The sequence below is a fragment of the Girardinichthys multiradiatus genome, chromosome Y (assembly GCF_021462225.1).
Source record: "Girardinichthys multiradiatus isolate DD_20200921_A chromosome Y, DD_fGirMul_XY1, whole genome shotgun sequence".
NCBI classification, from domain to species: Eukaryota; Metazoa; Chordata; class Actinopteri; order Cyprinodontiformes; family Goodeidae; genus Girardinichthys; species Girardinichthys multiradiatus.
Window position 1 is genome coordinate 28,168,773 of NC_061818.1, and position 142,335 is coordinate 28,311,107.

The window sequence follows — 142,335 nt, forward strand, 5'->3', positions numbered from 1 at the left end:
TGAATCTGACTGCACTGTTCAATGATTAGGATTAATTGGAATGTATGTACCTGACTTTTCTCAAGTGCCTTGAGACAACATGTGTTGTGAATTGGCGCTATATAAATAAAACTGAATTGAATTTAGGATGCAACACTAAAACATACCACTTCTCCAAGAGTTAAATGCCTTGACACACTTTAGTTGTCTGACAGAAAAACATTAAAATACAAAGCAATAAAAAATGTATTCTTTATTATGCTAATATGCAGTGCTCTGCAAATACAAATGTCAGTGTAGTTCATTGAAATTGTGTGAAGTAGTCAAACATAAAGGAAGCATGTCTAGGAGTTGAAGGGAGAGCAAAAATGCTTTTCTTTTTTAACAAAAAATACATCTGAAAAGTGTGGAGTACTTCACATTCAACGCTCTTTATTCCAATGCCCTAAATAAAATATGCTGCATCTAGTTGCCTTAAGAAATCATCTTGCATTGACCGTGCACTTTTCGATAAAATCTGTTAATATGAACGTTGCTGGAGGTGTAAAAGCAAGCAGGGTATTATCATGTTTTCTCTTCATCCTTCTTTCTTTCCTCCATTCTTTTCTCCTCTCCCCTTTTCCTTTTTCCCCACTTTTCTCTCTTTCATGCTTCTTTTTTTTTTCCTTTTCATTTCTGTCTCCATGTCCGTAACAATTGAAATAATCCGAAAGCAGTTTCTAATAAAGTTTCTTTTTTATAAATATCAAGCAGAGCTTTAAAGCGTTAGCTGTAGTGCTCCACTTGTGAAAGTAAATCTGTTGGGCTTTTTCTTGGCACTCAGGCAACAATTCTGAGCACTACTCTGTTGGACAAGACACTCTCAAAAATAAATAAATAAAGAACACAACAGAACAAACAGTATCATGAGAACAAAGGAAGACACCACACAGGTCAGGGATACCAAGACATTTCTGTCCACTTAAACTGACAGACTGGGCAAGGACAATATCAATCAGAGAAGCAGCCATGTGACGAACCCTGGAGGAGCTGCAGAGATCAACTGCTCATGAGGAAGAATATTTTGAGTAGACAACTATTAGTTTTCAATTCAATTCAGTTTATTTATATAGCGCCAATTCACAACACATGTCGTCTCAAGGCACTTCACAAAAGTCAGGTACATACAATCCAATTAATCCTAATCATTGAACAGTGCTGTCAGATTCAGTTATTTATTCAAATTGGATAAAATGTTTTTCTGTCCAAGGAAACCCAGCAGATTGCATTGAGTCAGAGATTTGTAGCATTCACTCCTCCTGAATGAGCATGTAGCGACGGTTTTGCACTCCACAAAGCTGGAAGAATGTCCTAAAGAAAGCCATTGTTGAAAGAAAACCTAAGAAAGTATGTCTAATGTTGCCCACAAGCTTTGTAGCTGAAATGACAGACATTTGGAACAAGGTGCTCTATTCAGATGAAACCAAAATGTATTTTTTCACTGACATCTAAAACCCAACATGCAGGAAATAAACCAACACTGCATATTACCCTGAACACACCGTATCTACCGCAAAACATAGTGATGGCAGCATCATGATGTGGGGATGCTTTGAGATTGATGAGGACACAATTGAAAATCTGTGGCAAGACGTGAAAAGACAAAAGCTCTCCATTTAATCTGAGCTTGAGCTGTTTTGCAAAGGCAATGTTTTATTTTAAGATGTGGAAATCTGGCATACACCCCAAAAGACTGGCAGCTGTAATAGCAACCAAAAGTGATGTAGGGACTCAAGGGAGCTGAACACACATGAGAAACCGTTCTAATTTGTGTTTAAACAATTGTAACATCTATCTGCCATTTTTCTTTCACTTCCCAAGTATGTATAACTTCGTATCAGTCTATCAAATTAATGCCCAAAATTCAAGCATAAATACTAAGGACATAGCATGTTATGTCAGCACGTGAAGTGTCTATATCTGAGGGAAAAAAAACTAAACAAAAAAAAATTATAATATGTTGTGCTTTTTAATTCCCAGCATGTTCAGAGGAAAAGCATGCAGGGATGACACCTCTGAGCAGTTATTTCATGCTTATGTCTGACTTTTGTTCAGCTTTGTTGACTCTGGTCAGCCACAAGAGTTACTGGGGTATATCAGGAGTCACAGCAAACATGGGTAGCAGAGGTCGTGACAGTTTTACATACCCCAGGTAAGCTGCAGGTAACTTGATTGTATAATGGGCTACATATCAGAATGCCTACTCTTTATTCAATTAACTTTGTTGGTCAGAAAGATTCATTATCCTTGATCTATCTATCTATCTATCTATCTATCTATCTATCTATCTATCTATCTATCTATCTATCTATCTATCTATCTATCTATCTATCTATCTATCTATCTATCTATCTATCTATCTATCTATCTATCTATCTATCTATCTATCTATCTATCTATCTATCTATCTATCTATCTATCTATCTATCTATCTATCTATCTATCTATCTATCTATCTATCTATCTATCTATCTATCTATCTATCTATCTATCTATCTATCTATCTATCTATCTATCTATCTATCTATCTATCTATCTATCTATCTATCTATCTATCTATCTATCTATCTATCTATCTATCTATCTATCTATCTATCTATCTATCTATCTATCTATCTATCTATCTATCTATCTATCTATATTTCTCTAACTCTGATTCTGTTCCTCTCAGATGCGCGCATGCACTACAAGGATCGCCTCCATCAAAGACCAGGACTAGTTTGAATCGGCTCCTGGCACATAGACGTGCTGCTCCTAGCGTCCGCACCTTGAAAGCACAGCAGTCACCTTCCAACCTCTGCGACTCTCCACTCCTCTCCTTTTCTCTCTTCTCCTTTCTCAGTCGCAGTTATTCTGCGGGTCGAAGGGGACTGGTGTCTTTGAACAGATTACACCATTTTAATGAGTAAACCCCCCCCACCCCCCACCCCCCGTACACTGTGAGAGATTGTAGCTTTTCGCCTTTCGCCACATCGCAAGAGCCTATGCTCCACAGAAGACCAGCGGCTGATCGCTTTACCAAGCCACGGAGGGCTGCCTGGGCGTTCTGGTGATGAGGGTAGTGGCGCACAGCCGACACAGCTTTGAAGGAATCCCGTTGGGTCTGAAGAAACCGCCCCAATAAGGGACGACAACAGACGGGGAGAGCTGCTGGAACCACTGGACGTTGGGACGCTACCATTCCTCCAACAATGCATCTCTTCAGTGCCATGTTTCTACTTGTGATGTTAGCTGGCATCAGCGAGGTAAGGACGCCTGCATGCATTGAAAAGGCACCGCGTAAAAGTTACTGTAGCAGCTATTATATATCCTCTGCGTGCACATTCTTGTGAAAAAAATGTGAAGTGAGAGCAAAGCTTTTTTAAGAACTGTGATAATTTAAAACAAACAAAGTCGGGTGGTTTTTTTGGTGCATTATTAAACAGGCACGCTGTTGTTCTATGGCCATCTCCATTCACTGGGGAGAAAGTAGGTAGAAAGTTGAAAAAAAATAGCAAATAAGCCATGGACCACTCTAACATGAATATGGTGTAATTTATAGGTGCATTAAATACATATCGTGTGTTGAGAAAAGTAGAAAAACATTCTTATGCTGTATAAGCTAAACTAAATGTTTTAAGATGTTTGGTGGCTTCGGTGACCCAGTAGTTGTTGAGATCGTCCTGACTACCTGCTGAACCTCACCGACAGAGAGGTCCAAGTAGCATCACTGAGAAACACTGTAACTGACTGTGCTAATTGATGAAAGAAGCTGGCAACCATGTGGGATTTAAAAGCTGTGAATAGAAACCGTGAGTAATTAGCGTGGAGTGGCAGACCAGCGCCAATAAAACGGCAGCGGGTCCCTGCGATGTGTGATGTGTCTCTGCATGGGTGTGCATGACACTCCAGGAAAAGTCGTGTCGGTTTGGTACAAAACTGACGAGCTTTGATGTGACAGTGGTAAATTGAAGTGAAGGACGGTAAATTATTTGACCCAGAAAAGCTTTTAATCAGGGCAGGAGCATTTGAATTTGCAGAGAGTTCAGCTGGTCAGCAAATTCCCACTGTTGAGCATAACTAATGACGGATTAGAAGGTGTGACAAAGCTTCGGCAATTTGTCTGTTATTTAAAACCTTGCAGAAAATAAACCATTTAGCTCTATGCTGTAACTCATCCAGGACCAAGGACAACGTCGTGTCCCGCCTTTTGGTTAAAAGCAGCAATCCGACTCAATTTAGCACCACAGACAGCTCCTCCTCGTTCGGCGGCGGTATCACTATATGCTAAAAAGGCCACAGGCTGCAGGGAATTTAAAAACTCTGCAACCGCGGTAATATCTTTAAAAAGCATAGCACACTGTATTTTGACACATTCCACATCAAAATATTAAATATGAAACCAAACGTCAGGGAGATGTAGAGTGGCCCCTATCGAGTAATACAGGCACATCAAGATATATTTTTTCTTTTTCTTTTGGGATGCTCCCCTGAAGCCCCTGAACAAAGTAATTTGTCACAGCTAATGGGCCTGGTGGAGTTTTCACACACTGGTGATTACACACAGACCCTTGGTAAGGATGTATCAAAAGCCTTTCAATGTATTTTTTCATATATTGTTGTGGAATAATCAGAACATTTTGAACGATCCGTGTACATTTTGTGTACATCTTTCCAATCAGGAAAATTCGTTTTTTTTTGTTCATTTATTTTGTGGAGCTACAGGACTTCTTTCACAGTATACAGACAGAGAGAAATGGAGGGGGGACATGCAGCAACATATTTAATCTCTGCTGTCAATAATTTGTTTCATAGGACTAAGATAACCATCAAAGTAGGTTGGTTTAGTATCTAGTGAACCATTTGTTTATTGCCTTTTGAAAGACCCATCTATGTCTCATTTTAGTTTGCAGGGTTAGTCCACCAGAGTTTTATTTAAAATCTTATAATAAACAGAGTTTATTATGGTATAGACTGTTGTGGATAGAATCTTTGGAAGAGTATCAAGTCCACAACATCACAGATCCTCCACCATACTTAAACATGGGCATAAGGTCCTTTTATAGACTGGCATAAAAAAAAAATAGGACACCATATGAAAGCCTTTGTGTTTATTCAAAATATTTGGAGATAAGGATATTTAAAATAAATTTTAACAAAAAAAAAACGGAGGCATTTGGAAGGAACATTGTAGTATCACGTCAGTATCATAAAGGCTTTACAGTGGTCGCATAAGAATTTTAAATCTGCTATTCCAAAATACAAAATAGAATTTCTTGGTCTCCAGAAGAGAGGACGTATTTGGCATAAACATAAAAAGTATTCAAAGAAAATAACCTCATACCAACTGTGAAGCATAGACCTGGAAGTGTCATGGTTTAGGAATCCGGCAGGACCTGGCCAGCTCATCTTCACAGACTGCATCATGAATGTCACCATGTGTGTATGGAAGCAAATCGTTACCATATTTCAAATGAAAAAGCATTTTCAGAAATGCTTTTTCATTTGTGGCTGCATTTGTGGCTGCATTGTTTGTGGCTGCATTGTTTGACTCATAAATGAAATTAGTAACCAATAATCCTATTTGCATTTTAATTTTCTTCTTCAAGACTGCTCATTCTTTCACTTAATTAAAATTAAAAAGAAAAATACATTTGAGATTTTTTTTTCAAAACGTACCCCAGCAAATAGATACCAAAATTCTATTTGAAATGTCAGTCAGTCAGTCATTTTCTACCGCTTATTCCATAGTGGGTCGCGGGGAAGCTGGTGCCTATCTCCAGCAGTCTATGGGCGAGAGGCAGGGTACACCCTGGACAGGTCGCCAGTCCATCGCAGTGCAACATATAAACAACCAAGCACACACTCATTCATACACCTAAGGGCAATTTAGAGTTACCAATTAACCTAACAGGCATGTCTTTGGACTGTGGGAGGAAGCCAGAGTACCCGGTGAGAACCCACACATGCACGGGGAGAACATGCACACTCCATGCAGAAAGATCCCCGGCCAGGAATCAAACCCAGGACCTTCTTGCTGCAAGGCAACAGTGCTACCAACTGCCATTTGGCAGTGGCAGAACTGCCAGTTCTGCCTGCCACCGAAGCTGCCTCTGGAACTGCCACAGCCTGCCGCAGGGTGGCAGGAGATTCCGCGAGGATGCCAGAAGGTGCCAGACAGGCCATAAAAGCTTGCCGCTGTTTTTGTGGAAGCTGATGCTGATTATCGGCAAATGGGTTGTCATTATTGTTAATAGTGTCTGTGGAGCTGCCACCGGAAGTGATGCCAATGCTGATAATCGGCAAACGGGATGTCATAGTTGTTATAGCCTGTTACCTTTAAATAATGATTTCATTATTGATTATTATTTAATAGACAGCTTTAGACCGATAACATAAGGTGATTGTATTTACTTGACATGGAAAATAAATAGCACTATGTGTTTGTGTGACGTGTTGAAAGGATGACGAAGATTTATTGCACAAACAGACGGTTTATTATAGAGCACGAGCGGCTATTCTGAATTGTCACTCACAGAAAATTATAAATAAATGCTTAAAAACACGCTGAGGATGAGGATGCCACAGCCTGCCACCGGAACTACCAGTTCTGCCTGCCACTGCCACAAATTGAGCTCGGCCCTGCTGCAATTCAATCAATTTCTCGGCACGTTTGCAATGTAATGCAATGCAGACGTGCACAGCGCCCCCTACCGAACAAGATGGGTAGCTCGGTCAGCAGAGAGCTGAGGAAGAGCGGCTGCTGACGTCACTCTGCTGCGCCCGCAGCTCGGAATGCTTTTTTGTTTTCGAGTTCTGGGCAGTACTTTGCGGGCAGACCGTGAAAACGAAAAAGCAATGTCTGCTTTTTTTTATTTTTTATTAAGGCATAAAATGGGCAGTCGTGAAGAAGAAAATGCAAATAGGATGATTGATTACTAATTTTATTTATGGGTCAAATAATACAGACACATTCTTAAAATGAAAAGGCATTTCTGGAAATGCTTTTTCATTTTCAACTTTTACATTTCAAATTGAACGGGCTGCACGGTGGCACAGTTGGTAGCACTGTTGCCTTGCAGCAAGAAGGTCCTGGGTTTGATTCCTGGCCAGGGATCTTTCTGCATGGAGTTTGCATGTTCTCCCCGTGCATGTGTGGGTTCTCACCGGGTACTCCGGCTTCCTCCCACAGTCCAAAGACATGCCTGTTAGGTTAATTGGTCACTCTAAATTGCCCTTAGGTGTATGAATGAGTGTGTGCTTGGTTGTTTATGTGTTGCCCTGCGATGGACTGGCGACCTGTCCAGGGTGTACCCTGCCTCTCGCCCATAGACTGCTGGAGATAGGCACCAGCTTGCCCACGACCCACTATGGAATAAGCAGTAGAAAATGACTAACTGACTGACATTTCAAATTGAATTTTGGTATCTATTTGCTGGGGTATGTTTTGAAAAATAAATCTCAAATGTCTTTTTCTTTTTCATTTTAATTAAGTGAAAGAATGAGCAGTCTTGAAGAAGAAAATTAAAATGCAAATAGGATTATTGATTACTAATTTCATTTATGAGTCAAACAATGCAGCCACATTCTTAAAATGAAAAAGCATTTCTGAAAATGCTTTTTTATTTGAAATATGGTAACGATTTGCTTCCATATGTGTAAAAGTGTGTTTGAGAAAACCATGAGACCCTCTAGATAAAAAACAAAAAACAAAAAAAAACCAAATCAAACCAGAAGTTTAACTGGACCCTGAAACATGACAGTGACCCAAACATAACAGTAAATCCACCAAGGACTGACTCAGTATTTAGAAATAGAAACTCCTGGCCTGGGCCAAGTCAAAGCACACATTTTATTTCATTGAGATGATGTAGGGTGACTAGAAACAGTCTGTACCTACAAGAAACTCATCAAACACCTCATAGCTGAAAGTAAGGAGTTGGGTAAACTTCTCTCAGACTGATGTCAGAGACTGGTAGATAGATACAAGAAGCATCTCACTGCAGTTATATCAGGCAAAGAAAGCTTGACAATACTTTTTATGTCTGCACCACCAGTCCACTGTGCCTGATGAATAATTGTATTTGTCTGCCTAGTTGCCAGTGGCTAAAATTAACAGTGCCTCTCTGTCACATCATATATATACCCCAGGGAAACAGAAGGTCAGTCAGTCAGTCATGTTCTACTGCTTATTCCATAGTGGGTTATTCCAAAGTTCCTAGAGACACTGTTCAACTTTAAAAGTAAAGTATAAAACAGAAAAGATGCTTCAGATACTGTGTACTTAAAAAAAAAAATGTTAGAAGTACTAATAATTGTGACAGGAATAATTTTGTTACAGACTTTTTTTTCCATCAAGAGTTGACAGCATGATATATATTCACTAGTAAAGCAGGAGTAAATGACAGAGCACTCACTGTAAGGGAGGAGAAATTTTAATATAGTGCAGGGGAAGGAATTTCCAGACTGTGACTCTGTGTTTAGGGAGGGTAGAATCAAGATCCTCTTTAAAAACAAGCAAACAATATTCGTAAGTAGAAAAAGCCAGCAATGAAACTGAAAATCATGAGGATGCTCATGAATTCCAAGACAGTTATCAAATATGAACAAGAAAATCAGAATACGGTAACAAAAACCCATTGACTGGTTACACAATACCCTGGGGAGCTTTACACAATGTTTAATAAAATAAGATGAGATTATTTGCTGCATATTTGTCAATTAGAAAAGAAATTCAATGATGTCTAACATCATTTAAAATCAGACTTTATTTATATAGCACCTTCAAACAATTCCTTGCATTGACCAAAGTAGAAAATGAAGTAAATAAATACAGAACATGGTAAAACAAAAATAGTCTCAAGTAAAAAATAGAACCACAAGCACATTAAAAGAGAACATAACACACTAAAAATCAAAAGGTCAAAAGCCTTTTTAAATAATTAGGTCTTAAATTTGGCTTTAAATGGAAACAGATCAGAGATGGTGCACAACTCATAGAGAAGACTATTCCAGGATGTCAGGCAGGCCACTGAAAAAGACCATTTCCCCCATTGCTTACACCTACAGTGAGGCACTTTTACTAGATGTTGACTAGTAGACCAAAAATGTTCAGATAGGTAGGGCGGTGCAGGGCCATTCAGTGCTTTAAAAACAAACAGCAGCAGTTCAAATTGTATCCAGGACTGAACCAGAAGCCAATGCAGTTAGAAGAACAGGAGTTATACAGTGCCTTGCGAAAGTACTCGGCCCCCTTCAACTTTTCAACCTCTTGCCACATTTCAGGCTTCAAACATAAAGATATAAAATTCAAATTTTTTGTGAACAATCAACAACAAGTGGGACACAATTGTGAATTGGAATGAAATTTATTGGATGTGTCAAACTTTTTTAACAAATAAAAAACTGAAAAGTGGGGTGTGCAATATTATTTGACCCCTTTGCGTTAATACTTTGTAGCGCCACCCTTTGCTGCAATTACAGCTGCAAGTTGCTTGGGGTATGTCTCTATCAGTTTTGCACATCGAGAGATTGAAATTTGTGCCCATTCTTCTTGCAAAACAGCTCGAGCTCAGTGAGGTTGGATGGAGAGCGTTCGTGAACAGCAATATTCAGCTCATTTCCACAGATTCTCGATTGGATTCAGGTCTGGACTTTGACTTGGCCATTCCAACACCTGGATACGTTCATTTGTGAACCATTCCATTGTAGATTTGGCTTCATGTTTTGGATCATTGTCTTGTTGGAAGATAAATCTCCATCCCAGTCTCAGGTCTCTTGCAGACTCCAACAGTTTTCTTCCAGTATGGTCCTGTATTTGGCCCCATCCATCTCCCCATCAATTTTGACCATCTTCCCTGTCCCTGCTGACGAAAAGCAGGCCCAAACCATGATGCTGCCACCACCATGTTTGACAGTGGGGATGGTGTGTTCAGGGTGATGAGCTGTGTTGCTTTTACGCCAAACATATCGTTTTGCATTGTGGCCAAACAGTTCGATTTTGGTTTCATCTGACCAGAGCACCTTCTTCCACATGTTTGATGTGTCTCCCAGGTGGCTTGTGGCAAACTTTAACGAGACTTTTTGAGAAATGGCTTTCTTCTTGACACTTCCATAAAGGCCAGATTTGTGCAGTGTACGACTGATTGTTGTCCTATGGACAGACTCTCCCACCTCAGCTGTAGATCTCTGCAGTTCATCCAGAGTGATCATGGGCCTCTTGGCTGCATCTCTGATCAGTCTTCTCCTTGTTCGAGATGAGAGTTTAGAGGGACGGCCGGGTCTTGGTAGATTTGCAGTGGTCTGATACTCCTTTCATTTCAATATGATTGTTTGCACAGTGCTCCTTGGGATGTTTAAAGCTCGGGAAATCATTTTGTATCCAAATCCAGCTTTAAACGTCTCCACAACAGTATCTCGGACCTGCCTGGTGTGTTCCTTGGTCTTCATGATGCTCTATGCGCTTTGAACACAACCCTGAAACTATCACAGAGCAGGTGCATTTATACGGAGACTTGATTACACACAGGTGGATTCTATTTATCATCATCAGTCATTTGGGACAACATTGGATCATTCAGAGATCCTCACTGAACTTCTGGAGTGAGTTTGCTGCACTGAAAGTAAAGGGGCCGAGTAATATTGCACGCCCCACTTTTCAGTTTTTTATTTGTTAAAAAAGTTTGACACATCCAATAAATTTCATTCCACTTCACGATTGTGTCCCACTTGTTGTTGATTCTTCACAAAAAATTAGAGTTTTATATCTTTATGTTTGAAGCCTGAAATGTGGCAAGAGGTGGAAAAGTTCAAGGGGGCCGAGTACTTTCGCAAGGCACTGTATGTTCATGTTTACATGAGTTAGTCAATAAGTGAGCGGCAGAATTTTGGAAAATGGAAGACCAATTGATATCGACATATAAAGCATTACAGTAATGAAGTCTAGAACTAACAAAGGCATGGGTAGCCTTCTCCAGATTGCTGCAGTTAAGGAATGGCTTTATTTTAGACAGCAGAAAAAGCTGAGAAAAGTTTAATTTCACAACATAATCAACTTTTTTTAAGCAACATTCAAGTTGGAGGTGAAGAACCTAGGCTGGGTGAAACATTACATGATTTAATGGAGGCATCAAACAAAATTTATTTAGTTTTATCATTATTTAGGTGGAGAATGTTTTGAGAAAGCCATTGCTTAATGTCCTTAAAGCTGTTATCAATGGAGTTTAAACTGAGTGGAGAATTGGGAGTGACCAGCAGATAGATTTGCAGGTCATCTGCTTACAGATGAAAAGACAGATAATGGCATGCAATAATAGGTCCAAAAGGCAACATTTATAATGACAATAGCACAGGCCCCAGAATGGATCCCTGCAGCACAGCAGAGGTCAGTGGAGTCAAGGAAGAGGATACTAGGTCAGGTAACAGAGAATGTTCTGTCGATTAAATAGGAGTTAAACCACTCGAAAACTGCTCCCTGAAGGCCAACCTGCTGAGCCAGAACAGGGATGATGGCCAGGTGGTCAACAGTGTCAAAAGGTCCAGCATCACTAGCAGAACAGATTTTTTGGCATCGAGGGACAAGAGGATATCACTCTGTATTTGCAGTAATGCTGATTCAGTCCTATGATGAAATCTGAGGCCAACATGTATAAATAGCAAAGGCCATATGTCACTGCAAACATCCATGTTTTAGATGCCTACAACATGAGTGAAAACTGTTGCTGACCTTTAAAAGTAGTACAAGATGTTACGTTGTTTTACTGCACAGAAGGGAATCTAATGTACAGAGTAGATTCAAGGGAAACCAACTGAGTTTATTGTAACTGGTACAAAACACGGCTTAGCACACTCTCCCAGCCTCAAAGATTTGTGTTACAATTAATTAGTCAGGTTCTCCGATGCCCGATAATGAATTTATCCCCTAACAAAACTTTCTGCACTATGGATGTGCTCCAATAAATGTTAAACACTTGTGAATTTACCACTGACAATGTAGCTGATGATTTAATACTGAACAGTATCTTAACCCGTGTCTGTGAATTCATCCAGTAACTGGCCTTGGGGGACATTTTGTTGTAAGTGTTCTCATTAAATATTGAAAGGTCTGAAAGAAAATATGACACCATCCGTCTTTCTAAGACTGCACGCAAACATAAAAAATTCATGAATTCTTGTAAATCAGCCTATGTTTGTAGCTGGGATACATTTTTAAGTCACAGTTTTAGCAAAGACCACCATGAAATATGTAGAGGTCTTTAATTAGTCACTTGTTGATTCGCTTGTTGTGTTTGTTAAGCAATCATGATGCCCATGGGTCATTGGTGCCACAGATACAAATTGTACCTGCTTGACCTTGGTATTAAATGTGTTTTATGTACATCAGTCGGTGCAAACAGGATGCTAAGACACAAGCGACTATACTTGTGCTTGTTTGTTTGTTTGTGTGTTTGTGTTTATCTACAATGCACTGTTTTGAGGGGGAAAAAAAGTGCAGTCTTAGTCACATTACTATGAATAAAGATTTCTTCTCCACAGATATCAAACTTGTTGTAAAAGTGTACCGATCCATCCTCTTGCAGCCAGACTCCAGACTCTGCTTCTCGTTGTTAATTTTCTTTTTTTTTTTTATATCACCTATGTGGTTTCTGTTATCAAGTAACAGTTCCCTTGGGGAATTACAAAAGTTGCTCCAAAGTTTGTCTGATGTTTATACTTCCATCCCTGGTATTTTGTGCTCAGCCTGTTACACCCTGTTTGGCAACAGCTATAACAAGGTAGAGAGAGAATTTATTAGAGCAGATTCATCTTGAGGATGAAGAGTGTTTATTTGCTATTTGCAAACTACAACTTTAATAGAATGAATCTCTACAAACTTTATCATTGTCAGTTCACATGTAGTGCCCATGAAATACATCAACTCTGACCTTTTATATGCATTTAAAAACATTCATCTTTATCAAGGTCTTTGAGAAATGCTCTTGCTGTTCTGTCAGATGTCGCTATGACTTCAGATAAGATGACCTCTTACTCCAAGCAGCCTGGATCCTGGGCTCTTCAAGAAATAGATTTTTTTAAGACCATACCATGCTTTTATAAGTAAAAGCTGTTTCTTATGCCTTGTCCTTTAAATATGAATAATTTTATTTTAGAATTTAGTAATCCAGAAACACTTTTAAAAAGTTTTTTTCTGAATCACAAATTGACCTTAAATAGAGATTAATTCACTAAAACGGGTGAGACTGTCATCTGAGCACAGAATGATAACACATTGAGAACCATGGGTGCTCAACAGGTTCAGAGAGAACAGTCAACATTGATTGTTTTCATTTCTTTTAGTTTAGGCAAGCTGATGAAAAATGTGGAAAATGACATGGCCAGGCATTCCCAAAAGTCTACATCTGGTTCGGTTGATCAGCTTGTAACCAGAAGGAAAAGAAAAACGGAGACAAAGAAATACAAGAAATTACCCAACCAATTTGCAGCAAGTCTGATTACCTTGACTGATTTCTGCTGCAATATTTTTTGTGCATGATGTTTTTTAGTTACTTTAGTCAATTTTTTGTCACAAGTTCAAAAAAAAATTTGTTTTGTTTTCTCCTACATGTCTTGCTGTGCTCGTGACTTACTTTAGGACTTTTTTTTTTTCATTTGATTTTATTCTGGCATCATCCAATGACCTGGGACAGATAAGAGTGCTGCCCTCTCCCTGCCACAGGATGGTCTTCAGGCCCCAGCAACATCTGTTGTGAAGACATTCCCCCATTAGCTGAGCTGAGACACAGTGGTGAGAACCAAAGGTCAAACAACAGACTGAGAGATGACACAACAAGATCACATGTTTCTTAGGTATTCTGGAGCTGAGAAACTTATGTGTCCAGGTGGTCTAAATCCATCTTTGTTTGTCTTTAGACAAAAATTTCCCCACAATTTTAGTTATTTCATTATTTATTTATTAGCCTCGATGTTACCAGGTTAGTCCCGTTGAGATAAAAAAAATATCTAATTTACAAGAGACCTCACCAAGAAGGTAGCAACACAGTTACACTACAAAATACAATAAAGCAATACAATTTATATTAAAAATAGTAATCATATCAAACATTTACCCATATGTGTTGTAGACTGCAATGATTTCAACAGAGCTTTAAATTCATTTGTCACCAGAGCTTTTAGTTGAAGATCAATTTGTCGTTGATTCCAAGTATTAGGAGCTGAAAACCAGATTGATTTCTTACCTCGCTCAGTTTGAACTTTGGAAACAACAAACTATAGAAAATTAATCTCCATTGATCGGAAATTGTGGTATCAATCTTTCTTTGTTAAAGACAAAACAGGTAAGATGGGGTGATGCCTAAAATAGTTTGTAAACAAATAAATACCACTGACTGAGACGAGGGACATTCAGGGAACTTTAGTTTAGAGTGTACAGTGATAAGTAAGGTGGCCAGCATTAATAATGAATCTCAGTGACCCATGATACACACTATTGAGTACCCGGAGACAGTAAATAGAAGCATTCATATAGAGCGCACCACCAAACATTTATAGCAAGACTTGTTTCTGCAATACAATCCCAATAAAATTTTACATTTTGGTAAAATATACTAAATATGTTTATTAAAATACGAGTAATCGTCAATTAAAAAATTCTAGATATTGAAAAGTAAATACAAACTCAATTTGTTAACTATTTTTTGTTTTTCAGAATTTTATCAAAGGCAGATTGTAGATATTGGAAGGACTCAGCAGGGGTGGGTACTGTGCAGGATATGACAGTGTCATCTGCATAGAAATGAAAAGCTAAATTTGGAATATCCTGTCTCACAATATTTATGCAAATCTTGAATAATAATGGACCCACTACAGAACCTTGAGGGAAACCCTATTTACCTTGTGAAAACTGAGAGGACAAACCTTCTATCTGGACAGCTTGGGTTCTGCTGGTAAGATAATTTGCAAACCAACCTCCTCTGAAGGTAAATAAAAAATTGCAGCTACAGTCCCAGTGCAGCCCTGAAACAATGAGCAGTACTTTGATTTGGTTTAAGATGTTTGACCTCAAATAATCCCAACATTTGTTTGGTCGAAGATGATAAAACTGAACCCTTGCTCTGATGTTCTTTGGCTCAAACATCTTATGTTTTAAGAGATACATTTTCATAGTTTTACGGAAAACCTTCCTGTATTTTACATGACCACCCTCCATTCTCATCAGGCATCATGATAAACCATCCTTTAGAATGGATGCACAACCTTGTGAAGTTACTGTTTTTCATCCAGATCTGTTTGAAGACTGCAGCAGAAACTCAGCCAGCCAGGTTCATTTTATAGCTATTAGGCAAGTACAGAAAACAAGAACATGTAAATCATGATGCACTTTTAAAAACATTTAGCACATGTACTTGCAGGAGTCTATGTTTACACTAAATTGTACACAGTAAATTACAATATAATTGATTCTATAGGCTAGTACTGCCGCCTTAGTGAAGTAAGGCTTCTTGATCCAATTTGAGGGGTGCAGATTCATCTTAAATTAACTTTAGATGCACTCTATGCATGTAAGGTTTTCATCCGATAGTCCAAAAATCATGCATGTTAGATTAAGTGATTCTGAATTGTACATTGAGTAAAGTGAGTGCATGCATGATTGTTTCTCTCATTTAATTTCGACACTTGACTTGTACAAATGGGAGCTGGAATAAGCTACATCCTCCTCATGCCTCCTAACAAAAGTTTAGAAAGTGACTGAATTGGTTTTCCTTTATGTGGGACGTTTCTACACCTACTGTTTGTAACGTTGGACTCTCTGACTGTTTTCAGAGACATTTCTCTTTTTTTCTGTGGTTTAATTTTCACTGTGTAGTGTTCGGAAGAGACTGATCAATAACGTTTTGAGAAACACACGATTTATTCTTTAAGAACAAATCACATTGTCACAGTCACTTCATGAGGAGAGCCAAAACAATATTTTATTACAACTGTGTTGGCAGCAGTGTATATGTGCTTTTACAAACTTGATAAGTGATATAAATCTGCACATTCAGAAATGAAATTAGGGGAGACATTTGGTCATGCAAGACAAAAAGGCAAACGTCCATTTGACACAGGTTTGAACTGTCCACTGCTGCGACCCTTTGGCCATAAAATTTCTTCCCCTGGTGCCAGTCCCAATGAGAGAGAATAAGCACAATTTAAATAGTAATCTTACCTCATTCACGAGCGAGATCAAACCACTTGAGATAAATTTCTGACATTACCGTGCCAAAAGCCCATTACACAGCAATCTAACAATCACTGCAAGTTAAAGACTGGGAAAATTATGCTCATTCTGCTGCAATTGTCAGTGAGCCAAATGGTGAAATGGAGACTTCGTAGTTTGATAATGTGAATCTATGTTTACCAAGAGGGAAGACAATAAGGCAGAAGATTGAACAGAGTGTGGTCTGTCAATCAGCATGGTTACCTTTACTCAGAGAATTAGACAAATGAAAATCTGCATGACCATGGTTGTAAATATGCTGTTGAGAGCCACGAACACAATTCCTAAAATCACCTTGCTATGTTGTACAATGCCAGCACTTGTGTAAATTATAAACACTACCCCATGCAAACAGAAGGTCAAACTGTCCCAATGAAGCATTTTTAGCAGAAGAACATTGCACATTCTGTATGTTCACAACAAATTTGTTTATTTTCCATGACTGAAATTACAGTTTTTTTTTTTTATTTAGAGCAACAGTTTACAAATATTAAGCAATAATGTGTAATATCATTGTAAATGTCATGTATCTTAATCTGGTCATTCCACATACATGCTCAAATATTCTTTATTCTGTTACATCTCATTCTGTAACAATCATCAAACACTACAGTATGTGGGCGAGTAAGTGAAGAGGTAGGGGGAGATGAGACACAATGCATCCATCCACCTTCATGCACTCCCCATCATTATACAAAGGTGCCGCTTCACAATCAGCCTTAGATAATGAGGTTGCATTATCTTTGATTCTCTGCTGCTTGGAGAGATTGAATCGTATGTGCCAGTGTCATGGCAGATTAGAGTAGAGCTTGTACAAATGCACGGTAATGACACCCCGTTGTGTGAGTAAACCACAGTAGTGAAGATTTGTTTTAGAGTAGCTGCTTAAGAAAGAGGCTGCAGCACAGAGAGCTACTGAGCCTTTGTGCTGTTCACTGTTCGCTCCCTCCTCTTTAATGTTTGATGTGCTTTCATGTTGCCCGCTGCTGCATCTTGAGAGGTGCTTGTATATTTGTGTGCGTTTTTAAGGAACAAATAGCCCTCTAAAAATGCTGGAAACTAAATAACGGGGACATATCTGTGATATGAGAACAAAATGAGAACATTGTGTTAACCTAATTTACTTTAAGGTAAATGTCATATTAATTGTGAAGCAAGAGGTTAACATGAATGATCATACATGGATTATGTATCCGTGCAAGATGTTTGTAGTTTGATCAAAATTAAAACAAAATTCTGCTTTTATCACTTTCCTTGCTAAGTTTGTTTATCTTTCTTACTGGACTGATATGAGCATGCCATGATGGTATCTGTACAGGCCAGTCAGGTTCTTCTTCTATCTGGACCTTCCTTTTAGTGCTGATGCGTAGTCATGTTGGAACAAGAAGGAAGGGCACAGGCTTTTAGCACACAGCTGGTAACATAAGATCGTCCAATAGGTCTGAAGTCGCCAAGCCCAACTCCTGAAAAACAGCCCTACATCATAATCCCCTCTGCACCAAACTTTATACTTGACACAATGCAGTCAGGCAAGTGCCACTCTCCTGGCTACTGTCAAACCCAGATTTGTCCTTTGTTTTGGCAGATAAAGAGGTGTGATTAGTCACAGAGAACACATTTCATGCTCTAGAGTCCAGTGGTCCCAGGGTTTAAACCACTGCATCCCACACTTTTCATTGACCTTAGTGATATAAGGCATCCCTGATTAGGGTGCATCCTGGACACTTCCATTTGAATAATTTCGGGGCACACCTCACTAGAATGAGCTCGCTGGAGGGACAATATAATAGCAAATAATTATATTAATTTATTGGAGAAATTTAAACACTTCATCAAAATACTTAACTAGCAAAAGAAATAAAGTGATATGGTATTGGTCAATAAATGGATTTTATAAAGATACGAAATGGCAGTTCATGGGTAGGAAACAGCATAAGGGATAGTTGGGCGTGCTTTGAACAGTGTGTATGTTTGAGGTTTCATACTCTGGCGTACCTGTTTTCTACATTTCTGGTGATCATCGAGTCCGCCTCGAGTACGCACAGACGTGCGCAGAGTCAAGTACGCTCCACTGTGTTCCGCCCTTCATGAATGTGAGATTGGATTAATTGTTCCAGAGCCATATCTGTCTATTCCAATACAACACAGATTAACTCTGGGCTATTGCGATATGTTGAAGGTGTTGTGGCTAGGTGTGCTACAAATGTTTATGAAGATTCATGCTTAAGCATTGCACCTCTTTGCACTTACCTTTCTGAGTAGGAGGATAACACATGAGTACAGTGAAAATAATGGTGGCAGCTTTTTCTTGAAGGATTTCTGTAACATGCTCTCAAACGTTTTTAAGGTGCAGTGGATGGGCATGATTTTCTCAGTTTTTCATTCAGATCTACCCTTTCCCCTTTTATTTCTCTTAAAAAAGTTAAGATGGTGAGCCAGATGGCAAACTAAAGCATTAAAACGTTTGGTACGTCCATTTTTTATGAGAGTCAGCTCCTCTAATTCTGAGGCCAAGGTTCTCAAATGGACAGAGTTGCAATAATCTCCACTTTTAGAACCCGACTCATTAGGAAATAATTAGACACTTTATCCACCATGTTTGTTGTTTGAAATAGCAGCACAGACAGAGTCAGCCAAAGACTGGAGCTGAACTCGGCTGACCTAAAGACAAGCACACACAGGCGCTGGTTCGGCTGCAGACCACAGAGAGGGGACTCTCCACACACACAAGCAATTTAGAGGAATTTAAAAGTTTAAGAAAATAAAAAAACTATATGAAATACTGATGGACGGACAGATATAAAACAGCACTGTGCATGCTTTTCAAATAATTCAGCAGTTGTTTTGGAATGCAAATTTTCAGCATCACCCAGTGTCTGGTACTTGGATTATTTAGCTCATCCTTTAAAAGGCCACTTACTCATTCTAACCCACACACTGGCCAATATCATGCTGCAGGCTTGTGTGGTCTCCAAATGACCTCTGTTGCTGTTTTCTGTCTTGATGAAAAGCCAGCAGCCTACTGTCCTAAAATGACTGTTGGCGTTCCCATCAAGTGAGCTCACTGACTCCAGGACAGCTGGTAATTGCCATTAGAAAGGTCTTTGAGGTCCTTTGGGACTGAGTACAAAACATGATTGTTAGAGATTCTCATTTGTACAAGCATTGTTAACATGGCAGCTAAGCAGAAGCCAGCTGTCCACTTTGGGACTGATGATCATTTTTTCACATGCACCAATAATATTTCTCCAAGTGTATTTGTCAAAAGTGTAGTTCTCCATTCGTGTATTTGTCAAAAGTTGTCAAATACCCAATTTGTTTTTTAAACATTTCAGTGCATATTTAATGCATAGTAGATTATTTGTATGCTTGTTGTCAAGACTGTATAGAGCAATCAGATTGGCTGGTGGAATGAATATCATCCCTATATCACATTCTCTCCTCCGACTTTCTCATTCTCCTTCTGTGAGCTTGTGCTGCAGGGTACAGGACTCCCAGAGGTTTATGTCTTTGACTCTAAGCAAGAGTGACATTTCTCTGACAACACCCAGAACACACACACACACACACACACACACACATACACACATACACACACACACGCTTTGTCTTACACACGCATTTTCTTTGTCTTCTGTACTGTGTAGTTCGCAAACATGTCAGCAATTGGAACTGCTGCACACAAAGAACCAAACAATGTATGGGATCAATTCTAACAAGCATAGCTGAGCCCATTATAGATATGGTAGGAGTGGAAGAGGAAAATTTGTGCACAGACATGCTTGATCTTCTGCTGACCAGACATTGAGCACTGTCAACAACCCTTGTTACACTATTTGCTGCAACTATTAGACAAACCTGGTATTCATTTTCTGTGTGTGTGACAGAGTTCTTTGCATTGTGGATGCACCTCCGGACCAGTTTTTTGTATGACCTTGCTTTCCCGTGCTTGATGAATCTTTTATGAGTCTGGTGATGTGGGTTTCTGTGTAGAAGATTGGAATATAAACACCGCTGTTATGCCTACAGCTTCTCTTCCTGCTCTGATACAAAAGCTTTCATGAGACAAAGCACATTGGGCAAGCTGCTGCACGAACGACTCTTCACGTCTCTCCACCTTTATCAGATGAAACACGTTAAGGTGCAATATGGTTTTGCTAACACCAGACATGGATGGAGTTTCCACTGTCTCAGTCGCAGTACCAAACAGCAAGTGGTTATACAAGGTAATACACACTGTGTAATACCTTGTATAACCACAGAATTTAAACACTGTGCAGTGTTTAAATTCAGTAGTGAGTGAAATGATTTACAATTCCGGCCAAATGTTACATACTCTCATCATGGGCATGAATGTCACCTTAATTTGGTGATTTTATGATATATTTGACTCATATTTTTCAGGGTGGTACAACTTTACAACTTTATTGAATTCTAAAAACAATATTGGGTGCACAAGTTTGAATTTATTCTGGATTTTCTTCAGAGTACCAACACCATTGTTGACAGTTGGTATAGTGTTCTAAGGTTTGAAAACCTTGACTTAACCAATTATACTTGTCATTGTGGTTAAATACCTATGACCATACATCTTTTTTCCAGCAGACATTTGGCTTGTACATACAAATTGCAGTCATACTTGAAGTTGATGATTTTGGAGCAGGGACCTATTGTTTTGGTTCCATGTTGATGTTAAATTGTCTTTACTGTGGACAGTTGCAACAGTGTCCAGTTGCAACAGTGTCCAGATGATGTCAGGGTTTAGCTTTGGTTCCCTGCGTTGTTTTTGGAGCTAGTTTCCTTTCATCTCAGGGATAATGTTTGGATCAGACAGTTATAATTTTCCAACAGGACAATAAATCCCAAAACAAAATCAAAAACAGTTGTAATGGATAAAGCAGGCTAGTATCCAGCTTCTGGAATGACCATGACCTCAACCTTGTTGAAAATGTATGAACTATTCTTAAAAGCCACTGTGTGCCAGGAGACCAGAAGAAAGGGCCAATATCCAGCCAAACTTATGCCAGGACCTTGTTGATGGATACAACATTCAATCAATTATAAGTTGAGATGTATGCACATATGTGAGCTTGTAGGCACCATTTTGAAACCATTTTATTTAGAGAAAATCCACAGTTGATTAAAACTTCCACACACATTTTTTGTTTAAAAAAACATTGAGGTTGTGTGTTGTATCATCATTTCAGGCTATAGAAAAAGAATGGTTCTAATGCATCACGTTAAGCCCCAAATTATTATGCAATTCCTGTCCATGGTGAGTGTATGTAAACGTCTGGCTAACACTCTTGCAAGAATGAGGGCATGATAAAAATGAAAGATGAAAGCATGAAAGATGAACTTTCACTAATACATTTGTTTTATATTTTTTTGCAGCACTAGAGGCCTTTATTTATCAATTTTTCCAACAGTAGGCAGACAGGAAATAGGGGCAGTGAGAGGGGATGGCATTTGGCAAAGGTCTCCGGGTCCGGGACTCCAACCCGGGACGGCCGCTTTGAGGACTGCAGCCTCTATATATGGGTTGCGTGCTTAACCCCTACACCACTAGCACCGCACCCCACTACTACATTTTCTTCTATAAACCAATTTTCTTCCATCTATGTCCTTTGTCAGATTTCTTCCACAAAAAAATCGGCTTTCAATAAGCAGAGGTGGTAGTGTCTCCTCCTGTGCTGAAATTAAACCCAAGTGCTTGCCTTTGATTTAGAGCAATAAAGAAAGAGAGTAAAGCATCACAGTAGACACGGATGCAGAAGGCTAGAGGAGCCGCTTAATAGATGGTGTTTTCCACGTGGCACTGTCATAGCCACTCAGTAGGCCCATTGATAAGGGAGGCTCTCACTGACTTCGCCAAGGCTTAAAGGCTCCAGTCAGGGAGGTGTGGGAGCCCAGCAGCCATCAGACACTGCTGCATATCAAGCAGGCTGGCAAAGCAGCTCTCTGCAGCACCACGGTGAACAAGGTAGAGAGGTCCTTTGATAGAGACTCTACATGTAGGACAGGGAGACAGCAGGAAGTTCCAGTGGAAGAAACTCCAGCTTTAATGATACTATTTTGCCTATTTCCCTCATGTTGGGATTCCAGTGTCTACAATTCACATGTGTACTACTGGAGTTAACATCGCTTCTTGAAATTAGTGTAATTTAGTTCAAATGCATCTGTGTGTTGGAACAAATTTTTTCAATATTAAATAAATGAAGTGTGCAATGTTACATCATTTTACAGCTAAAAAGGTAATACTACTCTATGTTAAGGATGAAATGCAGCTTTGAACGTAAAAGGGTTTGAATGTATTACTTAGCTATGGAAATATGTACCATATATATTTGAACTTATTTAGCCGCACATCAACACAGTCCAGGATGTAACAGACACCGTGCTGACATGCTATGAACGTAACTCACTGTGACGATCAGTGTAGGTGGGCATTGACAGTATAAAGCAAGAGGATATGAACTGGGTTCAAATTAGTGGTTGTTGGAGTGGCTGAAGATGACAGCATATCCGGGAGTGCGTGGGAGAGAGACAGAGGAAGGAAGAAGTGGTGTAGAGTTTGTGGAAATGAAAACTGGAGATTGCAGGAAGGGATAAAAGGGGAGAAATACTAAGGAAGAGCTTCACATCTGCGCCTGCAGGGAAATTATCTGCCCTATCTGAAGCAAAAGGAGAATAATTATTAGGGGCCCATCACTCCGTCACTGATTTTGTTCCACTCACTGGCAGCGACACTCCTTGCAGATTGCCTTTAATTAGCTCTACATCACTTAATCAATACGGCCGTGACAAAACAATGGCATGTGTATCCGGTCGCTCGGCCGACGGAGACACTGGAAGCAGCAGGAATAAAGGACAAGTGTTGACAGACACAACGTGAAAGGGAAGTGGGGGGGGGGTTGTCTACTAAGCAAGACGTCATGCTCTCATAAAAACCTGCTGTTATGACGACTTGAATCTGCACTTGTTTATTGACTATCTGCTTGAAGATGAAGAATTACATATTTATATGTCTCTGCCATGTTGCATAACAAGATAACAAGAAGTCTTTGCTAGAATTAGGTGAAACTCTCCTATGGGATCAAACACTGGTATAAGAGCGTCAGATCAACATGTTTCAGCTAAAGTGATGAGTAGGTATTCGTGATTGCTCTCTCTCTTTAAACCTTATTGCCCTTGGCTACTGGCCCTCTCCTTCCCAGCTTTCAATTCTTACTCTTCCCAATGAGAGTAGTAGCTTGCAATAAGTTGTTGCGAGATCCTTTAGAAAAGATCACTTCTTACTTGTCAGGCACATCTTCCTCCTCAGTACGTTATAGAACAATATCTGCTGCAAACCCTAAATCTTTCCGGACCTTATCCAAACAGTCCAAACCAAGACCATTAAAATCGAAGTTTAGGTATCATTCCAAATCTTCTGGGATTTTTTCCTATTGCCAAAGAGAAACCAATATAACATATTTATGACATGGTAGTTAACACTCCAAGATTCACAGTATTTCCTTGTTTCAATCAACACAATTGTTGTTAACTGCACATTGCATGTGTTTTTAAAAAAACTTTGTGGTTTTCTGAAAGTTTCCAGAATCATTGAAACCTCTAATGCTCATTGTTACACAGTATTTATTCTAAATATTATCTTATTGGTTGAATGTTTTAATATAAATTGTTGAAATGTTTTGTGAAAGGCAAGGCAATAGCCAGCAACACTTTCCCTTGAGGAAAAAACAGCTGTGTGGAAATCTGAAATACAACGAGTATACAAAGATGTGCCTATGAAAGGTGAAAAATGCTTCATCCTTCCCTTTGCTGAATGGAATATTAATATGAGGAATGACCTTTCTGATATTGTGTCTGCCCTCAGATCCATGTAGTCCCAAACATCATCATTAAGCTGTGTGATGTGTGTAGTGTTAACTGAGCAGGACAGGATTGCCATCGTAACGTTTGAAGTCCACGTTTTGAAACACAACAATCTTTTCTATATTTTTCAGGAAGAATTGAATAAAGATTAATGCATGCCAGTTTATACTCTGCACCTACTTAATGCTACTTTTGTCTGTAACAAATCCCTTTTCATTGTCCAGTGCAACCCCCATTAATGTAAAACAAGACTCTGAGGTCCACACTTTACCATGACAGCCGCTCGATCTGCCTCCTACTACCACTTTCTCACTCAGAACACTTCTCATCTCACACTCGGCTGACTCAGCCAACGTTCATATGAACTTCTCATTTACCCTCTCTATGCCAATTTTCTCCAGTTTGTTAATACATTTCTCTCTGTTTGCTTTCGTAATGAGAGAATGGATCAGTGGCTCCTCATTTTTGACATAGACGTGGCGGATTATGGTGCTTGAATCAGTGGGTTGTGGGGAGAAAATGCAGAAAAAAACAGGATAACACTGTTTATTTGTACAAATAATCTTTCCTTTTTAACAAATATTACAAAACCCAAGAAAAGCACACAATGACATGCTCATTTGTTTATCTAAGTTTCTGTTAACAATTTTGCCCACAACTCCATTTGGCTGCAAATATAATATTCAGTTAGGGGCTGTTTTGGGATTTCTTTCCACTGCACACTGTGCTTGTGTTGCACTAATAATGTCTCCCTTATTAAATGTTCCTGCTTCTCTGAGCATTAATGACCTGGAGACAGAGGATGCAAATGGAGGTTACAGTGTGAGCTTCAACGACGAGGCTGGACACTGTAGGCTGGTTCTTCTTCATTACTAATGTTCGGCTTGTAGCTGATGGCTTCTTGTAATTGTTTCCCCTGACCATTTGCAGCAAATAGCATTATGCTGCAAACCCTTCATTCAGCAGACTGTAATTGGCAGGATCTCACCACTCCTCTCTGCTCCTGTTAGTTTTGCTGTTGCAGACATGGCAGAAAACAGACAAGATGTAAACTCATCACCTCGGGGAGTTTCAAATACAACGTTCATGCTATTTTTAGATGCCCTCGCTGTCTATCTCTCTGCCTCTCATGAACATCACAGTCTCTTTCAGAATCATCTCTTCTAACTACTGTTATTTTTTTACTTGTTTTTCCTGTGTGACCTGCCACTGTGATCAGCCGATCAAAGTCAAACCTATGCCGTAACTGAAACATTTGACAACAATGAGTTTTTTTCATCATTTTGGAATAAACAGAGTATGTGGCATATTAGATCAACAATCTATTTGTAATTGCACAGGTAGTTGGTATTACAGTAACAAAACAGTTTGAAAGCAATAATCAGGCGTTTAAATAACAGTAGAGTCATTTTTGAACTGCTCTCAGCTTCCTACCTTGTAAATTGTTGCCTTCTGCCTCAATTAGGTGTATTTATTGACTGCACTGTCTGAGACCGAAGCGCCGGTGATAATATTAATGATGTCGCCAGAATAGTGAATAATCAAGCTAGGATCTTGATAAAAAAAAAAAAAACACGCTCTAAATAGTACTGACCAGCACCCCAAATTCAGTGAAGGGCATTTGAAAGAAATTAGAAATCTTTCTTTGAGCTTTACATACCTTTTCTCTGTCAGTAATTATTCCATCTACAGAAAAAGCTTTCACTGTATAATAAAGAGAACCCGTGATTAGCTGGGTGGGAACATAAGGTCAGAAAGTGGCACTGGCTTATTTTTTATGTACAGAAATCAGTGACATTTTTCAGGTCATCATGGAGACAGAAAAGGATTATGGTAATTATGTATGTGAATTATGTGTGTGAAGCCAAATGCATCTCTCCATGCCTTTAACTCACATTGTGATGGTAATTTAGCCATGCATATTTGCCTCAAGAAGGGCTGCAGTGAGATGTATTTAGCTGGTGTCTCTGCATGAAAAGGGGGTAGAATGTGAAGCCATGCTGTCCTGCAGAACACATGGCAGCTGATTGGTGCATGTAGATCCGTTGTATTGCTTTGATCAGGGTTTTTCTTTGGCGAACCTGAGGCAGGATGTGGTGCCTTGCTTGATGTCTGATTGAGCTATCTGAGATTTTAACATGTGCAGTTTGTCATACAAAATATGCCACAAATAATACTGTTAAGTTGTCATGGGCTGATGAGATTGTAAACAACGGAGCAATCAAGGGGTGGGTGTAGAAAACTGGATTTGAACATTTTACAAAATGACAAAAGAGATGTATCTGCAGTTATGGTATGATATGAATGTGTCATTTTGTGTTTATCATGGGTTCTTAAGACTGCAAAGTATAGATTTGCCAAAGGTACAATATGTGTGCTTTAGTCATTATAGTTAACACATTCTTAAGAATTGATTCCTGCACAGCTTTTTTCTAACAGGAAGGACACATTTTTGCCTGTGAAAGGCTCCAAAAGCAGATACGCCCTGCTGGTTTCAAACTGTAGAATTCCAATCCCTTTTATTTCATATTGATCAAGGCACCATGACATGTATAGCAGAGCCCAACCCAGGTCATTCATACAAGACTGTGGTAACCACCATTAGAGACTGCTGTAGACATTTCACAGCTCTGTGGAGAGAGAGAAAACAATGTTTTTCCAAGTATTGATGCACACACAAACACATGCAGGTAAATGTCACATATTTTTTAAACATTTCTATCATAAAACCGATTGTAATATTCTTTAATCAGATTTTAGTATCTAATCTGCAAGCCACATTCACAATGTCAAATTTGAACAACATACCTCATTTATGGTAATTGCATAGTGTGTGTTCCCTCTTCTTTATTTATGCATCATTGATTTGACTGTACATTATAGCCCTCCTGTGGCCTTACTGGCTCAAATGAGTTTCCTCAATCTAAGGTCCATTGGAGCCAGTCATAGATTCAACACTCAATGCTGAAAGCACCATTGTCTTCTGACCTGAACCCAAAATGCAGTTTATTTATGCCATTTAAATAGTTGCCATGGAAATGAAGTCACACTATGTTTAAGATGATCTTGATCTTCATGCACTTATCAGGCCGTGCAGCTTTTTTCTGCACTGAAACACTACATGATTTTTGTCTTTGCTGCCTCTATTATAATAACATCAGTGTACAACTCACTGGTGTTATTAGCTGAGGTGTAATTTGCTCCTGTATTATAACTTTAAATTTGTAGACGGTTGTGCCTTTGTGCGCAGTGACAATGTGGAGTGCTTGGTATTATCTGCTTCCCAGTATTGTTTTCTCACCCAGAGCTTGTTCCTATGGCCTCGAGGCTCTGTGGTGCTCTACTGCCATCCATGGGTGTGCGCAAATGCTGCCTTTTATGTGGTTGGTGGGCATTTTCACTATTTGAACTGATTAAAAATGCCCTTTATAGAGCATACCTCAGGAAATGAGCAAATCAGACATTTTTAGATGCTTATAGTGAAGCACAATAATGCCTGTGGAAGGTTGAAGCACTAAACAGCTGCCTTACACACAGGGGTTGGACAATGAAACTGAAACACCTTTCATTTTAGTGTGGGAAGTTTCATGGCTAAATTGGACCAGCCTGGTAGCCAGTCTTCATTGATTGCACATTGCACCAGTAAGAGCAGAGTGGGAAGGTTCAATTAGCAGGGTAAGAGCACAGTTTTGCTCAAAATATTGAAATGCACACAACATAATGGGTGACATACCAGAGTTCAAAAGAGGACAAATTGTTGGTGCACGTCTTGCTGGCGCATCTGTGACCAAGACAGCAAGTCTTTGTGATGTATCAAGAGCCACGGTATCCAGGGTAATGTCAGCATACCACCAAGAAGGATGAACCACATCCAACAGGATTAACTGTGGACGCAAGAGGAAGCTGTCTGAAAGGGATGTTCAGGTGCTAACCCAGATTGTATCCAAAAAACACAAAACCACGGCTGCCCAAATCACGGCAGAATTAAATCAGAATCAGAATCAGCTTTATTGCCAAGTTCGTACATACAAACAAGGAATTTGCCTCCGGTAAACTTTGCTCTTTTGTTCTCTTTTTGCATTACAGAATATACAGGTCCTTCTCAAAATATTAGCATATTGTGATAAAGTTCATTATTTTCCATAATGTCATGATGAAAATTTAACATTCATATATTTTAGATTCATTGCACACTAACTGAAATATTTCAGGTCTTTTATTGTCTTAATACGGATGATTTTGGCATACAGCTCATGAAAACCCAAAATTCCTATCTCAGAAAATTAGCATATCATTAAAAGGGTCTCTAAACGAGCTATGAACCTAATCATCTGAATCAACGAGTTAACTCTAAACACCTGCAAAAGATTCCTGAGGCCTTTAAAACTCCCAGCCTGGTTCATCACTCAAAACTCCAATCATGGGTAAGACTGCCGACCTGACTGCTGTCCAGAAGGCCACTATTGACACCCTCAAGCAAGAGGGTAAGACACAGAAAGAAATTTCTGAACGAATAGGCTGTTCCCAGAGTGCTGTATCAAGGCACCTCAGTGGGAAGTCTGTGGGAAGGAAAAAGTGTGGCAGAAAACGCTGCACAACGAGAAGAGGTGACCGGACCCTGAGGAAGATTGTGGAGAAGGGCCGATTCCAGACCTTGGGGGACCTGCGGAAGCAGTGGACTGAGTCTGGAGTAGAAACATCCAGAGCCACCGTGCACAGGCGTGTGCAGGAAATGGGCTACAGGTGCCGCATTCCCCAGGTCAACCCACTTTTGAACCAGAAACAGCGGCAGAAGCGCCTGACCTGGGCTACAGAGAAGCAGCACTGGACTGTTGCTCAGTGGTCCAAAGTACTTTTTTCGGATGAAAGCAAATTCTGCATGTCATTCGGAAATCAAGGTGCCAGAGTCTGGAGGAAGACTGGGGAGAAGGAAATGCCAAAATGCCAGAAGTCCAGTGTCAAGTACCCACAGTCAGTGATGGTCTGGGGTGCCGTGTCAGCTGCTGGTGTTGGTCCACTGTGTTTTATCAAGGGCAGGGTCAATGCAGCTAGCTATCAGGAGATTTTGGAGCACTTCATGCTTCCATCTGCTGAAAAGCTTTATGGAGATGAAGATTTCATTTTTCAGCACGACCTGGCACCTGCTCACAGTGCCAAAACCACTGGTAAATGGTTTACTGACCATGGTATCACTGTGCTCAATTGGCCTGCCAACTCTCCTGACCTGAACCCCATAGAGAATCTGTGGGATATTGTGAAGAGAACGTTGAGAGACTCAAGACCCAACACTCTGGATGAGCTAAAGGCCGCTATCGAAGCATCCTGGGCCTCCATAAGACCTCAGCAGTGCCACAGGCTGATTGCCTCCTTGCCACGCCGCATTGAAGCAGTCATTTCTGCCAAAGGATTCCCGACCAAGTATTGAGTGCATAACTGTACATGATTATTTGAAGGTTGACGTTTTTTATATTAAAAACACTTTTCTTTTATTGGTCGGATGAAATATGCTAATTTTGTGAGATAGGAATTTTGGGTTTTCATGAGCTGTATGCCACAATCATCCGTATTAGGACAATAAAAGACCCAAACTATTTCAGTTAGTGTGCAATGAATCTAAAATATATAAATGTTAAATTTTCATCATGACATTGTGGAAAATAATGAACTTTATCACAATATGCTAATATTTTGAGAAGGACCTGTACATATTTACAATGTACAATATACACATATCTAATAAAAAGGTGCATTTGCAACATCTGTATGCTGTTGTTTTGTACTCTATTGAATGTTCAACAGAGAAACAGCCTGGGGGAAGAAACTGTCTCTGTGGCGGCTGGTTTTAGTGAACAGTGCTCTGTAGCGGCGGCCTGAAGGTAAAACTCTAAACAGTTTATGTGCAGGGTGTGTGGGGTCGGCAGAGATTTTGGCAGCTCTTTTCCTGACCCTAGACCTGTATAAGTCCTGGATGGAGGGAAGGTCAGCCCTGATTATTCTCTCTGCAGTCCTGATTATTCGTTGCAGTCTGGACCTGTCCTGTTTTGTGGATGAGCCAAACCACACTGAGATGGTTGAAGACAGGACAGACTGAATGATGGCAGTGTAGAAGATGACCAGCAGCTCCTGTGGAAGGTTGAACTTCTTGAGTTGCCTCAGGAAGTACAGTCTCTGCTGGGCCTTCTTTCAAACAGTGTCTATGTGTGAAGACCATCTCAGGTCCTCAGAGATGGTGGTTCCTAAGAACCTGAAGTGGTCCACGGCCGATACAGTGTTGTTGAGGATGGTGAGGGGGGTGTATGGTGGTGGTGTTCTCCGAAAGTCCACCACCATTTCCACAGTCTTGAGTGGGTTCAGTTCAAGGTAGTTCTGACTGCACCAGTGTACCAGCCGATCCACCTGCTGTCTGTATGCAGACTCATCACCGTCCTGGATCAGTCCAATGACAGTGGTGTCGTCTGCAAACTTAAGGAGTCATTTGTGTACAGAGAGAAGAGGAGTGGGGATAGAACACACCCCTGGGGGGCACCAGTACTTATTGATCTGGATCGGGAGAAGATGCTCCCCTTCTCACCTGCTGCTGTCGGTCCATCAGGAAGCTGTTGATCCACTGACAGGTGGAGGCTGGGACGTTGAGCTGGGTGAGCTTCTGGTGGAGGATGTCTGGTATGATGGTGTTGAAGGCCGAGCTGAAGTCTACAAACAGGATCCTGGCGTACGTCCCTGGGTGGTCGAGGTGTTGCAGGATGAAGTGTAGACCTAAGTTAACAGCATCATCTGCCGACCTGTTTGCTCGGTAAGCAAATTTCAAGGGGTCCAGCAGGGACTGTGATGTCTTTCAGGTGCTTCAACACCAGCCGCTCAAAGGATTTCATGACCACAGACGTCAGGGCTACAGGCCTGTAGTCATTTTATCCTACGATGGTGGGTTTCTTGGGAACCGGGATGATGGTGGATCGTTTGAGGCAGGAGGGGACCTCACATTTCTCCAGTGACTTGTTGAAGATCCTTGTGAAGATCGGAGCCAGTTGATTTTAAAATGAACTCTAAAATACACTGGGAGCCAGTGGAGAAAAGCCAGGGCCAGAGTAATATCCTTGTGAAGATCGGAGCGAGTTGATTTGTGCAGGCTTTCAGGCATGATGGGGAGACGTTATCAGGTCCTCCAGCTTTCTTTGTTTTCATGCGCTGAAAGAGCATGAGGTGAAATGTGCACCTCAACTCTCCTGTTTCCACCAGAACTGTCCGTCGGGAGCTCCACAGGGTCAATATACACGGCCGGGCTGCTATAGCCAAACCTTTGGTCACTCATGTCAATGCCAAACGTTGGTTTCAATGGTGCAAGGAGCGCAAATCTCGGGGTGTGGACAATGTGAAACATGTATTGTTCTCTGATGAGTCCATCTTTTACTGTTTTCCCCACATCCGGGAGAGTTACGGTGTGGAGAAGCCCCAAAGAAGCGTATCACCCAGACTGTTGCATGCCCAGAGTGAAGCATGGGGGTGGATCAGTGATGGTTTGGGCTGCCATATTATGGCATTCCCTTGGCCCAATACTTATGCTAGATGGGCGCGTCACTGCCAAGGACTACCAAACCATTCTTGAGGACCACGTGCATCCAATGGTTCAAACATTGCATCCTGAAGGCGGTGCTGTGTATTAGGATGACAATGCACCAATACACACAGCAAGACTGGTGAAAGATTGATTTGATGAACATGAAAGTGAAGTTGAACATCTCCCATGGCCTGCACAGTCACCAGATCTAAATATTATTGAGCCACTTTGGGGTGTTTTGGAGGAGCGAATCAGGAAACGTTTCCTCCACCAGTATCACATAGTGACCTGGCCACTATCCTGCAAGAAGAATGGCTTAAAATCCCTCTGACCACTGTGCAGGACTTGTATATGTCATTCCCAAGACGAATTGACGCTGTATTGGCCGCAAAAGGAGGCCCTACACCATACTAATAAATTATTGTGGTCTAAAACCAGGTGTTTCAGTTTCATTGTCCAACCCCTGTAGAAGTATGAAGTTGTTTGTAATATTATATGCGATGCAAAGCCAAGCACAAGCATGCATCTGCAAAAGTAAATTATAAATAAAAGTATATGGGTCAAAAAAAATCAAACATGCTAATTGAAAGGACGCAAAATGCAGATGACATTTTATTCGCATTGCCTCATGGACCATGTGAAAAAAACTGATACAGAAGGAGAAAGGGAACGTAAATGCAAAACAAAATAATTAAGGAGAACAAAACAAAAAAGAATGGTTCATATAGACCCTACAATGTTGCAGAGCAAATTAAGATGGCCAATTATTAAAGTGGAAATTCTGAAGAATAGATTGGCCAGAAAGATTAATCCAAACGCATTAAATGAATTCAGGTTAAATGACTAGCTCCTTCTATGAATGATACCTAATGATAGTGTGTTCTGCCAGCAAATTCAGTGATTAGTCGGTCGATGGGCAGAGCCTTGAATTTCTTGAGTTATAGTTATAACAGATTGCCCTCATCATTCTGTCATTATGCTCATCCTTTCTTTTGTCCGTCAGTGTGGAGGAGAAGGCATCTGACCTGCACTCTGTGAAGGAAATTTGAAACAGTCTAGCAGCTCTAGACAGGAAAAGCAGTCCTCACGATGAAAAATAAGAATGAAGAAGTAATTCTCATTGTTTATAACAAACAGCCGTTTTTCTTTCCTCTTGTACTATTTTGTTGTAAATATTAGTAATTTTCAATAATAATTATTTTTCTGTCTGTTTTAAAGTCTGAATATATGCATCCAGCTTGTTAGAGGAATAATTTACTTTCTAATTTGGTTTATTCTGACTTACTATGAAAACTTTTAGCTAAATAGTTGTAAAAGCTGTTCTGCTTATGCAGCAAATCATCTGAAAATTGATGATTAATTCAGTCCGGTTTATGTATGCAGCACTAATTCACAAATGTCAACTCAAGGTACTTTACAGGACAAATCTGTTCCAATTCATATCCAAAGTTATTTTTTAATATGAAGAACAGATTACTGTTTTAGGATTCTGTATTACTATAAAAATAAAATTTTAAAGTTATGTATTCAAGAGGAACATTATTCCTTTTATATAGGAATGCAAAACAGAAATTATTTCCCAAATGGCCTCAACAATAGCTGTCCTGTCTCTGTTCTGTCTCTGCTTTAAAAAAACAACAACAACAAAAAAAGAGTTAAATGTATAAACACGACATTCAGAAAAACTGAATACAATGATGTGCAATCTTGCTGTATTTCTGCATTCTATTCCACAAAGACATAAAAATCCTCTTTTGAGTTTATAGCATGTGATAGTAAAGTGTATAAGGATCTCAGTCCACGCATTTCTTTATGTTGTTCAAATGCTGTAAAATAACTGTTGTAAACACAAGTTTTATCACTGTGAAATGTCTTTTTATCTATGATGGATCAATAATGATCATTCAAAGTGTTTTCCCTCGGTCAGTGTTTAAGGAAGTTTTCATCCATATGTAAATCTTTGCTGCCACCCAATGAAAGTAAACAACTATTACTACAGTCTTTTTAGATGGTGTGTTAAGGAAAATTATATTGAGAAGTAAACTAAACTCAGTGACAGGTTGTATATCTTTCTCACTGTTACATACATACACACACACACACACACACACACACTTTAAATGTATATTTAAATATAAACAGTGCAGTGAAAAACAATTTCCCCTTATGTTTTTTTATCAGATTATCTCATGAATTTCAATATTAGACGAAGATAACCTAAGTAAATACAAAATCCACTTTTGATGTTCTTATTTATCAAAGAAAAAGCTTTCCGAACCAATCTGGTCCTATGTGAAAAATTAATGGCCCCCTAACGTCTAATAGCTGGTTATGAGACCCTTAAGGGTCTCATAACCAGCTGGCGGCGACAACTGCTTTCAAGTTTATGTTTGTGTTTATGCATTAGGCAGACGCTGTCATCTAAAGTGACTTACAAATGAGGATATAGCAGTGCAGTTAATATCAAAGCTAACAATAAGCTTGTTAGAAGGAAGTAAGGCTCTGTCAGAGGTGACAGTGTTGAAACAGAGTCCAAGCATAGAGGGAGGTGCATAAAGAGATTGCAGTGGAAGGGGTAGGGAAGTACAGGTTTGGTGCTAAGGTAGGAGAGGCTCTCTGAAGAGCTGGATCTTCAGGAGTTTTTTTAGGATAGACAGGGACACCCTTGTTCTGTAGTGATTGTTGTTTGCGATAACTGCCTTTAAGTCTTTTACATTGCTGTGGAGGAATTTTGGCCAACTCTTCTTTGCAGGTTTGCTTTAATTCTCCAATGTTGATGGTTTTTAAGTATGAACAGCCCGTTTAAAATCCTGCCACTGTACCTCAATCAGATTTAAGTCTAGACATTGACTAGCGACTCCAAGACCATTATTCTTTATTTCGGCCATTGTACTTCCTTGTGTGCATTGAATTATTATGGCATAAGTGCAGCTGAGCTTTAGGCCCATACTAATTCCTTAACATTCTCCTTCTGCATTTTCTGGTAGACAACAACATTAATTGTCCCATCAATTATGGCATATTGTCCAGGTTCTGAGACAGAAAAGCATCCTAAGACTATCACACCACCACTATGGTTTACTCTTTGATAACCTTTTTCTGAAATGCTGAGTTCATGTTATGCCAGAGAAAAGAAAAGCACATGTGCATGTTTTGTTGTGAAATTTTATTAGATCAGGATATAATGCTTACTTTTTAAGATCCCTCAGGCTACTTCTTTGTGGTCAGACCGATTGTATTTAAGTAACTTTTTGAATCTGTAGGTCAGATAGTAATCAGACCTAGGTGTGGTTAGGGTTACTGAAGTGAAAAATGTGGTTATATCATTCCTGATTTAACAAGAATTATAATTATATTTTGTTTTTTGTATTTCATCAGGTTATCTTGGTCTGATATTAAAATTTGTCTAATGGTCTGAAAAATTACAGTGTGACACAAAAAACAAAGAACATAAGAAATCTGCAAGTTGTTAAATGCTTTTTCAATGGACTGTATCTCAGTGTATACAGAGAACTGTTTAATCTAACAAATCCTGACAAAATGCTACAATTTTGCAGTCCTGATAACGATTCTTAAGGAATTTGTGTATTTTATTATGGACCTGCAGAGATCAGCAGATGCTCTGTTGTGATTTGCACTATATACTCTTCTGCTCTGGCTTAAACCTCTGGTAGAAATTAAAAAAGTGTCTACTTTTAAGTTCTCCTATGGTATTCTTGTAAGGTGCAACATTTCTCTCAAGAAATTATTTCCTACTTAACAACAGACAGTAATCTCAAATGTGGAGTTATTGTTGCAATTCTGTTCGTAACCACCAGAGGCCAGTATTGATGCAGAAATAGAAACTGCACAGACAGAGGGAGCCAGCAGGTTTGCTGGAGTTTCCACTTGAAGCTCAGAAAGCTCTCTTTCCTCATATCAATTCACCACACAGAGGAACCCATATTAGTCACACAACAGCACTGTTTGACCGCCCAAGACTGACAAAGTGAAGTCAGCAGAACTTAAGGAAGGGAGACAACAAGCTGACTTGCTCCTTTTGTCTTGGTTAGCATTTTGCCATCATTATGTTTTGAGGTCTAGGCAGTAAAATTTGACTAAGATTTGTAGTTAAGAAAAGACTCTGAGAAGATACTTGAGACATAGTATCCATTTTTCTTCTTAATCTGGGGACATTGCCCCTCAAATTCACAAAATCAGTGCAGCATTTAAAACAAATCTGATTCCTTTCTTGATATAAGGAAAATGTAGGTAGCAGTCCCAGAAGTGCCATTTACGATATACTAAGTACGTTATATGATGTATGATGTTCCTGAACTGTGCCAATGCACCTGCACTGAAAAACTGCTTGTAAAGCAGACTTGTGTGACAAACAACAAGGCTGGCTTGTGTTTGTCATATAAAAGTAAATTGAAAGTCAAGATAGAGGGCATATATCATTCCGAACAACCCCACAACATATATTTTTAGCTTTAAGGGAGTTTTACACTTTAATCTGATACCTTTTGATTGATAGTAATTCAATCTTCTTTCAGAACACTTTAATACTGTGAAAATATTGACTTGTGTGTGAATGGGGCTATGTAATGTTCTTATGACAGAACAGAGGAGGTGAATACAGTGAATGGATAGAATATGATTATGGACAGTGACTGTGCCGGCTGCAGGCTCTTCTAGACTGTCATGAAGCACAAATGATAGATGAGCTGTCAGTGGCACCAGTAGGCAGAAGCACCTAGATCTCTCCCATTTTTAATACCATGCCAAACCAGATGTCCAACTTTCATATCTATCACGCCGTATACTCTATTCCACACAGACAGGGTAATTAGACTGGAGGACAGTCTACTGTGAAAAGTATGGCACTCAGATGCCCTGGGCAACCACATGTCATATAGCATAGAGAAGATATCAGCGTTCTGAAATCAGTCTCACTTCAGTCTACACACACACACACACACACACACACATATATATATATATATATATATATATACCAAGATGTGAGTCATAAAACAACAGCCAAATGTCAGACAAAAAGAGAGGGAAGGAAAGATTGCAAAAACAGAGCAATAGCTGATTGGGAGGGGATGAGATGGAGAGGCAGCCAATGCGCAGCCCTGCATGTTGAGGAGGAGAGAGGGTGGAGAGTGTAAGTGGGAGGGAAGCTGAGGCAGTCACTCTGAGAGGAAAGGCTCTCAGTGTGATGGTGTTGGATGTGAACTGCTCTTCTCTGACTGGTCTCCTGCCTTATCCGTTTGAATGAGCTGGGATGTGTAAATACATAGTTGTGCTTAACGTATTTTGAGGGGTTCACTGCTGCTCAACCTGAGCAGAGACTGACTGGCTTGTTACCGTTCCCAGGCTATCTGCAGCAGAGGGGGGTGTGGGTGGGAGGGGGTGTTGACTGAACCTGAGGTCTAGGCCAGGGCAGGGCGGTGCTGCCTGTCAGGCCGTTTGTGCCGGGCACCACGGGAAGAAAAAATGACTGTTCCTATGCTCAAGATCGGGGCAGTGCTTAGCACTATGGCCATGGTGACCAACTGGATGTCTCAGACTCTGCCTTCTCTAGTGGGACTCAATGGGACAACTGTCTCCAGAGGGGGCACTTCAGAAAGGACTGTTAGTGTGAGTATGACTTAATTTACTTCATGCAGCTCTATTTGCATGCATTGTTTTAGTTTGAGCATGCTCTGGAAACGTAAGCATGACATTGAGAAGATGACAAAAATAAAAGAGTGACACAGCAGAAGATAAAAGTAATAAAAACTTATAATTGAGCTGGAGTATTCGCTTCTATGTTTAACTAAAGAAAACTGCTGAAGGGTTTCAGAGGTGGAGGTTACAGATGGGAGATAGACCAAGAGTCCGACTGAACGAGGTTTACTGTATCAAAAGAAATATGATGCTCTTGGATGTACATATGAGACGTGAGGTGTACAAATAGGCTGAACTGGGTTTATGCTTGTGAGAGATTAAGAAAGCTACCATTACAGATATAGTAAACCATATGGTTTTGTGGAGCTGATGGGAGTTGGAGAGCTCTCCTGAGTGATGTTCAGGCTGATCCTGTGTGTCAGTCAGCTCCAGGGTGGGAAAGAGGAATCTCATATTCAGCGAATGGGAGGCAACAACTTTTCTACAAAGGCAATTCTACAGCTCTGAATGTGCCTTTTTCCTTTACATTGTTTGTTAATTGTTTCTTTTGAACAAATCTGTGATCTAGTAATTAGGGGGGTTTAAAAATAAGATCTTATCTCAGGACTCTCTCATTTGTGTCCAAATGTTTTAATTTGATTATTTATGACTACAATATTTTCAGGGCTCATCTGGAGTTAAGGAATGCATTTTCTCCTATGTTGGGTGAGTTTTTATGGCAGCTTACCCATTAGGCAAATGCCCAGATCTGTTGAAATGACAGAAATTGAGCATCCCAAGAGGTGTATGACCATCTGGATATATGTCTATGGAGGCATTTGTGCACATTTGTAGAAGAGTATGTTCATGTGTAATCTATGTCTCTGTGATGAGGCATTTGTGTCTTAAGGGTAAAGGTCCGTCTGTTTGATGAGGATTCTTTTTTTCATTACACCCATCTGCCACTTTTATATTTCCTTATTCTACCATGACATAAAGGTTTTATCCCAAAAATCTGTCATCCTTCTTCTATCTTTGTAAACAAAAATCCATGTCTGACATATTTGTTCTTAGTTGTAGCAAAATACTTAACATTTTTTACAATCCTATTAACCCCACATCATTCCTCACAGCATCTTGCTGGACTAACGATCAGTTTAGGTGGGTTTTTTTTATGCACACTTTCTATGACGAATGCAAATAATACAGGCCTTCCAGTCATTTAACCCATTCCAATCAAGGCTCAGAACGTGTAGCTTTACCATTTGCATTTCAAAAACCACATAACAAAATTAATTATCATATATATCGTCATCATTGCATACTTTGCTTGGAGGATTCTGCCATGCATAACCAGTGGCAGAATAAAAATGCTCCTATAAAGTTCAAATAATCAAAGTTTCATCAAAATCAAGAAGAGAGTTTAATGTTGTGAGGAATAATTGCATTCTAAAATACTGTTGTGATAGAAAACATGTTTGCTTAGTGACAGGAATATCCTCTCCTTATACACAATGGCAGCGTATAAAATATTTATTTAAAGCCATGCTTCAAAATCCCATCACTATTAATGAAACATTTGCCAGGGATGATCTAAGAAGCAGGCGTGACTCACAAAATGTTTAGAGCTACGATCAAAGACAATCAGGCTGCTTTCTTGTGACGCTCTGGTGCTGGCGTGTCAGTGGCTGTTATATGGCTACTCCCCACTCTGGCGCACATGCTCACTGCTTTTTGAATCGTCCCTGCTAAGAGCTATTTTCAAAGTCTGCTTCACTTGTTTGCTGTGCCTGTGTTTGAACCACCTGACTCAAGAACACAGCTGACTGAGTACATGTATGCCTTTCTGCAATGGTACTGAGTACAACTTAAGCCTGGATGCTTGTACACATCTGGATAGTGCAAACCCATGTTTGGAATTGAGGGGGAACTTATGAGAACTTTAACACTTACACTAAACTAGTGTGATGAGCTGCAGAGTTGTGTTCGGCTTTATAAAAGCTATTATTCTCATATGCTCTACATTGCTGTGACAAAAGTATTTTTTTTATCCCACAGATTTCTTTAGTTTTCTTTAAATGTCAGAAAAAGATTAACTAGTCATACAAAACCCATGTTTTTAAACATTTGATAAGAGAAAATTTCATTTGATAAGAAAAAAATACTCTTCAAATCATGCCTGGCCTTTGTGAATAAATGCTTGTCCCCCCACTTCTCACCACCACCACAATCATAGTGGAGGTGGTGTGATGATCTGGAGCTACTTTGCTTCTACACAATCTGGACAAGTTGTTATAATTGCTGGAACCATGAATTCTGCTCTGTAACCTTCAGCTCAGGCACACTTGGGTTTTGCAGTAAGACATTGACCCAAAGTGCACCTGCTTGAAAACTCTTCAATGTTGTTGAATTAAAATGCGCTACAAATTCTCCAAAACTTTGTGAGTCAAAATTCCTCCACAACAATGTGTAAGACTTGTTTCTATTCATTGCAAATGCTGATTGCAGTTGTTGCTGTCCAGGGTGGCACAAGCAGTTATGACGTTTAAGGGTCAATTATTTTTGTTACGTGGGCCAGGTTAATTTTGGTAGATCTTTCTCCCTTAAATGAAATCCTAGTTAGAAAACTACTTTTAATATTTACTCAGGTTGCCCTGGTTCGATATTTAAATTTGTCTGACAATCTGAAACATGTAAGTCTGACAAAAAAGTAAGAACATTAGAAATGGGTAAATACTTTTTCGCAGCACTGTATTGAATACTTCTCCAATCTATAGACAATGTTTGGGCAGCACTTTATAAAGCATTATCGCTTGAATTTATTGAGTTTGTGAATAAGCTAGAGCGAAAAGACTCTCTTTCTAGCTGTTAAAGTTCACAAACACTGGGTATAGATGCTGTACTACTATAGAAAATGTCCAGTGGTGAAAGGTTAGCCTTTAAAGAAAAAGTTTGTTTTGGTCACTAACAATCTTACATTGGAATTAAAAAGAAACTGTGAACAAGATTAGTTAAGGCTGTCCAAGTTCAAACATAAACATCAATTGAAATCTTTTTTAAACGTTTTTCCCTGTTTTATTTTAATGCAATCTCAATTTATCCAGGAAACATAACTTGTGTCTTGGACAATACAGGCAGCAGTATCGGTTAAGACATACATACATACATAATCAGCATTTTAATCAAAATCAGTGAGGCAAAATATCTAATGCCAGATGGTTCTGCATTCAAGTCATGAGAAGTAATTTCAAATATTCAAAAAGATCATGTTGTTAAGGTTCTGGTCATTCTCCAGGACTGCTGGTCCTCAAAATATCTGTTGTCATTTTTGCCCACTGCATTTACTAGTTCTCAGCATCTGTCATTAAACGTTGATATGTCTACAAGAACTTTAATTAAAAAATTTAGCTCTGAGTTGAATGAAAGAGAGGGAAACATTTTGCATTACATTACAAAGTGATTTCCAGAACTACTATATCACAAACACCTGCAAACAAATAGATTCCATATAAAATCCTCATAAACTGAAACACTTACAGGATTCAAAAATTTAAATGCTGTACATAAAATTTTCCAAACACAATTATTTAGAAATTGTTTTATGAAATTTAAATTTACTTAAAAAATAGTCTATTGTGCTTGGTTTTCAGTGTGAAAAACACAAAGATATGTCGTTTTTACTAAATAAAAAGAGAAGCCGTGTCATTTGTACACCTTCAGAGATAAGATAGCATTTTTAAAGCATCACAAGCTTGTGATACCAAAACACAGGAATATCCTGCAATGGCTAAAGGTCTGAGGTTCAGGTGGTTCCTTTGGAGGTTTGATGAGCATGTCCCACTGGTAGCAGACTCCACACTTGCTGGAGGCACTTTATATCCCTTCTGGCCTAGGATACCATGGACGGATGGATGGCGAGACCTTCTTCTTTTAATCAACACCAGCAGTAGAAAAATTAATTGATAGAAAATGTCTGCAATAATCCTGCCTTCTGACACTAAACATATTCAGTAGACAGTGCATTTAGGTTTGTGTTTACTACTGCATTATCTTTTGTTTTTGAAATAACTTCAGGCTGGTGTGAGTAATGTGGTGATGAACAATTCACAATTGTACTGTGGTTGGATTCCCAGAGCACTACTATAAAAGTCATTGTGTTTGATATCCAGGATAAAACCTCTTTGAGACAGAAGGTTGTCTTAAGTATTCTCACCATGAACAGGGAGAAGGCAGCAAATAATGGTGGTATACAAAGAGCCAGGACTCTGAATCTGATTAGGGTCACTCAGATGGTGTCTGGACGTTGAAGCTGTAAACTTTATCACACCCACCATGTTATCTCATAAAGGAGATAGTTAAGAGTGATCCTTGGCTTTGGATTAGAGAATGAACACTGCTTACAGAGTTTTTCATGCACATGACTTTTTTGCTTATTCTCCTGCGTTAAGCCACATTTTATTTGAGTTCAGGCTCCGACAGGTATTCGTTTATGCCGGCTCATTGTGAAGCAGGTTTCAGAGCCAGAATATCAGTAAAAGCCAATGTATATGATAGCATTTTAATAGGTTCGATATGTTAACTATGTGGAGACTTGTACAAACATCTACAAGGGTATTAGTATCATTATAAGAGTGTCATTAGAACATACTAAAATTAGCCATAAAGATTATTTCCTCATTGAAAAGCCATTTATTAAACGGTTCACAAGATTCTGCAATCCATATTTTCAGCAGTGACTGTAATTTAACAGTTTATAGTGTTTTATCACATCACCCACCCTCGCCTCTTTCCTGGTTCAGCAGAAGTTGTGATACAGCTGTCTTGCACCCATGTAACGCCAGCGTAGATGCCAAATGCTTTTCACCAGGAGACTTGGTAGCATGCAAGCAGGAAGGTTTAAAACAGAGTGAAGTTGCATCTGCTCTTTGGAAATTGCAGAGCAGTTGTTAGTGTCATTTTTTCCTACCTCTCCAACTGTGCTGCCAACTTAGGAAAACAAAACACTTGGTAAACTTGATGCCCAGCACTGCTGCCTTTCAGGTGTGATCTGGACTGGAACGAGTCAGATGCAGCAGATGGGGAGAGAGCGGGACGTCGTTCAGAGCAGTGGCAGACGCCGGATTGATGGAGTGGGAGCAAATATAAGGCAGCAGGGAGTAAAATGGGTGATGGGGGGGAGGTGGGTATGATGAGTTTATGAGTCATATTATTGACTGGCAACCACGCTGCGCTGATTGTGGTAATCGGTTTTCCTTGGAAGCAGAGGAGGCTTGGGACTTCGATGAGAGACTTCACTGGGTTTTATTTTAAAGGCCGGCAGCTGGCTAGTGCATTGAGGGCAGACAGATTGTTTATTTTCAGAGTGGGGTTGTGTATTTGCATGTTTATTTATATATAGTCAATTCAGCAGTGAGCTGCAAATTAGAAAAATTAGAAATGTTTGCTTGGCTGTGGCACAGATGCAACTGAGTCATGTGTGGCAAAGATAGATGAGTCAGTTTGTTGGCAACAAGTGCTGAAAGAAGTTAATACTTCTCAAATTTGTAAAAAGTACAAGACATGGATGCTGCAGAGCATGGATAAAGAAGGCTGACAATGAAGGATGGAAATGAAAGAAGGAGTAAGATTACATACTTAAATTAGTAATCCCATGTATCCTAGCCTTGAGACTGTCGCTGTGATTCCTCCTGCATCCTCATTATTCCAATCTCTCTCTATGCTGAACATCTCACCCACTGCTCTTGTCCTAACAGTGTCCCTCCTCTTTAGTGCAGCAGTTCCTCAGATGTGATGCATTTAGTGTCACGGTCAGCTCTCCCTCATATCTCAGAACTTGGTTCTAACATTTGCCCCTTCAGCCTGGTGTTCATGCAAGTTATAATAGACTTGTCGTCATGCTCATAAAGTAAGGATCTGCAGATTTATGATCTCATTTAACTCTGGCTTTGTAGCAGCCAGCTCCTGGGTCGGTCTAATGAAACGCCAGAGGAAGTCTATATTGCAAGTCGACGGCAATACCAGCGGCTTTAATGTCTAATTGGATAATCTCTCTGAACTGCGGTAGTCAGCAACAAAATAGTGATTTTTAGGTTTCTGTCTACAATTATTTCTAGAGATTTTTCTTTGTTTTTACATGTTTTCTTCCAAAACTAGACCCATAAGATTGTAATAAGAGATGATGACAAAAAGCAAGAAAGCAAGAAATGACAATGTGAAATTAGACCCGTTGAAATTGTCCCTCAGCTTTTTAACTTGGCAAAATTTAACTTAAACGAGGCAAAATATGAGTTATTTTTCTCCTCCCTGCCATCTCCTCCTGTTTCTATTGAAGAGCATATCAGTAACTCTTGCCTTGACTCAGATTTCTCTTGGGAGCTTGAGGTTAAAGCATGCCAGCCGCTGATGGCATGGTTTAAGAAGTGTAATTTAAGGCCCAAAAAGGGAATCCCAAGCCAGAAATCCTTAGGAGCAAGCTGAATTGATTTATTTTTGTGTTATTTTTAAGTTGTTTTCATTCCTTTGTGACTTCTGTAATAGGCTTTCATACAGACTGTCTCAGATTTGCTGCTTAGATATTCTTTGCCATCTCTCATAGCTAATGGATGAATTACTGGGGCGATGAACTAAATGTCTACACTCTGCTGAAAATGTTGTCTTTGTCTTGGATAAGGAGATTTTCCACCAAACATGAGGTCCTTCAGTTAGCCACAGTTTTTTACGTGAAAACAACAGCAGGTTACATAGCATAATTGTATTCAACATTTGGTTTGCAAACATTATTTGTGTACCAGTTCATATCTTGAAAATATTTCTGATGGCAATGAATATTGAAAATTAGTTTTTGCAACATTAATGAGGTGTGTTGCTTGCACTAGGAAGCATGAATCTCCTAAATGAACAAACGTCAATGAGCCATTCATTGTTGCAAAAAGAGGACTTCATCAAATTTACATAAATGCAATGTGAGTGTTGAAAATCCAGTTCATTTGTACCCTGAGAAATCCTTAGCTTATGAGATTTGATATAGAGATCTACTTGCACTCAGGCACAAAGCATATAGGGACATTTGCATTTGAAAATTACCTCTTCCATCCTACTTTCTAGTTGCGATGAGAATAAGAAAGTTGGAGTAGAATGGATAGGTGGGTGGTAATGAAATTGAAGGTGATTCAAATAGGCTCTTAATTTCAGCCTAACGTCTATAAAATATTAATGATCAAAGGAAAAGATGAGTTACAGTAAAACCTTCCTTACCAAGGAGGAGCAAAGCATAACTTTAAAAATGTTGAATATGATCATTCAAACTGAAATGCCAACAGTTGATATTGAATTGATTTTACTACAAAACAAATATGTTCTAAATTTTTTAAAAGGAAAGCCTTTCTGATACAAACCTCTCTGGGGTTCAAAGAAATATAAAATTGATGTTATGCTTCTGCATCTGTTCAGGCTCTTTTTGAAGTGAAAAGGAATATCTCAGTGGGTGACCCCCACATATTTGGATATAGGATTGTTTTATTGACAGCTGCACATATTCACAGAATGAGTTGCCTTATTGGTTTGTGCAGGTTTGAGTATGGCTAACCTCCAACTGCTAACACTGCAGGATACAGTTTATAATAAGAGGCCATTGTGCTCGCTGTGCCTCAGCAGCAAATGAACGGTGGTCTAGTAGCCATTAAGGGCACACATAAATACATCTTACATTGTAAGTTTGATGATTTTCTTGTAATTTTGAGGCAACTGTCTGTTGCCACGCATTTAAATCTTAATCCCATCAATTGAACGCGCAATCCAAGAACATTCATTTTTAAAATGTAACCCAAGAGTCTTGTTTTGACCTAAGATTCCTCAGATTTGAACATGTTACCAAATGTTAAACTTTACTCACTTTAATCGCATGGGAATGCATTACTGATGATAATGTCATTTAGAGGTTCCTCTTATTATTTTTCAAGATCAACATTAAGTGAATCCTTAAACTCCTAGCAGGTCACATGGCAATGTTCAAGGTATGTACTACATTCAGCATTTGTAATATCTGAAAAGGGATGATCTCTGATTAAAAAAGAGAAAACTGTAACCTCTCTACATATCATAACCTATATGTAGGTTTTTTTTAGATGATTTCATTCTGAAAATGACCTCTGATTTGGCATGAACATTATGCAAGGCTTAAACATGCCCACCACTTCACAATTTATGCCATGTTTTAATTTGTTTAGTCTGATGTGGTGAGGGAATCAGGTACAAGAAAAGATCACATACCCCATCCCCTAGACAATTGCTGAATGAGACAGACTATCAGACCCAGTGGAAATAAACTGGGGGAGATTCAGCCTCTTGTGTCTTGCTATCATTCAGCTCTGGCTGCTGTAGACCACTATTTTCCTCACCATACAACATCCTAATGTTTGCTGCAAAGAGGAGGAAAAAAGAAGGATTGGGACTGATGGGGGTGAACAAATCAGTGCAGGTCATTGTAGGGTATGACTGAACAATAACACAAAAAATCTGCATCAATACTGAAAATGTTGCATTGGTCATTTAGCTTGTGGGCCAAAAGTCCCACCATGAGTCATTCTCATGGAGTTAGACATTCAGTCACTCTGAAATATTGCTAGTGTGTATTTGTAATGCTGTATGAATGGAATATTACCCCCCCTTAATTAAAGCTAAAAACATTCATTAGATAATTACATGAACCTGCTTAGTATGCTGTGAGTATAATGTATGGAATAAAGAATGAAAAGATGTACGTGTAAAATGCCATTTTTACATGGTTTAGAGAAGATAGAGGTAACTCCAAAATCAGCAACCAAGGTTCACTTTGCAGTTCATCAGATTTAAGTTCCACTTGTTCTTCGAGAGTGAAAGAGGGAGAGCACAGGAAGAGGAGGCGGGTGTCACAGAATTGCTAGGAATGACACAATGTGACCGTCAGCACACTTGCTGCCAGGATGGTTGCTACGTTAAACTCTGATCACACACCCACCTGCTCCCCAAGACATTTTAATCTGAACCTCCCCAACCCAAAGAGACTGCAGCATAGCCCCATCATGCTTGCAGAGAAAAAAAATGTAAGTGGCTCTAAAACCACAGAATGGCTTTTTGTTTCACTTATTCGGATGGGTTTTTAATTTTACTGCAAAATGTATTGTGCTTTCTCCTATTACATGTAGTTATATGCTGACTGCATGTCATGGAGTCTGAATTTACTGTCAATGAACAATTGGCAGAGCCAAGCCTGTATGCATGTGCGAGTGTGCTCCAGGCTGCAATGCACTATTTTTGATTGAATTAAGTCTGAAAGAGACATTCATCCTTTTAGTCTCATTCTTCTTCCCTTGGTAAGGGGTATTATTGATCCTGAACAGCTCCATTTCCTTTCTCTGTCCAAACTTATAAGATGCTCAGCCTTTAAACAGCCTTGCCTGATCCCTCTTGCTTATTCCTTCCCCTTATTTGTCTCCGTGTTGCCATATTTTTGTTTTTTTCATACCTTCGGGCATTTTCTACCAATGTACTTATCTTATCTTGATCTACACACAGATCTATTTTCTTTGTCTCATCTTCTTTATAACTATTTCAGGCCCCAGTTCTCTCCTATGGTGTTTTACTGCTGCGAGCACCACCTCAGTCAATCTCTTTATTCACTTCCTCTCTGTTGCTCTGCGATAAAAGCTAACATTTGATTTCATGTGAATTTAAGTAGTTGGGTAGAGTGAATTGCTATTACTTTTCTGTTTCAAAAAATTGTTTGTTTTATCGATTTTACAAAGGGAAAATACATCAGGGAGAAAATAGCACCTAGAAGCTTAGTTGGTGACAGATTGAGCACAACTGATGCATGCTTGATATGAAGCATGTCAAAGGAAATATTTTCTTGTCCTAAATTTCTACAAGACTTTCAAGTATTGGATAAATGTATTTCCTTCGAAAAATTGTATAAGGGTACAACACTTTTCTGATTGCTGTTGATTAATGCTGGCAGAATAAAACCATCTTGTCTGCACTTATGCATTTTGAAAAGCCTGGCAGTATAGCTTAAAAGAAACAGACAGAAGCAACTTTTTTCCTCTGCCTTGTCTCACATTTATGTCTGTGATTCTGCAGGCTATTTACCCCAGCCCAGAGGAAGGCTGGCAAATCTACAGCTCAGCACAGGACGCAGATGGGAAGTGTATCTGCACCGTGGTCGCACCAGCCCAGAACATGTGTAACCGCGACCCACGCAGCAGGCAGCTCCGCCAGCTCATGGAGAAGGTGACAGCTGTCAATAACACACTCACTTCAAGACCCGACTGTTACCCACACAGACGCACAAACACAAACTCACACTCTGTGCTTAATGTCTGACGCCGTCTGTCACATGCAGGCTGCTGGATTGTGCTACCTCCTTCAGCTCATAACTCATCAGTCAGACGTGACATTATTAAGAAGATATCCGTGTTCTTCAAAGCAAAAGACTAGTAATAATAATGTCATCAGGATATATACATTTCCTTACAAATGTTCTCATACTTTTTGAACTTTTTGTACTTTAAATTACAACCTCATACTAAGGATTGTTGTATCCAGTTGCATTAGTAAGTTCTGGTATAAAGTGCCCTACAAAAATATTCCCTCCCCTTGAACTTTACCCTATTTTGTCACATCACAACCACACACTTCAATGTGCTTTCGTAGAATTTTGTGCTAAACATCAACATAAAGTTGCACATCACTGTGAAGTGAACAGAAAATGAGTTCTTCATATTCTTATAAATACTTTAGATTTTACTTTCCATTTTAGGACGATGTGTTGAACCGTGTTATGAAATGTATTGTTTTATGACTTAAGTCTGCTTTTAAAGTATCCACAACATTATGCATGTCTGTTTTCTGTGTTCCTTAGTCTACATGATGCTGTTTGTTCACAAATGGTCTCAATCAAATCTCTGAGCCTTTCACAGAACAGCTGTACTTATACTGGGATATTATTACACACACTCCATATGCTAAATAGGTGATTTCTGAAGGCAAATGGTTGTGTTAGGATTTATTTAGTTATACCACAATAAAGGGGTCTGAATACATATGTTTTTAGACTTTTATTTGTGGGACAAAATAAAAACCATACATTATATATATACAGGTCCTTCTCAAAATATTAGCATATTGTGATAAAGTTCATTATTTTCCATAATGTCATGATGAAAATTTAACATTCATATATTTTAGATTCATTGCACACTAACTGAAATATTTCAGGTCTTTTATTGTCTTAATACGGATGATTTTGGCATACAGCTCATGAAAACCCAAAATTCCTATCTCACAAAATTAGCATATTTCATCCGACCACTAAAAGAAAAGTGTTTTTAATACAAAAAATGTCAACCTTCAAATAATCATGTACAGTTATGCACTCAATACTTGGTCAGGAATCCTTTGGCAGAAATGACTGCTTCAATGCGGCGTGGCATGGAGGCAATCAGCCTGTGGCACTGCTGAGGTCTTATGGAGGCCCAGGATGCTTCAATAGCGGCCTTTAGCTCATCCAGAGTGTTGGGTCTTGAGTCTCTCAACGTTCTCTTCACAATATCCCACAGATTCTCTATGGGGTTCAGGTCAGGAGAGTTGGCAGGCCAATTGAGCACAGTGATACCATGGTCAGTAAACCATTTACCAGTGGTTTTGGCAACCACAGCAACCACAGCTTCTGCCGCTGTTTCTGGTTCAAAAGTGGCTTGACCTGGGGAATGCGGCACCTGTAGCCCATTTCTTGCACACGCCTGTGCACGGTGGTTCTGGATGTTTCTACTCCAGACTCAGTCCACTGCTTCCGCAGGTCCCCCAAGGTCTGGAATCGGCCCTTCTCCACAATCTTCCTCAGGGTCCGGTCACCTCTTCTCGTTGTGCAGCGTTTTCTGCCACACTTTTTCCTTCCCACAGACTTCCCACTGAGGTGCCTTGATACAGCACTCTGGGAACAGCCTATTCGTTCAGAAATTTCTTTCTGTGTCTTACCCTCTTGCTTGAGGGTGTGAATAGTGGCCTTCTGGACAGCAGTCAGGTCGGCAGTCTTACCCATGATTGGGGTTTTGAGTGATGAACCAGGCTGGGAGTTTTAAAGGCCTCAGGAATCTTTTGCAGGTGTTTAGAGTTAACTCGTTGATTCAGATGATTAGGTTCATAGCTCGTTTAGAGACCCTTTTAATGATATGCTAATTTTGTGAGATAGGAATTTTGGGTTTTCATGAGCTGTATGCCACAATCATCCGTATTAAGACAATAAAAGACCTGAAATATTTCAGTTAGTGTGCAATGAATCTAAAATATATGAATTTTAAATTTTCAATATATATATATATATATATATATATATATATATATATATATATATATATATATATATATATATATATATATACACTGCTCAAACACTTAAACAAAACAATATAACTCCAAGCAAATCAAACTTCTGTGAAATCAAACTGTCCACTGATTGACAATCAATTTCACATGTTGTTGTGTAAATGGAATAGACAACAGGAGGAAATCTTTGGCGATTAGCAAGACACACTCAATAAAGGAGTGGTTCTGCAGGTGGGGACCACAGACCACTTCTCAGTACCTATGCTTTCTGGCTAATGTTTTGGTCACTTTTGAATGTTGGTGGTGCTTTCACACTCGTGGTAGCATGAGACGGACTCTACAACCCACACAAGTGGCTCAGGTAGTGCAGCTCATCCAGGATGGCACATCAATGTGAGCTGTGGCAAGAAGATTTGCTGTGTCTGTCAGCGTAGTGTCCAGAGCCTGGAGGCGCTACCAGGAGACAGTCCAGTACACCAAGAGACGTGGAGGAGGCCGCAGGAGGGCAACAACCCAGCAGCAGGACCGCTACCTCCACCTTTGTGCAAGGAGGAACAGGAGGAGCACTGCCAGAGCCCTGCAAAATGACCTCCAGCAGGCCACAAATGTGCATGTGTCTGCACAAACGGTTAGAGACCGACTCCATGGGGCCCGACGTCCACAAATGGGGGTTGTGCTCACAGCCCAACATCATGCAGGACGCTTGGCATTTGCCAAAGAACACCAGGATTGTCAAATTCGCCACTGGCGCCCTGTGCTCTTCACAGATGAAAGCAAGTTCACACTGAGCACATGTGACAGATGTGACAGAGTCTGGAGACACCGTGGAGAGCGATCTGCTGCCTTCAACATCCTTCAGCATGACTGGTTTGGCAGTGGGTCAGTAATGGTGTGGGGTGGCATTTCTTTGGAGGGCTGCATGGTCCTCCATGTGCTCGCCAGAGGTAGTCTGACTGCCATTAGGTACCGAGATGAGATCCTCACACCCCTTATGACACCATATGCTTGTGCGGTTGGCCCTGGGTTCCTCCTAATGCAGGACAATGCTAGACCTCATGTGGCTGGAGTGTGTCAGCAGTTCCTGCAAGATGAAGACATTGAAGCTATGGACTGGCCCGCCCGTTCCCCAGACCTGAATCCGATTGAGCACATCTGGGACATCATGTCTCGCTCCATCCACCAATGTCACGTTGCACCACAGACTGTCCAGGAGTTGGCGGATGCTTCAGTCCAAGTCTGGGAGGAGATCCCTCAGGAGACCATCCGTCGTCTCATCAGGAGCATGCCCAGGCGTTTTAGGGAGGTCATACAGGCACGTGGAGGTCACACACAATACTGAGCCTCATTTTGACTTGTTTTAAGGACATTACATCTAAGTTGGATCTGCCTGTAGTGTGTTTTTCCACTTTAATTTTGTGTGTGACTCCAAATCCAGGCCTCCATTGGTTAATAAATTTGATTTCCATTGATGATTTTTGTGTATTTTTGTTGTCAGCATATTCAACTTTGTACAGAATGAAGCATTCAATGAGATTATTTTATTCATTCAGATCTAGGATGTGTTATTTGAGTGTTCCCTTAATTTTTTTGAGCAGTGTATTATATAAATGTATGTGTGTGTGTGTGTTTTTTTTGTGTGTGTGTGCATGCATAAATATAAATCGTATTTATGCATGTCTGTCTGCTGTAGTATAGGATAAATGTATTACCTAAGAAATTTTGTCTTCTACACAAAAACATCACACACACACTGTATAGTTTCCAAGCTGCGGATAATTACTGACCTGCAGAGCAGTGTGTGCAAATGTTACATCCTGTAAGAAACCCACTCATTCACAGGCAGACAGATGCAGCCATGAACTGGTGCTTGTTGACTCTCCAGACCCGGAGGCCGTACACCTACGTCTTTTCATTCTTTACAAGTTGAATAATAGATACCAAAGAAACAAAGCTAGATACATGCAGACTGATTGGTAAAAACATGATTTACTCTGCTGGTCTCATGAAATGTTCTCTTCATAAGTAAATAGAAAATAGAGATAACACAGGGGTAGGGGTAGGTTCAGTGACATTGATATAGTCCTGTGAGAAAAGGTAGAGGAAAGCTGAAACGCTGGAAAGGTTCCCAAGGCTCCCTGATGGATCAGTGAGACACATGCATTCACATATTGGATTCATTCTCATTGAAGTTTGCCTTTTCCCCTCTGACAGTCTCTGTGTGCTGATGTTTAAAGCATATGTTTACAGAGAAAAGATCCACTCTTCAACACACTTCACAAGAAGCATATTCCAACTGAAAAAAGCATATCCTAGCACAGATACAGACTGACAAGAGAAACCATTCTAGTCTCATGGCAGCTCATGATTGTCTAAGGAAAATATAAACCTATATGCCTAGGTTTACATTTCTGTTAAGCTAGCCAAGAAAAGCACAGAAATATAGCAGATTTACAGGCTTTACAAAGTTCATATATAGAGGTTGCTGGTGGATTACACATTTGTCACAGGAGACATTCATAATATTTGACAATAACAACCTTTAAACAAGTATTAAACCTTCTTTTTATTAAGCCCACATCTTTGCATCTTTGTATTAGAAATGTTTTTATTGGTATGATGTAATATTGTGATCTTAAATGCTGTGCTTTTATTAGTTTTAAGCTGAATGTTATCATAATTAACAGAAAAGTCTGTCAGTGTGTAATTAACCTATATAGTGTGTTTTACCTAGTGAAATGAGTTACTGAAATAAGCTTTCGAATAATATTGAAATTTATTAAATGTGACCCCACATTCCGCACATGTTTTTTACTGCTTTTATGTTAATATGGAATTATTTTTATTCTTTGTCTATATAGTAAGTTTTAAACTTTGTCAATAAACTCATCAAAATCATTCAAATGTATCATGCATGTAGATTCACCGCAATGCCCCCCCCTTAGAATACTGCACCTTAAACAATTTAGAGCAAGCCTTCAGCAAAAATAGAATATTATACACTCTGTAGTGTATTATTTATCACTGTATTGCATCTTGTTATGAAATGTGGGTGTTATCATTACTGTGTATGTCTTCACGCGTTCCTTACTTGCTGCTGCCTGAAGCAAGCTTAATGAGGACACCTAGGGTCAGCACTATTTCAGCTTCACCCAAATGAAAGCTGCAAATTAAAAGGCGCTGTGTGAGTCTGCGTGTATGTGCGGTCCCAATAAAGCATTGCCTACCAGGGTATCCTCATTTGAACCCAGAGCATGAGGGGGAATTGTTTGTTTGAGTCCAGATCCACAGAAAGCTTTTCCTGACATGGGGAGCCAAGGGTATGTTAGCAACGTCAAAACTGCCCTGTGTTCAAAGAATGTAAAGAAGGCATGTTGAAACTTTATTCAGCTCTCTATAAAGCCTAATAAAGGTCTTGACCCTAAAGGATGGCAGCGAGGCAATACTCACTGCAAATCTTTGAACATCTCATCCCTTTTGACCTCACTGTCTGGCTAGCTGAATGGAGATTAAATCAGATGAAATATGAGGCTGTGGTTAGACGTACACACAAACAAGCCTGAGTCAGAATGAGTCATCACACTGGGCATGAGGGAGACACACCTGCGACTGTATATCTGGGACACTGACAATAAGGATTGCCTTTTTATGAGAGAAAAATTGTCATGCAGCAGTCCCGAATGTTACAGCATTAGGTTGACAAAAAATTTGCTTAGACTCAAGGCTGCAGGAACATTTCATTCCTTAATATGCATCCACCTGTTCCTTATGTACCACAAGGAATGAAAAACTTTAATTGCTGAGGAAAATATTTTGTGGCCAAATACTCCTTAGCCAGTCCACGATGCACGTGGGAGCTACACTGGGTACAGAAACTGTGGGCTGAACCTGAAGTAATTGAGTAGGCTGTCATGGATCGGGCAGGTAAGGCAGTGTGGTGCAAAACAGACTTTTGTGCCAAACTGCGACCTTTGAATGTCAGGTCTGTTATGTTTTCCTGAATTTCGTTTTGAGTTTTGCTGCTGCCTGTCTGTGTGGGCATGCGTCTGTTCATGTGGGCTGCTGGACATATGCACATGATACTCTCCTATACGCACGACAACCCTGCAACATTTGGCGGTGGTTGGATGGTTTCTGGCCCGCTTTGTGCAATGTACAGGAGATGGGGGGGTGTGCGCGAAGCAGTAGGCTGGTTATGCAGCAGCAGAGTGGGCTGTCAGTATGAATAAGCTCACTACTTAGCAAACACCTAATCAAGTGCAAACCCAAATCCGCTGAAAAGTTAGATTCAGAACATGTCTATCAGTGTTTACTGTGGTGTGAGCTGTATTCAATTATGTTTTGGATGTACCCAATAACCTGTGAACATTCAACTGTACAGGGTTTGTACTATCATTGTTTTAATGACTAGGCATGAATATACTTAAAATGCCAAAGCTTTAGAAATTGTACACAAACATTTTAAACACAGTAATTTTAACTGCTTCATGAATAGAATATGATCACCTCACTCAATTAAGGCATGACATTTTTTTTTAAATTCAAATGGACACCATATATTTAGACATTGAAAACTGGGTGTGATAAATTTATAAGCCCATTAACACCTGTTACTAGCTGCGCATTCATTACTGGATTGATACGTATGTCTGTCAGATCTGTCTTACATGACTCTACTGCAACAAGTTGTGATATTGATCTCACACAGTGATATTTTCCATTCGTGTACTATTCTTGAAATTATAGTGTTTGACAGGTTTCATTTCACGAGTTGTGCTTCAGCCCTACCAAATAAAAACAACTCAGTCAATTGAATTGATCTGCAACAAAGATTGTTTTGGTTACTCAACTCTTTAAGCAACCATCTAATATAATGTGCAATTTTTACGCAGGAACTGTTGAAGTATTTTTAAGAACAACATAATTACAATAATGGTCAGAATTTTGGGTAAAATATAGCGAGTGACATTAGTTTTATAAATAGGTGATTAGTTACAATTCCCTTCCAACATACTTCCACATTTCAAACAAGTGTATTGGTTGTTTGTTCTTAATTGATGTTACCAATATTTTCTTTCTGTAAAGGTGTCATACTAAATTGTAAGATATTCCTAAGGTGCTTAGCAATTCGGTTTGACTGGCAGCTATGTGAGTTTGAGATCTTTTTTCTGAATTTACAATGGGTGACCAGTTAGTGTGTACCTCCATACACTGCCACTAACGTTTAATGAACTAGCTTATATGCATATATGCTTTCAACTAAGGATGTCATATTGTTTATTGGTTGTAAAACTTTTTTAACATGATAAGAATTTTGAAGTACTTTTAATTGTCACTTTTATCATAATTCTAATTAATAACACAAGATATGATGATACAATTTTTATCTACATCAGCCATCCTTATTAACTCCCAGAATTACCGTTTTTGCTTTCCAGGTTCAGAATATTAGCCAATCAATGGAGGTGCTAGACCTTAGAACCTACAGAGATCTCCAGTATGTAAGGAACACGGAGAGTCTCATGAAAGTCGTCGATGGAAAGCTGAAAGTGGCCTCAGAAAATCCCCGTAACCTCAATCCAAAGGGCTTTCAGGTAATTGGCTTTGTGTCACCCTCCGTGTCAGAAGTTGTATGTACTATATATAATCTGAATACACTTGATATGAAATTGCTTGATAAACATTGCCAGATGCAATGCAATCTTTGCAGCTCTTCACAGACAATACAATTTTATTTGAATCCTGGTGGACAGGCATATAAACATTGGTAGTGGTAATTCTGTTGTAGTACTTTACATGAGTTATTGGGTCATGCTAAAGTAGGCTAATCTTCTGTGCATTATGCATTTCACATGCTCCTGGTTGATTAAATCTGTGAACCAGGAAGGGCCTTATTTTGTTGTCTTGATTCACTGAACATCTCTTCCATTTTTTGTCGCTCAACCTCTCTTACTAGGTTTAGTTAACAATCTAGCATCTGAGGCAGATATATTCATATTTGTCTTTACCATGTCTCACTCAACGATACAGACCTAACTGCTGTTATCAGCAAGCCTTTTTATTTTTCTGTCAGCAGGCTATCCTGCCCAGCAGCATTCTCCATATTTTTCATACTCTCACATATATTAGATGGGCCATACAATTGTTTGATTAAAAGATGCTTTGATAAATGCTAAGTGCATTTTGCCTCTGGGTTGGTGCCTCAGCACAGAGGAAAGCATTAAAAACTGTGTTTAGCTTTCAGTGTGCCTTCTGAAAGCTATTCCAACAAAGAAAATGAAGATGTTTATGAAATTATCCATTTCATAAGTAAATCTTGAGATTACTGTGCAGACAGAAAATAAATCCAAAGCATTTGTCTGAATGCAAATCTAATGTTTCCATTCTTAAAAGACAGAAAGAAATTGACGGGTTTTGACCAAAGCGGGTTGGCTGATAAATGTGCGCAGTTTAAAGTTGCCAATGGCAGAGCGTGGGAGATTAACGAGAGTGAATTTTCTCAGCTTGAAAAAGTGAAAATTAGATTTATGATGTGGCGCCACGGGGCTGAGAGCTGCTTCATCACCAGATTGACGATAAACCCTCAGAAGGCGGAAACAGCCCCTCCTGTGGTGGCCACACTATTGATAGACTTTTTTTCCCGTCGCGAGCCATCCACCTTCCATGCATTCAGCCTGACTCTCCTGCTGCGTCCTGCACCCCAGCCTAAAGACAAGTTGTTTCTATTTGCTTCTAAACTCATGAAACCCAAGTATACCATCAGAGGTGCATGTTCCTAGACTGAGGAAAACTTTAAACAAATGAGAGTGAAACCATATTTTAATATATGAAAATCAATGCTTAATAAGAGGCTTTCTAATTCATACATTTAGCATTTATCAAGATAAATTCATTGTTTCCAATCATTACAAATCCTCTTCAAATAAATTAAGTTTGTAGAAGTTCAGTCAGTCTATTTACATAAAGGTAAAAGGGAATTTCGAGAGTTTATCAGTGTATTATGTCAATGTAAAGAGACTAAGTGATTGGCTAAATTATAAAAAGGGGAAAATGAAAACTAATATGATATAAATTGTCAGCAGTACCCAATAATCTGATAAGAAGTTGTCTAAAGGGGATGAAAAAGAAACAAGATGACAAGGAAGCAATAACCAAGCCCTGGGTCAAATGTGGGCAAATTTAATCTTGAACTTATTTACTGCAACAAGGCTGTTTAATGAATTTGACACAGGATACTGGGTTAGGTTTTCTACCCCCAAAATAGGTCAATGTCTAGCATTAGGGCTACCTGGATTTCCTAACCAGTACTCATTACAGGGTTGCAGGTGGTTGATTCTAAACTCAAATTGTCAATAGGACACAGGCAGGGTACATCCAGTCCATCAGCAACATGGAGACACACAGGACAGACAACCATGCAGCCACAAACATACCAAAATTTATTCATACCTCTATAAGATGTAGGTTTATGATAATATTAATTTTACCGCTCTTGTTTGTCCTGACTGGAAGTAATAATATTTTGGAGTTGCCCAGCCAGAGTCCTGATTTGTATGTAATAGAGACTAATGAAGGGATCTGAAGATTAGGATGATGGCCTTGATATTTTCTACTGATTATTGAAAAAGTTTCTTTCCTATCAGAATTAAACATTTTGGTAGAATGAAAATAATTTTAATGAACTAATAATTTTGGACTTTGTGTGTAATTAACCTAACATGGGAAGAAATGAGAAGAGAGCAATGATTTATGCATGTAAAGGGTGAACATGCCAATTCCATACAAGACCCTCATAATCTCTAATAAGACTTTTGTTCATAGAAAATTGTACCTGATAATACAATTAAAAAACTATACATAAAAGTGTGTACTAGCACGGTTTTGTACTAACTATGACATATTTTTTTAGGATTTGAAGGACAAGGCAAACCAACTGCTTCCTCTGCTCCCAGTGCTGGAACAATATAAGGCAGATGCCAAGATGATACTGCATCTCCGAGAGGAGGTGAGAAACCTTTCCTTGGTGCTTATGGCCATCCAGGAAGAGATGGGGGCCTACGACTATGAGGAGTTGCGGCAGAGGGTCATGCTCCTAGAGACCAGACTACATTCTTGCATGCAGAAACTAGGTATGAAGCATGTGGGTTCAAGGGTGGAAAATTGTTATTACATATTTTAAATGTTTAAATGTTTTTCATTGCATAAATTTGTGTGCGGAAGTCGACAGTAGCCATCCCCGATAACAAAAATTGTTACCTAGTGACAATTGGATAACTTTATCATAATCTCAGGATAACAAAAGTCATTTTCTCTTAATAAGCAAATTATTCCCTTGGGAAAAACTTGTAAACTATAAATTTGATATTTAACAGGCTATAATAGAGTATAGTCTTCTTACAAAACATGTCTTGGGCACAGCGGTAGAGCAGGGGTAAAGCACGCGACCCATGTCCTCGACACAGCAGTCAAGAGTTCAAGTCCCAACCCGTTGATTTTTGCTGCATGTCTTCCCTTCTCTGTCTCCGCCCCATTTCCTGTAAGTCAACTTACAAGATAAAGACCACTAGTGCCACAAAATTAAAAATAAAGAAATTAAAAAAAACTTAACTGCACTCTTGCTCAAAAACACCAAAATTGCTGAAACTGAAATTCCACTGCAGCATTGGAATTGAACTGGAAGAATAGAATAGAATAGAAAATTAAGTGACATATGAGTAAAGTTATTTTGAAACACAGTTACATTTTAAGAAATTCTCCACCCTGCCAGTCCTTCTCCCCAGTGTGCTCATGTTTTTCATGACATTTAGGTACTTCTGTAAAAGATTGTAGTGATATTTGCTTAACAGTGTTATTATTGATCATTTTCATCAGGAAATATTACACGGTAAAATAATTTTGAAATCACAAATGGTCACATTTAGAAGTTTTTTGAAAAACCAAACAAAAAAATTTCCGGTAATAATAGGAGATTAATCTGTAAAATCCAATTTAGAATGAAATATGTAGTTTATGAGCAGTACTTGAAACCCTGGTTCATCCACTGGTGCAGCCACAGATAACTCTACAGAAACAATGAAACATAGAGATACTGAAGAATTAAATTGTAAAGAACACAAAACCTCTGATATTTAAAACTCGATCACATTGTGAACTTAAAATTATGCTTTTTTTTCTCCCAGGCAATAATGTACTCATAACCAAAAATAGTCAGTCAGTCATTTTCTACCACTTATTCCATAGTGGGTCATGTGGAAGCTGGTGCCTATCTCCAGCAGTCTATGGGCGAGAGGCAGGGATAGGACAGGTCGCCAGTCCATCGCAGGGCAACACACAAACAACCATGCACACACTCATTCATACACTTAAGGGCAATTTAGATAGACCAATTAACCTAACAGGCATGTCTTTGGACTGTGGGAGGAAGCCAGAGTACCTGGTGAGAACCCACGCCTGCACAGGGAGAACATGCAAACTTCATGCAGAAAGACCCCCCAGCCGGGAATCAAACCCAGGACCTTCTTGCTGCAGGGCTACCAACTGCGCCACCATGCAGCTGTGACTGCATAACCAAAAACAATTTAGATATTTCTCTTGGTATAACAGGATAAAGAAAATAAATTATATTTTAAGGGAGGCTCTTGGCTTCCATAGGTGTGAAAGCAATATTTTTAAAGGTTGTGGTTGAGACTTGAAGCTATTTACATTTTGCATGCTGCCAACATTCTCTCTTTCCTCAGAGCTCCACCACTTTTTTTGAGAGGCAAGCTGAATAATTGATTGTCTTCTTATGCAACAAATCAACCTATACTAATGATTTGACACATAGAAAATAAAGTGATGAACTAACAAAAGAAGACCACAGATAAAAATGTATTTAGCTCATTGGTCTTTAATTACTGCAAATATATTGAGCAACATTTTAGAAAATAATTTGCTACTTTCCTTTGCATGAAGTTTTCTTCAACTGCTGTGCTATGTCTTAGCTTATAAGTGATTATTTCACATGCAAGTACAGTCAACATTGCCACTTTAATTTGCATAGGAATTTAAATAGTTAATTTGTGAAGCTCTTCTTTTCACTCTGCATGAGGAATGCATTACCTTTCACTTCCTTTGCTTCTTTGACTCGCAGGCTGTGGGAAGCTCACTGGTGTCAGCAATCCCATCACAGTACGTGCATCTGGATCAAGATTTGGCTCCTGGATGACAGACACCATGATACCCACCTCAGACAACAGAGTGAGTCTCTCAGATCTTTGCAGTTTGATGTTCAAGAAGCAAACAATGATATACCCAAACCCAGAGGATAAACAAAGTCATGTGAACTCTTTCAGCTGCTCAGTATAAAAGAATATCCACCACAGAAGGTCTGCCATTGTTTTGTCAGTGAGTGATTGATCGTTTTGTCCAAGATGCTCTTCTTATGAATACCATAATATGACAGACACAAAGAGAATTGAGAATTTCAAGCCGAGTCACTGATAAATTGCATTCATTTTCCTCTTGCCTGTCCTCCTCCTTCAATCCAAACTGCAGCTGATTAATCACTCCACATCAGAGGAAAAACCAAAGAGATGTTTGTGCTAAGGTTTGCTATAATTACTTTGGTAATTTTCAGAAGGCTGCTGGGGACTCAACCAAAAAAGCCGTGGCTTTTCAAATTTGAGATAACATGGTGGTATGTTAGAGTAGGAGACTGGTATGGAAGCAGCAAGGCTGAAGGTAGAAAGAAAATGAATTATGGAGGGAACAGGGGATTCTTAGCTATTTTTAGTAGAGAACAGAAGCTGATAAAGTTTAATAGGGAAGATTAAGTTAACCTTTCTGCTACCTACAGTGAATCATACTAGGACAAATAGCCATTGCATTCAGAAAAGGGCAATTTTCTACACTGAATGTTCTGATTATTTTTGTGTTCAATTTGCTGAACTAATGTTTCTCTACTAACAAACTATGAGTCAGTCTATTGTTGTAATAACAGGCAGATACATCAACATTCACAGCAATCATCACAGTCTTCTATGGAAATGTTGCTCTGCACCTATATACAGTAGGTGGTTAGAATGTGCCAGAGTTTTTGCCTGGCTCAGCCTCTTTCTCCTGCTTAGCTCGAGGGACTCATTCGGTAAGCATAGAAGAAACCAAGCTTAATGGTTTATAATAAACCCTGCTCCATAATTCATCTGCTTTACCACTCCAATCCAACTCCTTCCCGTTCCTCTCTCCTTTACCGCAGAATAAATGTGGCTATTCTGTACATAAGAATGAACGAGAACAAAACAAGAGAGAAAGAATCAGAGAGAACAATTTAAAACAAAGCTACATCTTTCCAACTAAATAAATGTTTAATCCAGTGAGAGTTTAATTAAATCCGTCAAATGCTAAAATGTTTTTCATTCCTGAGGGAATGAAAAAGGAGATGCAACCACAGAAGTTCAATGTCAGTGGAGAGATCTGCTGAAGATGCCCATTTAAAAAAAATAGAGTTGCGAAATGGATTGATTTTCTGTAAATGTGGACTGGACAGGGCAGAGAGCGCAAGCAGTGGTTCCCTGCAAAGCACAGGCAACATCTCCCACCACGTGCAGGCAAGATCAATAGTTCTGAACACACATTTCTGTGTGCACAACTGCACAAAGAAATACACTCAATCAAGTATATTCACCGCGCAAACTCATTGTTATTTTGCCCGAGGCATGCCTTCAGCTGTAATGAAACATCAGAGAGTTCCTGCAGTTAGCTGTATCAGGTAAAACACACCAATAATCTCTGAAAACCCTTAGGTATTTACATTTGGATATGTTAACTCAGTAGCTCATCAGAGTTGGATGCTTTTTTTCAATGCTTCCTATTTTGTTTTGTCGTTTTTGATAGGTGTGGTCCATGGATGGATACTTCAAGGGGCGGCGTGTCCTAGAATACCGCACAATGAGCGATTTCATGAAGGGGCAGAACTTTGTGCAGCACCTGCTGCCGCAACCTTGGGCGGGTACTGGCCACGTGGTATATAATGGTTCGCTGTACTACAACAAATACCAGAGCAACATTATCATCAAATACCACTTTCGGTCTCGAAGCGTGCTGGTGCAGCGCAGCCTCAGCGGAGCCGGCTATAACAACACCTTCCCGTACTCCTGGGGTGGCTCCTCTGATATTGACTTCATGGCAGACGAGAATGGTCTCTGGGCTGTTTACACCACTATACCCAATGCTGGGAACATTGTCATCAGCCGCCTGGAGCCCCAGAGTCTGGAAGTTCTGCAAACCTGGGACACGGGCTTCCCAAAGCGCAGTGCCGGAGAGTCTTTTATGATCTGTGGCACACTCTACGTCACAAACTCTCACCTTGCTGGTGCCAAGATCTACTTTGCATACTACACCAACACATCAAGCTATGAGTACACAGACATCCCCTTCCACAATCAGTACTCCCACATATCCATGATGGACTATAACCCCAGGGAGAGGGTCTTGTATACCTGGAACAATGGACACCAGGTGCTCTATAACGTCACACTTTTCCAGGTCATTAAGACTTCTGGAGACTGAGGGCTCAAAGAAATGGCCCACTCAAAAATCGCTGTGATCATTGTTCTAAAAGGACAAAGGAGCAGGGTAGAGATGGGCAATTTCTGGGGGACGTTTGGGATGGGGGTTTTAATCTGTGGGCACAGGCTTGGGTGTTTTTTTTAAGATTTTCAGTCTTCATAGAGTGATGTTGTTCACATTCATAAAAATAATGTCCAACAACAAGGTTGGTAAAGACCTAAAGACTGAGCGTTTCTCTTTTTTTTCTGTATGTGATGAGTAAGCATGGTTCTTTTTATCTGTGATGACAAATAAACATACACTTTAACATTAGTGATGTGGATTTTCATTGCTGCTCTGTGTCAAAACAGAAAGTAAAAATTTAAAGATCAAAATAAACATACTAAACAATTAAAAATCAGATAAATGGCAGTTATCAGCTAGCAAATGTTTTTAGTTTTAACTTCTTCAGAGGTAGAGCGCACAGCAGGATGGGAAGAAGGTAGAACAACAGAAAGGAAGGACACAAAGAAGGAAGAAGGAAAATATGGAATAACACACAAGGTGCGATACAAGGACACGAGAAGGAAAAATAAGAAGAAACAATATAAGGTAGGGAGGGTGGAAGGACATAAGTAATTATATCAAAAATGTATATTTACACATTTTCACAAGAGCAAAATACTGACATGAAATTCCATACTTTTCCAGTCCGTGTAAGAATCCTGTATGCTAAAATATACTTTCCATTTAAACAACAGATGTTTTAATTTATTTATTGGACTTTTAATGCTAAATCAAAAAATAATAAGGTCACAGCATGTGATCGCTGACAAAGTAATCTCTAGATACGCCTGAACCATAACGATAAAAACATTTAATCCATGTGAAAAAGCTGTGGAAGATTCTTTTGGGAATTCGGGGCAAGAAAACTGCTGTTCCACTGACATAAATGTGGTTAAATGTAACAGCAATAGCCACCACTTACATCTCATTTCACCAAGGTGAACTCAAAGTAAAAGCTGAACATCTGGTAAAAGGTGCAGGTGGCGGGCTGAGAAGAACACTGGGAGTTAAGAGGCAAAACGTAAAAGTTGTTTACAGCTGAGCTGAGAAATAACACATCGCAGTAAGTGTTCCTTGTCAAGCTCCAATCTGCTTTAATCTTGTTAGGCGCATAGCTATTTTCTCTGAAGCTCTTTGCAGATAAACGCTCAAACACAAGGCACGCAGTGGGACACTGTTGGCATTAAAGTCAAAACCGCACACCTTTCATTGCATACTTTCCATTATTTATCAAAGAAAATATTTCTGAGGAAATATTGGCATTTCCTGCTGTAAATAGAAGAGGGCATGACAGCAGGCCCACTATGTTGTCATATTATTACTTTCATGTTTAAAGCCTGTGAGGATGCAGTCATTCATTGCAGAGACCACGGTGGACCCAAAAGACATAAATGACATAGGAAGTCCAGCTTTTCTTGTCCTTTGTAACCACGGTGATCGTATTCATCCTGGTTGACCTTTCTTTCAATTAGGATTTTGCTGAAGAGAAACAAAAATAGCAGTTGACATTTAAGGTATAACAATGCAGGGATAAAGAGCATTCAGCAATTCAAAGATTTCAAAAGTTCAATTGAATTTAGTTTGCTTTTCATAGTGCAAATTCTTGAGAAAAAGAAATCCTAAGAATTTTTTCCCAAAGAAATGTCAAAATAATTTCAAAATAATGCAATAAAATGCAGTCAGATTTAGAGACAAATATAAATTACTAAACAGAAATTAAAGCAAATTATACTGCAATCAGCAGGTGATCATAAAAAGCAAATTAGTAAAAAGGGAATAAACCAGCAGATTGCATCATATATTTACTGTGATACACCTGCCATCTTGAGTGTTGTAAATATGAATCTGAGATTATTTAATAATTAATATTAATATGTTATCAAATAATATTTTGGTCTGTTAAGGGTTGTCCTGTGAATACCAGCCCATTAAGGCGATGGTATTAGGACAAAATAGAAAGGTGTGAGACGAGCTCTGACATTATTGAACAGCATAAACTCTGCACATATATGGAATGAATTCACACAATTTCGTAAAATTCAAGAATTTATAAACAAATTTAGGTCAACTCAAAGTCAAACATATTTCAATCAACAAACTCTTTACTATGCTAAAACAATTCAACTAAACTACCAAGCAGAATTAAAGAATAACGAAGACTAATGGACTATGTACAATATAAACAAGTTGATTAAAGATGATTGGAAATCATGACCAAAAAGAGTGATGCAACATTACCATGCAATGTTTATGTTTGAGAACCAAGGATTATCTTGAAGAATCCGGAAATGAAGTTAAATTAGTCTTGGAACTAACTTGGGAAATAATCAGCAAACATCTAGACAACCCTTCATAATGCAAGATCAGATAAAATATTATTTTAATAAAATAATGTGTTAAATAATGATCTGCTGAATAAAACCAACCTCCTGGATGACTAATTCTCAACGGTGTCTAATTAACTGCCTTTATTTATTGAAATAATATTTGAAGAAATATTATAAAAGGGGTATTTTAGAAAAGAGCCAAATCTTTCTGGAGAAATGGGGCTTAATGGTGTTTACTTAGTTATCAAATCTAGTAAATGATGTTCAGGGCCTATTATTCACTAGCTTGAAAACCAACAACCTTTCTGTTTAATAGTGTTAGTGCTACCATGTGTCCTTACCGGCTAGCCGTTGAGCTAACAAAGAAGCGGAGAGCTTAGCACCAGAATCAACACATAACTTTAAAATACCAGGATTAATAAAAGGGTTAAAATGCATAAGCGCGGACGGCGCGTTATGATCAATGTTCTGGTTAAAACCACCCTTTAAATAAAGTTTATCTTAACTTTAAAACATACAATGCCGTAGCTAGCCTACTAGCACTAAAGATCGCCAGGTTCCACAAAACAAAACTTCATAACATGAAAACATTTAGATCATTTCATCCTGAACCTATCTGTTAATCTGCCCAAACCTAACCTCTGACCATGGCGAGGAAATGTTGTCCAAGGGCGATGAAGTTCGACGAAACGTCCACAGTCAACAAGCGGAACCTCTGCGTTCGCTCTGTGAACAATCGGGTCAGCTCTGGAGAGCTGGGCGGCTGTTCGTTACCGTAACACGGTGGTGCTAGCCGTAGTCCGTCCTTCAGACTCGGCTTGTAGAAACAGCTTCTCTGCCGGGGATCTCTGTGCGACACAGTTTTGCTTCTGTGGGACATCGGAGAGAAAGGTAAGCAACTCTTACACCTTAATTTCCCCGTTCATGAATGAAAATACCAGATACACAGACAGTATTTCATTCTACTTAACTTTGCATATGATCGATGATCGTATGGCTTTGGATCCAGTTGAATTTATGTCTTTTTGCCAGCAAAAGACATCAGCGCGCTTTGTTCCCTCCTATCCCGATGGTCATCGGTGTGGAAGAGAAAGACTTGTGGAAAGGTGGGGGCTTATATGCGGCAGTGTCATCGTGGGAAGTCCTCTGCTACCCCCCCTTTCCCCCTTCGGACTTTTAATGTTGAAATCCATGGCTGTAGGTCCCAACATGAGTGAGCACCAGGTGATGGTGGAGAGGAACAATTCCCTTTCAACGGGAAAAATCCTCAGCAGAACCAGGCTTAGGATGTGCAGCCATCTTCTGTGTAAACAAATGTTATAGACATGTTAAAGGGAGAATGTAGATATTGCAAATTAAAATACTTTCATGTTAGGTTAACCGTAGGCTCTTTCTGTATTAGGTCCACCACTCTTTGCTGTTAGACAGCCAACATAACAAAGTAGACTAAATAAAAATAGCATAGCCAATTCCATTTACAGCCAATTAAAGCACATTTTTCACCATGGAAACAAGAAGTTTGTTTTCAGGTTTTAATCGTTTTCAGTCTGATTTACAGCAAGAACCACTACCTATACAGTGCAAGTTCTACCAGTGACAATATCTACTCTTTACTGTATATTTATTTGACCTCCAAATGACACAACAGGCTCAGCAGGTATAAATTTAAATGCAAGATGTCTCACCTTAGCATAAACTGCAAGTGTGTCTGGGGCATTTTGTCTAAGAAATTGTACACAAGTAAGAGTAGCAGTACTTCATGATAAGATTTCTAAAATAGAAGTAAAAACTATGGCACTAAAACTACATCTAGAAGCATTTTTTAAAAGATACTCAAGTAAATGAAACTGAATAACTAGTTAGTACTCACCTTGGTTAAGTTGCCTTCTCTCAATTTCCCTGCTCTGATTCTCCCCCAGCTGCACAATATTCCCATGATTAGTAAAATCTGTTTTTTATACAGCTAACCAACTCTCCCAGTAGTTAGAAGCCTCTCTTGTTTCCTCGCCACCAGATCCAGTGTCTGCTCACAATTGCCAGTTCTGCATGTCTGGTTCCTCCATGCCGGTCCCCACGTCTCCAGTGATCTTTGAATTTTGTAAGTTATTCTTTTCTGAAATTACTTGAGCCTCTGCCTTTTACTCACCTTTCTATTTTTGGCTCCTAATTAGTAGAAACATGAGATTTAAACATTAGAAACCTTTGCAAATGCTCTGAAAGGTAACTGAAAAATATTCCTTTTTCTAAGCACACAACATTTCTTTAAAAATGCTATCCATCCATTTCAGCAGTTTAGAAGTCTGTCAAGGCTAGGTGGTTCAATTCAGTACCCATACCTCTTTTTAATCCTCTTACTCTGCTGCGCTGTTTCCACTCATCCTCAGTTTTCAGCTACTTTTATTTTTTGTTACTCACAGGCATTCTTATACATTAAACCTGGAGCCAAAAAGCCTACTCTCAGATCAGATTTCTGATGCCTAAGATCTGAAACCAGTTTCTGTCACAATCCCTATTAGAGCATCCACTTCCTGAATAATTTACAACGATCCCACTGCTAAAAAAGGCTCCCATCAGTGGTGATGACACCAGTCATCACGAGGTGCTTTGAGAAACTGGTTCGGCAGCACTCCCACCAGTCTGCGCACAGAGCTAAGAAAAGAGCACAGGATGTGCTATACAAGCATTTCTTTTAACCAAACCGAACCCTCTTAAATAATCAAAAAACCTATGCAAGTCTGTCCTTTGTCGACTGTAGTTTAGCAATTATCACAATTATCCCAAATAATCTGATCAGGAATCTACTGAATTTAGATTTCTCACCAATAATCTATTATTGGATTTTGAATTTCCTGACTGGTCCCCATCTCCCAACAGTTATCACTCTAAATAGCTATTCCTGGTGAGGTTGGGTGATTGTCTGTTTATGAAGGACATAAGATATAATTCTTCTAAACGGTTGCTTCCACTGCACAGAAGGTTATAGACTGCACTTCAACATAACAGAAGAAAAAGAACGCACCGAGAGATCCTGCAGAGTACTCACAGGCCCATTTTGTCCTCAACATTCCCGCTTGCACATTTTCGAAACAATTCAGTCCCCTCAAATTACAGCCAAATGACTAACTTGTATATACTTGCAGATTTTTTATATGTTGCATTGGTTAAAGGATTGTAAAGGCAATATTTCCTTTCATTTATATGAAAATACAGTTCCTTGTGAAATGATTTAATCCCTGCTGAAGTTCTTTCTCACTACAGCTGCAAGCTTCAGTGTATTTTACTGGGATTGTATGTGACAGACCAACATAAAGAAGTGAATAACTTTAAGTTGAAAGCTAAATGTTTCCAGTTTTTTTTACAAGCAAAATATGAAAAGATGTCCATGTATTCAACCCCTTTATTCTGATACCTCTAAATAAAATACTGTGCATGAAATTCCCCTAGAAATAGAACTGAGTCCACTTGTTGGTAATGCAATCTCATTATAAAATCAGCTCTTCTGTTAAAAAGACCATGAAGTCCTAGAAACACATACTGGTCAGAGATAAAGCTAAGGTGATCTTTAAAGGAAGATTAGGTTTTTAACAATATCTGTCTTTGGACATCTCACAGAGCAATGTTAAGTTCATCATGCTGAAAAAGAAAATATGGCACAACTGCAAACCTACCAAGACATGGCTTTCCATCTAATCTGGCAGGGTAGGCCAGGGGTGTGCAACCTTAATAATCTAAAGAGCCATTTTTCCTCTTAATACAGCAAAATAAAACACATCTAGAGCTGCTGATTTTACATGAACATTTTGAATAAGGACACCCTTTAATTTTTGATAAATAGCTCCTGTCGTTTCGAAAGAACTTTCATTTTCTTTCTATTATTAGGTTTTAAAATATGAAAAACATCAAACCCTCCAATCAAAAAAGAAATCTTCCTGTGACACTCCATTTTATACAATTATTTACTTATTTTAAATCTTCAATTCTGAAAGGTTTTAGAAAAAGTAGCTTGTAATCAGTTTAAATTGCACCTGGCTACCCAGTTTCAACCAGCTTTAAACATCAGCACATTGTCGAAGTTGCACTTCAGCGAGTTTTCAGTGAGCTTTCATTGACACTCAGTTCTGGTAGCTCTGTGGTCCTGGTCCACCTTGACCTGGCTGCTGCCTTTAACATTGCAGATTAGAGAATTCTGCTGTCCTGTTTATAATAATGTATAGGGATCGCAGCCTGTGCATCTCTTGCATGCTTTGGATCCTGCCTAACAGCTCAGAGCCTTTCAGTCCTGTTAGGTGATTTCTCCTCAGCAATGCTCCCCTCATTTATGGTGTCCCACAAGGATTCATCAAAGGCCCAAAGCATTTTTGTTGTATTTATTCCCATTGGGGCTAACCTCTTGGAGACTGTTGTCATGAATTTGCCTACAACCACTTCCAGCATTACAGCAGCCAAGGTGAACAATAATGTGTGTTGATGCTTTTAACACATCCAAAAAAATTTCTTGGAAGCATCTTGAGTCTGTTTAGTTTTCAGTTATGCAAAAGTATTCCCAATTTTATTCGTTTACATACATAGTACCTAAATTCATATCTACTATATTTGTTGTATTCACAATAACTATTTGTGCTTAATTTAGACTCTGCTTAGCACCAAAAACTACTATACATTTTGAATATAATTATTGTAAGGCAGCAAGGGGTTATTTTTGAAAAGCATAACATTGCTTTTCATTTCTACGCTAACAATTTCCAGATCTATCTGCCCCTAAAACCAAACAGCTAGGATTCATCCAGCTTTTATGCAATTGCCTGAACAATGTCAAATCTGACATGTTAATACTAGAGAGTCTTGATGGTGTCTCTGGACTTCTAGGTTGCCTTTGCTGTTTTCTACTCTCATCTATCAAAAACCTTGGCGTGACCTTTGATAGGTGTTTTGTATTTGAAATTCATGTGGACTCTGCCACTCAGTTCACCTTTTATCAGCTCACACTTACAGCCAAATTCAACACCTGTCTTTCTCTCAACAATAAGTCATTGATGCTTTTATATCTTCATTACTGGACTACTGTAATTATACTGTTGTGCTGAATATGCAGAGCGCAGCTGCCATCATTCACTGGTAAGTGAATCATGACCGCATCACTACTAACCTATGTACACTTGTTTCTTGTGGACTATAGGAATGATTTTCAATCATTTAAACATTGTAGTATTTGAGTATGACCAACGTTTTTGTTGTTAGAAGTTAGAACAGTGAAAACAAACCTGTCTGCACTAAACTGCTTAAAATTATTCAGTATTTAGAATTAGAGTCAAAGCTTATATGTCCTTCAATCTCTTGAAGTACTGATCAGAATGTTTCTTCGCTGCAGTGTTTGGGGTCCAAGGTAAAATAATACCTTTAAAAAATATATAAATCCTTTCAATAAATAATTTAAGTTTTATTTAGATGATGCAGTGATCTAAAGAAATTTCTCAGCTAGTGTAGAATAAATTAATGCAAAGCAGAGTGCCAAAAGAAACAAGTGACTGTAGAGTGTCTTTGCTGGCTTGATTTACTCAAAGTGGCCATGAACATGCAAATTAAGTTCAAAAGAACTGATTGAGTGCAGCTGGCAGCAATAGAACTGTTTTAATGGAGTGCCTAAGTTGCAAGTTGTATGTTAGAGTACAAATTTAGAGGGAAGCTTAAAAACTAAGAAGCAAACCCAGTTCGTATTTTAAACACGTTTTGTTTTTTGTGGCCTTTATTCGCAATATACAGACAGGAAATGACTAGAGAGAGAGAAGGGGGAAAACATGCAACAAAGGTCCCAGGGTCAGGAATCAAACCTTGGACAGCTGCATTGAGAACTCATAGCTCCTGCATGTGGTGTATCTGCTCTACCTCTACACCACAAGCTGCCCCACCTTTTAATCCTGCAGATATCCTCATGAGGAGGGCATTACTGTGATGGTATGTCAGTGCAGGTACAGTTCTAGATATGGCACTTTTTTGATTATGCTGCAGCATAAAAAGAAAACTAATTTAATTTAATAGTCAGTGTTCATCTATGACTTGGTAAATTTGCAAATAACCTGTCTCTTATTATGATCTGTCCATCCATCGCCAGAATACCTGGTGAGAACTTATACATGCAGAGGGAGAACATGCAAACTTCATGCAGAAAGACCTCAGGTGGGAATTTGAACCCAAAACCTGCTTGCTGCAAGGTTTTTTGATTTCATATCTGCTAATTGTTTTTCCATTCTCTGCACCTTTTTGCACCACCTTCCTCATTAATTGTGCCCTCCCAGCACTTATTTACACAATATTTCCTTTTCTTCAGATTTACAATAAACCAGCTTTTCTTCAACTCCCTGCCTCTTGAGGTGACACAGCGCTGTGAGCACGGCTTTGAAGAATGTTTCCTCATGATTAAACATAACTTACCTTTTTTCCTCAGATAATTGATATTCATGTTTATACTCAAAGGGGCTGTGAAGGATGTAGAGATAGAATGACGAGTTTGCAAGAAAGGAGGCAAATTTCCTCAGCTTGTCAGGGAACCTTGCTTATTGATTGCCTCTCTAATTTTGTTTTGAACTTTTATTTATTCTGTCTCTGCATCTCTAATCTCTTTACTGTTAAGAGCCCAGCAGTAGACCTATTCTTGGCTGCAGTCATGGGTGAGGCCATTTTTTTATCCCTTACGTCCAGAAATTGCACACCTCACTGATGCTGTAATGATTTACCGGGAAGCTCTAAACTGAGTGCTTTCTTGGATCCTTCAATTTCCTAATTGCAGTAAGATGTTGCTGGAGTAAAGAGCTGAGGACCCAGTTGTGATGTGGCTGCAGGAGAAAGGTTTCCAGAGACATAAATACAAATGGTATAGTAAATACACAAGTAGAAAAGAGCAATGCCCATCTAAGTCAATAAAACTTACAATAACTCTTAGAAAAACTCTTAATAGTGCAATACAGTTTAGGAAATGTAACATTACTTCTGTTTTTCTCAAAAACTTTGTTTTCTTTAGAGGCAGACTTGCTTCCAATCACTGTCCTGCTGCATAACCCAAGAGTGCTTGAGTTTAAGATCACTGACTGATGATGCAACATTCTCCCAAAAGATTTTCTGGGTGCAGAATTCATGGTTCTATCAGTCACTGCAAGTAATTCAGGTCCCAAAGCAGCAAAACAGGCACATATCATCACACAACCACCACTATGTTTAATTATTGGTGTTCCTTTTCTTAAATGTTGTATTAGTGAAACACTAGATGTTATAGGAGGCTCACCTTCCAAAAAGTTCCCGTTGTCAGCTCACATTTACCATTTTTGCCCAGTCTATGTCTTGTTGTTGAATCATAAGCTGACTTTTACTGAGGAAATTGAGGCCTGCATTTCTTTAGATGTTGTTCTGGATTATTTTGTGAACTCATAGATGAGAAGTTGATGCACTCTTATACTAATTTTGGTGGGCCGTCAACTCCTGGGAAGGTTCACTACTGTTCTATGTTTTCTCCTTTTGTGGATAATGACTCTCACTGTGGTTTAATAGAGTCCCAGCACCTTAGAAATGGCTTTTAACCCTCTCCAGACTAGATAGAAATTACTAGGTTTCTCATCTTTTCTTGAATTACTATGGACCAGAGCAGAATGTGTTGCTTTAGGAGATCTGTTAGCCTACTTTATGTTGTCACGTTGCATTTTTAAGTAATTTCTTTAATCTACAGTTCTGGCAGTATTTAGGGCTGAATTTTTGGCCAGTAAAATTAAACTCTATTTTCCAAAAAAAAAAAAAATTTTTAATTGTGGTTATTTTATGAATTAACAATGAAGGTGATAGCTTCTCCCCATTAATAAATGAAACTAATAATTTGAAAGCTGCATTTTTTGTTTATGCCGGTTATCTTTACCTGATATAAAAATTTGTTTAATGATTTCAAACCTTTAAGGGTGAGTAGTAAAGTAAAAATGTAACAAATCTGTAAAGGGGAAACAATTTTTTTCATAGCAGTGAGGACACGTATACTTCCATATTGTAAGGAATTTTTAGGTCCCTTAACCATTCTGCCTACCTTAGACTCAGCTAACAAAGGAAGAGGTTTGACTCAAAAAGCCAATTTGTCACTAACGATTTGAGATTCTAACTACCACTCTACTACTATTTTAGATATCTTTGTAAGTTGGTAGATTTGTTGGTTTATTCAGTGTCTGGTATCTGATTAATCCTCTTCTTGTTGTGAACCTCCGAGTTGCTTGCATTTAAGTACAATAAATTACATTCTATTCCATCTCCCACTCAAAAATCGTCAAGTATAAGATGAAGTACATTTAGCACTTCCTTTGTGAGCACAGTCTCTGCAAATGTCTGAAGGGACCTGAACACAATCAATGCAAGTCTTTACTGCCAAGGGTGATTCCTCAAAGTCAGAGTCTGCTGAGTCTATGATGGCCGGAGCCTACTGACAGCAGTGGATCTGAATGACTGTAACCCACACTTAATGCCAAATTAAAATAAAGTGGTAAATTTCTTAAAAGGAACATACTACAGGTCCTTCTCAAAATATTAGCATATTGTGATAAAGTTCATTATTTTCCATAATGTCTTGATGAAAATTTAACATTCATATATTTTAGATTCATTGCACACTAACTGAAATATTTCAGGTCTTTTATTGTCTTAATACGGATGATTGTGGCATACAGCTCATGAAAACCCAAAATTCCTATCTCACAAAATTAGCATATCATTAAAAGGGTCTCTAAACGAGCTATGAACCAAATCATCTGAATCAACGAGTTAACTCTAAACACCTGCAAAAGATTCCTGGGGCCTTTAAAACTCCCAGCCTGGTTCATCACTCAAAACCCCAATCATGGGTAAGACTGCTGACCTGACTGCTGTCCAGAAGGCCACTATTGACACCCTCAAGCAAGAGGGTAAGACACAGAAAGAAATTTCTGTACAAATAGGCTGTTCCCAGAGTGCTGTATCAAGGCACCTCAGTGGGAAGTCTGTGGGAAGGAAAAGGTGCGGCAGAAAACGCTGCACAACGAGAAGAGGTGACCGGACCCTGAAGAAGATTGTGGAGAAGGGCCGATTCCAGACCTTGGGGGACCTGCGGAAGCAGTGGACTGAGTGTGGAGTAGAAACATCCAGAGCCACCGTGCACAGGTGTGTGCAGGAAATGGGCTACAGGTGCCGCATTCCCCAGACCTGGGCTACAGAGAAGCAGCACTGGACTGTTGCTCTGTGGTCCAAAGTACTTTTTTCGGATGAAAGCAAATTCTGCATGTCATTCGGAAATCAAGGTGCCAGAGTCTGGAGGAAGACTGGGGAGAAGGAAATGCCAAAATGCCAGAAGTCCAGTGTCAAGTACTCACAGTCAGTGATGGTCCGGGGTGCCGTGTCAGCTGCTGGTGTTGGTCCACTGTGTTTTATCAAGGGCAGGGTCAATGCAGCTAGCTATCAGGAGATTTTGGAGCACTTCATGCTTCCATCTGCTGAAAAGCTTTATGGAGATGAAGATTTCATTTTTCAGCACAACCTGGCACCTGCTCACAGTGCCAAAACCACTAGTAAATGGTTTACTGACCATGGTATCACTGTGCTCAATTGGCCTGCCAACTCTCCTGACCTGAACCCCATAGAGAATCTGTGGGATATTGTGAAGAGAACGTTGAGAGACTCAAGACCCAACACTCTGGATGAGCTAAAGGCCGCTATCGAAGCATCCTGGGCCTCCATAAGACCTCAGCAGTGCCACAGGCTGATTGCCTCCATGCCACGCCGCATTGAAGCAGTCATTTCTGCCAAAGGATTCCCGACCAAGTATTGAGTGCATAACTGTACATGATTATTTGAAGGTTGACGTTTTTTGTATTAAAAACACTTTTCTTTTATTGGTCGGATGAAATATGCTAATTTTGTGAGATAGGAATTTTGGGTTTTCATGAGCTGTATGCCACAATCATCCGTATTAAGACAATAAAAGACCTGAAATATTTCAGTTAGTGTGCAATGAATCTAAAATATATGAATGTTAAATTTTCATCATGACATTATGGAAAATAATGAACTTTATCACAATATGCTAATATTTTGAGAAGGACCTGTATATAAAGATGATTCAAACTGACCTAATACCTGTCCCTGGAAAGTGACAAAGGTGAATGCAAGGGGAATTAAATATTAAATAAAAGTAATGGTTTCTTAACACAGATTTAATGGTAAGCTTAGCAAAATGTTGGATCAGCTTCTTTTTTTTTTTTACAAACTAGAGGTCCTCTTACAACTCTGAGTTTAAACACATAGAGAAAACCTCTGCAAAAACATTATCAGCCTTACAGCAAGATCTGGAAAGAAAAACTGTTGCCTGTAAAGATATATAGAAAATACCTGGCTATCCAAGTGTACTGGCACCCCTGGTAAAGATGGATGCAAAAACCTGAAAATAAATAGTTGTGATGTAAACTTTATAACCACAAGATGCCACTTTTTGGTGCAGTTCTCAAGAACTTTTGTATTTTTCTTTAGCTTTTTGTTCCTGCCAGATTCTTGTCCTGCCATGTCAGAACTCTATGGTTTAATCTTGTGTTCTTCGCTGGTTTAATTTCCCCTTTGTTTTATCCTGTGTACAATAAGTCTGTCACCTTCCGTTAAATAAAATCAATCAGACTCATGAGACTGCCTTTCTCCTGTCTGCACTCCAACTCCACCACAATTCATTACATTTTCATTATTGCTTTGTCCTTAGGTGTGAGCAAGTTTAGGTGCATAGCTTTTATCTTGTAGCCATTTCCTGATTTAATAGGATCAACATACATCCTCCCTACTTGTATGGCATGTCCCCTTTGTTTTTCCTATTTGAAGAGTGCCCAAGACAAATGCAGCTCTGCATCATGTCAGTTTCAAATCATTTGCATTCTGACAAACTACAAGAAGATTTTGTAAAAAAATATTTCAGCTTCCTTTTCAGAGGGACTGTTAGGGTTGCTAATAATTGTGTTGTTGGTGATTTTTCTTTAAAGAAACAATTCCTTTTTAATTTGGGGGTATTTTTCCCACTGAATGAACATACTTAACTAAGAGTTGGATTTATTGATTTGTCCTTTATATTATGCTGCAGTTATATATACTTTAGATGTTAACAGATTCAAGGTGTTTTACATTGTCTCAGCAGGAGTGCCAGAGATGGCGGAGAGCGTTTTTAGGAAGATGTTCATGTGTATGTAAAAAATTATGCAATGCAAATATTGAAATGTAAACCAATAACTGCTCTCAAAAGACAAAGTTAAATATATAATTTGCTATTATTAACTGAAGTCTTCTTGTATTACCTTGTTTGTGAAGGTAATCGTTGGCTTTAGGCTTGAGCCTTCTGGAACCACAATCAAGTTCTATCATCTGGACTTTGACAATAGTTTGTGTTTTCTTTAGGGCATTCTTATGTTAAGCTGTAGTTTATACTTTATTTTGTTAATGTGGTTTCGGTTGCTTAATGTGTTGTATTCTCTTCCGGTTTTGTCTTTAACACCTATTTCAAAAGCGAGTCATAATTTTTTATTTTGTATTTAAAGTTACTTTTTGTGTTTGCTCATGCTGTACTTATTATGTTCCTGTGTTTACCATTTATTCTGTTCAGTTTTTTTTATCTTTGTTATTTCAGCTCCTTACATCCAGAGATCATCCCCAGCCTATACATAGCTAACAACTCCCTGGCAGCTCTCCCTCATATACTTCCAGATTATTTTCAACCATTCTTGAATTTGTTGGACTCCTTGACACCTGTATGTTAAAGTCTTGCTGTATTTAAGCCACCTGCCTGTGCCTATCTTTTTTTGCCAACATCAAAAAATAAGTCATGTTTTATTTTCCACCCAATCTGCAGTCATTACTGTGGCATTGTCTGATTCTATATTTTAAATGTGTCGCAGAAATCATTCTGACCCTACAGATTTGTCTTTTGACAGCCCCCACATGCTTTCCTTGGCGTGTTTGTTGTGAGTCCCTGCCGATTAGTTACTAGCTTCTACAGAACCTATAGTGATTAAAGGAGAAATTTGTCCCTTTTTTAGAATTCAAGCTCTGACAATGTTGTCCACCAAACACATCAAATTCTTCTAAAGGTATCCTGGCAAAGTATACGTCATAATCCGTTGCAAATTAATACAGCATATTAATTATTTCATAATTTGTTTTACATTTTTCAAGGATAAAACACTGCTTATCCAGCTTAACTGGGGGTAGGCCCACCAGACTATGACTGACTTTAGTTCATAATGCTTCAAATAAGTAGATTAGATCTTGCATGAAGAAGATTTTGTAATTAAACACTAAAATCTTGAAATGGCAAAGAATAAAAAAAATAAATAAAACCATTATTAATGATTTAAAGTTGTTTAGAAGCTTAGTTTTCATGAGATGCAGTCAAATATTTAGACTCAGAGCTCTATAGATGCATTTATAACAAACTTCCTCTTTTCTCAGACAAGATGCATAAGCATTCTATTGTATAAATGCAAGATAAAATGCAAAGTATTTTAAACCTGGCATAAGTGGGAGAGTGAAAGCAGGAGATGTGAATTGCTGAGGGAAGAACGACAGAGTGTCAAAGAAACTGAGATGCCGGCTCGATGTGTCAAATCAAGAAAACTATGTTGTGGGGCATTTAAAGACACCTCTGTTTGAATTTACTTTGGCAAAACCCTATGTCATGTCTATCCTAGAAGAAATAAGAAACCTTTAAAAGAGAAACAATGATAACTCCAAAGGCACTGTGCATAGGACTGGGAGAATTCAGTCCACATAGATGTAATGATTAAAAATGTAACTGCACCGAGTTCTAATGCACAAGGTCAAAAAAGCATTTTTACAATATTCCACTGCCTCATGCATTTATTGTGCACATATTTAGAACTATAGATTCTTCATTGCAATGCACTAAAATTAAAAAATATATCTACATGTAGCATCTGTGTTTACATTAAATTCATAGATGTGCTATGCAAGGTCCTTCAGCTTGTTCCCTTATGAAGTTGCTAAAAAGTTGCTGAATTGTTGATATGGTGATTGATATTTATTTATTTATTGTATTTGCAGCCAGGATCAGGATTGTCCCCATTGTGAAATTTAATGAAAACAGTAATGTTTCCTTTTTACCTAAATAGCTTCTCAATATATTTAAAATGACATGTGGTTTAAAAGTCTTCAAGGTCAATAAATCAGGCAAATAAAGTCTAATTTTATGTCTTCATACTATATTTGGATAGGAGAAAAAAATGGACACATTTTGAAATAGCCACCAAAAAGATGTATTCTGAAAGCAGAGTGGATTTCTTCAAACACCTCAAGGTTATGATCATTGTTGAAAGTAGACCAGACTGGTGAAAAAATATTTTGTCATCCTGAGTTTTAAGGTAGGACATAAATGCAAGATGAGTGGAGTTGGTGAAAAGGTTTAATAGAAAATAAACAAACTTACAGCTGACCAGGCACAGGAACTCAGCCAGGTGAAAAAAATAAGCCACATGAAAATCAGGGAACAGGCAGGAAGGCAAACAGGACTGGACCAGGGCAAGAACACAGGGTTGATGTCAGGATGACAATGGGAGGAACCATGAGCAATGAAAATCAGAGAGCTTAGGTACTGAGGGAAAGTGGTGTGAAAGCCAATAAGCAAAGTAATCAGGGGGAACAATAAACTGGTGTGGACCATGCTGAAGGGAGACAGAGAGTGTGACCAATTAACAAGACGAGCACTGACTAGAATAAAGAACTTAAACAAGATTAAACTAGATCCATCAGGATATAACTAAACACATCCAGCATCAGAACCCAGGAAGCAACAAAACTAAACAGAATGAATCTAAATAAACCAAAGTGAACAGAAAAACATGTGGCTGAGCTGAGAAGGTAAACAAACACAAGCTTAATAGACACATCCCGACACATTTGCAGAGATGTGGATGCTGGTGTTTGTGGTAAATAGAAATTAAATAAAAAAAAACTAAAATCAAGCTACTAAATTCTGTTCAGCTGATGTATTCCATTTAGGAGGTGCTCAGAGTTAAGGTAGTTAATCATTGCATAAAAAAATAGATCACGCTGATTCTTTCTAGGAATCTGGCCGAATTTATTAGTTCTCCAAAACTCTGACAACCCAGGGTTCAGACCAGGAAGCGGAGTTGTAGTTTAACACTCCTCTCTGCAGCTTCTGTACTGCCATTACCCTATTAAGACAGTGTCTCGTCCCCAGCCAAAATTCAATAGATTAAAATATAATCTAAAAAGAGGAAATCAGGAAAATCTCATAAAAATAAACACAACTCAGACCGAAAAGAAAAACAAAACAATTAAATGTGGACTACTGAACATAAGATCTCTCTCTTCAAAGACATTGATAGTTAGTGACCTGATTTGTGACAATCAGATTGATTTATTTTGCCTCACAGAAACCTGGCTGCAGCAAGAGGATTATGTTACTATACAGGTCCTTCTCAAAATATTAGCATATTGTGATAAAGTTAATTATTTTCCATAATGTAATGATGAAAATTTAACATTCATATATTTTAGATTCATTGCACACTAACTGAAATATTTCAGGTCTTTCATTGTCTTAATACGGATGATTGTGGCATACAGCTCATGAAAACCCAAAATTCCTATCTCACAAAATTAGCATATTTCATCCGACCAATAAAAGAAAAGTGTTTTTAATACAAAAAACGTCAACCTTCAAATAATCATGTACAGTTATGCACTCAATACTTGGTCGGGAATCCTTTTGCAGAAATGACTGCTTCAATGCGGCGTGGCATGGAGGCAATCAGCCTGTGGCACTGCTGAGGTCTTATGGAGGCCCAGGATGCTTCGATAGCGGCCTTTAGCTCATCCAGAGTGTTGGGTCTTGAGTCTCTCAACGTTCTCTTCACAATATCCCACAGATTCTCTATGGGGTTCAGGTCAGGAAAGTTGGCAGGCCAATTGAGCACAGTGATACCATGGTCAGTAAACCATTTACCAGTGGTTTTGGCACTGTGAGCAGGTGCCAGGTCGTGCTGAAAAATGAAATCTTCATCTCCATAAAGCTTTTCAGCAGATGGAAGCATGAACTGCTCCAAAATCTCCTGATAGCTAGCTGCATTGATCCTGCCCTTGATAAAACACAGTGGACCAACACCAGCAGCTGACACGGCACCCCAGACCATCACTGACTGTGGGTACTTGACACTGGACTTCTGGCATTTTGGCATTTCCTTCTCCCCAGTCTTCCTCCAGACTCTGGCACCTTGATTTCCGAATGACATGCAGAATTTGCTTTCATCCGAAAAAAAGTACTTTGGACCACTGAGCAACAGTCCAGTGCTGCTTCTCTGTAGCCCAGGTCTGGGAAATGCTGCACCTGTAGCCCATTTCCTGCACACGCCTGTGCACGGTGGCTCTGGATGTTTCTACTCCAGACTCAGTCCACTGCTTCCGCAGGTCCCCCAAGGTCTGGAATCGGCCCTTCTCCACAATCTTCCTCAGGGTCCGGTCACCTCTTCTCATTGTGCAGCGTTTTCTGCCACACTTTTTCCTTCCCACAGACTTCCCACTGAGGTGCCTTGATACAGCACTCTGGGAACAGCCTATTCGTTCAGAAATTTTTTCTGTGTCTTACCCTCTTGCTTGAGGGTGTCAATAGTGGCCTTCTGGACAGCAGTCAGGTCGGCAGTCTTACCCATGATTGGGGTTTTGAGTGATGAACCAGGCTGGGAGTTTTAAAGGCCTCAGGAATCTTTTGCAGGTGTTTAGAGTTAACTCGTTGATTCAGATGATTAGGTTCATAGCTCGTTTAGAGACCCCTTTAATGATATGCAAATTTTGTGAGATAGGAATTTTGGGTTTTCATGAGCTGTATGCCAAAATCATCTGTATTAAGACAATGAAAGACCTGAAATATTTCAGTTAGTGTGCAATGAATCTAAAATATATGAATGTTAAATTTTTATCATGACATTATGGAAAATAATGAACTTTATCACAATATGCTAATATTTTGAGAAGGACCTGTAAATGAGTCAACTCCTACTAATTATTAAAATTTTCACATTCCTCGAAATACTGGGCGAGGAGGAGTAGAAACCATCTTTCAGTCCGATTTATTGATTAGTCCCAGACCAATCAATAGCTACAACTCTTTTGAATATTTAATCCTTAGTTTTCCTCATCCAAATTGCAAAGCACTAAAACCACTTTTTGTTTGTTGTTTTGTACTGTCCACTCAATTTTTAGATCAGTTTTCAGACCTTTTATCTGATTTAGTGTTAAATACAGATAAAGTTAGTATAGTGGGGGATTTTAACATTCATGTTGACGCTGAAAGTGATAGCCTAAATATAGTGTTTAATGCTATCTTAGACTCAATTTGCTTTGCTCAAAACATTAACAAACCTACCCACCTTTGTCTTCATTCTCTGGACCTTGTGCTGACATATGGGATTGAGTGTAAAGACATAACAATATTCTCTCATAACCCTGTCCTGTCTGACCATTTCTTAATAACCTTTGAGTTTAATTTAACTGAGTACTCCACACCTGAAAGAAAATTTCATTATAGTAGATCATTATCAGGCCATGCTGTAACTACCTTTAAAGAATCTGTTCCACTTTTAATTTCCTCATTATCACTGAAAAGCACAATGGAGGGCAATAATTCTGTTTCTTCCCCTTCACAAATTGATTCTTTTGTTCATAGTGTTTCTTCATCATTGCATGATGCATTAGACAATGCAGCCACCTTGAAAAAGAAGGTAATCATTCATAGGAAGCTAGCTCCTTGGTTTAATTCAGAGCTGCATACTTTAAAGCACAATGTTAGAAAATTGGAGAGAAAATGGTGCTCTACACACCTAGAGGATTCCTACTTAATCTGGTAAAATAGCCTACTGTGGTATAAAAAGACACTTGGCCAAGCTTGAACAGCTTATTTCTCATCATTAATAGAAGAGAACAAGAATAATCCTAGGTTTCTCTTTAGTACAGTTGCTAAACTTACACAGAGTCATAGCTCTGTTGAGCCATCCATTCCCTTAGCTCTTAGCAGCCATGACTTTATGAGATTCTTCTTAAATAAAATTGATTCTATTAAAAAGAAAATCTTTGACATACTCCCGAAGATGATTACTTCATCCTCAGCAAGTGATACAACATTGGAAATAACTGCGGAACCTGATCTGTGTTTGGACTGTTTAGATCCTGTGAAGTTTCCTGAGTTATCAGAAATATTAGTTTCATCTAAACCTTCAACTTTTATGTTAGACCCAATCCCAACCAAATTATTTAAGGAAGTGTTCACTCTGATTGCCAGCCCCATTTAAGATATGATTAAGCTATCTCTAGTAAATGGATATGTACCACAGGCTTTTAAGTTAGCTGTAATTAAACCTTTACTTAAGAAACATTCGCTTGATCAAGATGACTTGAAAAATTACAGACCTATATCCAATCTTCCATTCTTATCTAAAATTCTTGAGAAAATAGTTGCTCATCAAATTTGTGAGCATTTACACAGCAATGACCTGTTTGAAGAGTTTCAGTCAGGTTTCAGAGCTCATCATAGCACTGAGACAGCTCTGCTGAAAGTCACTAATGATATTCTTATGGCCTCAGATAATGGACTTGTGTCTGTTCTGGTTCTGTTAGATCTCAGTGCTGCATTTGATACAGTCGACCATAATATTCTCTTAAAAAGGCTGGAATATGCTGTAGGGATCAGGGGAACAGCGCTAGGCTGGTTTAAATCTTATCTGTCTGACAGATTCCAGTTTGTTCATGTAAATGATAAATCATTTTTAAACTCCAGGGTTAATTGTGGAGTATCACAGGGTTCAGTACTTGGGCCAATTCTCTTTACTATATATATGCTTCCAATAGGTCAAATTATTAGGCAGCATGGGATACATTTTCACTGTTACACTGATGATACTCAGTTTTACTTATCCATAAATCCTGATGAGCCCAACCAGTTAGATAGACTACAAGCATGTCTTGAAGATATAAAAACTTGGATGGCTTTAAATGTTTTGCTTCTAAATTCAGACAAGACAGAAGTTGTCGTCTTTGGACCGGAGTCTTTAATAAAGAAACTGCTTAGTCAATCACTTAACCTGGATGGCATTAAATTGACCTCCGATAATAAAGTAAAAAACATTGGTGTTATTTTTGACTAGGACATGCCATTTAAATCCCATATTAAACAGGTTTCTAGGATTTCCTTCTTTCACCTCTGGAACATTGCCAAAATTAGAAATATCCTATCCAGGAGTGACGCTGAAAAACTAGTCCATGCATTTGTTACTTCAAGGCTGGACTATTGTAATTCTTTACGACCAGGATGTCCACAAAATGCAGTTAAAAGCCTTCAGCTGATTCAAAATGCTGCAGCAAGAGTTCTGATGAAAATTAAAAAGAGAGATTATATTTCTCCTATTTTAGCTTCCCTTCATTGGCTCCCTGTTAAATCCAGAATAGAATTTAAAATTCTCCTCCTCACATATAAAGCCCTTAATGATCTAGCTCCATCATACATCAGAGATCTGATTGTTTCATATGTTCCTAACAGAGCACTTCGTTCTCAGACTGCAGGTTTACTGGTGGTTCCTAGAGTCTCTAGAAGTAGAATGAGAGGCAGATCCTTTAGTTATCAGGCTCCTCTCCTGTGGAACCAGCTCCCGGTTTTAGTTCTTGAGGCAGACACCCTGTCTACTTTTAAGGCTAGGCTTAAAACTTTCCTTTTTGATAAAGCTTATAGTTCGAGTGGCTTAGTTTATCAGGGAGGGAGCCTTCCTCCCTCCTTGTTGGTTGGAGTAAGGGGGAGTCAGGTTTAGCCTAAACCGGCTCAGTTATGGTTGAGGTGCAAACACACCCTCCATTTCTGCTACCTGTATGACCCCTTCTCTTTTCCAATGGTTATAATCAGTCTGACAGAGAGAGGTATCCCAATCCTTGTGGTTTTTAGTATAACAATGACCATCAGTGGGACCCTTTGTGGGGTTCCTTGAGTCGACATTGTTGTAAAAAAGCGCCGTTTAACTACATAATCTGAACTGAAACTATCTGTGTAGTTATGCTGCTACAGGCTTAGGCTGCTGGAGGACATAACGACCACTTTCACCCTCTTCGCTACGTTCTCACACTACTCTCCAATTTTGCATTATTTGTTGTTATTTCAGCTTTTAAACTTGTTCTCTCTATTCTCTTCCTAGAAGCTACACCTGGCCTGACTCTGTGTCTACCTGTGAAACCGTTCTAGAGAGGGGAATTGTCCGAGCTTCTGCTGGCAACAACTCAATGCTCACCCTCTACCGATGATCCACATAGCCCTGTCTTTTAGTGTTTAACCCTTTCTCTCTCCTAGACATGGCGATTGACTGAGCTTGACTGTGGCGAGCTCTATGTGCTCTCTTTCAGACTCTGGCCTTGAGATCTGGCTCGGAGTTTATCTGTTCTTTCTTTCTGGGTGGAACGACTAGAGGAGCTGCATCCATCGGCATTTACTTTTCCTTCCCATAGAAAGTACTCCTGGATCAGTGCTTTTTTGTTCTCTTTGTGTCTCTGCTCTGTTCTCTCAAACCCCCAGTCGGTCGTGGCAGATGGCCGCTCACACTGAGCCTGGTTCTGCTGCAGGTTTCTTCCTGTTAAAACGGAGTTTTTCCTCTCCACTGTCGCTACATGCATGCTCAGTATGAGGGATTGCTGCCATGTCAACGCCAGTGACTGTCCACTGTCTCTACATGCTCATCCGGGAGGAGGGAATGCTGCAAGTCACTGACTGGATGCAATCTGCTGGGTTTCCTTAGACAGAAAAACTTTTTATCCAATTTGAATAAATAACTAACTCTGACTGCACTGTTCAATGGTTAGGATTAATTGGAATGTATGTACCTGACTGTTGTGAAGTGCCTTGAGACAACATGTGTTGTGAAGTGGCGCTATATAAATAAAACTGAATTGAATTGAATTGGTTCTGGTATCAAAACAGTTTGCATGCCTCTTGTGGCTTTAGCCTATTTTATCTCAGTTTAGATACAGGAGGGGCTTTAGAAGAAGAAAGTAACTCAGATTGTTGTACCTGCATACTTCAGGAAAAGTGTTTTCATGGATGGAACATATTTTGTTCTCCAAATGATACACCCCAGTGCCTGCAACTATAAGCACTGTAATGCATAATGAGGACTGTAGAACGTAAAATACTTGGAATCAATGTTGTGCATGACTAAGCACAAGCAAAAAAAAAAAAAAAAGCCTAAAATTAGGTATTCTGTAAGATGTTATCTGTGTTTTGACTTCTGGAGAGATTTTGAACTGATTACAGCTTTGCCTCTGTTCCTTGAGGTTTGCACCAGCACTTAAATGCACCTGGCCTTTGTGGGTCTGTGAGAAGCTGACAGCATGAAGAAAGTCCATCAATCTCAAATGCACAACCAAGCTTGTCGGTGTGAGAATGTAACCTGATCCATGCACTCCAAGTCGTTTGTGTGCTGATATTTTATATATAAAGTTGTTTGAAGCTTTTTAAGTGCACTGACTCTTTTTAAATAACTCCATTACTCATCAGTAAAGTTTTTTTCATCTGAATTTCATCTGAAGCATGAATTAAACATTTACAGTTAGTTTTACTTAAAGAAAATCACCTAAAACAAAGACGGGATTCAAATTTTTATATTTATTTTCTGAAAGAAACAGAACATCTAACAGCTTACTAAAGGTTATGGTTAGAAACATTACTTCTAATATTAACCAATATCTAATTTTTACTAATAAAAATAAAAAAGCCAGGGCTAAATGAGGAATAGGACAAAGAATACACTAAAAATAAGTAATAAACTACACAGAATCTGAGGACTGATCATTGATGGAACAGGAGCTCTTTTTTAGATGTAATTTTCAGATGTGGGGAAGAAAATTTTTTAATTGTCTAATCAGGCGTTTTATTGCCTAACAGTATTTTTGGAGAAAGGAAAAGAGGTTGAGAAAGGAAGAAAATTGCCATGAAAATGGTTTATAGAATGCCCTCATTCTCTTCAGGGTCCACTCAGGATAAGAGGGGAAAGTGCTAGTTAGGTCCAACACATGATGTATCAGTTTCTAACAGAACCGGCTGTACCTTCACGGTTATATAGGACTTTTTTATTCACAATCTCAAGCTTAAGAACACATCTGGACTGCATGGCTCATGGTGGTAATTTTCAGACAGGACAGTGGCAGCGGTCTCATTCTCCAGCAGGTTTGGAGGTCTTCAAGTTTAGATTAGGAACCATGTAATTTAAGCAAATAGGGAAAAGCTTTCCCAGATCTTTACTCAAAAATAAATGGCATTTCATAAAAAGACAGAAAATGATCACAATCATAGTAATTAAAGTAATTAAACCTAGATCATTTGGTAAGGTCTAGATTCTTTGTTCAATGAAGGTTATCTCCAAGTTTGGTATTAAGGACCACTCCTAGAGCAGAGCTTAAACTTTGATTCAACCTGGAATAATCAACAAAAGTCAATCATCATTCATCAGAAGTGGACATTTAGGCATGGTGAGAGTTGCGTTAAATGAATCAAGCCAGTAAATTTGAGGGACTCTTAAGTCAGCCAATCAGCAATAGTTCTTCCTTTGTAATGTCTGAGATGTTACAGATGTGGAACTCTAGAGTAAGCAAGTAAACTTTATTTATATAGCACCTTTTGCAGACTGCAGTCACAAAGTACTTCACAGAAAAATACAGTTAAAACAATGTTTTAAAAAAAATAAATAAATACATCATAACAACAGTCATAGTAGCTCAGGTACCAGTGAGGATTCAAATTCTTGTTTAACAAAGAATGTCTTAAGTTGCTTTTTATTCCATAGTCTTGGCCCAACCACTTGGAAGGATCTGTGTCCTCGGGTCCTAAAGCGAGTTCGAGAGACCTTCAGTAGATTCTGCTCTAGGGATCTCAGGATATAGGCTGGAGGGTAGGGCTGAATCAAGTCACAGATGTAGGGAGAAGTCTGCCCATGCAGTGCTCTGAATTTCAAAACCAGAATTTTATAATTTACACGACATGCTACAGGGAGCCAGGGAAGAGATTTCTTAGGATGCTCACAGCGGAGTTTTTTAAATACAACACTGTCTGCTAAGTATTGTTTTTCACATTAAAGGTATTTTTAACGCATGTATCATTTCACAGGATAAATATGCTTCATTCTTTTTTGATGGAATAGATGTTTACCATTGAACCTTATGGTTATTAATCATGGGGATATAGGGAATTCAAATGGAATAAAGTGGTTAATCTTTATGACTTTGTGATTTGCTTCATACAAGAATATGATACCATACAGTTTGTTCTATCATCAATTTATGGTAAATGCTTTGAGAAAGATATGCCTGATGTAAAGGTTCATAGAGGGGAAATAATGAAATTCAACAGGCTATTTGAAACCTGCTGCAAACCAGAGTCTTTGAAGGGAAAAGATTTAAAGTCTAACGCTGGATTCACGCTACACGAAATACTGGCATCTTCTGAGGCAAGATGTTGAAAATCTGTATAGAAAAGATTAATATTTGTTCACTTTGTAATGTGTGAATTTGTAACGTTGTTTTCATTATTTGTATTTAAATAACATCACACATTTGCAACAAGCCAAACTTGAACATAATGCTTCTAAAAGAAATAAAACAGATAAGTGTGACAAAAGTCTCATTCCTCCTCACAGCTTTCCCTCAAACATAATTAAAATGGTTGCTCCCTGATTACCTCAAGCAAAAAAGGGCAAGCCAATTTAAAATAGACATTGTTTTTTTTTATTGTTGAATCGTTTATATAATATTACAAAATGTATGTGAACCTATCTTTATTTTAAAATAAATTCAGTAAAATGTTTTCTAAAAGTTAATTATTTCTGTATACTGATAATTATTATATTTTACTCCATTAAAGCTGTTTTGGTTTTCCCACAACGGTTCCATTAGATTAAGCTCAGAACTTTGAGTTTCCCATTTCCAACTGTCACAAAAAACTTTTTCATCCACTCTGTCAGAAAAACCTGTGTGGTAATTTGTTGTTTTGGTGCAGATCCAAATTTCTTCTTACTTTCACTTAAGAGATCATGTTTATTCTTTGACAAACATTTGATATAATTTAGAAGTCGATGATTCACTGATGGCGCCAAGCTGTGGTCCAGACGTGGCAAAAAATAAAGACAAAAATAAAAGAAAACACGTTACTATGTATTGCATATGAAGGCATGATTTTCCTTTCTAAAATATAAAATATAAAAATGTTTACAGTTATTTCACACTTGTTGTTCACTACATAATTCCATGTGTGTTCATTCACATGTTTGCTGTCTCTAGTGAGAATCTAAAATTTAAATAGTCATGAAAATAAAGAGACCCATTAAGTGAGAAAGGTGTTCTAAAACTTTTGACCAGTAGTGTATATCTAAAAATAGTGTGAGCTTGACAGTAATAAGTGTTTAGCTATTCATTAATAGAAGAAAAGCTCAAAAAGCTTAAAGTGAGAAATAAATGTATAAGTGTAGGTCTATATTGCATTTATTACATTTAATCATGCATAAAGCAGAAAAAAAACGTTTAAGCTAGTGCATATTTTACAAAATTAAACATGTAAAAGTTTTTACAAAAACACACTTTGGCATTACCAGAACCAGCTACAACACTGGGTAAAAAAAGCTTCTTCCTGATTTGCACTAAGTACAGATAATTAAAAAAAACAGACGCCTTAGACCCACCAGTCCATAAACATCGCAGACTATGCTCACCGTGCTACATTAACATGCAAATTGGAGCAAGTGCTGTGATCAGGGTGCCTCACACATCCAGTTATTAAATTAATTTTCCTCAAAACAAGCAGCAGGAGCTGCTGAGGTAGTCAATAGATCTTCCCTCTATCTGTGCATATTAATAGGTCTTTATCAATTTTGAATTCATCACTGCTAGGGAGATGGAGGTGGAGGGATGGTGCATGATGACACCAACTCCCCTGTGGCAGGCCACCCCACTCTGTAGTCACAGGGTCATCCATCACCACAGCAGAGCCAGGACACAGGGGAACCAGGATCTTTATATCATCCCTATGCCTTGCTGTCGCAATGTGTCTGAAGCTTCACACCGAGACGTTATGATTGAGTTTCGCAATGACGGCAACAGGTGATGTCACAGCAGCACGGTGCTGCAGTCTCAGAGGAGCAGCTCTGTCACAGCACAAATTTTCTTGATGGCAGCAGATAGATTCACAGTGTGTGGGTTATACGCAGCTAGCTGTATGTGAAAGGACACTGACACACACTCAAGAGGAAAGGAGGTCTCAGAGCAGAGATGCTTTGCAAAGAAAATGAAAAAGACAGGCTGCTGCTGTAGTTTGTTGTTTCTTCTGGCACGTACACACAAAGAGACATTCACAAAAATGTTACCGTCATAACAGTTTTCATCAAAATGACAACAACATATTTCTTCTGTACCAATTAAATTAGCAACGAGGAGAACCAGTGAAACAAAGGTTTTCTCTGGAGAGATGACCAAAAACAACTGTGTTGTTTATTTTATTTGCTTCCTTTTGGTATGTATCCAAAGTAACCTTGGGCACAGACTCAAAACGGGGGACATTAACAAACCAGCTAGCATCATTATAGCAATTACTTAGAAATTGAAGGGCCACAGGGAGCAATTATGAGCTTTATGTTTACAACTGAGCATGGAAGAGAAATGAAGGAAAAAGATAAAGAACGGGCAGTGAAGAAAATGACCTGCAGGCATGTTGCAGGAAGTGGAGCGAGAGTGTGGGATAAGGAGACAATGAGAGCAGAGACAGCAGATGAAGAGACCAGCAGTCAGGTGCATGAGAGGATGGGGGGAAAGCCTGAAAGAGTAGCTTTAAAAGGTAGATAAGTAGTGTCAAGTGAACAATATTGAGAAACCGTGGTGGAAGAAAATAGCCCAAGTCTGTCTGCAAAAACTGCTGTTTGGTTCTCTGAGGCATATGTTTAAAACATTTTTATGTCTGCACCATTCCTGTCCAGACTGGGAAATGTAGACAGAGACAAACTGGCCTGTCAGCATGGCTAGACTAAGTCTGGGCATCAGCTGATAAGAATGAGGTGACAGAGTTCACTGAACCCACTGCATTGAGGCTCAACCACTGGTCAATTCAATTTCCTTAAGGACACGGATGTCCAAACCGCAATCAAGACATGTCATATTACTTGGAGGATCCTTTTGACCTTTTCCAAATCCCCAGCAGATGAAAGCAGGAGTAAGGTTGGGGAATGAGAGGAGAAAAAAGAACAAAAGAGAGGGGAAGTGTCAAGAGATAATTGTGATCAGGTTGCCGCAGTGATGCGGAAAATCTTAATTTTCTGTCAGTTATTGAGATGAGTGATTTAGACCAAGCTGATCTCAAGAGGAGGAAAATGAGAAACAGATGCAGTAAAGCTGTGGCCTTCAGACAAACCAGCCATCACTGCTGGGATGCTGAATTCCAGTACAAGAGAAGAATCAGTCTCTCTCCGGCTCTTTAATTATTCATATCAGTATGTTCTTGACTTTCACACGAGGCAGGCCATTCGAAAGATCAAACACAACTACAAGCGCAAAGGAGAACCCAGCAATAGAGACACCAAACCTGCCTCTGATGCAGAGAAAAATATTGGTGCAATGACAGAGTAAATAATAGGAGAATCAAAGATACACATGAAGATACAAGGATATACAACCCCTGGCAAAAATGCTGTCAGCTGTTTGGACCCAAATAATCCCCCCAATGACAACAATATCAGTTCAAAAGCTTAACATTATAATTTAGTAAAGCATTCTTCAAAAACATTAATGACAGTCATTGCCATCAATAAACAAGAAAAACAATCAAATTAGCTGCTGAACTACTGTACTGCATCCTTGTGTTCTTGGTAAAAATGTACTTTCAAGGTCGTACTTGCAAAGCACACAAGAACATACTTGAGTACTTGTGTATTGAGAAAGGGCCTTTCCTTCAATAAATAAAGTCATCATTTATAGACGGCAGTTTGGATTTAGTTATTGTTATCATAGTTATTTAGTTATTGTTATCAATATTAAAATTTGTTGATCTATGTGAAGCAAGCAAAAACAGAAAAAGTCTGTAAAGAGGCAAATGGTAATTTTTTCACAGCTGTTGTGATTATGAATCTGAGAATATTATTTAATAATAATATTTTAATATTTTATCTAATAATATTTCGGTCTGTTAAGGGTTATCCTGTGAATACCAGCCCCGTAAGGCGATGGTATTAGGACAAAATAGAAAGGTGTGAGCCAAGCTCTGACATTATTGAACAGCATAAACTCTGCACATGTATGAAATGAATTCACACAATTTCTTAAAATACAAGAATTTATTAACAAAAATAAGTCAACTCAAAGTCAAACATATTTCAATCAACAAACTCTGTACTATGCTAAAACAATCCAACTAAACTACCAAGCAGAATGAAAGAATAACAAAGACTAATGGGCTATGTACAATATAAACAAGTTGATTGAAGATGATTGGAATCATGACCAAAAGAGTGATGCAATATTATCATGCAATGTTTATGTTTGAGAACCAAGGATTATCTTGAAGAATCTGGAAGTGAAGTTAAGTTAGTCTTGGAACTAATTTAGGCAATAATCAGCAAACATTTAGACAACCATTCACAATGCAAGATCATAAAATATTATTTTAATAAAATAATGTTTTAAAGAATGATCTGCTGAATAAAACCAACCTTCTGGATGACTAATTCTCAATGGTGTCTTATTAGCTGCCTTTAGTTATTGAAATAATATTTAAAGAAATATTATTAAGAGAATATTTTGGAAAAAACCCTAATCTTTCTGGAGAAATGGTGCTTAATGGTGTTTACTTAGTTATCAGATTTAGTAAAATAATGTTAAGGGACTATTATTTACTAGCTTGAAAACTAAAAACCTTTCTGTTAAATATTCCCTAGCAGGCAAACACGTGTTCTTAACTTGTTAGCAGTGAAACCGAACAAAAGAAGCTGATAGCTTAGCACCAGAATCAAACACACACCTTTAAAATACCGTTAATAAAAGGGTTCAAATGCATGAGCGCGGACGGCGTGTTATGGCCGATCTTCTGTGTTTAAAATCACCCTTTAAATAAAGTTTTGTCTTAACTTTAAAACACACAAAGACAGAACACAAAACTGAGCACGTGTGCTGTAGATACCCTGCTAGCACCAAGATAGCTGAGTTTCACACAAATAAAACCAAACTTCATAAAATGAAAAACGTTCAGATCATAAATCTCTCTCTATTACTCTGCCCAAACCTAACCTCTGACCCATGCTGAGGAGGAGTTGTCTGGGGGATGACGAAGTTTGAAGAAAGCTCTGTGAACAAAGGGTTAGCTTCCAGCTAACCTCCGTAGTATTGGGTAAAAGCTAACCAACTGCAGTTACCATAACCACGGTGATGCGGGGCCGTTGTCCTTCCTTCAGACTTGGCTTCGTAGAGACAGCTTCTCTGCATTGAACTCTCTGGAACACAGTTTGCTTCTGCAGGCCTCAGAGAGAAAGTAAAGCAATTTTTATACCTTAATCTCCCTTTTATGAATGAATACTGGATTCTTTCAACAGTACTTAACTTGTGCATATGATTGCGTGATCTTATGACACCCTTGGATCCAGTTTGAAGAGTTTATGTCTTTTTGCCAGCAAAGAGACATTAGCACACTGTCCCCCCTATCCTGTCCCTCTGGAGGCCGTGTGGAAGAGGATGTAGCAAGAGCGGTGCTTTTATTTGGACAGTGATGTCACAGGAAGTCCGCAGTTACCCCGTTTCCTGGCTGTGCCGGAAGTAGGTTAATGCAATTTATTTTGAAAGTTCCAGGAAAGTCTGTACTGGCCTTTCACGTTGTAACCATGGCTGTGGTCCCAACACAGCACTGTATTTAAAATGTAAACGTTTCACTTTTTACCATTTATAATTTGGCATTTTAATATCTGACATCTCAGTGTTATTCAATTGATTAGAAAATGTAACCGTTCAGGTCCTCCAAAGAATCTTTAGATTAGCTTACCTACTGCCAAGTCACCTTAATAATGCAAGGATTTAGCAGCAAGGGTGTAAAACTGTTGGAAAATGACTCAGATTTTGGCTTTACGTAAGTGCTGACTAAATTAAACATAGAAGCTGCAGATCTTGCCAGCAGATATTGATGCCATGTGGCCTCTGTGTTTCCAGATTTCGATTTACTGTCAGCAAAGACTGCAGCCAACGCAGCCTCTGCTAAAACCATCAGATAAAAGAAGTGACGAGACTTGTTAAGGATTTTAATTACCCTTAGGACAGCAAATAAATAATGTTTTAGATGAAGTATTAACTGTACTAATACAGTCCCATTTGATTTCATATTACTTCCTTAGACTTGATTTATGTAAATTAACATTTTTCTATTTGTATTACCTAAAGAGTAGAAAGAAAAATTGTGAATCATACTGTTGCTGTGGGGTTCATAAAAGGGAATAAATTATAATCCAAGCAATAAATACTCTACCAACAGCTGTCTTCTCAGTAAAGGGGGATTTTATTAAGAACGAAGCATTAACTGAATCATAAATCATACTGCAAAGACCAATTTGGAGAGTATGAAAATCGACAGATTGCTGGATTTTGTCAGGCAGCGCAAACGCACTGTTTTCAAAAGTGGGTGGCTCACAATTAAAGTTGCAATAAAGAAAACAGATGCTGTGAGAAGTGTATTCTTCAGCAGAGAATACATCAGCAGTGGAAATGCAGAACTAAAGATGAGAAGGGGAAGAAGAGGTTCTGATGAGCAGCTGAGCAAAAGAAGAGAGTCTGATGGAATGATTACGATTGTTTAAAAGCATAAAAAGCCAAGAAATTGGGTTATTATGTAAGCCAAAGAGCCAAATGTGCATTTATTTAGGATTCCTGTCCATCGTCTTTATTTTACTCAGCTTCTGGTGGGTAAACTGAACAACCTATTCCCATTCACGAGTAATTTCACAACCAACCTCTTTATTTCTATCTCACACAGACATTTTCCGATAAAACACTGCAACAACATTTACTATTAAAACCAATTTTAGTGAAAAAAGCAGAATGCTTTACAGAACTACAGAAATATTACAAAGATAACATGCCAAGAATCATAAGGAGACAAATTAGCTTTTACTTGTATTTCTTACTTTAGAATATTTAGCACACCAAATGAATTTAGTAATAATGTGTGGCATTTTCAAGCCTTTGTCAAGGACAAAGTGACGCAGCCATGCAATTCTAATATTGTCACTGTGAATCAAATCTCTGGAGCTTTATTACTAAACTTCAAAAGCAACAACTCACCTATGTGGAAACAAAAGGCTATGCAGGTTTTTCTCATCTAATCTCTTTTCTCCCATTCAACCACTGCTCTCTTTCTTATCTTATGCTATATGTGACTATCTACATGCAAACCCTGTGTCTGACAGTCTTATTTGTTCTCTGGTGTTGTCAGCAAAGCAGCAACCCCCGTGAGGGTCATAGCTTTGTGGCTGAACTTGTGCCTCCCTGTCTAAAAGAGAAAAGGAGGCCGAAACAGAAAGCAGAGAAAGAAATTGTGGTGTATTTCATGCTCAACAGGAACAAAGCCGGAGGTGACACAGAGGAAACACGGAGGCAGAATACCTGGAGGAATTCTCACAGCCCTTTACTGTTTCGAGGTGGTTACATGAAGGAAGCCAGTGCAACCAGCTGCAGAATACTCATGCATTCCACAGCAGGTCCCCACTCTTTCCCAAACATCAGTCTCACTAAGACACACTCCCAGACAGCAGCTGACAGGTTCTACACCGGGAAGCAGTGCAAAGGAACACAGAGCATATATTTTCTGTGCACGTGTCTAGCATGTGCACACCCATGCATAAAACAAGGCTGACAGCTATAAACTAGTACACTATGGTGTATAGTTACGGTTGAAACTAAAATTGCATTCATATCTGTTTAATTCTAGTTCCAAACTGACCTGTAGTGCATGCAAACAGTACTTCACTTTGTGTTACTGGAAAAAAACAATGTAAGCAACATTCTATCCATCAAATATAACACTATATAACAGTGGGATGCAATTGGTTGAATGTGAAAGGCGATCCTTTTATAATGGAGTGAGAATTCGAGGTCATTCTGCGTCCTGATCTTCATTCAGATGAGCTCTATCTAAATATTGCAGCTTCATAAAGTGAGATAAGCTGTTTATTCACCCTCTCTCATCTACACATAGTCCAAAACATTAAACATTAAATATTAGTGGCATCTATTATTTTCCTGACTAATACCATAAAGCAGTCTTTCTCAACTGGTAGGTCCCAACCAAATAGGGGTTCACTAGCCTTAGTCTTGGGCACAAAAGACCTTGGAAGAAATAACACTCCCTTCAGTAAGTTGTAATAATGTCCTTTTATGTGCTCTGAAACTCATTGTTTCACACCATAAGAGCATACAAGAAATCATGCCAAGTGTGTTTGCATATATGCTAATGGAGTATGGTAATTTCATGCATGCCTCAAAATATATGAGATTCTGTATTCCTGAGAAACAAAGGGTTGATGACTTGATGTGTGACACCTTAGGAATGAGCACAGAAATTGTCACGTTGCCAAGCAACGGAAATAGTCAACTGGTGAGGCTGTCATTTGACCTCGCGTGGAGGTAAGCAGCACTATGATAAACAAAGATTCTTGCCTCGCTATTCAAGCTTCGACCATTTAGCCCTACCTCTGTCAGTGAGGATTCTTAGTTCTGGTGCAGCTGAAGAAAAAACACAGAAACAGCCTGGACGTAGAGCATGAGGTCCGGGCTGCTCTGTCTACAGTAACTCCAGAGTCTGACTCTCTCGTCAGAAGCAAAACATGTTCAGTTCTCCCATTTTTTTTACCTATCTGTATATTGCTACTTATTGGTAATCAGGAGAACACTTTATTCTGTAAGTTTCACTTTTAATTCCAGTTTTTCTTCATTCTTTTTGTTTTAAACATTTACATTTTTAAGAAAAAGTCTTGTTGGTTATAGTTTGACTCTCAGCAAAAGGTAAATGATTTGAGTTTTAAAAAATACTATTTAATAGTTGCACTGTTTTTACTATTTGTTTTATATGAAAATGTCAACAGACTTAAATTTAGTTGTTATTTATTGCTCTGATTGTTATGTCAGCCTTTAGATTAATAGTTGAGAACCACTACTATAAAGCACAATACAGACATATTTAATAAATTAGAATATTTTTAACAGTTTATTTGTTTCAGTAACTCAATTAAGAAAGTGAAACACATTATATCAATGAATTACACACAGACTGATGTTTTCAAACATAAATTCTGTTAATTATGATAACTTTCTGCTTACAATTAGTGAAAACACAACATTAAGGATTAGAATATTACATTAGACCAATAAAATGTAGTCTTCAAACATTTTATTATTCATACAGGGGTGATTACATGTCATCTGAAACCACAATAGGCTTTTATTGTACATAGGACATGGACTGTTTTCCTAATTAAAAATGTATTTTTTAACAAAATAATATTACAAATGAATGTGTTTGCAACACAGAGAAAGGATGGAGAGAGGCAAGGCATGTTTATTTGTATATCCCATTTCATTAACAAGACAATTAAAAGTGCTTTACATGATGTCATTATAAAGCAAGTAAAGAAAAGTAGGAATACAGACTAAAATATTGATTGTTCATTTAAAACAGAGAGATGGGGCCCGGTGCTGGTGGTGTAGGGGTTAAGCACATAACCTTGTGCAGAGGCTATAGTCTTCGATGTGGCTGTCCTGGGTTCAAGTCCTGGACCTGGCAACCTTTGCCAAATATCTTTGTCCTCTTTCCTGTCTACCTAGTGTTGAAAAATAAAGGCCTCTTGTGCCACAAAAAAAAAAACCAGTAAGATAATCTAAGCAGATGTTGCTGTTTGAGTTCTCCTCACCCACTAAACACACCAATTCTGCTGGGAAAAATTTTGGCCCAGGATTATGGAAAATCTGTATTCTTGGATTTAAGAACAGGAATAACTCTAACCTGAGGGGAGAAGATCTAACACAGCCAATGCCATGCCTGCGATCGATAGTTTGATGATTTAGACAGCTGCCAGACAACTGAGGCGAGCGCCACTGTTGTTTGGAAGTAAAAGGTTTATCAGGTAAGAAAGATGCTTTCTTTTATAGTGTGTTTTACTTTTTATTTGTCTACTTTTTATTTAAAACGTCTTCTGGTCTCTGCAAATCACTTCAAATCAATACCTGCTTTCTTCCAACAACCCTCCCGCATCTTTTTGCAGGGTAATTAACTGCAGCATCAAAAGCCAAACAAGGAGAGTGTTCAACAAGATGGGAGTAAAAGGTGAGTTTAAAAAGTGATACAAATGAGATCTGTGTTTTAACAAAAACATCCCGCTAATGCTGTCTTACCTTACAATCAGTTTACTCTAGCAGTGAGTTGTTGTGGTTTTTGAGATATAGGACCCCAGAATGCAGACGAGCAGGTAGCGTGACGGTAAGTGAAAAAAAGATTTAATAACAAAAACTCACTCACAGCAGGAGGCAAGAACAAAACAAACGGGCAGGCAAGACAGGCATGGCATGATCAAAAAAACAAGACTTGGTTTGAGAATGTTTCCGCGAAGAACAACTGAACAGGAGTGTATATATGGAAAGTAAACCAGGTGGAGCTAGGAGACAGATTAGTTTGGGCAGGTGAACCGAATAAACTTAATTGACAGACAGAACAAAACGTGGCTGTGGCAAAAACAGAGACTCTTGAACACAAACTAACAGAAACTAGAAAAAACATGAAGCAAAAGCATAACCAGAACCGAAAATCAAACTTGACAAAACATGAACAAGACGACAAAACTAAAGCATGACCAGGAAAATAACAGAAGCATGATTCAAAATCTAAGAATAATAATAACAAAAGAACGAGTCAAAACCTTAACTGTAAAAAACATAAGAAAAAACCAGAAACCAAAAACCAAACAACCCCAAATCATAACATGAGTAACTTGACGGTGAGTTTGGTGATTAACATATTTGCACCCTGCTCACTGCTCGTTTCTGTTGGCAACTTCCTCTGTGAAACCACCCTTTTAGAATTTGATCACCTTGACAGCCTGCGATCTAGGCCTAATTTTGTGACAGCTACATTAATGGAGAGCTGTTTAACCCTCACAAGTTAAACATAGACTGATTATGAGAAGAAAAGTAGGACCTGCACAATCACTGCATGGCTTGCTAATATAAAGCAGGCTGTTCTAGTGACACAGTTCTTAGATAAAGGAAGATTTATGCATGTGCACATCAAAGTAACAATGCTGGTCAGAACCAGAGCAGGAATTACACCAATCTGAAAACTGCAAGAATTGTAGCATTTTGAAGTACTAGTTATTGCCACAATTGATAATTCTCCACTTTTGTGAATTATCACAGTACAGTTTAAGATCCATACAGAAGGTACTGACTTGGTCTCCAAGCTAATGATTTAAGAGATTTCTGCAGACCTTCTCCTCACTGAATCAGCCACCATTTACATCTTCATGTTATGAACTCAAATTTGAGCCGGAGATGTTCTGTCACAGTGTCTGTCGAGGATGTACCTTATGTAATGCAGTGATTTCCAAGTTCAGTGTTCCACATATAACATCATCACTCTTCAGCAACTTTCAGCTGTGTTCTCAGTTGCCCTGTGATCATTTTTCCCCACACTTTTAGAAATTTCCGAGATTTGATGTTGGAAATAAATATCAAAAGCTAGAAGCCTAAACACATTTGAAATGGAAAATATGTAAATATGATGAAAATTTAACCTTTAATTTTATAAATTACAACAATAAACAAAAAAATCCTGATACTTGTAGTTTTCCTAAATATTTAGGGTGACAACAGCACCTAAAAATAAACACATTGAAGGCCAACATGGATTCAGAAACACCCAAAAGGAGTCTTGTTTGTTCCTTTTCAACAGTAATTTATTTAACATGTTTTCCAGATAGTAATAAAAGCTGCACTTCACCACACCACTCGCATAACAATTGCATATTCCATTTTGTGTGTGCCATTGCAATCTTATTTTTCTAATTTTACTCTTGATTAACATGGCCTCTTTTTAGGTTTTAACCTACTTTTTTATTTATATAAGGCTGCTTAATGAATAGGAAATTAGAAACACACACAAATAACGACAAGAGCAAACAGAGAAACAGGAGCTATTTAAAATGGTAAAAAAAATGATTTTTTTATATAAAGAACCTCGCTTTATTTCGCCTAGCGAGCCAGACAAGATAAGTCATAAACGACTTGTGACACATACTGTTTAATAAACAAACCTATACCGTTGTACATGTAATTACAAAGGGTTTAATTCTTAGATTTAAATCACTAGGCTGCCAAACTATCTCTGAAGCCATTTTATGGGGTAAGAAAGTTGTCAAAAACAATGTGTATGTCAAGACGGAAATGTGTGCATATTAGTCAATAGTTGTGCATAAGTAAAATCCAAAAGAGGTATTGTATATTTTCTCTGTAAGAATACAAAATAAAATGTTACAGCTTCAAGAAATTACAAACACAAAGTTCAAGTTTACAGTTGTGGTTTATTCTTTTTGAATACAATATGCTATAACAGTTTGTGAATGCGATTTCTTTTCTTTGAGAATACGAATTTACATCAGTGACTTGGTGTCATGTGATCTCAGGCTGGTTAGTGGAGCACAGAGTTAGTCGATTCCCGTCCTCACCGCCAGTAAACGTAGTGCCGGAATGGGAGATAATTCAGTCTAAAAGGAATATTAGGAACAGAGGGGAGATAGGGGTGGAATCAAGAGTATTATAAATAAAGCATTGATCTTATTTTTATGAAATACAAAACTAAAACATAGAATATAGTGGGTGGAGTTATACGACGATGTACAGCAGGTGGCAGTATGCACCTCAGAAGTTGTTGCGAACCACCAGCAGAAGAAGAAGCTGCAGCAGCACTAGCGCCAAGATTACGTACCAAGAGCATATATTAACGACATTAAGACATATATAAACTTTTTAACATTACCTGTCTTTGTACCGTAGTTTATTGGTCCGTTCTTTTGGCGGTAGTGCTGCTGCTTCTTCTTCTTGTTCTTCTTCTCTTTTTCTGCTGGCGGTTCGCAAAAAATTCTGAGGTGCATACTGCCACCTGCTGTACATCATTGTATAACTCCACCCACTATATTCTATGTTTTCGTTTTGTATTTCATAAAAATAAGAACAATGCTTTATTTATAATACTCTTGATGCTCCACTAACCAGCCTGAGATCACGTGACACCAAGTCGCTGATGTAAATTCGTATTCACAAAGAAAATAAATCGTATTCACAAACTGTTATAGCATATTGTATTCATAAAGAATAAACCACAACTGTAAACTTGAACTTTGTGTTTGTAACTTCTTGAAGCTGTAACATTTTATTTTGTATTCTTATAGAGAAAATATACAATACCTCTTTTGGATTTATTTATTTATTTAAGTTTATTTTGATAGGGACAGACACACATTGACATAGACCAACTGAACAAAACAGCAGTCCCATGTTTGCGTCATAGTGCAATAGCAACAGCTAATTCGCAGCACTTGTCCCTAGATGGGCTTTTTTTTTTTAAGTACCTCTAAAAATTAAAGTAATAATCATTTAAAATAGCACAACATAATGTTGACAACATCTACAAACAAACAAACAAACAGTGAAACATAAAACATCAAAAATGGGTACAATTCTGTTTTTGACATAACCAGAGTTTTGTTTGTTTTTTGAACGTACTGAAACTGGTTACAGACTTTAAATCAACAGGAAGTGAATTCCAAACTGCAGTTCCTCTCACGGACAGAGCATTTTGAGCAAAAGTGGTTCTTCGAAAGGGGACCTTACAATTTCCATCTGAAGCCACTCTGGTAGATCTGCTATTGCCCTGCAGTCGCTGTATGCAATCGCTTAATGGTGTAGGTGCATATCCATGTAAACACTTAAAAATCAATTTTAAAAGATTACAATTAATAAAATTAGTAAAGTCTAAAATGCCGAATTTGGCCAAAATATGACAATGATGGAATCTGATTGGCTTTTGATATAAAACCTTTAAAGCCCGATTATAGAGACGTGCTAAGGGTTTGAGCATAGTTTGACCAGTCTGAGACCAGACAGTGGGTCCATATGAAAAATGTGAGAGAATCATTGAATTCAAAAACATCTCTGCACAGTGAAGTGTTAAACAATTTCTAATAATTTTATAACAATTTTTATTTGATCTAACAGTTTTGCTGATTTTATCAACATGGCTCCTAAAATTTAGCTGAGCATCCAGAATTATTCCTAAATATTTTTCTTGTGATACTTGCTCGATAGGATCCCCATTGATCTGGATATTCAAGGACTGTAATGACAATTTCTTGATTGAAAAGCAAATACACTTTGTTTTCTTTGTATTGAGAGTTAAACAAGAGTCATTTAGCCATGATGATAATCTCCGCAGGCTGTCCTGAAGTTTTTCACTAACTACAATACTGCTCTTGTCCGATGTGTAAACAATGGTGTCATCAGCATACATTTGCAGGTTAACGTCAGGACAAATTTCAGGAAGACTGTTAACATACAGATTAAAAAGGACCGGTCCTAGGATAGTTCCTTGTGGAATCCCTGTTACTATTTTACAAAAGACAGATTTACTATTATTAATGACAACACATTGTTCATGATTTTTCAAATATGATTGAAACCAAGACAATGAGCGTTCTGGGAAATTAAATAATGAAAGCCTTGAGATCAGTAAATTATGATTCACCGTATCAAAAGCCTTTTTCAGGTCAAGGAAAACTGCACCAGTAATTTGTCCCCTGTCAAGTGATTGTTTAACCTTTTCAAGCAGTAGACTTATAGCCGTCTCTGTTGAATGATTATGTCTGAAGCCAAACTGAAGAGGATGCAAAAGATTGTTACTTTCTAAATACAATAATAGTTGTTCTAGAATAATTTTCTCCAGCACTTTTGACATGACCGGAACAAGACTTATTGGCCTGTAGTTGCTGATTTCCTGGGGACTTCCTGATTTAAAAATCGGTTTCACCAAAGCTTTTTTCCATGCAATGGGGAATTGCCATGTTCTGATGGAAATATTAATTATGTGAGTTAAAGGTTCTACTAGAATATTACTGTATTTTTTTAAGAACATAGCGTCTAAATTATACATATCCTTTGCGTAAGAATTGCTTAAGCTATTGATAGCTTTGTGAACGTCAGAATAATGAATTTCCTTTATTTCAAACAAATCAGAACACTTTTTTGTTTGTTTTGTACCATGTATATCCATTGGAGCTGGTAAGAACTTTGATGCCAAGTCTTTAACTGAAGAGAGGAAAAAATCATTAAACATTGTTGCTAGCTAAGCAGGATCAGTTATGATTTTTCCTGCTACCGCAAGTTCCTATTTGTGTTTAGTGCATGCATTGGGATTCAGTAGACTGTTTAATTGTTTCCAGATCATCTTACCATTCCCTCCTGCTTCTAACAAAACATTTATGTAATATTTAGCTTTAGATTTGAACATTTCTTTAACTACTCTGTTCCTCAGACTTTTAAAAAGCACTTACTTATGCACAACTATTAACCAATATGCGCACATTTCTGTCTTTACATACACATTGTTTTTGACAGCGTTCTTACCCCATACCATTTGTACAGGAATTAGAAGTGATTTTAACAAGGAATACACAACTTATAAAGCGAATTAAACCTATAAATCTTTTAACATCATGAACCTCATTCAAATGTAATGTTAGGTTTCCATCTGTTGGACCATGTTCTGCTGAATATTGGACCATTTGCATATTGCTGGACGCCACCAGGCCTTCCGGTGTTTTCGGCCATTTTGTATCCCAGTATAGTCCACTACTACAAATCCCAGTGGGCACTGCGGCTGATATGACGGGGCGTCTCAAGTCTGATGTCACAGGACACTATATAGGAAGGTGGCCCCTTTAAGGAGGTGCTTTCTGCTTGGGACCTAGACAAGGTTACTGACATCTGAAGCAGCATTCTGGAGAAGAGGTCCCACATGGATTTCATTCATTCTCCTCGTTGGCCAATGAGAAAACTTAGCCAATTAAGCTTACAGGAATAAGAAGGCTTGTAAGTTTTCACTTTGCCGATCGAAAACGTGAGTTCAACACGTAACTAAAAAACCACGGTGTTCCAAAGAGACGGATTGCCACCCTTGTTTTTGTTCTAGTCGACTGCTGACGGTCAGATCATATTTTCCCCTTTCGCCAAGGAGGCCAGAGGACAAAGATTGACCACTCTCCTTAGTGATAACTCCCCCCCTCCTCTCTCACTCGCTGCCCCAGAAGGAAAACTTCAACAAGTAAAATCCATCTTTTTATTTTATTTTTATTTCTTTATTAGGAATAGCGTGGGCAGGGTAGAGTAGGATCTAGTGCGATTTAGAACCGCCACTTATAGTCTAATGTGTTCTAAACTATATGTGCATGCAACCTTGTATTGAAACTTTGATTTGCTGTGGACATCTGAAAGCCGCTGTGTGTGTTTTGCTGTGTTGTTGTAACACCTGAGAACAAGCTCAGGTGCGCTGTGAAACTGGACTGCTATAATAACCTTATGGTGAAAATCAACCATTTTCTTTGTCTTCAACCTGTGTTACTAGCTTGCCGCCAACAGTTTATTACCCTTTGTCTTCTTGGGTTTACAACTTTGCTTGGGGGAAGTTTATGACTGCCTGTGTCCCGCTGAGTTATACTTTGGGGAGTGGCCTCCCCGAAACTCCGCTCCACGTCACATTATCATTTGCCATAACTGCTGGTTTGATTCCATACACACCCACTGCTGTTTTGTTTTATTTGTTTAGTTAGATATTTTACCCTTTTTGTGCAGAACTTTGCATGTTTGACTAGGTGAAGATTAGTGAATCGGAGAGCGGATTGTATCAGGACAGTTGATTTAATAAATGTTCACGTAGATAAAGAGAAGGCGTTTGTATTTATTTTGTGCAAGAGTGATTTGTCAGTCAAAATAAGGCCAAAGTTCCCCACGTTTCGGCAGAAACGGTTGATTAAAATGACATCTAGTTATTGTTATAAATTATTAGTGAGTATTTAACAGTTGTAATTATCAAGGGCTTTAGGCTACAATTACAACACCAGAGGACATCTCTGGCTGCGATTCATAAATAAGGATTTTTGGTTAAGAAATTAATTTTGTCAAATTATGATTTTCAATTATAATTATTGATAAATGTTAATTAATCAATAGTCATAATCCTAACACATCTTATCTTATCCTGTTATGTTTGTGACTACAACATGATAAAGCAGACTAAAATAGTTCGCTTTAGCCAGACTGTGGCTCATTTGAATTTTAATTTGGCGTGGAAGGAGGCAATAAGACAAGAAAAGGAGAATGTTGGTGAGGAAGGGATGTTAAACAGTGTAGAGAAAGGCAGCCACTAGTCCAATCACTCATAGATTACAGTCATTTGTCTCAGTCTGAGATGTTGTTGTTCAGGTGTTTTTCAGCTGTTTGTGTAAAAGCAAGAGAGGAATTTGATCATTTCTCTTCACCGCATTACCTCTAACAGCATTTGTTTTAACTCATTACAACTGCTTTCATTCCACGACTGAGTCAAAATAAGAACATTGCTACATTGATTTCAACAAAGCTTCAAACAGACTGTCTAAGTTAAGAGGGCGAAGATTCAATGATTGACCCTGACACAGGAAGAGCTACATGTAGCAAGCGGTCACACCAAAAACGCATAAATAACCCATGTTACATGCAAGAGCTGCTACAGTGATTCAAAGCCTAAAATAAAAATCAGCGTACATCTTTTTAGTTTATATAATGTGAGCAAATAACAGGTTAACACTTGATAAAAAGAAACAAAATAAAGGATTTAGGGTCCCTGGAGCTGGCAAAGGTATGTTGCTGAGAGGTCTGATCAGCAGGATGAGTGTTTGTCCACAGAATGAGTCATGCCATGAAGGCTGTAGATGATTAAAAATGAACATTGTAAAGATGCAGTTTCCAAAAGGGTCTATGGCTTCCTGCACATAGCAAAAACCAGATGTGTATGTCGAATGATCTTAATAGAAACTGAGGTGTAAATGTACCCAAGTGAGTAGGAAAAGAGAGAAAAGAAACAAGGCGAGTGTCAGCAAAGAAAATGTGATAAAAACTGTTAAATAGTGACAACTAACTAATTCCTGATTTGAGTACAGAGTTCAATTAAACCCCAGGAATGTTTGGTGAAATTAGAAGATCCACAGTTCCAAAGCGTCTGGTACATAGTGAAGAGTGAAGGAGTGAAGCTGGACTCTAACAGTGGTGTCAGAAAGAAGGATCCCATCCAAGATGAAAGTCATCTTGGACAATGAGTCTCATCTACATCATGACATGCTGGCTGGCTACAGGAGCACCTTCAGGAAGAGACTCATCGCACCAAACTGCACCACACAGCGCCACAGGAAATCATTTCTGCCTGTAGCCATCAGACTTTACAATGCCCAACTTTGAGTGACTTAATCTAATTTTTCTCTGGACTCATTTCTAGATTTCTTTACAGATTAACATTTAGATTAACATAAGCATGTACATTTGCATGTACATGCTTATAATTTTATTTATTTATTTTCAGTCATATTTAAATACTTAATTTGACATTTCTATCACTTATGGTTATATTCGTATTATTAATAACACCTTGGATGGAGTAGATTGTCAACGAATAAGCAATTTCTCCTTGGGATCAACAAGGTATATTCTATTCTATTCTATTCTGAAGGAACAGAAAGAAATGTTGAAATGTGTTGTGCATTTTAAGCAGTTTATTTTAGGGATATAATGGCTTTCATGTCTTTTCTATGTGTTTCTTAAGTTTTGTCTTTTTTTTTCTTCTAGATGACTACAAAACAGTGTTCAAAAAATCAGTTTCAGATATTTTCTACTAAGGAAATTTCAACTCATAAGTATTGGTGAGCTGCAGGCTACATACATTGCCCTGGCTTTCAGTCAGAACAATGGTCTAACCAACCATGAAAGTACATTGCATCTGCTAGTATGCTGTAAGTAATTTCTTCCAAGGCAAAAGCAGAACTTCCTGTTATTTATTTTCATCCATGTAATGATTTATGAATGCTAGTAATGATTATGCATGATTTATGATGGTTAATGAAAGCCAGACACAGATAGTGAATTGATTTAAATTCAGTTCACTTTTTTTCCAAATGACAGCAAAGAACTTTACAAGAGAAACTAGTCCTATTCATTTGTTATTACTTTCTTTAAATTAATAAATTTGCATACACTAAGATAATCCTGGCTTTGTAAGCTTGCAGTTTACAACATTTGAGTTATATGGTGGCATACCTAGGGATGTATTTCATGGCAACACTTCAAACATGCTGTGTCCTGAGTGATTTCATGGATACATCCAAAGAAAGCAGCCAAGATAGCAGATTCATCTTTGGGTAAGATTTCTAGATGCCTGAAATGTTTAAACAATTATACAACCAAAAAAAAACCATGATAATGTCAAGGCTGTCATTATATTTGAAATAGCTCTGACCCACATACAGAGAACACTCAGGAGAAGAAAGTAAAATAAAGACTGTTTTATTGAAAAAAACAAACAGGAACGAAACTGACGAGAATCTCACTGTAGGGAGAGAATTGAAGAGAATGGATGAGTACGGGTAACGAAAGGGATAACGAAACTAAGAATAAATGATTAACAAGATGCAGAGATCGGCTTACTGGGTAATAGTGGTCAGGTCGCCAGTGGGGATGAGATTCAGGATCCAGGTCTTAGGCAGGAATATCCGTAAAGAGTTCATTTGGTGCTGTTCAGTGTGAGCTTGGAGCAAAGGTATTAGTTTGATGTGCAGTGCCTTACGTTGGAGGGTGGACAGGGTACGCTTGTGGCTTGGCTCAGGAGACGGAGAGCAGGAAAGCTGCCAGCTTGATGCGAATCCAGGCGAAGACAGAAAATAGGATATGCTAGTGATGTCACCTCTAACACCGAGGCTTCAAAGCACGCTTCAAACTCGACAGGGTAGTTATTTGGTGAAGCAGTGGGCCAGAGCTTGATTCATGTGACGTCCCCTATGTCGTGTGAACCACTTCACTGCTTCATTCAGATCGAGTCAGCTGACTGCTTTGAGTTGACTGGCAGAGTTTCAAACATTTGCTGCGATTCAGTGTATTTAAGATGGCTCAAGCCCCGGTTCACATCCCCGTTCTACACGTATTATACGTTACGAACAGCTCTCGTTTTTGGATATTCGGAGTTTTGGTGGACTATTCTGTCATGGAGCAACCATCTAGGAAACGTTCCCAAGTGTGGGAATATTTCGATTTGGTGCCACTTAATAGGGTCATGTACATTCAAAGTGTTTAATTAGAAAGCCTATAGCTTATACTATGCAGTAGTGTTATAGTTATGGTATCATGCAAGAGGTGCAGTAACGGGTTGTTATCTTGGTTTTACAGGTACAGTGTTTGCTTTGCCCGCAGCTGCTGACGTATAGTAATAATAAGCTGTAATGGAAATTATTTTATTAAGTGTTCCAAAGTGTGTGACCTTTGGGTTACCTCACTTCTGTGAACATCTGTGTTAGGGAGTAAGCTGTAAAAGCCATTATCAGAAGTTTAATGGTTAAAACCCACAATTAGGATGATGTGTTGGGAAGGACAGATGGGTTCCCAGATAACTTTGTCACCTCTGAACCCAAGAAGGGTTTGGGGTCGTAAAACACACACTCTTTGAAGTTGAGATAACACTGTCATGTTCTGGTATAAATACTGTGTGTAAATGTTGATCGGGGCTCTGTTTCACTGACTAACCTCAGTGTCAGGGTCTTCAAATGCTGAATGCCTTTGAATAAAACTTATAAAGACAAAGTCCGGATTCTCTCTTGTTATGAGTCAACTTCTACCCACTTTGATAAGAAAATTCCACAACAATTTTAGCGTCACGAACAGGATCTAATGTGCCAGAGGAGACCGCAGGATGGGACACGGACACCTGGCCAGCCTGAGAGTTGTTCTCAGTCCACTTCCATATTACGGGAGGGGAGTCCAGGTGCCCGCCTGCGGCTTCTGGCCGATTGGATCCGAACTATTTGTCTTCAAATATATCTGGGTGAGAAGTTGCTCTGTATGATATAATGTATATTATTATTTTTATTACACATTAACCATCATCTCCTAACTAATTAATTAGGTTCCAGAGTTGCGAGAGGGAGGACATCAGCTGAGTGCCAGGTCACCCTGTTAAGGAATGACAGGGAGGTTCTCATTGGTAACAATAAGATAAAGCAAAACACAGGGTTTTGCGGGTGGTTTTTAGCAATTTTCCACACCTCATAAAGGAGAAAAGCCAGAGGGCAGACGTGCCGCTGAACGGGTAAAAAAAAAAAATGGTTCTGGAACCTTGAGGCATTAGGGGTGTCTCCTTCTTCATACTCTGATTTATAAAATAATGAAAGGAAAAAGTGGGGATGATTGTGTTAAATGTGCTTTAATTTGGAAGATAACATTGGTTTTTCACAGTGTGGAAGTTTAAGTGTAAATAAGTTAAACAAAAGTTAAAACTTTCCTGAAGGAAGTTCCGTTTGTCTTAAATATTGCGATCAGTCGGAAAAGAAGGTAAAAGTGAAAAGGGACGTTAGAGAGTCGAAAAGAAAGTTGTTTTAGAAAGGAGTATAGTTCATGTTATGAAAGTAAGTGACAGGCAGGTGGATAACTGACTGACTGACTGATAATATCTGAACCTATACTAAACTTTTTCTTCTGCCTCTCTCACACACAAATACACACATATATGGGATTTGAGTTCAACATCTGCGTTTTTGAGTCTGGATTTTAGAAACCTGCCCTTCTCCATGGCTACTCCACCAGAGACGCTTCTTCAGCACGGCCTGAAAGAGAGAGATCTGCCTTCCTGCCTGCCTGCTTGTTGCAAATCGCATTTTGAGTTTCTACACAAAAAAAAAACGAAACTCAGAAGAAGTCTGGACCCACTGAGATGGACAAAGATCCATGCTGTTTGCAAGAGCCAGAAGAGTGATACACTGGATTTATATTGAAAGCATCTTATGCAGGCAGAAGAGAAACCGGAGCAAAGTTTCTTCTTTCTCCCTCCTGGAGAAGTTAAAGTGGACAAAGAATGAGTGAATGTCTCACCAACAGACCTGGGAAGGGCCTGGTTGTTTTTTGGACTGATAGAGGACTGTGTGCCATGACAGTCTGACTCTGGAACGATTTAGAAACTGATGGGGGTAACGTACAAACACACACACATTTGCATAAATCTTTTCCTATTTTCTGCAATGAAGAACGCTTATTAACCGCTGCTCATGTGACGCTTGCTTGACGTTGACAGATAAAGCGGGTTAAAATATTATTTTAGGGTTAGAAAAGTATCTTTAAAAGGGTGATAACTTAGCTCATTTGATACTTTCCAGTTAATTCTTTTAGAGAAACAAGTTCTCTTTTGTTGTGGAATATTCAGGGTCAATTATTCTAGTTATTAAAAGTTATTAAAAAGCAGAGGAAGTTACAACATCTCCAAAACTCAGCAGTAACCATGTGTTTCTATGTTATTCTCAGGACAGCTCTCATGAAGGAGCATTTTTAAAACCCAGCGCATGCGTAAAACCTGATGGGTTTCTCCTTCAGGTATAATTTTCTGTTGTCAGAGTTTGTATCCCATAAATCTAATGGGTAGAGACCTCATTAAAACAGGTTCTACTGCAGATGGTCTTCATACAGTCTCTGACACAATACTTACAGTTTGGTGCAGTTTTTGTCCGCAAGTGCTAACTGACACTTATGGAAGGTACAAATTCATTGTTTTTCACAGCAGCTGCTGGGAAGAGGTTATATTAGGTTTTTCTTCCCTCTTCTGATTCATGCAGCGTGTTGATTTACACTGTACCTTATATCAGGTCCTGACAAAAACTATGACAGGCTTGGTTCTGCAGTTTCCTTTTTTCTCCCTTTGGAGAAGGAAAGAGAAACCTGATCAGTTCTGTGTTGCATAGGAGTCTTAAAACACGTTTTTTTCTGAGAAATCACCAGCTAAAACTTTTAAACCTTTGAGAGTAATTGGTTTTGTTAAACACATTTTCCTTGGTAAAACAAACCTTTAAAATGAGAATGAAAAATGGGGTTATTTAGAAAGAATCTGATTGGACAGTGGTACCACACAAAAATTAAACTAATATCATGTTTCCTAAAAGACTCTGCATGAAAAGGCCTTCAGAACCGTGGAGTTATTTTCCCCCACAGTACCAAGTTTTTAAGCATGCTTTTTCTTTACTTTCAAACAGATCTGTGTTTTTGTTTTGTTTTTGGCTTTTTAGCATAATGTTTGTCTGACGCTTCTTATGAACTGGGTTAGGAGCAAATATGATCTGAGGTGAATTAGGAGCTGTGAACTAATAATTTTAAATCTGATTATTGTCCAAGCAGAAATAATATATTTAGCCAATCCTTCAATCTCTGCAGAAAGTTAACAACATTGTTCAATGCAGTAGTACTCAACTTGTGGTTCCTGGACTCCTGAAGCCTGTAAGCCATAGATTCTGGGTCCATAAAATTATAATATTTAATTAAAGGTAGGCTGATTACCTATTAAAATAGATCTAAGTCAATGATGAGTTCCAGTCATTTGGTGGCTTTGAAATGCAATAATACTCAAAATGTCTACTCTGGGGAACACAGATTGGGGTTGAAGAGTTTAGTTTTGGAACCAAGATTAGGATTTTTATAACAGAATCCAGACAAGTAAAATCCTTTATTTTAGGAAAAGAAAAGAAATAAATGCCCTCTTAACAGTAAGAGGATGGTCGGCTCAAACTCCAGTCTCCTTGTTTGATTTCTTAGGGTTTAAAGATTAAAAGAATACATATGAGTAGAAAGGTACACAAGGTGATTTCAGATTACTAAAAGATAAAATATTGGAACATTTATCAGCATTTAGATTGTAAAAGAGGGGTTCTAGTAATTTTTCTAATGTTTCTCCCCAACTCTCAAATTGTAAATAGCCCAAATTAAAGAAAATTATGTTTGTTCTTTTTGAAACACTATGTGGGAAAAAGTCCAGTTTGGAGACAAGCTTTTTATCTTAATTTCTGATTAAGTCAAACACTGCAGTTTTGTTTAGTTTGGGTATAACAGGAAAATGTCAATGCCGGCTTTTCTAATTTCCCCTCGGGAATCAATAAAGTATCTTTGAATTTGAATTGAATTGAATTAAAATACTTCTTTGCATTTAACCTGAAATTCTGCAATACAGCTGCGATCAAATTGAGCCAAACAAAAAGAGAACTATAACAATAACTCTCAGGATTGTAGTTATTATTATTACAGAGTTACAGTACAAAGAATTAGCAAAAGGTTTCAGCATCAGTAAATTTGGATTCATTTAAGAGAAAACTGTTGCTGTGCTTCTAAATACTTTGAGATTTTTTGGACTATGTGCACTCATTTTTTTAAAAAAAGGATCCTGAAGATTGTCAAAACAAAATGGATCAATTATAGCATTAAAAGATATGGCTGAGAAAACATATTCTGAAAAGAGATTGTTAAAAATGTATTTGAATTCTTGAAGCTTCAAATTTGGCCAATTGTTTGTCTTTGATGTTTTGTCTTTGTTTTGTTGGACTGAATGTTTGATTATATGTTGCATGAAACAATAATCCATGTTTAGAATAATGTTTCTAAATCCCAGATTGATTAAAACTTTGAGTTTTCAGGAGAGTTAAGAAGCAGCTTGTTTCTGAGGTAGGTGCATGTTAACAGTTTTGCAGTTTAAGGATCAGTAAGATGGGTTGGAATGAAGAAACTGTGGGTCCGCCCATAATGCCCATCAGAGGTTAGTTCTGCCTGACTCCGCCCACCTATCAGGTTGGTTCATACCTTTGCTGTCATGGTAACACTCAGCACCTCCCTTCCTGAGTTTTAACACTGTTTAAGAGACAATAGAATCAAAATGCTTGTAGTGATTGTTGCCTCAATAACATGTTTTTTTGGATGTAGGATGACTTTTAGATTTATGTGTTTTACTATTAAAAGGTTAATGAAATAGTTTAAACTAGTTGGAAGAATTAGTTTTGCATGCAGAATCATTGGTGATTTATTAGATTGAAAGTTTCCCTGGTACCATTAAGCTAGCTGACAGTTCAAGATATGCAAGAGTAAGGAATATATTTTTGATAAAGAATCTGAGTCATGACTTTATACTTGGTGGGAATTATTTATTAGATTCGAATTTGTAGGGTTTATGCATCTGAATTACATTAGATGTCCATTAATCTAATACTTATCTTCATACAAGACAAATCAGGATGATATGTGACTTATTTCTAAGTGAGACATTGATGAACTGAATAACTAAAGTTTGTGTTTTGTTGTTAATGGAACTGAATTGCAGTTAAAACATCTGGATTTTCTTTATGTTGCTTTCGTTAAATTCATAGTGACACATAGTTATGTCAGAATTCATTTCTTTGGTTCTATGTAATGTGATCTTGGTTACTAGAACATTTTTGTACAAACTTTTTGCTGGATTGTCGCATGGGTTGGACCCTGCGCCAGAAGAGGGGAATGTCAGAATAAAGCAACATGGGGTTCCAAAGGTTTTTGCACTCATGGGAAAAAGGGTAGCTCATACCTCCAGTGAGGACTTAGTGACAATGCGAGAGAGACATTGTACTTTGTTTATATAAATGGTGCATAGCTCCCTAAGACCACATTCTGAAAACCTCTCTGAAATTATGGTGTTGATTCTTTTGTGCAATTTTACATCTCTACAGATTAGACCATTTTTGAAATTCTTTTTGGGTTTTCTGAAACTATGAAATGTTGACCTGTAATCAGACCTTCCTCAAACATCATGTCACATTTTTGATATTCAGAATATTTAGCTGATGGTCACTGCTAGTATATTAGGTGAAGTCAGAAGATCAATTCTTTTGATTTTGTTGGATGTTTTGATGAAGTTCATGTAGTTAAGCACTTAGGTTTGAGAATGGGACTTTGAATTGCAAATTAGCCAAGTGTTGTGAAGGCCCTGTTCTCACTTATATAAGATTGAGACAAAGGACACAGGCAAATCTCAGTCCTTTTGAAATGCTGTGTGGCAGGTCTCCTAATTTGGACATGGGGATATTGCCAAGATCATTTTCTTCCACATCTTTGTGTGAAGATAGGATGTTGTTTTACTGTTAAAACCTGTCCACTGTGTTTTCTCAAGTTTCACAGACGGTGAAGGCTGCATTACCAGAAACAGCCACTTCCACCCTCCAGTCCTTTATTCCTGGTGACTGGATTCTGCTCAGAGAATTTAGGAGAAAACACAGGAAGTCCAGGGCTGGAATGGCCCATATCAGATCCTACTATACACCCAGGAAAGCTGCAGGAAAGCTCCAGCTCCTCCAGCTTCATCTGGCTTCCAGGACAAGTCATCTTCCAACTGGATCGTCCATGGCCTGAAAGGTGTGAGGACAGCGGACCACCACAAGACAAAGAACTGTAAGCTGATCACTGGCGAGTGATTGAAGAGGTGGTTGAAGAACATTGTTCTTACAAGGGCACAATAATCCCTTGGGCAGTGCAACGTTATTTCAGAATCTACTTAAGGCCATTGCATTGCCTGAAAGTTAGAAATCATAAGGTCATTTGCCTCACTGCACACATACCACAGTGAGAGACATATAGGAAACATACAGGGAAGACCTCTGCACATTGCACATAACCTTTCTCTAGATGATGGACTGGCGACATCTGCAACAGAGAGACAGTCAAACATGCGCTATGATGCTTATTCTCCTTAATTTCTTAACATTTGGTGGCTACTAGGCTCCTTTGCCTGGACAGCAAGGGTCAGCCAAATTCTTTTTCCCACTTTGACAGCGAAACTGACTCTGAGGAGGAAATCTCGGATGCTTTTATCTAACTTTCATGGTTATTGCTTGATATCTATCATTATGGTATTATTACAAATTTGAAATGTGTTCATTTCCACCGTTGTTTAGTTGGACTATGGAAGCCTAACTTCCAGCAGGTTAGAGTTCCTGTTTCTAAATATATTTCTAGAGGAGCTTCCTACGACCGCCCACCTGTATCAGACTGGTAACAGGGCAGCTTGAAGCCACTCAGGAGAGACAGCAGGATTTATGTTTTTTTTGTTTTTTAAGTGTGTTTATAATTTGTTTTCTTTGGAAAAAACTGTTTGCTTTCAGTACCAGAAGAAAGGACATTCCACTTCAAGGTCACGATGCAGTTAAATGGAAAATGGTCTGTTCTGATGCTAATGATTGGTATTGCAAGTATTTTTATAACTCTTGTGTTCATTTTGGGAAAGGTACAGCAAAGATAATGTGTGGTTAATCTGACTAATAATACTCATCAGCTGATTCGAAGAGAGATTCCTCACTTTTCTGACTACTATGATCATACTGATAATGTCTGGTGGCAACTGATGCATCAAAACTGTGAGGAAAATTAGAAATGACAGTTGTTATGTTTATTGTTTGATTCCACGTGTTATTAATGATCAACCATTTTTAGTACCTGTTCTTATTAATACTACTTTCTTTCCAGATAGGCAACATAACCGGTTGGTGGAGGTCATTTTTCCTTGGGTGAGGAATTATACTGTTAGGGAAAGCAGAAATGTTAGTAGATTTTCTTGTGAGACTAATTTAACATGTGCTTCTACGGAAACTCTTTATAGAATTCGGGATAATAGAAATCCGATTAAAGATCCAGATATTTGTATTACACAGGAGGTAAGTAGACCTTATTTCCTTGAGAAGACAGTAGGTTGCGAAGCTATTATATGTGTTTTATGTGCTTTAATCAACAGACATAAATTTGAGTCATGTCCTATCAGAACTGATCCTTATACTATTTCAGGATCTTTGGCTCCAGATTCCTTTGTGTTAACTCTTTATCTTACAGCCTTACCGGATGGAGGTTAGTTGTATGGCCAGGCAGGTAAATTAACCAGGGTTTTTGTTACTTTTCCTTTATGAGATGGGTACTCATGTCCTCAGAACATGGGTTGGATGTGTGGAAATAGATCATATCTGTATCTGCCTGCTAATTGGTCTGGAGTATGTTATCTAGCTCACTTACTACCTACAGTCACAACTTATACTTCAATCAGCCTAAGCTATTAGAACGATGAGTTTGCAAACTACAATGGCTTTGGATTATCTGTTAGCTGAGAGGGGTGTTGGTTTTGAAGAATTTTCCTTTAGTTGTGATTATCTTGTAATCAGAAGAAAGGAGTGTGATGAAAATTATTTTATTAAGTGTTCCAAAGTGTATGACCTTTGGGTTACCTCACTTCTGTGAACATCTGTGTTAGGGAGTAAGCTGTCAAAGGCATTATAAGAAGTTCAATGGTTAAAACCCACAGTTAGGATGATGTGTTGGGAAGGACAGATGGGTTCCCAGATACCTTTGTCACCTCTGAACCCGAGAAGGGTCTGGGGTCGTAAAACACAGACTCTTTGAAGTTGAGATAACACTGTCATGTTCTGGTATAAATACTGTGTGTAAATGTTGATCGGGGCTCTGTTTCACTGACTAACCTCAGTGACAGGGTCTTCAAATGCTGAATGCCTTTGAATAAAACTTATAAAGACAAAGTCCAGATTTTCTCTTGTTATGAGTCAACTTCTACCCACTTTGATAAGAAAATTCCACAACAACGTCATCAATGCTAAGGCATTATAGAGCCAAACATGAGAACATTCAGCCTCGTGCCACCAATCCATGTCAGAATAACATAGATATACATGCAGAATTAGAAAGAATGACAGTTAAATGTTTGTAAATTAAATTGAAGTTACTTGTCTTTATAATTTTCTTTCTTTATTTTTTTTTAGGATCCAGGAAGCAAGAGCTTGATGAAGCTCTTGTGGACTTCATAGTGAAGGACTTCCAGCCTTTCTCAGTATCCAAACCTATACCACCCAGCCAAACAGTTCCTTGTCACATCAGCCTCCTCTGTTCCCTGTGAAAGAGTAAAGCACACTCCCAAAGAAAATATCAGAATCAGCCTTATTGCCAGGTTCGTACATACAACAAACAAGGAATTTAACTCCGGTACACTTTGCTCTCTGGGTTTGTTTTTTGTTTTTGCGTTATAAGATATATTCTGCATATATCTTTATGTCCTTAAATACATATATACAATATACATATATACAAGGTGGAATTGCGACTTTTGTACTCTATTAAATGTTCAACAGAGAAACAGCCTGGGGAAGAAACTGTCTCTGTGGCAGCTGGTTTTAGTGAACAGTGCTCTGTAGCGACGGCCTGAAGGTAAAACTCTAAACAGTTTATGTGCAGGGTGTGCAGGGTCTGCAGAGATTTTAGCAGCTCTTTTCCTGACCCTAGACCTGTATAAGTCCTGGATGGATATGAATGACAAATCAAAAATTTTCACTTCATTTTTTTTTTTTGTAATTTATTTAAAATGGGACAGTGGAATTTCATAAAACAAATGACAATTCAAGTTTAGGAAGCCAGAATTAGCCTAATGGCTATTTTTCATCTGTAATCCCCTACTGTTCACATTGTTTTTAAATTATAATTTTTTCATGAGTTAATTACTCAGAATCTTTAATGGGTTGCTAAAAACACATATGTACAACACGCATATATACATACATAAGTGCTATCATTTACACAAGAGGTGCATCACATTCGCAGGGCTTCATTTGGTGCAACAATCACTACTGCCAGTAGATGTCACCCAAGGGAATTGAATGAACCTTCGGGTAGTGAACCACTTTATGACACAATGGTTCAAAATGATTCTATGCTTCAAAAAGCCTCATTTTGACATCACTAGGATATGCAATCATCAAAGCGTAGACAGGCTTGATCATCCAGAATAGCTTCCAAAAAACGAAGTCAGAAACTCAGTGACATAGATCCAAAGCATAGGCTTTCAAAATCTGCAGAAGAGCAAAAACAAAGTTAATTGAAGGTCAAAGAACAAAGCATAGACTTAGATTGTGGCTCGGGTTTGTACCACTGGTGGCAAAACACTCTCGCATTGAAGTGCTGGCAGCTCCTGCTTAAGTACTTCTCATGGTAATCAGTGGAACAAGTCGCACCTGGCACCCAGCACACCTGAGAGCTCCAGCACCACCTGAGAATGAGCACATGTAGCAAAAAACACAAACACACACACAAACCCAGATCCTGACAAAGGCATCATGCCATTAAGGACGAGACTAGTTCTGTGTCATACAGATGAACCTGTTTTGGTGCCAAATGTGTGCATCAACCCTAGAACAAAAGAGCTTATGAGGACGTTGGCTGATCTGGTAAGATAGTGACCAGTTTTGTTCAGATATTACCTGTAAAGCTACTCTGGGAGGAAGAAGTCAGTTCTACAAAAGCAACATAAAAAGCCATATTACTTTACAAATGGACTCAGGGACAAAGACCTTAATGTTTTGGAGACATGTTTAGATATCATCACGAGGAAAAGACATTATGTGGATATGTTGTAGCAACATATCAAATTCACACCCAAAGTTCCAAATTAGTTACAAAGCGGCTTAAGGACAATAAAATCATTGTTTTGGAGGCCTGTAATTTTACTATAAGTATATGAGTTTTATAAAAAAAAAAAAAAGCAGTGTTTCAGTTTATTTGTAAACTGAAACACCTGAAGGTGAGATATCCTTTGACTATTATTCGGATGTGGAGAAAGATTGCAACGGTGTGGAATAAAATGATACCCGAAAACTCATAACTGGCACTCACTGTTTCTTAAAACCTGAAATTAGAGCAGACCCCGTGTTTAATGATAGGGATATTAACAGAGTAGTTTAAATGTGTTTTCAGATACACATATATTCTTTAATTTATTTATAATATTAGGGATCTGTTTTATATCATCAATTCATGTGCTCCATGTAGCAAAATAAACCAGTTTTTCAAATCAGACATCAAACAAAAATTGAGTCAGGAAGGTGCATTGATGGCATCCAGCTGTCACAACTATAGGTGACATGAAATAATCACAATAATGCCACAACAGATTATACATTAGGTTACAACACTGATAAAGTGTATATGCATTAAGTTTACAAAGACTTGACTGGCTTTGTTTTCTAGAAAACATCCTCTGTTTGATGTAATGAAGATTTGGTACTCTGCTGAGAACTATAATAGCTTATAGAGATGGGGCACCACGTAGGGCTTGATCCGAGACACGTGGAAGGTAGGGTGAACCCTCATGGAGCGAGGCAGATGGAGGTGAACAGCCACAGGATTGATGATCTTGGAGATGGAAAAAGGTCCCACAAAAAAAGGTGCCACCAGAAGAGGGAGGTCGTTGGATGACAACCAAACCTTCTGTCCAACGTGGTATCTTGGAGCAGGGACTCTCAGACGGTTAGCTGATCTTTTTGCCTTTCTCCATATGCGTTGACACCTGAGGGCAGCGGCATAAGCAGATGGAACTTCGGCTTCCTTCTCTTGGATAGAGAACATGGGCGGCTGAAAACCAAACACAACTTGGAAAGGAGACAGTCCCATGGCACTAGACGAGAGGGTGTTTACAGCATATTCAACCCATGGTAAATTTTGAGACCATTTAGTGGCATCAGACTCAGACAGAGCGCGAAGCTTGGTCTCCACCTCCTGGTTGGCCCTTTCTGTTTGTCTGTCCGACTGAGGGTGAAAACCTGAGGACAAACTAACAGAAATCCCCAGCAAAGAACAGAATTCCCTCCAAAAACATGATATGAACTGAGGCCCTCTATCGGACACAATGTCAGTGGGAATGCTGTGAACCTCATGTGCCAAAATCTCCCCCATCTCTTTGGCCGAAGGCAACTTCTTGAGGGGATCAAGTGAACCATCTTTGAGAATCTGTCAATGACTGTTAGTAGAACTGTGAAGCCATTAGAAACTGGCAGACCCGTCACAAAATCCATGGCAATGTGTGACCAGGGATGAGGAGGAATAGGTAGCGGATGTAACAATCCAACAGGAGGACGACGAGAAGACTTGGCAAAATTGGTTGCAGGCGGTGACGTAATCCATCACTTCTTTCACTATGGATGGTCACCAAAACTAGGTACAGACCATCTGCAACGTCCTGCTGATACCAGGGTGACAGACCAGACAAGAGTTATGGCATGATTCAAGTACCTTGGGTACGAGGCGTTAGGGGACAAAACACCGGTCAGATGGACATGAAGCTGGGACAGGGAGGTCTTTGGTCTCTGACCTCTCCTTCCAACTCCAACATGGTGACAGATAGTCTCACTGATTCCAGGAGAATGAACTCATCCTCCCCGGTGGCCTGTGATTCAGTGGGTTCCTGTATTCTGGACAGGCCGTCAGGTTTGCCATTCTTGACTCCTGGTCTGAAAGACAGAGAGAAGTTGAGCCTTCCAAAAAATAGAACCCACCTTGCCTGCCTGGGATTAAGGCGCTTTGCTGATCTCAGGTACTCCAGGTTCTTATGATCAGTCCAAACAAGAAACGGTTCTTTAGCCCCCTCTAGCCAATGCCTCCACTCCTCGAGAGCTAACTTGACTGCCAGCAGTTCTCGGTCCCCCACATCATAATTGCATTCTGCTGGAGACAAAGTCCTAGCAAAAAAAAGGCACATGGGTGAATGCAATCATCACAACCTCTTTGACTTAAGACTGCTCCTACCCCAGTGTTAGAGGCATCAACCTCCACGATAAACTGTCTTTTGGGGTTAGGGTACTGTAGAACAGGAGCTGACGTAAAAAGTTTCTTAAGCTTGACAACAGCCTTTTCTGCCATCTCGTTCCAAACAAACTTGACCTTTGAAGATGTGAGGGTGTTGAGAGGGGCTGCTACTAGGCTGTAATTTCTGATAAAATGTCTGTAAAAGTTAGCAAACCCCAAAAACCTTTGTAGCTGTTTGCAATCGGTAGGAGAAGGCCATTCCAATACCGCCTTGACTTTGAAGGGATCCACTATGACTTGGTCTGGAGAGATAATGAATCCCAGGAAGGAAGTGGTGGTGGTGTGAAACTCACACTTTTCAGCTTTGACAAACAGATGATTTTGAAGAAGGCGGAGTAGTACGGCCCGAACATGACTTCTGTGAGTTTCCAGGTCCGGGGAATAAACCAGAATGTCGTTAAGGTAAATAAAAACAAATTGTCCAACCATGTCCCTCAGAACATCATTCACCAATGCCTGAAACACGGGCATTGGTTAAACCAAAAGGCATTACATAGTACTCATAGTGACCAGTGGGAGTGTTAAATGCCGTCTTCCATTTGTCCACTTCCTTGATGCGGATCAGATAAGCGTTTCTCAAGTCTAGCTTGGTGAAAATCTTGGCTCCTTGAATCGGGTCAAAAGCGGTATTCGTGAGTGGTAGAGGGTATCGGTTCTTTGGTGATGTCATTTAAACCCCTGTAGTCGATGCATGGTCTCAGGGACCCATCCTTATTTACCACAAAGAAGAAGCCTGCCCCTGCTGGAGAAGAAGATGGTCGAATTATCCCTGCTTTTAGCGATTCTTCGACGTACTTCCTCATGGCTTGATGTTCAGGTCCCGACAAAGAATAAAGTCGGCCCCTGGGAGGAGATGTGCCAGGGAGGAGCTCAATGGCACAGTCACAGGGTCTGTGAGGTGGAAGTGCCGTGGCCCTGGACTTGTTGAAGACCTCCTTAAGCGCATGATATTCAGGAGGTACTTTACCCAAATCAGGGTATGTCTCCTCAATGTTGTTCTCAGGAACATTATTTGTGGTGGCAGATGACAGACATATGGCTGAGCAGGACCTAGCCCAGCCCAGCCCAGAATCTCCTTGGCTTGCCAATCAATATGGGGGTTGTGCTTTTGTAACCAGGAGGCCCCTAACACAATGGGTAGTTTAGGCGAGTTGATGATACTGAAAGTCACTTCATCCAAATGATTGCCCCCCATTGTGAGTTTGATTACCTATGTTTTGTAGTGTGAACTGTTGATGCAAGGCAGAACATTACAGGTGTCAGACGTTGGAAGGAGCTTGATGTCATGGTCCCTGGCGAACGACTCACCATAAATTCTGTGTCCACCCCTGAGTCAATGAACACTAACCCCTGATGAAAGTAGAAGACACTTGAATGGTTGCAGGAAATGAGCATGAGGAGACAGACAATTGGCTACGCGTCAGTAGAGTTCCCCTCACCTCTACTGAGCCAGAGCTTTTAACAGACACTTTAAGGCAACATGACCCTGTCCCCCACAATAAAAACACAAGTTGTTTCTCCTTCATCGATCACGCTCCCCCACAGAAATCTTTGATCGACCCAACTGCATGGTCTCATGGTCATAACTGTGTTCAGAAGGGGGTGGAAGACCCTTGGATTCTAGGTGGAGAACAGGGTTGTGGGCTGAGGAGGCTTTTACCTCCCTATGACATCTCTCCCTCCTCCTTTCTGTGAGCCGTAAATCAATACGGGTTGCCAGGTCTTCAAGTTGGTGAAGGGAGGCAGGGTAATCACGGGTAGCCAGTTCGTCCTTGATGTTCTCATTGAGACCTTGCATGAAAGCATCCATTTGAGCATGTTCATTCCAATAACTGTCAGCTGCCAGCAAATGAAAGTCAATAATATATGATGTGACGCTACTCTCTCCCTGTTTTATGAAAAATAAACCTCTGTCAGCTTCACAACTAGGAAGAACTGGGTCAAAAACCCTGATGAGCTCCTTGAAGAATGCAGCATAAGAAGCACACATGACTGAACCATTCTGCCACTCAGCAGTGCCCCAATGCTTAGCCTTTCCAGAGAACAGGGAAATAACAAACGCCACCTTAGAGTGCTCAGAAGGCAACAAAGAAGGCTGGAGCTCGAAATGAATCTCACACTGAGTAAGAAAAGCACGGGACTGGTCAGGATCTCTCTTAAACAACTCAGGAGGCGTGAATCTAGGTTCTCTTACCACAGCGGATAGATCAGGAACTCTGGAGGAGACAGGCTGTGAGGACGCTGGCGTGGAGGCATGAATAAAACTCAGGACTTGAACAGTGTTAGGTAAAGCCACTAACCTTCTCAGTCTGGGAAAGAGGTGCGGAATCCAGAAGAGGATGTGATCCAGACAGTTTATGTGGAAGAGTCCAACAGACTGAAGTCGGATTGCCGACTGATCCAAATCCTCAGGGGAATCAGCTGAAGCTGTGGCAGGAACACAGAGAGTTGTGATTGTCCTCTTGACAATGATTCCAGGCAGACTCGAGAGCCAGACAGGCTCAGGCTGAATAAACCAGTGGCTTGGCTGGGGCGTAAATCCAAGGACAGAAACAGAGTCGAGTTCCAGGGCTAGAGGCATCAGACAAGGGGCAGGCAGAGGCATGAAACCAGAGGCAGAAAACAGAGTCAAAATCCAGAATCCAATCCGTCAGACAAGGGGCATGCAGGAGGGAATAATCAGTGAAACAGGGGAATTTCAGAGAACAATATCAGACAGGAAGGAACACTGGATAACTCACAAATGGTAAATGGACTGAATTTATATAGCGCCTTTCCAGTCATACAGACCGCTCAAAGCGCTTTACACTAGAGCCACAATCACCCAATCGCACTCACACATTCATACACCGATACACAGATCGGTAGGCAACTTGAGGTTAAGTGCCTTGCCCAGGGGCACATCGACATACAGCAGGAGGAAGCTGGAATCGAACCCACAACCTTCCAATTGCAAGACAACTACTCTTCCTACTGAGCCACAGTCGCAAACTGTTTTCGGAAATCTGGCACTGTCTGCCTGTAAGAGGGCTGTATATAACTCCAGCTCCACAGGTGTGTGGCATGACGGTGATTGCGCTGCAGCGCAGCAGCAGACAGGTGAAGCAGATGAGTTGATTGCATGAATGAGAGCAAAGCAGAGCAGAGCAGAGCAGGCAGACGGGCCAGAATCATAACAGTTTTGTGTAAGAGGCTCATCTTTCCAGATAGGAAATAGAGGTAGATCATGTCTTACCTCTGAAACTTGCATTTTGTATTGGTTTCCTCTTAATTATAACTCAACAATGTTGTGATAAATGCAGTGGAGAGAAGAAAAGTGAGTTTGGTTAATCTGTGTATTTATTATAGAGCAAGATCCACATGAGGTTAGACATTTCTAAAGTTCGGGATTGTGGAAAAACTGCCTTTAGAGATAGGGATACAAATCTTTAGAAAAACTTAGAAAAAAAATGTTACAGTGACATATCAACAAAAGTTTTAAAACGACATTGCTGTTTATGCTAGTCATTGCTATTCATTGTCATAGTTCTGGCTGAAACAAATCAGAGACCTATTTAGTATAGAGCATAAAAAGCTGTCATGGTTACCTTTTGCACAGCATGTGGTAAAAATACATCATCACATTTTGGCAGACTTTGATGTTTTGTTTGGAAATCTTAGCATAAATGATTGAAAAATAGTGCAACACTTTTCAGAACCATCATCCCCAAAAATTGTTTACAAAAAAGACTACTGATCCACATATGAAACAAAATTGTTGCTTTTCATGTAAAGATGGACACAGAAACTATCTCACATTAGTCACTCCAAAAATCTTCCCATCTTTATTGATATTGTTATTAATAAGATCAGACTCACATATGAGAGAACCACTACATATTTGCTAATAAAAATTATTGTGGGAAGCTGGAGGGGAGGCAAATGTTTAAGCTTTCTTTCCAAGAAAAATGTTTCTTAACCGCAGGCAGTAAAAAGACTTTACATTTATATAAATTCATTACTGGTATTATAAAAAGCACTTATAAATCTCAATTAGTTCAAGCTCCAAGCAATACACATTCAGAAAAGAACATGAAGAGAAAATAGGGGAGATTAAGCACTTTACAAATAATGGATTGTTTTGGAGCATAGTAGTTCTTATTTCACAGTTTAGGGGTTGACTGGGTAAAAATATAGATTTAATATGGAATCACTTTGGTTCAGGCAATGCAGTAACACCAAGCACAAACTCAGTGTTGGAGGAAATTGCCAAAGCAACAGTGGTGCATTACCAGTTTGGCTTTAAAATTAGGAGGCAGCAACCACATATTCTCAATGCCAACAGAACCCCAGGCTGTGTCCAGTCATATAAGATGGAGAGGGATGTAATCTGTTGAACGAGACAAAGCCTCAGAATAAAACTCATTTCTCTCCCGGTGGCGTTTGGCTTTGTCTGCAAAAAGCAGGATTTGCAGAGGTTTCTCAGACATTCAGGGCCACTGGTGAATAAATGAAGTTATTATCCACATCACTGTATGGTTCACACATGCACACAGATACACACTTTTCCTAATCTTAAAGAGATCCCTTGCTTCTTCATTGCCTTTTTGTCCACTCAGTCGTTTATGACTCCTGTAGCTCTTGGGCAGTGTGGTTAAATGAGGTACAACTCTGTTTAACAGCCCCTGTGTACAATTATAAAAGAAAAGGGGTTAAGCCAGTTTAATTTTGACAGCATCACCTAGGAAACGCCTGATGCCTGAATCCAGTGGGAACAATGGTTAAAGTAAATGAATGTCCACATTGTACTCTGAAAGAAACAATTTTTAAAAAGCAGCAAAAAACTGTCCCAAACTCTAGTTTAGAGTCATTTCAGTTTTCATCCAATTAAATGTGCGCTTCAATGTCAAAATAATCCATCTGTTAATGTCGACGTTCTTCATACACTGTCTTCATTCTCCTTAGCATGTTTGTTCAATGCAAGGGTCTTGCTGCTATCAGTCATCGTTGCTGTCATTATTTGTGTCCTTGTCTGTACCAAGTCAAGTATTAGTCATCCAGAAGGTTGGTTTTATTCAGCAGATCATTCTTTAAAACATTTTATGAAAATAATATTTTATCTGATCTTGCATTGTGAAGGGTTGTCTAAAAGTATGCTGATTATTGCCTAAGTTAGTTCCAAGACTAACTTAACTTCCATATTCTTCAAGATAATCCTTGGTTCTCAAACAATCATTGCATGATAATGTTGCATCACTCTTTCGGTCATGATTTTTAATTATCTTTAATCAACTTGTTTATATTGTACATAGCCCATTAGTCTTCGTTATCCTTTAATTCTGCTTGGTAGTTTAGTTGGATTGTTTTAGCATAGTGAAGAGTTTGTTGATTGAAATATGTTTGACTTTGAGTTGACTTATTTTTGTTAATAAATTCTTGTATTTTAAGAAATTGTGTGAATTCATTCCATGTGTGTTCAGAGTTTATGCTGTTCAATAATGTCAGAGCTTGTCTCACCCTTTTCTATTTTGTCCTAATACCATCGCCTTACTGGCTGATAATCACAGGACAACCCTTAACAGACTGAAATATTGTTTGATAAAATATTAAATAATATTTTCAGATTCATAGTCACAACAGTTCATTTACAACACAGTTCTGTGGGGTTGGACTGGAACAGCGGGCAAAATCGGGATTTGTCTGAAGGAGAGAACAGAGACTTATGAAAACTCTGGTGAAGATGGGAAGGAAGTTAGGATGTTTCTTAGAGGCTGACTTACGGGGCTGAGATCTTGGTAAGGCCAGGGGGTAATGAGTCCTTTTCCACAGTGGCTTGAGGCTGACAGGATGTGCACAGTTTTATAAGAATTGCTGTGTTCCTTTGCTTGTGTTTTCTTTTCCTCCAGGAAGCTCCACAGAGGTTGGAGAGATAATGTTGGAGGGTGGACAGGCAGGTTGATGGTTAGGATGAGGCGGCTCTTGAGAAGCTGGGCTTGGAGTTGGAAGCAGAATGGAGGCTCAGGGCTGGGACGTTGAGGCTGGAGTTTCCACACTCCTCTAAACATGACACGAGTGAAACAGGAGATCAGACAATTTCCACGCTTCCTTCAGTAGAAGGTTGATCTGCAAGGCAACGGAGGAAAACAAGGAAGTCAGAGAAAATCTGCTTAGGAGCAGGACTGTAGAGTAGTAGAGGTATAGCTGTTACCAAACCAAGTGAGAAAACAAGCTGACACCACCCTCTGCATTTACACTCCATATGAAACATCGCTGATTGCTCTCAGATGAGCTACACCTGTGCAACAGCACCTGCCAGTCACACCCTGCACAGAAAAAAAACAAAGCACAAAACCCAGTCTGCATGCAGCCTGCACACAAACCACCGTGGATATGAAACTTGCTGGATTCTTCCATTACACTACCAGTTTCTCTGTCCATACTCCATGTCCTGTTCACCCTGTTCCAGACCTGTAATTTTTCTGTTATTTTATTAGAAAGCCTCACCCCGAGTTCCTGTCTGCATTTTGGTCCAACTCACAACCTACAAAGAATGACATTTTATCAGTACTATGGGTTAAGTCTTATGGTCAGAAGTCATTTTAAGACTCCAGTCTAAATTACAGAGTATCTTTTAATAAGCAGAGCTATTTTAGACATTTACACATAATCCCTGGCCCAGAAAATTACATTGATTTTTTTTAAAAGAATCCTTGGGTCAAGGTATGCAGTCTTTGTTTAATCATATTCTGTCAGAACATTTCCTATTTAACAGGAATTGGTGTTATGTCAAGAAAAGAAAAATCTCTCACATTTAAAAATTTGATACTTCAAACAAATATGTTTTAACCTTATGTGGATCAGTCCATGGCAGAACACCAACACTGAGTGGACATTTGCCACTGTGTGGACATTTTGTCTGGTCCACACAAGGGCAAATGGGTTGGCGCGTAGTTAGACCTGGGATGTTTTCTGAATAGCCCCGGACTTCTTGATAGAAGAAATTTAGAAGTATTAAAAAGATACAGCCACAAAATGGTACTGGACTTCACATTTTTATTTAAAAACAATCAGATTTTTTCAATTGTGTTCCTTATAATCACGTGCCGCTCCACCTAACCTGACAATGAGTTACAAGGGGAAGACAAAAAATAGCTATTTGCGCACTCGCAGCACCATGAATGCGCAACTACGCGCACAGCCAGAACAGCAGTTTACTCCAGGTCGACCTGCCTCCTTCATTATCTGAAAGGTTACACTGAGCGCCTCGAACAGGGCTCATTTCAGAGCAACCGCAGAGCCAACCGGAGAGTGGGAGCCTGGTGGTTGCGTGTGTTCAGGAACAGGTGGACACCGAGCAGTATAACCCAGACAAAGATAGCGGTAAAATCTGAATGCTGACCCGGAATGGGCTAATTTTAAGTTACAGCTAATCACTGATTCACCCAGCAAGACGTGAGGTGGAGGTTCACTCTAATGAGCATCATTAGGGTCATGATGAGGGACTTTTACTTGAGCTACAGGTAAAGTGAAATGATCTGTTTGTGATAGAAAACAGTAGCAACCTTCTCTGTGAGCTTCTAGCCGGATTTGCATCATAATGGGAAAATATCTGGTCCTTTACTTCAGTCAAAATAAAATAATTTAATCCTAACGTAGCTGAACACATTAAAAGGTCATTCAGATCATCACATTGATTGCAGCCAGTCTTATAGTCTAGTTCTACATGTAGACAGAAAAAAGTGTTGCTCAGTATGTTAGGGCTAGCGAGATAAAGGACCCCAGAATGCAGACCAGAAGGCAGCATGTCGGTAAGTAAAAAATTTATTTAACAAAAATTAACTCTAAGAAGAGGCAGGAACAAAACAACGAACGGGCAGGCAGAACAGGCAAAAAACAGACTTGGCCAGGCTGGCAAGACAGGCGTGGCATGACTACAGGACACGAGCATTATCTGAATAATGTTTCCGCCATGAACAACTGAACAGGAGTGTATATATGGAGAGTAAACCAGGTGGAGCTAGGAGACGGATTAGTTTGGAGCAGGTGAACCGGATAAAGATAATTAACAGACAGAACAGAACGTGGCTGGAGCAAGAACAGAGACTCTTGAATACAAACAAAAACTAAAGCATGACCAGAACCAAAAACCAAACTTGACAAAACATGAACAAGACGAAAATATGACCAGAAAAATAATAAACAGAAGCATGATTCAAAAACTGTGAGACAAGTATAAGAAAAATCCAGAAACCAAAAACCAAACAACCCCAAATCATAACACAGTAAACCAGGAAAATATCTCCTGGTGCCAGTAAGACATAGTAGAAACTGTAAAAGTAAGCATCCCTCTTCTCTTTCATATCTTCTGTGCTGATTCTAAACATACAGCTCTGGCTTTAAAAGATGCAGGATAATTAAGAAATAAATCATAGCAATTAATCACAGGTGGACCATTGATTAGTTAACTATTTTAGTTTTCTGAATTTCACATGTAATATTATATAAACTAAACTAATTAAACAAGGATACAGTTTTACTAAAGGTGAGACATACATACCATATGTATACAGTTATTAATAACTGTAATATTAGTACTGATAAGTTCCAGGATGAGGCTCTATGCTATATTTTAAACACCACAGCTTAACACCCTTTTATCTCAAAGTGTTTAAGTAAGAACTGCACTAATGTCTCACATGCTCAGTGCAGAACAAAAGCCTGTGTTGAAAAATGTTTCGTTTATCATTTTTGGCAGGTGAAATTTCTTCAGAAGTGGAATGAAGGGCTGAAAAGATGGCAAAAAAAGAGAACAGGTTCAGAAAAGAAGGAACAATTTTGATAAAATGTTTTGAAATCTCTTTGCATAATAAAATAAATGTCTGACTAAGATTTAGGAAAATCAACTTTATCCCACTTTCCTTTTTTGAAATATAAGAATAAAGACAATGGAGCCTCAGGAGTGGAACGGTTTGATGAGAATATAACTTTTAAAAAAGGTAATTTATGTAGATGACAAAAGAAGCACATTTATCTGGCCCATAGTAAACATCTCTGAGTTTAAGAAAAACATTTGTTAGCAAAAATTCAGATTAAGTTATTTTCTAAATACCTCAACATGTGTCATTATTTGCTTCAGCAAAATGGTTTTTCATCAGGCCCAAACTCTGTTTCTCCTTGTCCTTCATTCAGCTTCTAACAAAAATAAAAAGTACAATTATTGGAAACCTTTTTTGTTTGATTCACAATAATTTACATTCAGTCTAAAACCAGCCGAGACAGAGAACTGGTACAATATGTCCTATATTATTTAAATTTTATTTTAAATTACCTATAAAATGTCTTATTGAAATCTAAATATTTTGGATTTGGGCTAAAGCCCCCAATGTTTTGAGACCCTAAAAACGCCCCCGGTTGTGAGGGTTAATGGTTAGGTTTAAGACTAAAGAAATAATTGAGTTTAGGTTAGGTTTAGGGTAAGGTATACAGGTCCTTCTCAAAATATTAGCATATTGTGATAAAGTTCATTATTTTCCATAATGTCATGATGAAAATTTAACATTCATATATTTTAGATTCATTGCACACTAACTGAAATATTTCAGGTCTTTTATTGTCTTAATACGGATGATTTTGGCATACAGCTCATGAAAACCCAAAATTCCTATCTCACAAAATTAGCATATCATTAAAAGGGTCTCTAAACGAGCTATGAACCTAATCATCTGGATCAACGAGTTAACTCTAAACACCTGCAAAAGATTCCTGAGGCCTTTAAAACTCCCAGCCTGGTTCATCACTCAAAACCCCAATCATGGGTAAGACTGCCGACCTGACTGCTGTCCAGAAGGCCACTATTGACACCCTCAAGCAAGAGGGTAAGACACAGAAAGAAATTTCGGAACGAATAGGCTGTTCCCAGAGTGCTGTATCAAGGCACCTCAGTGGGAAGTCTGTGGGAAGGAAAAAGTGTGGCAGAAAACGCTGCACAACGAGAAGAGGTGACCGGACCCTGAGGAAGATTGTGGAGAAGGGCCGATTCCAGACCTTGGGGAACCTGCGAAAGCAGTGGACTGAGTCTGGAGTAGAAACATCCAGAGCCACCGTGCACAGGCGTGTGCAGGAAATGGGCTACTGGTGCTGCATTCCCCAGGTCAAGCCACTTTTGAACCAGAAACAGCGGCAGAAGCGCCTGACCTGGGCTACAGAGAAGCAGCACTGGACTGTTGCTCAGTGGTCCAAAGTACTTTTTTTGGATGAAAGCAAATTCTGCATGTCATTCGGAAATCAAGGTGCCAGAGTCTGGAGGAAGACTGGGGAGAAGGAAATGCCAAAATGCCAGAAGTCCAGTGTCAAGTACCCACAGTCAGTGATGGTCTGGGGTGCCGTGTCAGCTGCTGGTGTTGGTCCACTGTGTTTTATCAAGGGCAGGGTCAATGCAGCTAGCTATCAGGAGATTTTGGAACATTCATGCTTCCATCTGCTGAAAAGCTTTATGGAGATGAAGATTTCATTTTTCAGCATGACCTGGCACCTGCTCACAGTGCCAAAACCACTGGTAAATGGTTTACTGACCATGGTATCACTGTGCTCAATTGGCCTGCCAACTCTCCTGACCTGAACCCCATAGAGAATCTGTGGGATATTGTGAAGAGAACGTTGAGAGACTCAAGACCCAACACTCTGGATGAGCTAAAGGCCGCTATCGAAGCATCCTGGGCCTCCATAAGACCTCAGCAGTGCCACAGGCTGATTGCCTCCATGCCACGCCGCATTGAAGCAGTCATTTCTGCAAAAGGATTCATGACCAAGTATTGAGTGCATAACTGTACAAGATTATTTGAAGGTTGACGTTTTTTGTATTAAAAACACTTTTCTTTTATTGGTCGGATGAAATATGCTAATTTTGTGAGATAGGAATTTTGGGTTTTCATGAGCTGTATGCCAAAATCATCCATATTAAGACAATAAAAGACCTGAAATATTTCAGTTAGTGTGCAATGAATCTAAAATATGACTGTTAAATTTTCATCATGACATTATGGAAAATAATGAACTTCATCACAATATGCTAATATTTTGAGAAGGACCTGTATACTGGTAAGGGTTAAGTAGGGTAAGGGTCAGAGTTAGGCTATGACAATGAATGGAAGTCTATACAAGGTCCCTGTAAGGCTAGCAAGACACTACGTGTGTGCTCTACATGTCTCCGAAACATAAATTTCAAGGTGAATAAAAATTTAAGGTGAACCATTGAGTACATCTCCTGAACATGACGCAACTCAAAGTAAAGCCCTCTGAGGTCACATCACAGTGAGTGCATGCACGCGGGATGAAAATAATAAAAGAAAGATGGACTTTGAAGGAAGAGAGCATTAAAAATAGGAATTTTCACCAGGTTACATGATCTGGCTCAGGTGTTATGAATGATGTACAAAACTCTCTACGCTAGGTGAAACTGAGCAGATTTCATTTGGGTTTATGGTTTAATACATGAAAAAAGTAGGAGTAACTTTCAACAGAGGGTTGTTTAATTAATGTCAAGAGGCTTTTCAGATGTGCTACAGTAATTCACATGATTTCAGAAGGACCATAAAGGCAGGAGTCCCACTTTTTTGAGCTTCACGGCCTGCCTTCCCTCTGCATTCAGTATTATCATGTATATTTCTGCATGAACAGAATACCCACAGAAGCCAAAGTTATTTACAGAGTTAAAAAATACTATGGACAAAGAAATTTAGATGTGGTTACAAAATTGCAACACAGTTTTTATTATATTTATAATTCACAAGTATTCTTTGCATGTTTTTGTGTAATTCTGTGTTCTTTCTCATTTTCATTTCCCCTGTTATTATTTCTTCATGACTTTAGTGGAAAAAATTGTAAAAGGTAATGTAAATGATGCATGACCATGTCAGGGGCAATCTGTTGGGGTATTGGAAGTTCACTGTTGTTTTTCATGTTCAGAAAAATATTTAGTTTCTTCGTTATTAACGTTCGGTGTCTCTTGGCAAACTGCTTTTGATTTTACTCTGATCCCAGTAATTAGTTTAGAGTTACAGGGGGAAATTAATAGCAGAATGGTAATGCATGTTAACAAAAGAACACTAAGCTATAAAAATGGACACATTGACAGTAATTACTTACAATATAAATGGAGTATATAATCCCATAAAGAGAAAGAAAATTATGACCCATCTGAAAAGACTGAACTCCTCAATTGCATTACTTCAGGAGACCCACATTAATGGTTCAGAACACAAAAAGCGCAGGAGGGAATGGGTGGGGAAGGTTTATAGTGCTTCGTGCCATTGATCATTGGGTTTTATTTTAGAGAACATGTACGAAGACAAAGATGGGAACAACATTTTTGTCATGGGTACAATCAGAGGTGTGAAGATGTCCCTTTTAAACATCTAGGCACCCAATTAAGATGACCCCAGCTTTATTAAGGAAATGACGGCTCTTTTGGCAACTCAAGTTGATGGATATATCGTAGTAGAAGGGGAATTTAACTAAGTGATGAACAAAATATTAGAGAAACACCTATTTGAACAAAGTCAGAAGCTACAGAAGGCAAAAATACTTCCAATCTGATTGAGAAAATGTGGCTGGTGGACATATGGCATCATAAAGACTTCAAAGAGCGTGATTGCCCTTTTTTTTAAAGCCTCATAGATGCTATGAGAAAAGATCCCTTTTTTGTGTTAAGACGAGGGGCCTGTAAAGTCACAGAATGCCACTCCTTAAGTTTGCAGACGACACCACTGTCATTGGACTGATCCAGGACGGTAATGAGTCTGCATACAGACAGCAGGTGGATCGGCTGGTACACTGGTGCAGTCAGAACTACCTTGAACTCAACCCACTCAAGACTGTGGAAATGGTGGTGGACTTTCGGAGAACACCACCCCCATACACCCCCCTCACCATCCTCAACAACACTGTATCGGCCGTGGACCACTTCAGGTTCTTAGGAACCACCATCTCTGAGGACCTGAGATGGTCTTCACACATAGACACTGTTTGAAAGAAGGCCCAGCAGAGACTGTACTTCCTGAGGCAACTCAAGAAGTTCAACCTTCCACAGGAGCTGTTGGTCATCTTCTACACTGCCATCATTCAGTCTGTTCTGTCTTCATCCATCTCAGTGTGGTTTGGCTCATCCACAAAACAGGACAGGTCCAGACTGCAACGAATAATCAGGACTGCAGAGAGAATAATCAGGGCTGACCTTCCCTCCATCCAGGACTTATACAGGTCTAGGGTCAAGAAAAGAGCTGCCAAAATCTCTGCCGACCCCACACACCCTGCACATAAACTGTTTAGAGTTTTACCTTCAGGCCGCCGCTACAGAGCACTGTTCACTAAAACCAGCCGCCACAGAGACAGTTTCTTCCACCAGGCTGTTTCTCTGTTGAACATTCAATAGAGTACAAAACAACAGCATACAGATGTTGCAAATGCACCTTTTTTGTTAGATATGTGTATATTGTACATTGTAAATTGTAAATTTGTATATTCTGTAATGCAGAATGTTTCATTGTACATTGTATGTGGTACGTTGTAAATTGTAAATTGTAAATTGTAAATTTGTATATTCTGTAATGCAAAAACAGAACAAAAGAGCAAAGTGTACCGGAGGCAAATTCCTTGTTTGTATGTATGAACTTGGCAATAAAGCTGATTCTGATTCTGATTCTGATTCTGATTCTGATCGAACGAATGACAATATCAGACCATAGTCCAGTAGCTATAACAATACATTTAAAGAGGGATAAACAACGAAAATAGTGAAACATGAATGTTTTGCTTTTGAATTATCCAGAAGTAGTTCAAAACATTACAAAAAGATTGGAACGAAAAGATGGAAACACAATGATAATGGGGAAGTATCATATAGGAAGCTGCAAAAGCTGATCTTGATAAGCAACAACCAGGATTAGAAAAACACATAAACCAATTAGAAAATGAGAATAAAAAGACAGGTTAAGAATACTTTGCTCTCCTGCAATGTGAGAATTTTAACCACAATGCTGGCAAAGTGCATTCAAAAATGTATTCTTGCAATAACTAAACCAGACCAAACAGGGTTAAAAAGCGGAGCGTCCACAGATAACTCTAAACATCTCTGTGGTAGGACGAAAACAGCATCCCATCAATGCTTCTCAATCTTGACACTGAGAAAACATTTGACAGGGATGACTGGTAGTACTTGGAACACACACTGGGAGAAATGGGTTTTCATACAGATGTAATTAATTTCACTGGATTGGTGTGTTGTATTCAAATTCAATTCAATTCAAAGATACTTTATTGATCCCCAAGGGGAAATTCTTGGCACACATCCAAAGTGTGGGGGAATAGATACACCCCAAACTATTATCATCGAGGCCCTTAGCAGAAAGCTTACAGGCAGACTCTAGAATCCATGGAGTAACAGTAAGAGTGACTCAAAAAATCTCCCTTTATATGAACGACATTATTTTTTATATTTCTGACCCCTTCAGTTCAATCCCTGTGCTTTTGACCTGTTTAAGAGAATTCAGGGAAACATCAGGCTACAAAGTTAATGAAACACAATTAGGGAGGAGCTATGATACTGGTGGACTAAAGGCCAACAGAGATAGATAAAGGTGTTACTTTTAATTGGTCCAATAGGGGATTCAGATATTTAATGTGTTGATTACGTCACAAGCATCAAAACTATTTAGCAGAAATTATGGTAGGCTCTTTTCCCAGATAAAATCAAACTTGACTTGATGGGAGGTTCTCCCTTTATTAATTCCAAAAGATGAAAGGTGGTCTTAGTTTTCCAAGTACTACTGAGAGGCACAACTCCATGGTGTGGTAGAATGGGTTGTACAGGATGAGGAGACAAACTGGGCTGGACTGGAGAACAATGCATAGCTGCTGATACATCTCTAGATATTGTCATTAGTAGAACAAATGAAATGTAAAGATTTAAATATTGAAAATGAATGGATAATATGCTCACATAAGGGTTTGACCTCAGGTGAGGAAGAAAATAGGAGCACCTCTAACAATATAACGCGTAGTACAAATAGCTAAGATTGACGACTTCTTGGCAAAGAAATTGGATACTGGGTATCAGAGATGGGCTGGGGACAGATTAATAACTATTAACCAGTTGCTTAATGAAGAAACTCTTAAGTCATTTAAGCAGTTATAAGATAATTATGGGCTATTTATTAAGGATTTCTATTGGTTTTTAAAATTAATGGATTACCTTTTATCACACACAGTGTTTTGCTCAGAAATGACACCCATTACAACATTTACAACCACATTTCTCTGACAATTCTCTAGATACAAAGCAAAAATGGAAACTAGAAATGAATGTTGTTTTTGCAAATGGGAAGTGAGAGGAGGCTTGTGAACAGGATCGTAAGAACTCCCATAGTCCAGGGTGGAAGAAATTCGACTGGAAATTAAGAATGAGATACTTCAAAACACCCTCCAGCTCATCAAAATATGACAATAATATTACAAACTTTTTCTGGAGGAACTCCAAACAGACTGGGAACCACACTCACATTTTTTGGAACTGCCCGATTTGTTTTGGCAGGAGGTCCAGACAAATTTGCTGGAACCCCTGTATTAAATAATGGGTTGGGCTCCAGGAGGAGATATAGGGAAGAAGAACGTCCAATTTTCACTTATGGCGAGGAATATAACTTTGTCCTGACTCAGGTCCCTGCCTCCCACCCTTCAACAATGGAAAGAGAGACTGAAAAATGTGTACGAAATGGAAAAGATGATTGCAAAATGTAACGTAAAAGTAATGTTTTTATGTGTATAGAGACCTGCTATCTCCCACTTTAGATGGCCTGAGAATGTAAAAGGTACCACTGGGTCATGAGAAGCTGTGTTGGCCTCCTGGTTTTTCTTTTTTTCATTTTGTTTTTACGGATGTTATCAGATGGATGTATCCATCCTTTATGGGAGCCTATGAGGACCTATGACCTTGAGGGATGCCAAATGGTGAAGTGGATCTTAAATGTTGGCTGAGTCAGTATTATACAAATTTTTTTCATTATGGCTGTGGGGTTAGACCTTTGTTTTGTATATTACCATTGGGGTTTTGTGTTATATGCATAATTTTAAAGAAATAAAAAATGTAAAAAAAAAAAAGACATGCTTTAAGGAAAGTGGAGACAGAGACTACGGAAGTGCGTGCGTGCGTGCGTGCGTGCGTGCGTGCGTGCGTGCGTGCGTGCGTGCGTGCGTGCGAGCATGAAAACATTTAATGGAATATAAATGTTTTACACTGTTTGTCACAACATGATGGAATTCGCTGGAAACACAAACTGACAGCCACATTTAATTTCCCTGCAATAACTGAAAAGTAAATGTAGATAAACACTGACACAGTGTTTTGTCAATGTTAAGTGCTTATGATTAACCATCAGACACGGCAGAAACATGAACTTATGTTTGATGCAATACAGAGAAAATTGAAATGTATATGCTTATATTTGTGCAATGTTCCACAACTATAATTATGATCAGCATCCTACCCAGTTTATCCATAACCCACCTATTCCTGTTGAGTTTCCAGCTGGCAGTGATAGGGTGATGACTGTCAGCCACAAAACTATATCAAAGAGATGAACAATAAACTCATAATGCAAATTAAGCTATTTTTAAACCAAAAATTAATAAATTCTGAATATAAAAATCTCTACCAAGGCAAAATGCAAACAGTGTATAGAGTTAGCTGCAGCTAACCCATTGCTCACAACCCGAAGGCACAGGGCTGCGACCGCGACCCTCTCATCCACTGGGTAAACCCCAGCACGAGACGGCTGAGCTGGGGAGGAACAAGCAAACCTACCCCAGCCCGCCGCCTTTCCCCATGGGCCACTCCTGAGTAGAAGAAAGTCCAGCCCCTCTCAAGGAGATGGGTTCCAGAGCCCATGCTGTGCATGGAGGTGAGCCCAACTACTTCTAGTCAATATCTCTCGACCTCCTGCACAAGCTCAGGCTCCTTCCCCCCAGCGAGGTGACATACCATGTCCCTAGAACCAGCCTCATAGTTCTCCTTGCAGGTGGTGGGCCCACTGGGGGATGGCCTCGCATCTCTCGTTTGGGTTTGGCCCATCCGGGTCCCGCGAGGAGCAACCCAGCCATCAGGCGCTCTCCGACGAGTCCCGACCCCAGGGCTGGCTCCAGGGTGGGACCCCAGCTCTGCCATACCAACGTCACGTGCCTCGATTTTGTGGTCCTCATGAAGGATTCTTGAACCGCTCTTTGTCTGACCCATCACCTAGAGCCTGTTTGCCATGGGAGACCCTACCAGGGGCATTTAAGCCCCAGACAACATAGCCTCTAGGATCATTTGAGCACTCAAACCCCTCAAGGAGGGGGCTCTGACAATGTAATAGAACATTTTCTTAGATATGTATGTTCATGAGATCATATATTATCATAAGACCATAATAATAGTGTCATGGTCCAAGGTGGGAGGAGTCAGCCCGCCGCCAGCTGGAAACGTCAGTCCAAAGGAGACAACGTGAATTCAAGCAGGTAACCTCAGGAACCAGGAAACGAGCTGGAACAGCATCCAGAACACAGGGGCAACCTGAGGTAGAACACACACGAGGTGAGAAAATCCTTCTTAAACAAGGAATCAGGAACATCAGAGGGCTGGAGCTTTTACCACAGTTGGTTAACACTCAGGCATTGAAGTGCTGGCAGCAGACTCCTCTTACACCCTCTCCTGACGAGGCTTGATGCGAAACACCTGTCGCAGCACCCAGCCACCATGTTCTGATGCCACCTAGGGGAGGAATAATGAAGGAGCAGGCAAAAGAGGAGACAAAGTCACCCACGACACATAGTCCCCTATGCTGCTTGTCACTGCATTTCACACATATTGTAAATGTGCTGCAATGTTAAGCTACATTTAATTATATTAACGTTCATTGAGCAATCAGTGTCATAACTCCTCAAAAAATAACATTTTCCTTCTCACTGAGAGAACTCTGTGATATATAGTATTAATAGAACAGAAGAATAGAAATATCCTGGCTTGTCACAGTGGGAAAATTCAGGTGTACCAGCAGCAAAGTGAAAGGCAAATGAAAGATGCAGATAAACACGGATAAAAAATATAACAATTATCTTTCAGTTAGGGCAAATTTACAACATAAGACAAATAATGCAATACAATTATTATAAATTGTATACTTAGATTGACAGAAATGTGCAACTTAGTGGGGTGATTTAAAAACTGTACAAAATGTGCACGTATATATATTTGTGCATAAAAAATAACAACAGATTATTTGCAAAAAACAGGAAAACTATACAAAATCAGAAGGGATGTAAAAACTTACACTCCCACAAGAAGAAACAGGAGATTTTTGTATACGTGTTTGGATTAGAAATTATTTGGAATCAACACTATAATTAAAGATTATGGAAAGTATCATTGGCCACTAATAACTAATAAAGAAATATTAATTAACCCGTGATTAGCAAACAAAAGAAACAGACACAAACAATCCATCATCAATACTAGCAACCAAATACAAACAATGCTAAGAAAACTGAAAACTATGAAAAAAAGAAAAAAAAATTATTAATATGCCGGAATTGGCACCACAACTAAATGTCATCCGCAAACCAGAGGCAGCTACTGAAAGCACAAGGTTGGAACACACCTTACACAAATGTTTACACAACAAAACATCCATCTATTCATACATTGTCCTCTGCTTGTCCTTGCAGGGTCACAGGGGGAACTGGTGCTTTTCTCCAGCAGTCATTGGGTGAGAGGCAGGGTCAACCCTGGACAGGTCGCCAGTCATAGGGCAACAAAGAGACATAGGTCAAACAACCACGCACCCACACACTCATACCCAATAGCAATTTAGAGTGGAACAATAGATAAAATAGTCAAATTTTGTCAGTGTCTTAGAACCCTCAAAGAGGGACTTTTATAACTTCTTACTTTTTAGTTCTAATACCTAACCACCAATTTAAATTCTTCTTAAGGCCCCATGGACCACTGAATATATAATAATTATTAATTTTTCCTATTTTAATATAATTATTTCTAGTTCTTTGAAGCCTACGGATTTATTTTGTTGTTATTCTTAAATATTAAAACCAAAAATGTTTTAAAATCTATAAACGTCCATGTATTACAGAGATTCACAGCTTTTAGATTGCATCGCTTATAAATTTCTCATCACTTTTATATAAAGCAATAAAATATTTATTTCGTATATCAGCAGCATCCTAAAAGCAACAATCTCTTTAAAGTTTATTGCAGCAAAGTTAAAAGTTCAGTGCAACCCTGATCTATTTCCTAAATATCCATATAAATTTCACATTTGTACTACAACAGAGTTTTATCAGTTGAAAGACTGAGGAAGATCAATGTTTATATTGAGGTTCCTGTGGGAAGATTTGAGCAGAGCTTTCTAAATCCAAAAATTCAGCCAACTCTTGTCCTTTCTTCCATCTCTTGTCAATTCAAACAGCTCTTCAAATAAAAACAGAAAAAAAGAAACACCATCATCTCCTCCTCCTCCTCCTCCTCTGTGCACTGCATGTCCTATCCATGCATCAAAAATAAAACACCCACTTAAATACACTTAAAAAAAAAGGTTGTCCATTACAAGTGTGTGTGGATTTTAGTTCATGTGATCAGAGGAAATTCCCAGCAAGCATTTATTCTCAGACAAAAGCACTGGGCAGAATAGAGACAACATTGGAAAGCTTTCTGAAGCTGTTGAGAAGGACCCAAGCTGAGACACAAATTGCTTTTCTCTTTTCCTCTGCTCACCCCTAAGATGGCTGAAGCCATATATCAATTACCAGCCACCTCAGTGGAACATCTCCGCCACTGCAGTACCTTTTCTGGTCTGATGCCAAATGAGTGCAGCGTGCACTCCACATCAGGGACATCAAGCAGGCCGCATGGAGAGGGCAAGCGTATAATACATCCCCTGCCCATCCAGGGGAACTAAGTAGCTGCAGCCTGTCCCCATCTCACATTATGACAGATAAAGCTGGCAAAGGTCTGATAGCTTAAGTGGGAAGCAGCTTATACATTTTACACTCTGCCCTTTAGCAATAGGTTTTCAGGCTTTCTTAGCGTCCTCCTTTCGAAGCAGTAGGTGTTTTACAACTGCTCTGTGTCCTCAGACAGAAGAGGCCTCGAACCTCATTTTCCTTTGAACAAGTGTTGTGCTTTTTACTTCAAATCCTCACTGACTGGAATAAAACAATTCTGGGCAGTTGTACATCAGAATAGAGCTATTTTGTCCTGCTTGCTTCTTCCAAAGCCCTTATCACATGCTTGGTTTCCTGCCAGGTAAACCAGCAGCCACCCTGGATGCATGCTGCTCTGTCCTTTACAGCACTCAGACTTAAATAAAGTGCACCATCTTTTCCCATCATGACAGCAAACTGTGTTTTAGCAAATATTGTTGGTGCCACAACATTTGGGATTTATCCAATCAGAGCGTAAACATAATAAATTAGAGATCATAAATTCATAATGTATGAGAAAAGTGGAACTAAGAAGGAAAGTTAATAACTGATGACTCATACATCTCTTTATACTAATCCAAGAGCATTATAATGGAAGAGCAGTGGGTCTGGAGCCTTAACCAGACATTTATAATACATGCAGACAGAAAAGCCAGTTATCACTTTCAGCCGTTGCTTGTTGAAGCGGCACAGTCCTGAAGCCTGTGTGAAAATACAAATGTGAGGTTGTCAGATGCAGAGTGCTTATAAATCCCTTCACACCAGCTTTAAGGACAAGGCATAAATATAAATTGTAAAAGGTTTTACAAAGTGGGGAAAAAAGACAAAGGCTTCCCCAAGAGACACCTGCAGTCTGAGCCAGAGGTTGTAAAATGAGACACAATTTATACTCAGAGTATGATCTGACATCTCCACAAGAGGGTTGTGTTTAATTGCTTCACGCATGGGAGTTTGCTCAGCCCTTTTGAAAATCAGAAGTGTTCAGAAAATTTGCAAGACTTACACAAATTTAAATGCTCATACTTTAACTGAGCTTGCCAGCTGCCTTTCAGCATCCCAGTTTCAGAAAAAGAAAGCCAAAAATGAAATTATTTCCTGTAATCCAAGCAGTGGTTGATGAAAATGTTGTTGTCTTTTTTCAGTTCAGCAGTGCCCTGTTATTGTAAGGTACAGAAGTATCAAGACTGGAGAAAATGAAATATGTTGAAAAAACATTAAACCACGCAAACAAAGAGACCAGGAAGTTAATGTGAGTGTTCAGAAGGTGCTTGAGTACTGATACTGAGTTTGGAACATCTAATGTCTTCAAACTGAAAAAAATCCCTTCTATCTAAGACTATTTTTAAACAGTAGATTTATCAGATTTTTTACTCAGTTGGGGTTTCTATTTTTCTTCATACTAAAGTTCCTTTTCAAGATACACGAGATAAAGTAAAGCTTCAGTGATTGAGTCTTAGCTGAAAGATCCAATGCCTCAAGCTTGTCTTAACTCATCTGTGTAGCTTTATCTCATACTTGTGGCTCCGTTAGTCATTAGGTCTGTTAAATTGTCTTCCAATACCAAAACACGATGTTCTTCCGAGCATGGAGCATGCACCAATTTGTCTGACCATTTCTGACACGAGTAGATTCACCATAGCCTCAGTGAGAGCGAATTTGCTCTAGTGCCGACATCTAATCCATGACAATTTATCACTAATACGTTCCACCTCAGTACTATATTGGTTCAGAGCAAACCTGTGGTGCAGACAGAACAAATCATGTTATGTTTTCTTTTATTGGTTTTGTTTTCTGTGCATGGGAGCTGTTTGTGTTACATAGAGCTATGATGTGGAAATATTCTCATTTGCATTAAAAAAGAAGGATAGTCGTAAAGGAGACCACCTTTTAATGGATACATGGAAGCCAGCCAGCTTTACTGTTATGCAGGGAAACAATAATGAATCCTTGAATAGTCTAGGGAGGAAACAGGCTTTACAAAGTTTGTAAAGAAGTTTATTACCATGTTATCTGCACTGTTAGCACATTAGATGATCACATAAGGCCAGGGCAGGTCATTTATTTTCTTTTTGATTCAGCTCACAACTACTGGCCAAGGTATATGCGTTTACAATGCTAAATCTGTCAGATAGAATGTTTTACCTTTATCATTATCTGCATTTAAAACATCCTCTCCATCTCTTGTGATATTAAAAATACATCATGTATAATTTTTTTTTTTTCTGTCAGTTTGTGCATGCAGACTGTGCTTCACTGTGATTGATTTTCAGTGAGAATGGTCCAGTATGTGTCCCACAAGGCAACATGAAATAGTTTTTCTTTGATACAAGATTATTTCAGGTCAAGGTAGCTTCCAAGCTGTCACAAACTAATAAAAACACTGACATAATTTCACGCGATTGAAGGATAGCTGGAGAGAAATAAAAACATGTCATCTAACAGACAATATCTAAGCTCCTTTGTTGGATATATATAGTTTAGGTTTATATGAGGTAATTTCCCCTCAGTCTGCATCCACAGACTAGTGACAATCCTTAATATAAATGATTAAAGTTACACAGCTTGGGTCAAGGGGTACATTGATCTGTTAATGTGGTGATTACAGCCAGAGCAAAATCTTTGCTTTCAGATTCAAGTCAGGAAAAGTCTAAATTTCACATTGTTGTTAATGCAAGAAGATAAAATGTAATTTTAAAGACAAAGCTCTTAATACACCGGTCTTTAAACACAGGTCGTCAACACAATTAGCTCTTTCTCAAACTGTATCTCTGGTCTCTTTATTTCTCCCTTCCTGATGTGTCTCTTCATTCCCCCTCATAGCTTTGGGCTCAGTCAGGCCCATGTCCCAT

At 38.9% G+C, this 142,335-nt stretch overlaps 1 protein-coding gene across 2 annotated transcripts; it reads left to right on the forward strand.

Annotated features, from left to right (window-relative positions):
* The first annotated feature begins 2,957 nt into the window (after positions 1 to 2,957).
* LOC124864070 (noelin-2-like) lies at positions 2,958 to 62,543 on the forward strand. 2 transcript variants are annotated; one of them, XM_047358694.1, is made up of 6 exons: positions 2,958 to 3,263; positions 47,442 to 47,591; positions 55,121 to 55,276; positions 57,592 to 57,811; positions 59,815 to 59,921; positions 61,557 to 62,543. In XM_047358694.1, exons 1-6 carry the CDS (start codon positions 3,210 to 3,212, stop codon positions 62,229 to 62,231), a joined length of 1,362 nt encoding a protein of 453 aa, XP_047214650.1. In that variant the 5' UTR covers positions 2,958 to 3,209; the 3' UTR covers positions 62,232 to 62,543. The 2 variants fall into 2 exon arrangements, with proteins under 2 accessions (XP_047214650.1, XP_047214649.1); XM_047358693.1 differs by lacking the exon at positions 2,958 to 3,263 and adding an exon at positions 37,102 to 37,316.
* The last annotated feature ends 79,792 nt before the right edge of the window (positions 62,544 to 142,335 follow it).

Coding starts and splice junctions, on each gene's coding strand:
- LOC124864070 (XM_047358693.1), top strand. CDS start 37,173: ATGACTGTTCCTATGCTCAAGATCGGGGCAGTGCTTAGCACTATGGCC. Junction 37,317..47,441: donor CTTCAGAAAGGACTGTTAGT/GTGAGTATGACT, acceptor GTGATTCTGCAG/GCTATTTACCCCAGCCCAGA. Junction 55,277..57,591: donor TCAATCCAAAGGGCTTTCAG/GTAATTGGCTTT, acceptor ATATTTTTTTAG/GATTTGAAGGACAAGGCAAA.